At 41.7% G+C, this 144,179-nt stretch overlaps 2 protein-coding genes and 1 long non-coding RNA gene across 3 annotated transcripts; 2 read left to right on the top strand and 1 right to left on the bottom strand.

Moving 5' to 3' along the window:
- The first annotated feature begins 67,052 nt into the window (after positions 1-67,052).
- On the top strand, positions 67,053-130,056 carry LOC146760309 (cytosolic carboxypeptidase 4-like). The gene is made up of 4 exons (XM_085551481.1): positions 67,053-67,185; positions 70,323-70,499; positions 106,492-106,658; positions 129,563-130,056. The coding sequence occupies exons 2-4, from the start codon at positions 70,365-70,367 to the stop codon at positions 129,564-129,566; spliced, it is 306 nt and encodes a 101-aa protein (XP_085407607.1). The 5' UTR covers positions 67,053-67,185; positions 70,323-70,364; the 3' UTR covers positions 129,567-130,056.
- Positions 102,556-105,625, bottom strand: LOC146760310 (uncharacterized). Its single transcript, XR_014947657.1, has 3 exons — positions 105,333-105,625; positions 105,071-105,162; positions 102,556-103,920 (listed from the first exon to the last, which is right to left on the bottom strand). It is a non-coding gene; the product is annotated as an uncharacterized LOC146760310 (long non-coding RNA).
- A 12,662-nt stretch (positions 130,057-142,718) lies between the features above and the next one.
- LOC146760308 (olfactory receptor 14J1-like) lies at positions 142,719-143,633 on the top strand. Its single transcript, XM_085551411.1, has one exon. The coding sequence runs from the start codon at positions 142,719-142,721 to the stop codon at positions 143,631-143,633; it is 915 nt and encodes a 304-aa protein (XP_085407537.1).
- Positions 143,634-144,179: the final 546 nt, after the last annotated feature.

Genomic DNA, 144,179 nt, shown 5'->3' with positions numbered 1-144,179 from the left:
TGAGGATTCTAAGCATTGAGGATTCTAAGCATTGAGGATGCTAAGCATTGAGGATTATAAGCTTTGAGGATGCTAAGCATTGAGGATGCTAAGCTTTGAGGATGCTAAGCATTGAGGATTCTAAGCATTGAGGATGCTAAGCATTGTTTATTCTAAGCATTGAGGATGTTAAGCATTGAGGATGCTAAGCATTGAGGATTCTAAGCATTGAGGATTCTAAGCTATGTAATGAGGATGCTAAGCATTGAGGATTCTAAGTATTGAGGTTTCTAAGCTAAGCATTGAGGACGCGAAGCATTGAGGATTCTAACTATTGTGGATTCTAAGCAATGCATGGAGGATTCTAAGCATTGAAGATTCTAAGCGTTGAGGATTCTAAGCATTGAGGATGCTAAGCGAAGCATTGAGGATGCTAAGCATTGAGGATTCTAAGCATTGAGGATGCTAAGCATTGAGGATGCTAAGCATTGAGGATTCTAAGATTTGAGGATGCTAAGCATTGAGGATTCTAAGCATTGAGGATGCTAAGCATTGAGGATGCTAAACATTGAGGATTCTAAGCATTGAGGATGCTAAGCATTGAGGATGCTAAGCATTGAGGATTCTAAGCATTGAGGATTCTAAGCATTGAGGATTCTAAGCATTGAGGTTTCTAAGCTAAGCATTGAGGATACGAAGCATTGAGGATTATAACTAGTGAGGATTCTAAGCAATGCATGGAGGATGCTAAGCATTGAGGATTCTAAGCATTGAGGATTCTAAACTATGCATGGAGGATTCTAAGCATTGAGGATTCTAAGCATTGAGGATTCTAAGCCAAACATTGATTTTTCTAATCTTTGAGGTTTCTAAGCATTAAGGTCTCTATGCATTGAGGTTTGTAAGCATTTGGGATGCTAAGCAATGAGGTTTCAAACAATAAAATTTCTCAGCAGTGAGGTTTATAAGCATTGAGGATTCTAAGCATTGAGGATTCTAAGCTAAGCATAGAGCATACTAAGGATTGAGGATGCTAAGCATTGAGGTTTCGAAGCATTGGGGATTCTACGCGTTGAGGATACTAAGCACTGAGGATTCTAAGCATTGAGGTTTCTAAGCAGTGAGGATTCTAAGCTAAGCACTGAGGATGCTACGTATTGAGGTTTCTAAGCATTAAGGACTCTGTGCATTGAGGTTTCTAAGCATTGAGGATCCTGAGCTTTGAGGATTCTAAGATATCCATTGAGGATGCTAAGCATTGAGGCTGTAAAGCATTGAGGATTCTAAGCATTGAGTTTTCTAAGCTAAGCATTGAGGATGCTAAGCATTGAGGATTCTAAGCATTGAGGATGATAAGCATTGAGCATTCTAAGCATTGAGGATTTTAAGCATTGAGGTTTCTAAGCAAAGCATTGAGGATTCTAAGCATTGAGGATTCTACGCATTGAGGATGCTAAGCATTGAAGATTCTAGGCATTGAGGATGCTAAGCATTGAGGATGGTAAGCATTGAGGATGCTAAGCCAAGCATTGAGTTTTCTAATCTTTGTAGTTTCTAAACATTAAGCCCTCTATGCAATGAGGTTTGTAAGCATTAGGGTTGCTAAGCATTGTGGTTTCAGAGCAATAAAATTTCTAAGCAATGAGGATTCTGCGCATTGAGGTTTCTAAGCAATGCATGGAGGATGCTAAGCATTGAGGTTCCTAAGCAGTGAGGATTCTAAGCTATGCATGGAGGATTCTAAGCATTGAGGATTCTAAGCATTGAGGATTCTAAGCCAAGCATTGAGTTTTCTAATCTTTGAGGTTTCTAAGCATTAAGGCCTCTATGCATTGAGGTTTGTAAGCATTTGGGATGCTAAACAATGAGGTTTCAAACAATAAAATTTCTCAGCATTGAGGTTTGTAAGCATTGAGGATTCTAAGCATTGAGGATTCTAAGCACTGAGGATTCTAAGCATTGAGGATTCTAAGCATTGAGGATTCTAATCTAGGCATTGAGGATTCTAAGCATTGAGGATGCTAAGCATTGAGGATGCTAAGCATTGAGGATTCTAAGTATTGAGGATTCTAAGCTAGGCATTGAGGATTCTAAGCATTGAGGATTCTAAGCATTGAGGTTTCTAAGCAAAGCATTGAGGATGCTAAGCATTGAGGATGCTAAGCATTGAGGATTCTAAGCATTGAGGATTCTAAGCTAAGCATAGAGCATACTAAGGATTGAGGATGCTAAGCATTGAGGTTTCGAAGCATTGGGGATTCTACGCGTTGAGGATGCTAAGCACTGAGGATTCTAAGCATTGAGGTTTCTAAGCAGTGAGGATTCTAAGATAAGCACTGAGGATGCTATGTATTGAGGTTTCTAAGCATTAAGGACTCTGTGCATTGAGGTTTCTAAGCAATGAGGATGCTAAGCATTGAGGATGCTAAGCATTGAGGCTGTTAAGCATTGAGGATTCTAAGCATTGAGTTTTCTAAGCTAAGCATTGAGGATGCTAAGCATTGAGGATTCTAAGCATTGAGGATTCTAAGCATTGAGGATTCTAAGCATTGAGGTTTCTAAGCTAAGCAATGAGGATTCTAGGCATTGAGGATGCTAAGCATTGAGGATGCTAAGCATTGAGGATTCTAAGCATTGAGGATTCTAAGCATTGAGGATTCTAAGCTAAGCATTGAGGATGCTAAGTAATGAGGTTTCTAAGCATTAAGGACTCTGTGCATTGAGGTTTCTAAGCATTGAGGATTCTAAGCTAAGCATTGAGGATTCTAAGCATTCAGGTTTCTAAGCAGTGAGGATTCTAAGCTAAGCATTGAGGATGCTAAGTATTGAGGTTTCTAAGCATTAAGGACTCTGTGCATTGAGGTTTCTAAGCATTGAGGATTCTAAGCATTGAGTTTTCTAAGCTAAGCATTGAGGATGCTAAGCATTGAGGATTCTAAGCATTGAGGATTCTAAGCATTGAGGATTCTAAGCATTGAGGCTTCTAAGCTAAGCATTGAGGATTCTAAGCATTGAGGATGCTAAGCATTGAGGATGCTAAGCATTGAGGATGCTAAGCATTGAGGATTCTAAGCATTGAGGATTCTAAGCATTGAGGTTTCTAAGCAAAGCATTGAGGTTTCTAAGCATTGAGGATGCTAAGCATTGAGGATGCTAAGCATTGAGGATTATAAGCTTTGAGGATGCTAAGCATTGAGGATGCTAAGCTTTGAGGATGCTAAGCATTGAGGATTCTAAGCATTGAGGATGCTAAGCATTGTTTATTCTAAGCATTGAGGATGTTAAGCATTGAGGATGCTAAGCATTGAGGATTCTAAGCATTGAGGATTCTAAGCTATGTAATGAGGATGCTAAGCATTGAGGATTCTAAGTATTGAGGTTTCTAAGCTAAGCATTGAGGACGCGAAGCATTGAGGATTCTAACTATTGAGGATTCTAAGCAATGCATGGAGGATTCTAAGCATTGAGGATTCTAAGCGTTGAGGATTCTAAGCATTGAGGTTTCTAAGCGAAGCATTGAGGATTCTAAGCATTGAGGATTCTAAGCATTGAGGATGCTAAGCATTGAGGATGCTAAGCATTGAGGATTCTAAGATTTGAGGATGCTAAGCATTGAGGATTCTAAGCATTGAGGATGCTAAGCATTGAGGATGCTAAACATTGAGGATTCTAAGCATTGAGGATGCTAAGCATTGAGGATTCTAAGCATTGAGGATTCTAAGCATTGAGGATTCTAAGCATTGAGGTTTCTAAGCTAAGCATTGAGGATACGAAGCATTGAGGATTATAACTAGTGAGGATTCTAAGCAATGCATGGAGGATGCTAAGCATTGAGGATTCTAAGCATTGAGGATTCTAAACTATGCATGGAGGATTCTAAGCATTGAGGATTCTAAGCATTGAGGATTCTAAGCCAAGCATTGAGTTTTCTAATCTTTGAGGTTTCTAAGCATTAAGGTCTCTATGCATTGAGGTTTGTAAGCATTTGGGATGCTAAGCAATGAGGTTTCAAACAATAAAATTTCTCAGCAGTGAGGTTTATAAGCATTGAGGATTCTAAGCATTGAGGATTCTAAGCTAAGCATAGAGCATACTAAGGATTGAGGATGCTAAGCATTGAGGTTTCGAAGCATTGGGGATTCTACGCGTTGAGGATACTAAGCACTGAGGATTCTAAGCATTGAGGTTTCTAAGCAGTGAGGATTCTAAGCTAAGCACTGAGGATGCTACGTATTGAGGTTTCTAAGCATTAAGGACTCTGTGCATTGAGGTTTCTAAGCATTGAGGATCCTGAGCTTTGAGGATTCTAAGATATCCATTGAGGATGCTAAGCATTGAGGCTGTAAAGCATTGAGGATTCTAAGCATTGAGTTTTCTAAGCTAAGCATTGAGGATGCTAAGCATTGAGGATTCTAAGCATTGAGGATGATAAGCATTGAGCATTCTAAGCATTGAGGATTTTAAGCATTGAGGTTTCTAAGCAAAGCATTGAGGATTCTAAGCATTGAGGATTCTACGCATTGAGGATGCTAAGCATTGAAGATTCTAGGCATTGAGGATGCTAAGCATTGAGGATGGTAAGCATTGAGGATGCTAAGCCAAGCATTGAGTTTTCTAATCTTTGTAGTTTCTAAACATTAAGCCCTCTATGCAATGAGGTTTGTAAGCATTAGGGTTGCTAAGCATTGTGGTTTCAGAGCAATAAAATTTCTAAGCAATGAGGATTCTGCGCATTGAGGTTTCTAAGCAATGCATGGAGGATGCTAAGCATTGAGGTTCCTAAGCAGTGAGGATTCTAAGCTATGCATGGAGGATTCTAAGCATTGAGGATTCTAAGCATTGAGGATTCTAAGCCAAGCATTGAGTTTTCTAATCTTTGAGGTTTCTAAGCATTAAGGCCTCTATGCATTGAGGTTTGTAAGCATTTGGGATGCTAAACAATGAGGTTTCAAACAATAAAATTTCTCAGAATTGAGGTTTGTAAGCATTGAGGATTCTAAGCATTGAGGATTCTAAGCACTGAGGATTCTAAGCATTGAGGATTCTAAGCATTGAGGATTCTAATCTAGGCATTGAGGATTCTAAGCATTGAGGATGCTAAGCATTGAGGATGCTAAGCATTGAGGATTCTAAGTATTGAGGATTCTAAGCTAGGCATTGAGGATTCTAAGCATTGAGGATTCTAAGCATTGAGGTTTCTAAGCAAAGCATTGAGGATGCTAAGCATTGAGGATGCTAAGCATTGAGGATTCTAAGCATTGAGGATTATAAGCTAAGCATAGAGCATACTAAGGATTGAGGATGCTAAGCATTGAGGTTTCGAAGCATTGGGGATTCTACGCGTTGAGGATGCTAAGCACTGAGGATTCTAAGCATTGAGGTTTCTAAGCAGTGAGGATTCTAAGATAAGCACTGAGGATGCTAAGTATTGAGGTTTCTAAGCATTAAGGACTCTGTGCATTGAGGTTTCTAAGCAATGAGGATGCTAAGCATTGAGGATGCTAAGCATTGAGGATGCTAAGCATTGAGGCTGTTAAGCATTGAGGATGCTAAGCATTGAGTTTTCTAAGCTAAGCATTGAGGATGCTAAGCATTGAGGATTCTAAGCATTGAGGATTCTAAGCATTGAGGATTCTAAGCATTGAGGTTTCTAAGCTAACCATTGAGGATTCTAAGTATTGAGGTTTCTAAGCTAAGCATTGAGGATGCGAACCATTGAGGATTCTAAGCACTGAGGATTCTAAGCCAAGCATTCAGTTTTCTAATCTTTGAGGTTTCTAAGCATTAAGGCCTCTATGCATTGAGGTTTGTAAGCATTGAGGATCCTGAGCTTTGAGGATTCTAAGCTAAGCATTGAGGATTCTAAGCATTGAGGATGCTAAGTATTGAGGATTCTAAGCATTGAGTATTCTAAGCCAAGCATTCAGTTTTCTAATCTTTGAGGTTTCTAAGCATTAAGGCCTCTATGCATTGAGGTTTGTAAGCATTGAGGATCCTGAGCTTTGAGGATTCTAAGCTAAGCATTGAGGATTCTAAACATTGAGGATTTTAAGCATTGAGAATTCAAAGCATTGAGGTTTCTAAGCTAAGCATTGAGGATTATAAGCATTGAGGATTCTAAGCATTCAGGTTTCTAAGCAGTGAGGATTCTAATCTAAGCACTGAGGATGCTAAGTATTGAGGTTTCTAAGCATCAAGGACTCTGTGCTTTGAGGTTTCTAAGCTAAGCATTGAGGATTCTAAGCATTGAGGATTCTAAGCATTGAGGATTCTTAGCTAGGCATTGAGGATTCTAAGCATTGAGGATTCTAAGCCAAGCATTGAGTTTTCTAATATTTGAGGTTTCTAAACATTAAGGCCTCTATGGACTGAGGTTTGAAAGCATTAGGGATGCTAAGCATTGAGGTTTCAGAGCAATAAAATTTCTAAGCAATGGGGATTCTACACATTGAGGTTACTAAGCAATGCATGGAGGATGCTAAGCATTGAGGTTCCTAAGCAGTGAGGATTCTGAGCTTTGAGGATTCTAAGCTAAGCAATGAGGATGCTAAGCATTGAGGATGCTAAGCAATGAGGATGCTAAGCATTGAGGATTCTAAGCATTGAGGATTCTAAACATTGAGGATTCTAAGCATTGAGGATTCTATGCTAGGCATTGAGGATTCTAAGCATTGAGGATTCTAAGCATTGAAGATTCTAAGCAAAGCATTGAGGATGCTAAGCATTGAGGATTCTAAGCATTGAGGATGCTAAGCATTGAGGATGCTAAGCATTGAGGATGCTAAGCATTGAGGTTTCTAAGCACCGAGGATTCTAAGCTAAGCAATTAGGATGCTAAGCATTGAGGATGCTAAGCATTGAGGATTCTAAGCATTGAGGATTCTAAGTAATGAGCTTTCTAAGCTAAGCACTGAGGATGCGAAGCATTGAGGATTCAAACTATTGAGGATTCTAAGCAATGCATGGAGGATTCTAAACATTGAGGATACTAAGCATTTTGGATGCTAAGCATTGAGGATTCTAAGCATTGAGGATGCTAATCATTGAGGATGCTAAGCATTGAGGTTTCTAAGCAGCGAGGATTCTAAGCTAAGCAATGAGGATGCTAAGCATTGAGGATGCTAAGCATTGAGGAAGCTAAGCATTGAGGATGCTAAGCGTTGAGGATGCTAAGCATTGAGGATGCTAAGCATTGAGGATTCTAAGCATTGAGGAATCTAAGCTATGTAATGAGGATGTTAAGCATTGAGGATTCTAAGTATTGAGGTTTCTAAGCTAAGCACTGAGGATGCGAAGCATTGAGGATTCTAACTATTGAGGATTCTAAGCAATGCATGGAAGATTCTAAGCATTGAGGATTCTAAGCATTGAGGATTCTAAGCCAAGCATTGAATTTTCTAATCTTTGAGGTTTCTAAGCATTGAGGTTTCTAAGCACCGAGGATTCTAAGCTAAGCATTGAGGATGCTAAGCATTGAGGATGCTAAGCATTGAGGATTCTAATCATTGAGGATGCTAAGCTATGTAATGAGGATGCTAAGCATTGAAGATTCTATGTATTGAGGTTTCTAAGCTAAGCACTGAGGATGCGAAGCATTGAGGATTCTAACTATTGAGGATTCTAAGCAATGCATGGAGGATTCTATGCATTGAGGATACTAAGCATTGAGGATGCTAAGCATTGAGGATTCTAAGCATTGAGGATGCTAAGCATTGAGGATGCTAAGCATTGAGGTTTCTAAGCACCGAGGATTCTAAGCTAAGCAATGAGGATGCTAAGCATTGAGGATGCTAAGCATTGAGGATGCTAAGCATTGAGGATGCTAAGCGTTGAGGATGCTAAGCATTGAGGATGCTAAGCATTGAGGATTCTAAGCATTGAGGAATCTAAGCTATGTAATGAGGATGCTAAGCATTGAGGATTCTAAGTATTGAGGTTTCTAAGCTAAGCACTGAGGATGCGAAGCATTGAGGATTCTAACTATTGAGGATTCTAAGCAATGCATGGAAGATTCTAAGCATTGAGGATTCTAAGCATTGAGGATTCTAAGCCAAGCATTGAATTTTCTAATCTTTGAGGTTTCTAAGCATTAAGGCCTCTATGCATTGAGGTTTGTAAGCATTGAGGATTCTAAGCAATGAGGTTTCAAACAATAAAATTTCTAAGCAATGGGGATTCTACGCGTTGAGGATGCTAAGCATTGAGGATTCTAAGCATTGAGGTTTCTAAGCAGTGAGGATTCTAAGCTAAGCACTGAGGATGCTAAGTATTGAGGTTTCTAAGCATTAAGGACTCGGTGCATTGAGGATCCTGAGCTTTGAGGATTCTAAGCTAAGCATTGAGGATGCTAAGCATTGAGGATTCTAAGCATTGAGGTTGCTAAGCATTGAGGATGCTAAGCATTGAGGATTCTAAGCATTGAGGATTCTAAGCATTGAGGATTCTAAGCTATGCATTGAGGATTCTAAACATTGAGGGTGTTAAGCATTGAGGTTTCTAAGCATTCAGGTTTCTAAGCAGTGAGGATTCTAAGCTAAGCACTGAGGATGCTATGTATTGAGGTTTCTAAGCATTAAGGACTCTGTGCGTTGAGGATTCTAAGCATTGAGGATTCTAAGCATTGAGGATGCTAAGCATTGAGGATTCTAAGCTTTGAGGATGCTAAGCAATGAGGATGCTAAGCATTGAGGATTCTAAGCATTGAGGATGCTAAGCATTGAGGATTCTAAGCTTTGAGGATGCTAAGCATTGAGGATTCTTAGCATTGAGGATGCTAAGCATTGAGGATTCTATGCATTGAGGATGCTAAGCATTGAGGATGCTAAGCATTGAGGATTCTAAGCATTGAGGATTCTAAGCATTGAAGATTCTAAGAATTGAGGATTCTAAGCTATGCATTGAGGATTCTAAGCATTGAGGATGCTAAGCATTGAGGACTCTAAGCATTGTGGTTTCTAAGCTAAGCATTGAGGATTCTAAGCATTGAGGATTCTAAGCATTCAAGTTTCTAAGCAGTGAGGATTCTAAGCTAAGCACTGAGGAAGCTAAGTATTGAGGTTTCTAAGCATTAAGGACTCTGTGCATTGAGGTTTCTAAGCATTGAGGATTCTAAGCATTGAGGATTCTAAGCATTGAGGATGCTAATCATTGAGGATTCTAAGCGAGGCATTGAGGATTCTAAGCATTGAGGATTCTAAGCATTGAGGTTTCTAAGCAAAACATTGAGGATGCTAAGCATTGAGGATGCTAAGCATTGAGGATGCAAAGCATTGAGGATTCTAAGCATTGAGGATTCTAAGCATTGAGGATTCTAAGCTAGGCATTGAGGATTCTAAGCATTGAGGATTCTAAGCATTGAGGATTCTAAGCTATGTAATGAGGATTCGAACCATTGAGGATTCTAACTATTGAGGATTCTGAGCAATGCATTGAGGATGCTAAGCATTGAGGATTCTAAGCATTGAGGATTCTAAGCTATGCGTGGAGGATTCTAAGCATTCAGGTTTCTAAGCATTGAGGATTCTAAGCCAAGCATTGCGTTTTCTAATCTTTGAGGTTTCTAAGCATTAAGGCCTCTATGCATTGAGTTTTGTAAGCATTTGGGATGCTAAACAATGAGGTTTCAAACAATTGAATTTCTCAGCATTGAGGTTTCTAAGCACTGAGGACTCTAAGCATTGAGGATTCTAAACATTGAGGATTCTACGCATTGAGGATTCTAAGCTATGAATTTTGGATGTGAAGCATTGAGAATTCAAACTATTGAGGATTCTGTTTTAAGCATTGAGGATTCAAAGCATTAAGGATTCTAAGCACTGAGGATTATAAGCATTGAGGTTTCAAAGCAGTGAGTATTCTAAGCTAAGCACTGAGGATGCTAACTATTGAGGTTTCTAAGCATTAAGGACTCTATGCATTGAGGTTTCTAAGCATTCAGGATCCTGAGCTTTGAGGATTCTAAGCTAAGCATTGAGGATTCTAAGCATTGAGGATTCTAAGCATTGAGGATTCTAAGCATTGAGGATTCTAAGCTATGCATTGAGGATTCTAAGCATTTAGGACTTTAAGCATTGAAGTTTCTAAGCAATAATGTTTCTCTGCATTGAGGATTCTAGGAAATGACCATTCTACACATTGAAGATTTTACGCGTTGAGGTTTCTAAGCTAAGCATTGAGGATGTGAAGCATTGAGGATTCTAACTATTGGGGATTCTATTTTAAGCATTAAGGCCTCTATGCATTGAGGTTTGTAAGCATTGAGGATTCTAAGCAATGAGGTTTCAAACAATAAAATTTCTAAGCAATGGGGATTCTACGCGTTGAGGATGCTAAGCATTGAGGATTCTAAGCATTGAGGTTTCTAAGCAGTGAGGATTCTAAGCTAAGCACTGAGGATGCTAAGTATTGAGGTTTCTAAGCATTAAGGACTCGGTGCATTGAGGTTTCTAAGCATTGAGGATCCTGAGCTTTGAGGATTCTAAGCTAAGCATTGAGGATGCTAAGCATTGAGGATTCTAAGCATTGAGGATGCTAAGCATTGAGGATGCTAAGCATTGAGGATTCTAAGCATCGAGGATTCTAAGCATTGAGGATTCTAAGCTATGCATTGAGGATTCTAAACATTGAGGGTGTTAAGCATTGAGGTTTCTAAGCTTTGAGGATGCTAAGCAATGAGGATGCTAAGCATTGAGGATTCTAAGCATTGAGGATGCTAAGCATTGAGGATTCTAAGCTTTGAGGATGCTAAGCATTGAGGATTTTTAGCATTGAGGATGCTAAGCATTGAGGATTCTATGCATTGAGGATGCTAAGCATTGAGGATGCTAAGCATTGAGGATTCTAAGCATTGAGGATTCTAAGCATTGAGGATTCTAAGAATTGAGGATTCTAAGCTATGCATTGAGGATTCTAAGCATTGAGGATGCTAAGCATTGAGGACTCTAAGCATTGTGGTTTCTAAGCTAAGCATTGAGGATTCTAAGCATTGAGGATTCTAAGCATTCAAGTTTCTAAGCAGTGAGGATTCTAAGCTAAGCACTGAGGAAGCTAAGTATTGAGGTTTCTAAGCATTAAGGACTCTGTGCATTGAGGTTTCTAAGCATTGAGGATTCTAAGCATTGAGGATTCTAAGCATTGAGGATGCTAATCATTGAGGATTCTAAGCGAGGCATTGAGGATTCTAAGCATTGAGGATTCTAAGCATTGAGGTTTCTAAGCAAAACATTGAGGATGCTAAGCATTGAGGATGCAAAGCATTGAGGATGCAAAGCATTGAGGATGCTAAGCATTGAGGATTCTAAGCATTGAGGATTCTAAGCATTGAGGATGCTAAGCATTGTGGATGCTAAGCATTGAGGATGCTAAGCATTGAGGATTCTAAGCTTTGAGGATGCTAAGCATTGAGGATTCTAAGGATTGAGGATGCTAAGCATTGAGGATTCTAAGCATTGAGGATTCTAAGCTAAGCATTGAGGATGCGAAGCATTGAGGATTCTAACTATTGAGGATTCTAAGCAATGCATGGAGGATTCTAAGCATTAAGGATTCTAAGCATTGAGGATTCTAAGCATTGAGGTTTCTAAGCAAAGCATTGAGGATTCTAAGCATTGAGGATGCTAAGCATTGAGGATGCTAAGCATTGAGGATTCTAAGATTTGAGGATGCTAAGCATTGAGGATTCTAAGCATTGAGGATGCTAAGCATTGAGGATTCTAAGCATTGAGGATTCTAAGCTATGTAATGAGGATGCTAAACATTGAGGATTCTAAGTATTGAGGTTTCTAAGGTAAGCATTGAGGATGCGAAGCATTGAGGATTCTAAGCATTGAGGATTCTAAGCCAAGCATTCAGTTTTCTAATCTTTGAGGTTTCTAAGCATTAAGGCCTCTATGCATTGAGGTTTGTAAGCATTGAGGATCCTGAGCTTTGAGGATTCAAAGCTAAGCATTGAGGATGTTAAGCATTGAGGATGTTAAGCATTGAGGATTCTAAGCATTGAGGTTTCTAAGCTAAGCATTGATGATTCTAAGCATTGAGGATTCTAAGCATTCAGGTTTCTATGCAGTGAGGATTCTAAGCTAAGCACTGAGGATGCTAAGTATTGAGGTTTCTAAGCATTAAGGACTCTGTGCATTGAGGTTTCTAAGCACTGAGGATTCTAAGCATTGAGGATTCTAAGCATTGAGGATTCTTAGCTAGGCATTGAGGATTCTAAGCATTGAGGATTCTAAGCCAAGCATTGACTTTTCTAATCTTTGAGGTTTCTAAACATTAAGGCCTCTATGCACTGAGGTTTGAAAGCATTAGGGATGCTAAGCATTGAGGTTTCAGAGCAATAAAATTTCTAAGCAATGGGGATTCTACGCATTGAGGTTTCTAAGCAATGCATGGAGGATGCTAAGCATTGAGGTTCCTAAGCAGTGAGGATTCTGAGCTTTGAGGATTCTAAGCTAAGCATTGAGGATGCTAAGCATTGAGGATTCTAAGCATTGAGGATTCTAAGCTATGCATTGAGGATTCTAAGCATTTAGGACTTTAAGCATTGAAGTTTCTAAGCAATAATGTTTCTTTGCATTGAGGATCTTAGGAAATGACCATTCTACACATTGAAGATTTTACGCGTTGAGGTTTCTAAGCTAAGCATTGAGGATGCGAAGCATTGAGGATTCTAACTATTGGGGATTCTATTTTAAGCATTGAGGAGTCTAAGCATTGAGGATTCTAAGCTATGCATTGAGGATTCTAAGCATTTAGTACTTTAAGCATTCAGGTTTCTACGCAATAAGGTTTCTCAGCATTGATGATTCTAAGATATGAGCATTCTACACATTGAAGATTTTACGCGTTGAGGTTTCTAAGCATTGAGGATTCTAAGTTATGCATTGACGATGCTAAGCAATGAGGATGCTAAATATTGTGGTTTCTATGTATTGAGGATTCTAAGCATTAAAGACTCTATGCATTGAGGTTTCTAAGCATTGAGGATTCTAAGCCAAGCATTGAGTTTTCTAATCTTTGAGGTTTCTAAGCATTAAGGCCTCTATGCATTGAGGTTTGTAAGCATTAGGGATGCTAAGCATTGAGGTTTCCAAGGAATAAAATTTCTCAGCGTTGAGGATTCTAAGCTATGAGGATTCTAGGCATTGAGGTTTCTAAGCAGTGCATGGAGGATGCTAAGCATCGAGGATTCTAAGCATTGAGGATTCTAAGCTAAGCATAGTGCATACTAAGGATTGAGGATGCTAAGCATTGAGGTTTCTAAGCATTGGGGATTCTACGCATTGAGGATGCTAAGCACTGAGGATTATAAGCGTTGAGGTTTCTAATAAGTGAGGATTCTAAGCTAAGCTCTGAGGATGCTAAGTATTGAGGTTTCTAAGCAATAATGACTCTGTGCATTGAGGTTTTTAAGCATTGAGGATTCTAAGCATTGAGGATTCTAAGCTAAGCATAGAGCATACTAAGGATTGAGGATTCTAAGCATTCAGGATTCTAAGCTATGCATTGAAGATTCTAAGCAATGAGGATTCTAAGTATTGACGATTCTAAGCTCTGCTGTGAGGATGCAACACGTTGAGGTTTCTATGCATTAAGGGCTCTAATCATTGGGGATTCTAAGCATTGAGGATTCTAAGCATTGAAGATTCTACGTTGAGCATTTAGGTTTCTAAGCAATGAGGTTTCTAAGCATCGAGGATTCCAAGCATTGAGGTTTCTAAGCTTGGCATTGAGTATTCTAAGTATTGAGGTTTCTCAGTGTTGAGGATTCTAAGCATTGAGGATTCTAAGCAGTTAGGATTCTAAGCAGTGAGGATTCTAAGCATTGAGGATTCTAAGCATTGAGGATTCTAAGCTAGGCATTGAGGATTCTAAGCATTGAGGATTCTAAGCATTGAGGATGCTAAGAATTGAGGATGCTAAGCTTTAGGATGCTAAGCATTGAGGATGCTAAGCATTGAGGATGCTAAGCATTGAGGATGCTAAGCATTGAGGATTCTAAGCATTGAGGATTCTAAGCATTGAGGATTCTAAGCCAAGCATTGAGTTTTCTAATCTTTGTTGTTTCTAAACTTTAAGGCCTCTATGCAATGAGGTTTGTAAGCATTAGGGTTGCTAAGCATTGAGGTTTCAGAGCAATAAAATTTCTAAGCAATGAGGATTCTGCGCATTGAGGTTTCTGAGCAATGCATGGAGGATGCTAAGCATTGAGGTTCCTAAGCAGTGAGGATTCTGAGCTTTGAGGATTCTAAGCTAAGCAATGAGGATGCTAAGCAATGAGGATGCTAAGCATTGAGGATGCTAAGTATTGAGGATTCTAAGCATTGAGATTTCTATGCTAAGCATTGAGGATGCGAAGCATTGAGGATTCTATCTATTGTGCATTCTAAGCTAAGCATTGAGGATTCCAAGCATTCAGGATTCTAAGCTATGCATGGAGGATTCTATGCATTGAGGATTCTAAGCATTGAGGATTCTAAGCCACGCATTGAGTTTTCTAAACTTTGAGGTTTCTAAGCATTAAGGCCTCTATGCATTGAGGTTTGTAAGCATTTGGGATGCTAAGCAATGAGGTTTGCAACAATAAAATTTCTAAGCATTGAGGTTTGTTAGCATTGAGGATTCTAAGCATTGAGGATTCTAAGCATTGAGGATTCTAAGCGAAGCATAGAGCATACTAAGGATTGAGGATGCTAAGCATTGAGGTTTCTAAGCATTGGGGATTCTACGCGTTGAGGATGCTAAGCACTGAGGTTTCTAAGCATTGAGGTATCTAAGATAAGCATTGAGGATTCTAAGCATTCAGGTTTCTAAGCAGTGAGGATTCTAAGCTAAGCACTGAGGATGCTACGTATTGAGGTTTCTAAGCATTAAAGACTCTGTGCATTAAGGTTTCTAATCATTGAGGATTCTAAGCATTGAGGATTCTAAGCATTGAGGATTCTAAGCATTGGGGATTCTAGGCCAAGCATTGAGTTTTCTAATCTTTGAGGTTTCTAAACATTAAGGCCTCTATGCAATGAGGTTTGTAAGCATTAGGGATGCTAATCATTGAGGTTTCAGAGCAATAAAATTTCTAAGCAATGATGATTCTACGCATTGAGGTTTCTAAGCAATGCATGGAGGATGCTAAGCATTGAGGTTCCTAAGCAGTGAGGATTCTGAGCTTTGAGGATTCTAAGCTAAGCATTGAGGATGCTAAGCATTGAGGATGCTAAGCATTGAGGATTCTAAGCATTCAGGTTTCTAAGGTAAGCATTGAGGATGCGAAGCATTGAGGATTCTAACTATTGAGGATTCTAAGCAATGCATGGAGGATGCTAAGCATTGAGGATTCTAAGCATTGAGAATTCTAAGCTATGCATGGAGGATTCTAAGCATTGAGGATTCTAAGCATTGAAGATTCTAAGCCAAGCATTGAGTTTTCTAATCTTTGAGGTTTCTAAGCATTAAGGCCTCTATGCATTGAGGTTTGTAAGCATTTGGGATGCTAAGCAATGAGGTTTCAAACAATAAAATTTCTCAGCATTGAGGTTTGTAAGCATTGAGGATTCTAAGCATTGAGGATTCTAAGCTAAGCATAGAGCATACTAGGGATTGAGGATGCTAAGCATTGAGGATTCTAAGCATTGAGGATTCTAAGCATTGAAGATTCTAAGCCAAGCATTGAGTTTTCTAATCTTTGAGGTTTCTAAGCATTAAGGCCTCTATGCATTGAGGTTTGTAAGCATTTGGGATGCTAAGCAATTAAGTTTCAAACAATAAAATTTCTCAGCATTGAGGTTTGTAAGCATTGAGGATTCTAAGCATTGAGGATTCTAAGCTAAGCATAGAGCATACTAAGGATTGAGGATGCTAAGCATTGAGGTTTCTAAGCATTGGGCATTCTACGCGTTGAGGATGCTAAGCACTGAGGATTCTAAGTATTGAGGTTTCTAAGCATTAAGGACTCTGTGCATTGAGGTTTCTAAGCATTGAGGATCCTGAGCTTTGAGGATTCTAAGATATGCATTGAGGATGCTAAGGATTGAGGATGCTAAGCATTGAGGATGCTAAGCATTGAGGTTTCTAAGCGTAGCATTGAGGATTCTAAGCATTCAGGTTTCTAAGCAGTGAGGATTCTAAGCTAAGCACTGAGGATGCTAAGTATTGAGGTTTCTAAGCATTAAGGACTCTGTGCATTGAGCTTTCTAAGCATTGAGGATTCTAAGCATTGAGGATTCTAAGCTAGGCATTGAGGATTCTATGCATTGAGGATTCTAAGCATTGAGGATTCTAAGCATTGAGGTTTCTAAGCATTGAGGATGATAAGCATTGAGGTTTCTAAGCATTGAGGATGCTAAGCATTGAGGTTTCTAAGCTTAGCATTGAGGATTCTAAGCATTGAGGATTCTAAGCATTCAGGTTTCTAAGCAGTGAGGATTCTAAGCTAAGCACTGAGGATGCTAAGTATTGAGGTTTCTAAGCATTGAGGATTCTGTGCATTGAGCATTCTAAGAATTGAGGATTCTAAGCTAGGCATTGAGGATTCTAAGCATTGAGAATTCTAAGCTAAGCATAGAGCATACTAGGGATTGAGGATGCTAAGCATTGAGGATTCTAAGCATTGAGGATTCTAAGCAGTGAGGATTCTAAGCAGTGAGGATTCTAAGCAATGAGGATTCTAAGCATTGAGGATTCTAAGCATTGAGGATTCTAAGCATTGAGGTTTCTAAGCGAAGCATTGAGGATTCTAAGCATTGAGGATGCTAAGCATTGAGGATGCTAAGCATTGAGGATTCTAAGCATTGACGATGCTAAGCATTGAGGTTTCTAAGCATTGAGGATTCTAAGCTATGCATGGAGGATTCTAAGCATTGAGGATTCTAAGTTAAGCATTGAGTTTTCTAATCTTTGAAGATTCTAAGCATTAAGGCCTTTATGCATTGAGGTTTGTAAGCATTAGGGATGCTAAGCATTGAGGTTTCAATGCAATAAAATTTCTCAGCATTGAGGATTCTAATCAATGAGGATTCTACGCATTGAGGTTTCTAAGCATTGCATGGAAGATGCTAAGCATTGAGGATTCTAAGCATTGAGGATTCTAAGCTAAGCATAGAGCATACTAAGGATTGAGGATGCTAAGCATTGAGGTTTCTAAGCATTGGGGATTCTATGCATTGAGGATGCTAAGCACTGAGGATTCTAAGCATTGAGGTTTCTAAGCAGTGAGGATTCTAAGCTAAGCACTAAGGATGCTAAGTATTGAGGTTTGTAAGCATTAAGGACTCTGTGCATTGAGGTTTCTAAGCATTGAGGATCCTGAGCTTTGAGGATTCTAAGCATTGAAGATTCTAAGCTATGCATTGAGGATTCTAAGCATTGAGAATGCTAAGCATTGAGGATTCTAAGCATTGAGGATTCTAAGTATTGAGGATTCTAAGCTAGGCATTGAGGATTCTAAGCATTGAGGATTCTAAGCATTGAGGATTCTAAGCATTAAGGTTTCTAAGCTAAGCATTGAGGATTGTAAGCATTGAGGATTGTAAGCATTTATGATTCTTAGCATTGAGGATTGTAAGCATTGAGGATTCTAAGCATTCAGGTTTCTAAGCAGTGAGGATGCTAAGCATTGAGGATTCTAAGCCAAGCATTGAGTTTTCTAATCTTTGAGGTTTCTAAACATTAAGGACTCTATGCCTTGAGATTTGTAAGCATTAGGGATGCTAAGCATTGAGGTTTCAGAGCAATAAAATTTCTAAGCAATGAGGATTCTGCGCATTGAGGTTTCTAAGCAATGCATGGAGGATGCTAAGCATTGAGGTTCCTAAGCAGTGAGGATTCTGAGTTTTGAGGATTCTAAGCTAAGCAGTGAGGATTCTAAGCATTGAGGATGTTAAGCATTGAGGATTCTAAGCATTGTGGTTTCTAAGCTAAGCATTGCGGATTCTAAGCATTGAGGATTCTAAGCATTCAGGTTTCTAAGCAGTGAGGATTCTAAGCAGTGAGGATTCTAAGCATTGAGGATTCTAAGCATTGAGGATTCTAAGTATTGAGGATTCTATGCCAAGCATTGAGTATTCTAATTTTTGAGGTTTCTAAACATTAAGACCTCTATGCATTGAGGTTTGTAAGCATTAGGGATGCTAAGCATTGAGGTTTCAGATCAATAAAATTTCTGATCAATGAGGATTCTGCACATTGAGGTTTCTAAGCAATGCATGGAGGATGCTAAGCATTGATGTTCCTAATCAGTGAGGATTCTGAGCTTTGAGGATTCTAAGCTAAGCAATGAGGATGCTAAGCAATGAGGATGCTAAGCATTGAGGATTCTAAGCATTGAGGATTCTAAGCATTGAGGACTCTAAGCCAAGCATTGAGTTTTCTAATCTTTGAGGTTTCAAAGCATTTAGGCCTCTATGCATTGAGGTTTGTAAGCATTTGGGATGCTAAGCAATGAGGTTTCAAATAATAAAATTTCTCAGCATTGAGGTTTGTAAGCATTGAGGATTCTAAGCATTGAGGATTCTAAACTAAGCATAGAGCATACTAAGGATTGAGGATGCTAAGCATTGAGGTTTCTAAGCATTGGGGATTCTACGCGTTGAGGATGCTAAGCACTGAGGATTCTAAGCACTGAGGTTTCTAAGCAGTGAGGATTCTAAGCTAAGCACTGAGGATGCTAAGTATTGAGGTTTCTAAGCATTAAGGACTCTGTGCATTGAGGTTTCTAAGCATTGAGGATCCTGAGCTTTGAGGATTCTAAGCTAAGCATTGAGGATGCTAAGCTTTGAGGATTCTAAGCATTGAGGATTCTAAGCACTGAGGATTCTAAGCATTGAGGATTCTAAGCATCGAGGATTCTAAGCATCGAGGATTCTAAGCTAGGCATTGAGGATTCTAAGCATTGAGGATTCTAAGCATTGAGGATTCTAAGCAATGAGGATTCTAAGCAATGAGGATTCTAAGCATCGAGGATTCTAAGCTAGGCATTGAGGATTCTAAGCATTGAGGATTCTAAGCATTGAGGATTCTAAGCATTGAGGATTCTAAGCATTGAGGTTTCTAAGCTAAGCACTGAGGATTCTAAGCATTGAGGATTCTAATCATTCAGGTTTCTAAGCAGTGAGGATTCTAAGCATTGAGGATTCTAAGCATTGAGGATTCTAAGCATTGAGGATTCTATGCATTGAGGATGCTAAGCATTGAGGATGCTAAGCATTGAGGATGCTAAGCGTTGACGATTCTAAGCATTGAGGATTCTAAGCTATGTAATGAGGATTCTAAGCATTGAGGATTCTAAGCATTGAGGATTCTAAGCTTTGAGGATTCTAAGCCAAGCATTGAGTTTTCTAATCTTTGAGGTTTCTAAGCATTTAGGCCTCTATGCATTGAGGTTTGTAAGCATTTGGGATGCTAAGCAATGAGGTTTCAAATAATAAAATTTCTCAGCATTGAGGTTTGTAAGCATTGAGGATTCTAAGCATTGAGGATTCTAAGCTAAGCATAGAGCATACTAAGGATTGAGGATGCTAAGCATTGAGGTTTCTAAGCATTGGGGATTCTACGCGTTGAGGATGCTAAGCACTGAGGATTCTAAGCACTGAGGTTTCTAAGCAGTGAGGATTCTAAGCTAAGCACTGAGAATGCTAAGTATTGAGGTTTCTAAGCATTAAGGACTCTGTGCATTGAGGTTTCTAAGCATTAAGGACTCTGTGCATTGAGTTTTCTAAGCATTGAGGATCCTGAGCTTTGAGGATTCTAAGCATTGAGGATTCTAAGCACTGAGTATTCTAAGCATTGAGGATTCTAAGCATCGAGGATTCTAAGCATCGAGGATTCTAAGCTAGGCATTAAGGATTCTAAGCATTGAGGATTCTAAGCATTGAGGATTCTAAGCAATGAGGATTCTAAGCATTGAGGATTCTAAGCATCGAGGATTCTAAGCTAGGCATTGAGGATTCTAAGCATTGAGGATTCTAAGCATTGAGGATTCTAAGCATTGAGGATTCTAAGCATTGAGGTTTCTAAGCTAAGCATTGAGGATTCTAAGCATTGAGGATTCTAAGCATTCAGGTTTCTAAGCAGTGAGGATTCTAAGCATTGAGGATTCTAAGCATTGAGGATTCTAAGCATTGAGGATTCTAAGCATTGAGGATTCTATGCATTGAGGATGCTAAGCATTGACGATTCTAAGCATTGAGGATTCTAAGCTATGTAATGAGGATTCTAAGCATTGAGGATTCTAAGCTATGCATGGTGGATTCTAAGCATTGAAGATTCTAAGCATTGAGGATTCTAAGCATTGAGGATTCTAAGCTAAGCATAGAGCATACTAAGGATTGAGGATGCTAAGCATTGAGGTTTCTAAGCATTGGGGATTCTACGCATTGAGGATGCTAAGCACTGAGGATTATAAGCGTTGAGGTTTCTATGCAGTGAGGATTCTAAGCTAAGCTCTGAGGATGCTAAGTATTGAGGTTTCTAAGCATTAAGGACTCTGTGCATTGAGGTTTCTAAGCATTGAGGATCCTGAGCTTTGAGGATTCTAAGCTAAGCATTGAGGATGCTAAGCGTTGAGGATGCTAAGCATTCAGGATTCTAAGCTATGCATTGAGGATTCTAAGCAATGAGGATTCTAAGTATTGACGATTCTAAGCTCTGATGTGAGGATGCAACACGTTGAGGTTTCTAAGCATTTAGGGCTCTTATCATTGAGGATTCTAAGCATTGAAGATTCTACGTTGAGCATTTAGGTTTCTAAGCAATGAGGTTTCTAAGCATCGAGGATTCCAAGCATTGAGGTTTCTAAGCTTGGCATTGAGTATTCTAAGTATTGAGGTTTCTCAGTGTTGAGGATTCTAAGCAATGAGGATTGTATGCATTGAGGATTTTATGCATTTAGGGTTCTAAACTAAGCACTGAGGATTCTGAGCATTGAGGGTGCAAAGCGTTGAGGTTTCTAAGCATTGAGGTTACTAAAAATTAAGGTCTCTAAGCTATAAGGTTTCTAATCATTGAGGATACTAAGCATTGAGGTTACTAAAAATTAAGGACTCTATGCATTGAGTTTTTTATGCATTGTGGATGCTAAGCATTGAGGATTCTAAGCTTTGAGTATTATAAGCATTGTGGATTCTAAGCATCGAGGAATCTAAGCTAAGCATTGAGGATGCTAAGGATTGAGGTTTCTAAGCATTGAGTGTTCTAAGGTTTGAGGATTTCAAGCTAAGCATTGCGGTTGGTAAGCATTGAGGTTTCTAGGCATTGAGGATTCTTAGCATTGAGGATGCTAAGCATTGAGGATTCTAAGCATTGAGGATTCTAAGCATTGAGGATTCTAAGCTAGGCATTGAGGATTCTAAGCATTGAGGATGCTAATCATTGAGGATTCCCAGCATTGAGGATTCTAAGCTAAGCATGTAGGATTCTAAGTATTGAGGTTTCTCAGTGTTGAGGATTCTAAGCAATGAGGATTCTATGCATTGAGGATTTTATGCATTGAGGGTTCTAAACTAAGCACTGAGGATGCTGAGCATTGAGAGTGCAAAGCACTGAGGTTTCTAAGCATTTAGGTTACTAAAAATTAAGGTCTCTAAGCTATGAGGTTTCTAATCATTGAGGATACTAAGCATTGAGGTTTCTACGCATTAAGGACTCCATGCATTGAGTATTTTATGCATTGAGGATGCTAAGGATTGAGGTTTCTAAGCATTGAGTGTTCTAAGCTTTGAGGACTTTAAGCTAAGCATTGCGGTTGGTAAGCATTGACGTTTCTAGGCATTGAGGATTCTATGCTTTGAGGATTCTTAGCATTGAGGATGCTATGCATTGAGGTTTCTGAGTATTTCAGATTCTGAGCATTGAGGATTCTAAGCTAAGCATTGAGGGTGCTAAGCAATGAGGATTCTCAGCATTGAGGATGCTAAGCACTGAGGATTCTCATCATTGAGGATTCTCAGCATTGAGGTTTCTAAGCATTAAGAACTTTAAGCATTGAGGATTCTAAGCATTGATCATTCTAAGCATTATGGACTCTATGCATTGAGGTTTCTAAGCTTTAAGGGTGCTAAGCATTGAGGTTTCAAAGCAATAAGGTTTCTCAGCATTGAGGATTCTAAGCAATGAGGATTCTAAGCATTGAGGATTCTGCGCATTGAGGTTTCTAAGCTAAACATTGAGGATGCTGAGCATTGAGAATGCAAAGCATTGAGGATTCTAAGCATTGAAGTTTCTAAGCACTGAGGACTCTATGCTTTGAGGTTTCTAAGCATCGAGGTTTCTAAGCATTGAGGATTCTAAGCATTAAGAACTCTATGCATTGAGGTTTCTAAGCACTAAGGACTCTATGCTTTGAGGTTTCTAAGCATTTAGGTTTCTAAGCATTGAGGATTCTAATCATTGAGGATGCTAAGCTAAGCATTGAGGATGCTAAGCATTGAGGATTCTAGGCACTGAGGATTCTAAGCATTGGGGATACGAAGCTACGCAGTGAGGGTGATAAGCATTGAGGTTTCTAAGCATTAAGGACTCTATGCATTGAGATTTTTAAGCATTGATGATGCTAAGCATTGAGGATTTTATGCTTTGAGAATGCAAAGCAATGAGCTCTCTAAGCATTGAGGATTCTAAGCATTGACGATTCTAAGCACTGAGGATTCTAAGCATTGAAGATTCTAAACTAAGCATTGAGGTTTCTAAGCAATGAGAATTCTAAGCAATGAGAATTCTAAGCTAAGCATTGAGGTTGCTTAACATTGAGTAAGCTAAGCATTGGGGTGTCTAAGCATTAAGGACTCTATGCATAGAGTTTTCTAAGCATTGAGGATTCTAAGCTGTGCATTGAGGATGCTAAGCATTGATGTTTCTAAGCATTGAGGTTTCTAAGCATTGAGGTTTCTAAGCATTGAGGATTCTCTGTTAAGCATTGGAGTTCTAAGCATTGAGGATTCTATGCATTGATTGTTCTAAGCCATTGAGGGATCTAAACATTGAGTGTTCTAAGCATTGAGGATTCTAAGTAAAGCATTGAGGCTTCTTATCATTGAGGATTCTTTGCAGACTTGTTTCCCTATCCTTCGCTATAGGTATGCTTTTGTTTCATCAGGTATTAGTTCACTTGGTTGTTTTTTAGTTGCATCATATGGAATATTAGTCAAATGTGTGTAGAATTTCCATCTGCCTTCAGAATTTGGGATTTTGGGATCTGCCCCAAAATGATTTATAGAACCTGACATTCTAATTTCTTGGAGTTAAGGGGCTGGGGGAATAACCCAGAAAAAGAATAACGAGAATATCCATCTTTAGTAGGATGTTAAACTGTACTATGTCTGGATGCTTTGTACATGTATTGGTCTCTGCAGTCATTTCTAATCATTCTGATTCATTGGTGAGTGAATTCATAAAACTCATCCACTAAGGGATGTTTCCAAGCAACTTGGAGCCTGGAATACCTTCACCCAGCTTTGATGGTAGAAAGCAGTTAACTAAGGTGATTTGTAACATTCACTTCTTTGCCATGAGGACCATTGATAACGCATATCGTGTAAGTGTATTTAAGGGAGGGTTATCTCTCTGATAATTCTGGAAAACAGCAGTGGGCCCTGTCAGACTAGGTAAGCTGCCTCTGCATTAAGATGTGTCCCTTTGAGTAGGATTTTGCCAAATGCAGGGTCAGGAAATAAGGAGGAGGTGGGGTAAATGGAGGAGCATAGTATTACATCGTGGAGTAACTGAAAATGTGACAACTTGGGGAAAGATTTTGGGTGGGGAGCGGAGGAAAGTGACCAACACAGGTTCTGCCTCAGAGCAGTCTCAAGTTTTCTGTGATCTCAGTATTTGAAGTTGTTTTTTTTTTTCCTTCTCCTTGAATATATTTGATGTACATCACACCATATCCTGTCTTTGTCAGACTTTGTTTAACTAGGCAGCCTTGGGCAGTTCAGATGTATCCAAGGCAGGATGCAGCCGTGATACACGCAGCAGAACTGCGTTTGATGCTCTTTTTTACACATCATTTGACTCTCAGAATATGCTGTAGAGGTCACACATAATGAAGTTGGGTAGGAATGTTGGCTTTCTTTGTTTATCTCTTATGTCCAGGGGGTAAACTTGAACCTTTGATCTGTGCAGCTCTCATGATAAAGTCATGTTGTATTTAGGAATAAGGGGGAGTGGAGGGAAGGCCTATGTTTTGTGGGCTCTGGCTTGGGGCTGATAGGATGAGAGGTATGCAGAGGCACGGCCAGAATCATTCCAGTCAAGACCTGGATCTAGGTTGAATTTGTCACACGCTCTTTATGATTCCCTTTGACTCCTAATGAAATCCCAGTCTTGTGTCATTTCAAAACCTTGTTCCCTTTCAAACGCTGTGGCCCAAATAGCAGCTTGACAATGCATAGAATTTTAACCCATGTCAGGGCATCTGGAAGTGCACTTCATTTCCCTTCTGTGCCTCTTTTTATGAGGCGAGACATTGATTTGTTAACGGGGTTTCATTCTTTTATTTCAGATTGATCTTTCCCCAACTGATGTCATGATTTCTAACTTCCAAATCAGATAAAATCAAGAGGAAGATCCCTGCAATAGGCAGGAGATTAAGCAACAAGTTAGCAGTACTGTAGGAACAAAGCTCTTATTTTCATGCATATATCCACAGTTAAAATGAATAAAGAGAAGGGAAGGTGGGAGGTGGTTGATACGTTAGATTTATTACTCAAAGGGTTTTTGCTCCATGTTTTGCAAGAGGCATCAGTGCCTTTAATCTCTCATCTCTGGTTTTGTTAGTGGCACGTTATATCCTGGCCATGTCAGAATGTAGCACAGAGTAATGAGACAAGATCTGTTGGATGGGGCTTTATGTAGCACGAAAAGGTTCCTCTGCTCACTCTTTTTATTATTTACATTCCCAGTGAAGGTTACGTGTCATGTGGGCTTTGCAGAGATAAATGGGTAACCTGAGCTTTCTGGCAGCTTCCCCAGGACTTGGGGAGGATTCAGTGTAAGGACTGACTTGGGGATTTTGAAGCATCAAACTCAGTTCTGGGCCCTGAAGGAAACATAGAAGAACATGTGTCTCGGTGTCCTGAGGAGGTGCAGTGTAGCACAAGGTGGTATCAAGGGGCTCTGGACCAAAATTACACTTCAGAACAGTAGGTGTGTCCCAGAGCAGATCAGCAGCACTGGGGTGGCTTCATCAGCACTGCTGTTATGGGGCATAGTGAATCAAGAATGAAGTGTAGCAGCTCAGCTAAGTGCAGAAATCTTGACTATTGCCGGCCAGTTGGTGCCCGGAGATGTGATTTTGGCATTGCAAATATACCTGTCAGGAGGGGAGTGAAGCTTAGAAAGGGAGTTTTAAGTGGAATAGAGATGTTTCCCCACCTGGATCCTATGGATCCACTATTTCCTGGGGTTTAAAATCAGGACTCTCTAGAAGCTTTTGTCACGTTGAATGTTAGACAGAGGTTTATCAGTCTTGAGGAGAGCAGAATTCACATCTCTGCCAGTCTCACAGTATCCTCAATTAGCTGAATTGTGGCAAACCTTCCATTTCTGAGATGTGAAGACCCTTTCTTGTGGTTTCGTTTTCTCATAGAGTAACTGAAGAAAGAATCGCTCAATTAACATGCTGCATGCTTTCCCAATGTATAGAAGAGACAGGAGTTAAAGCCGTTTTCATCAGTTGCAAGGGAGCATGTTTTATTTTGCTTTGTGCTATTTACAGCTGTTGTCCATTAGGAGTCCTCAAGAGCCTCATTCTCAACTACAACAACACAGTCCCATAAGTTTAGCTCAGCAATGAGCCTGCAAAACAGCACTAAATCATGATGATGGGAGAAAGAAGAAAATGTTTGGAAATAGCAAAATGCAACTGATGCCTTTGTGAAAAGTAGTTTTTGCTTGTTGCTGTTTTAAAGCATTACTAAGGTAGACTGTAATGCACAGCATCTAGCTGGAGCTGAATAGAGGTTGTTTTCTAATATATATATGTTTTTGTAATAAAAAGTAAGCAGAACTCCTAGTATGTCTCTATTGGCTGAAGGGATCTTTTACAGTCCATTAGCGCCTTGGGCACTAATGTATACACAGCAGTGAAAATATACTAATCTCAGGGTAAGGTGCAAGAATGATAAAGGAAAAATAAAGATTAGTACACGGCTATTGAATAGCAGAGTTCTGGTTGCTTTACTGGACCACAGTATGATTGCTCTGTATGAATTCGAGTGGAGACTCTGGTCATGCCCATCAAATGCCTATGAATGGGAAGGGGTGAATGTGGGATTGTTTCCAGACCTGTCTACATCCTTGCAGAGGAGTTGGACCAAGTGACCTTTAAGGATCCTTTCCAACTCAAAAGGTTCTGTGATTCCACCTCTGTGTTTCACATTAATTGAGTAATGATTTGTAAAGCTGTTAGAAAACTGAAGGACTTTAGTACAGCTTTGGGAGCTGAGGACATAGAAGCATAACTTGCTAAATCAGCGTTTGCTTACAAGGATGCTCAGATGATACCTTTGATTGTTTTCTGTCCCTTTACTAGAGAGCCTGTGCTCTGACAGAGCTGCAAAAAACATCATGGCATCGTTGTGATTCCCTGTCAGATAGTGGCTTCCACTAAAGCAAATGTGTCAGGTTGATTTGTGACAGCAGCCTGAGATTGTGAACATTCACAGAAGGATAATTTTAAGACACATCATTGCTTTGTCCTTTTCTTTTATTCTCTATGCTTGGCAGGTGTCTACCTCTGTCTTCTTCCCTTGGCCCATCTGTGGATTTTGCTCAACACAGATGGGATTTTCAAACAATCTGCTGTCAAATTTGGTCTCTTCTGAGCATGTGTATACAGAGAGCTTTTGGAGACGTGTAACTAGGCCAAATGAGGGTGCTTTTTCATGGGAATGGCAAATAACGTATCTGATAGCAAGACAATTTTCTCTGCCAAATTGCTAGTCTGCTTTGCAACAGGGGTTCATTAGGCTCTGTCCATGAACTGTTTAGTAAGATTCTCTCTTAAAAAAAAAAGTTGGCATCGTATCTCTGCAGCTTCTGTGCATAACATCTCCATGCCTTTGCTTTGTTTTACAGACAGTCGTCCTTATGTCTTTCTGATGGCCCGTGTTCATCCTGGTGAAAGCAACGCCAGCTGGGTGATGAAGGGGACCCTGGAGTTCCTTGTGAGCAGTGATCCCATTGCTGATCTCCTGAGGAAATGTTTCATTTTCAAGATTGTCCCCATGCTCAACCCTGATGGAGTCATCAATGGCAAGTGCGTTGTAGTAACATACTTATTGTGAATTTTCACTGGGTTTACCTGCAGGCTTTACTGCTGTATACTTAGCAGGCCTAGTCTTCAGTGTTTTGGGCCAGAATTCCTGTTGCCTTTTGCCTTGTGTTTTATTCATCCTGTGATCAGTCCTGTAAGGAGAATGTAAGTCCTGGATACAGCCCAGTGTGCTGTCTCGTGTGCATCAGATATTCATGGTTCTGTACTGTGTGGGGCCGTAAGGTGTCCCAACTGACTGGGTGAAGTATTAGCGATAGCAGACAAACTGAATCTTACTTGCTGAATGGAAAGTTATCTATTCTGCCAAATCAGCAGGGCAAACTTTATCTGCAAGCTGATATATCTGAGAATAACTGGCTTTAATTAATGCTTTATATAACCTGAATGGGGGAAAGATGTAAGGATCTATTAAATGCTCGTATCTTTATGGAAATGTTTCCGTATAATGAAACTCCCTCCTTCTCCTATCTCCTTTACTCTGTTTCCTCCCACATGCTTCTGAAGAGATTCCAAGTCTTTCTGAGCTTATGAATATACCAGTTTCTTTTTGCATTCTTCAGAGCTGCCTTTACATTGCTCCTACCCACATCATCACTACAACCATTCATCTGGTTTCAGGTCAGGTTGTGCTGATCCGGTGCTGAAGAAACAGGGTAAAGACCTTAAGCAAATCTTGAGCTTATTTGGTCCTAATCTAATTCCTTTCTGTTGTGGTCTGGGCTTCAGCAGAGGGCAGCTTGGAGTGTTCTTAGCCTCTGGTCTGCGACTATGAGCATAGTTTTTTGTGTTCCTGTTCTCCCCAGGACATGAGTGTGTTGTAGTTTAGGCTGTTCAGGGGAGCTGGATGCTGCCCCCGAGTATTGGAAGCTTCTGCTGGCACCAAATGTTTCCTTGATTCTTCCAGACAGCAGAAGCAAAAATGAAAGATTGTGGCTTTCTGTTTTTCCTTTCACTCTGCTTAATTAAAGTTTCCAGCAGATGGAGGGCTGGAGGGAATGTCTGACCTTTTTTCTCCAGCTGTCAGGAGTGAGCATAGCAGAGGAAGGGTCCTCAGGAGGGACAGTGTGGCTTTTGGTGACACCTGGAATGAAGGGTACTGTCTGAGCTCATATCACACAGGAACGTGTGGAGCTTCCACTGTAGTTCAACCTGGTGATGAGTAGGAAAGTTTGGTGTGGGATAGGAGCAGAGGTCCAAGGACTTGGCTATGGCTCTGTAGCTAAGCATGAAGCCTGGGGAAGGGAGAGAACCATTCCATCATGCTCCAATTTAAATGCTGTGCTGTGGGGCCTCCCATGGCTCTGTTGCTCTTGCTTCTTCCCATGTGCTTTTTCAGTGGACTGAGGTGTTCCTGCACAGAAAGAAAAGCTTCTTTTCTTGGCCTAGAGTTTATTGGCAGCTTTTTGGAGATGACTTTTAGTCCCTTGCTGCATGTGGAAGCACATGCAGGTTTCTTTGTCCATTAATGTTCTACTTCATCTAGGTTTAAGTGCTGTATTAAACTCTGTTGTCATTCAAATCACTGCCACAAAGGGAAGCTCTTTTTCCAGGAAAAGGGTCTGTAGGCCATTATTGACTGAGTAGCTGTAAACAGGTCCATACTACTTACTTTTAGGTCTCTGTAGCACATTTCAGGAAGCCACTTATTTGCCTTGAGATTTACAATCACGACTGAATGTGTCAAATCCACTGTTTATTTTGAATCATCACTCATTTCGAATCTTCATGCTTTGAAAGTGCATCTTCTGTACTACCCATCCATCCTTCTGTTATCTGGTATTAATCCTGCTCTAGTCTCGTTACCTCGGTATCTTTATATTTAAAAAAGGGTTGAATTCTTTTCTGTTGGCAGTTCTTTTGAAGCTCCTCACTCTCTCCCTCCTCCCCAGTCCTGTGTGCTGGGGTGTGCATAATGCTTCCCTGCCCGTCACAAAGATGAATGCCATCGCAGGGTTACAAAGGATTTCTTCCAGCAGCCCAGCTGTGCCCCTTCCCCAGCTGACTCCCTGCTGCAGGCACAGCTCAGTGGAAGAGTGCTCATCCCAGCAGGATACCGTGCAATCACACTTCGAGAGCCTTGTGCAGCAACAAGACGATCAGGGCCTTGGTATTTGCTTTGGTTAATGTGATCTGAAAGTTGCATGCAGAGAATGTTCCTCTGTCACAGATATGATGGCAGTAATGTGATTATGCTCTGACTGTGTGTGGCTGAGCTAGGAAACAGCCTTCCCTTTCACTCCCTTTCACATCAGTCAGTACTATGAGGATTTATTCCTGTCTGTCAGTGATGGAGAGAGTTGAGTCCTGTTGCTGATGCTAAATGAAGGTAGTGGTGATGCAAGCATGTCTGTATGAGTAAGGCTGTCATCACATAAAAATAAAAATCACTACCCAATATCACATATAATTTGAGTTTGTTCAATCCAGAGAGTACTGATGAGCAGTTGTGTTCTGTGCGACTGTTCTCATGGAATCATTAAGGTTGGAAAAGAAGTCTGTCATCTGGTCCAACCGTCCGCCTACAACCAGTATTGCCCAGTAAACCGTGTCCTGAAGTACCACATCTCTATGTTTCTTTAAGGTCTCCAATGGATGGTGACTCCACCTCCCTGGGCAGCCTTTGCTCTGTCCTGAATAGCAGTCAGATGTAGGGTTTGTCAAATAAATTTCAGCTGATCTGGTAGTGGCTATATATTTTAATGTTAGACACTACTTTTTATTAAGTGCATCCTGTGTGTTGTCACACAGTAGTGTTTGACCACTGCTGGAAATGGGATGCTGCCTCTGATAGATGTATGGTCTGACCTGATATAGTTATTTGTGTGTTTTTTTTCTTCTTTACAAGTAAAAGTAGTCTTAATCTCCAAGAACGGTGCTATAAGATGGTCCAAAGTGACAGGCATTAAATTACTAAAGGGAAAGTGTCCTTGTAGGCTGATTATCTTGCGAAGGCTGTTCTGTGAAAACCCAAGGTATTGGTTGGTGTTCAGCTGACTGTTTTCTCTCATCCCTTTATCGTCTTTTTAAATTAAATCACGGATTAACAGGAAAGCTAGAGAAGGAATTCCATTCTACACAGCGGTGGAGAATCCATGAAGGAGCACAGCACTTTGATTAGGAAACTGCTGAGTTATACTGGGTGAGTGAGAGACCCGTGCTTTGTTCCTGGCTCTGCTGTTGATGAAGTATGTGACCTTGAGCATTTCCCCCTCCTTTTTTTTTCTTTCCCCTGAGTTTTCTTCCTGGGAGGATGAAATAATGACACACCACAACCTTCACACAGCTTGAAATGAGTGAAATATGTGTACCAGGAGCATTTTCTCTTCAATCTAGTTCTTCTGATTCATCCACTAAAACCAGGGTCAGGAAAGGAACTTGTAAAAGCTTATGACAGCACAAACAGTTCTGTTACAAAGAAATACCCAGCACTGTTGGCTGTTCACACTGTTCCACATAAGCTCATTACCACACAGTGGAGCAACAAGTTGCCTGTGCACCAACACTTCTCCATGCAGTTGTGTACCATCTTGTGACCTGCTTTTAGGCTGTCTTCTCTGTGCACATGCTACATACCCTTCTGTCAACAGCTTGTGTATGCAGCCATTCCTCAGTGTCTGCTCACACCTGCATATCTTCTGCACCCACGTACCTGGTGCTCCCATGTGTATGTTAGCAGTCACAACGTGGTAGTCAGCATTTTGTGGGGATTTTTTTGGCTGGACTTCTTCAGAGTCTGCAGTTTCATATAAATATTGCTATTTATTACCCCTGAATTTAGGGTTATTAATTATATCAGTATAACCTAATTTATATCACCATAAACAGCAATAATAAATAGTGCCAAATGCTAACGCGCAGTGCTTGCCAACCGTGCCCGTGTTTAATGAGTGCTTCCCCCCCACTTCCCAGAAGTATTAAATTAAAAATGATTCGGCCTTGTGATATGATTGATCAAACAAGAGGTGGAACTCCTAGATAAGTGCTTTTGTTTTAAAGAATATTTCATCTTCAGACTGCCCATGCACTGTCTATTATGAGCATCCACAGGTCTTGAACTGCCCAATCTCTCTCTTCCAAGTTCATGTCTCTCTCCTCCATTGCCACCTTCTTCCTTTTTCTTTACTCCCTTTCATGTTTCCTCTTTCTTCCCTTCTGTCTGCCCTTTTCTCGCTTTCCTTTCCCTACTGTTGAATCAAAGAAGCTTTTCAATGAGAGGAACTTGATGTGTTTTTGTAAATGAATTGAACCAATCAGTGGAGATGGGAGCCGGTGAGTCTATTTTGGTAAAGGAAGATTAATTTTTTTGGAAGCAGTGTGACTTCTTCGAAGGCATGGGGTAACCATAGTAGCTGTTAGGAAGAGGAAATCCTGATTTGCATTTTGGATTATAGCCATGGACTATTCTTTATCTGGTTTAAAAACACCCTGTTCCCTTCTGCACCTGCCTTCCCACAACACAGGCTGAGTAAGCTTTGCTGCTGCTTATAGGTAAGGCAGGTGAGCTGGGCTTTTTGTTTGTTTCTCTTTATTGATATTCACTCTCACTTTAGTCAGGCTGTTTGTTCCATCCTGTTTTACTTACAGGGCTTTCTTTATTGCGCCCTGGAATCCAGCAGAGAAAAGCTTTAACTCTGACAATTACAGAAATGGAGAGATAGAAACGTCCTCTGAAAGCCCTTTCAGAACACATTTCTATTGCATGCTCTCAGAAGGGAAACTATTAACTATTAATGTTTCCCACTTACTTTTTGAAACAAGGGCCTTTTTTTTTTTCTTTTCTTTTTTTTTTGAAGGATACTTGTAGGAAGAACAGAAGCAAGCTAGTTCTTCTACCCAAAAGCATTATCTGTGTATATAACTTCTATTTCCTCCTATATTATTGTGCACTCTCCTGCACTGAGACATTTTGTTCTCCACGTAGTCAGAGGCAGAGCTGGACATAGACAGCAAACAAGCTAAGGGCCGCACTTGAGGACTCACTTGATGACCCAGAACTGCATCCTTGAGGATTAAATCTTGAAGTAGAGGCACACAAAGCCATGTGGCTGTAGACATCCCTCCTACTCTCCCTTCCCTTCTCTTGTTTGCTTCTCTCTGATCAGAGGGTTAAAGAGGAGTTGAATTCTCAGAATCTAGTCTTGCATATCTAAATGGATGCCATGCACTTTGCAAGCACAATTTAAGGGGTCTCTCCAGACTAGCTGATGTGTGATGCGTGCATTTCTTTAAGGATAGTGCCAACGGTAGTTGGGTAGATGCGTGTGGAAGAACATTTTTGCATAAGATTCAGTCCTTACTCATTTAGAATGGCTGTGCTCTGAGCTCTGTGTTATAAGGTGGTCTATTTGCAAGCGCTGACTCGGGACCTCAGAGCAGATGAAAATGCCATGTCTGAGGAATGCTTGTACTGCATCTGGAATGTGGCTCAGGGAAGTGCTATGAACTGTGGGTGAACTTTCTTTGAGTGCAGTAGATGGTTCTTATCTAAGTGCTGCTCTCTTGCCTCTGGTGTTGCCTCAGCTGTCCCCATAAAGAGGACAGTGATCTTGCACTGGTGGTGAGGCATAACTGGTGAAAATGTGCTTCTTGTTGGCCATCACGGTCTTCTCAGCAGGCCGTCCTGAGAATTTTGGGTGCTTGTTCTTTAGTTCTAGTGAAGAGGGTCTAAGACCACTTATACTTCTTCAAGGCAAGCAGCCTTATTGTTCCTGATAGTCTCAGCAGATTCCCTATAGCAGAAGCCCATGATTTGGAAGGTTAGATCTATAGGATGTGAGGTAATGGCCTCAATTTGCACCAGGGTAGGTTCAGGTTGGATATTAGGCAAAATTTCTTTTTAGAAGGAATGGTGGTGTGTTGGAACAGCTGCCCAGGGAGGTGGTGGAGTCACTGTCCCTTGAGGTGTGCAGGAACCGTGGAGATGTGGCGCTGAGGGATGTCACTGGGCATGGTGGGGATGGGCTGATAGCTTGGCTAAATGGTCTTTCCAACCTTAATGAGTCTATGATGCTATGAAATCTGGCTAGTACATGAACAACATAAGATAAAATATGGGTATGTGATTCTTTAAGTCTTTGCAGCTTCTCCCTTGGTGGACCCAGAACCAGAGTCTGATCCTCCACCAAACTCTTCTCAGTACATCAGTATGCTGTGGGAGATGACCCTATTTCAGACAAAGCCTTTGCCCTGTGCTAACATGGCAGTCCATCCTTGGCTCTCCTATGGTAAACCTCTGTTGGCACGCAGCTACACCCCAGGACTCCTGACAGCACTTCTAATGCAGTATTGTTTATTCCTTCCTTTATCAGCTGGAGCTGTTGGGCTCCCCTGAGTTATTAGATCTATTCGCTCATTGTCAGTGTTTCCTCCTTTGTAAATATGTCCCCATATGTCTCTGCTCCTGAGGAATATGCTTTCTTTTCTATTTACTGCTTTTCCCAGGCACCCACCTCCTCATTGCTCTATCCACCCAGTGGCCCAATAACAGCCACAGAGATAAATAAGCAACATAACTCTTCCTAGCTATTGTTGTTATTGTTGTTGTTGCCGCCCTGCATAGTAATACATATAATAACAAGGAAACAAATCTTATTACTAAAGTAATTACAATAAATAAAAAGCTGAGAAGGGAGATGAAGGAAGGGTCTGTCAGGGGAGTGATTGCAGTAGGGGTTTTTAAAATTTAATTTACTCGAGATGTTCTTTGCTGCTTTATTGATACCCTGCTGAGGGGGCTGCGACTAATTAGCAACCAGCTGTTGTTCTAACACACCCTCACCTAATTTATTGTTTCGTCAAGTCTCTAAAATAGGAGTCTGTCTGCTATCGTTGTCTGTGGGACTCGGCACCAGTCTCATGTCAGCAGTTGGTTTTATTGCTTGGTGCTTCTGTTTTCTGAAAGCTGAGTAGCTGAGACTTTGGGTGCTTTGCTGCCTTTCCTTTTATTTTCCAGCACTTTCCATGTGCTTTCAGGAGGTCGGGCAGGAGAATACGCTCAGTCTCTTGAATTATAAGAGCTTGTCCCAGAGTCCAGAGGCCTGTTATTATAACAGGCCAACACAATGCTAGATTCTGGTAAATTGCCCAGAGGGCTGTGCCACTGTTTGTATGCCTTGGTAGAGACCAAAAAAGACCTCACAGAGGAGGTCTGGCATAGATAGGGCCAAAGGTTTCTTAATATGTAATGTCTATGATCTTGTTCTCTTGCTTGTCAATATCCTATGGAAGTGCTGTACTATTGTTTGCCTTTGGAGAAAACAGTATCATGTCTAAACATCCACAAAAACGAATTAGTTAATGGTCATTTTAAGAACAGGGGGGACCAAATGCATTGTCTCTTGTTTCTTTGGTCTTCCAGTCCCAAAAGCATGCACAGTGTTTGCTCTGAAACAGTAAAGGTTCCCCCCATGAGGTGCCTGCAGCTCCCTCGATGCTTTCATACCCAATCTGTTCAGATTAGTCAAGGTCACTTGGGAATTTCACTGCACTTGAAGATTACTTGATATGAGCTCAGTGATATTAATGTCTTGGACTACTAAACAATTCAGCTTTAAGCCTCAGAAATTATTCCATTTTATATGGCTACTACCTTGTATTTTCAAGGTAGCATGAATATTAGATATGAACACGATGTTCCGTGGGCTCAGAAAGGAATTATTTTTGTTCAGCATTCATGTCTAGTCTCCTGACTGACAACGGGAGTTCATAATCAGATGTCTGCGCTCCTTTGACAGTTCTAAGAGCCAGGAGGCTGATGTACAAAGCTAGCTTTTAGTAAAGTTAATGAGTTGATTGAATTATATTCTTATTTGCATTAGTTTGAGTGTGTATGATTATCTTTTGTTTGTTATTATGCTCATTTAAGTCCATTTGGTAATATATTATTCCCATAGCAATTGTGCCTGTGCTAGGCTCTGTGCAGACAGGCAAGGACCAGCTTGTCTCTTGTTAGGAGCTGATCCAATACTGGCACAGCGTGCTTTAGAATTGGCAAGAACAAAGAGGATACTGGGGTGCTGGCTAATGGATCTGTTGTGAAGGCTAATCCATTTTCTCATGATGTACTTTATGGAGGTGGAAGCTTTTGTAGTTACTGCTTTCCTTCACTGTTTCTTCTTAGGATGGGGGGGAGAATCTCACTGCCGTGACTTCTTCAGCCACCCAGGGAAGATTTGTGAGGTTCAGTATCATCAGTGAAGGGACTGGAGAACGCTGTAAGATGAGGGATTTCTTTATGCTTTCTTGAAATTGTCAGGATGCACCTGCAAACCCTGAACCCAGTTCACCCCATAGTTAAACACTACAATGAGATGTCACACAGATACTAACGAACTTGGATTTTGCATCTGATTCCTGGTTGTGGTAGGCATGGAGTACCGACATAAATGCTGAATGTACTGGGTAGAAGCTCATGTCATGAGTGCAAGGGCTAGTTTTGATCACTTATCTCAAGACCAACTCATCTTACCCAAGTTAATGCCTTTTGGAAGCTACAGATTCAGACTTGGAGTTGTTATTCATGGGATGGGAAAAAAGTCCACAAAATGAAATTGTAAAAACTTCACTTTTATAGATGCAATGAAGAATGTCCAATACTTTACTGCAATATCCACACTACCTGGAAAGCTGAAATTGCCTGGGAATGAAGATTATTGTCTCTCATAATATACCTTCATATATTACTGTGTAATAAATCGAGCAGTATTTCTTTCACCCTGCAAACTGGACATCCCTGGAGTTCCAAGTGACATTTCAAATTTTATACGACCATTCAGTCCCTTTTAAGTATTAAAACACATCATTTTTTGTGATATATGCACAGAAGTTCTTTCTAAAAGCATATGAATAAAAAAACTTGGAGCTTAGTTATGCAAAGGTAGAGCTGCCTTACTGCGTGTTGGCTTTTAAATGTCTCTGTTTAGTTAGCTCGGTATTTTAGCTACTACTGTTCTTTAACATCTCTGTTTCTGTGTTTCTTTTCCGCTCTTCCCTGCCCTCTGTTTCATTTGAATAACAGATTCAATTGAATAACAGCTGGCAAAGTACAGTGGTAGGAGAGCAGATATGTGACTGCCTTGGGTTGGAGAAATGGGCTGGCAATTGGAAAATGGTGTTTTAAAAATGGGACAAAGAGGCATAACAACAAAAATAAGCTTCATCTGGAAGCCTGTATTTTCAAAATTGCTTGTTCAAAAATGCACCCACAGAGGACCAGCTGAGGTTGAATAGTTCACCTGTGTACATGGTTCATATGATTGCACATGCAATTAGGGTAATTACACGGGCAAATTTTACCCCAGTAGTTTGAGCAAATTGTCACCTTAATTTCTGAAACCAGCTGCATGTCCCAGGGAAGCAGCAAGAGAATGAAAAACAGAAAATTAAGTTGATGCTGGAATGACAAAGAGTGGGAAATCAAAACCTCTCCTGTGACCTGAAAGACAGCACTGCTGGGAGTCAGGGAAAAAAAAGTCAGCCACACTTCTAATGCTGTAAAGCGTTGGAGTCTTAAAGGGATAGAAAAATGAAGAGCTTTTTGAAGTCATCTGGCCCAGAATTTGAGCTGGAGGAAACAATATGAAACAAAAAGAAGAGGGTGAGATGGGCAGCAAAGGGGGCTTCAGTAATGATGACCTTGTGTCTGTATGCACTGTAGAACTACGAAGTTGGTATTTGAACACACCCCAGCTCGGTGATGTTGTGATCCTGTTAGGAACCTTCAGATTAGCACGGTGATACTTCATTGCATGGGAATAGTGATTATTTTGGCATTAAGTTGCTGTAGAGATCTTGCTGTGTTCAGAGCTCAGCCACTCTTCCTTGTACTGTTAGAACTGGCTTGTAAATTCCACAGGTGGATGTGTCCCTGTACGAGGTGCTTAAATATTCCATTACATTCGATAGAGCCTCTTCTGCGTTGTTTGCTTGAGGAAGTAGAGCACAGTGAGGAAGTGGTAGTGGACAATACAGTCTAGATCCTAAACCACCTTTTGGGTCGCTTTGATTTGTCTCCAAAAATGATAAGTACTTAAGGTATAGTTATTATAGTTGAAGAAGTCCTATTACTCCTACTCCTGTAAAGTTATTATGCAGTGACAACGTTCTGGGTGAGTACAGGGGTTCTTTCTATGTATATCACATGGCATCTCAGATGGTAATGTTTCTTTATCTCCCATATCTCTAATTTTTCTCCCCTACATGTTCAGAAGCTCAGCTTTTGATTAAAAAAAATCTATCCTCCATTTAAGGGGCACCTGGTCCCACTGAGCACCATCTAAAGCAAAACTTGCTTCCCAGGTCTATCTCTGGTCTGTGACGTTTCTACCAGTAGATAACAATGATAACAGTAATGTAAACTTTGAGGAACATTTTGCATATTCATTGTCTGGTAGTTTAAAGGCTTTTGTATTTTTTTTTAATGTAATTTAAAATATACATTAAAATTTTAAATTATATTAAAAAAAAAAAAAGATTTAAAAAAAAGTGTCTATTTTTCTGTCATCCCCCAAATGGTTATGACACATAAGAGGATGTAAAGTGCAGAGCAGCTGAACAATCATAAACTATTTTAATACCACTTAAAAATGAGAAGAAGCAGGAAAAGAGGTTTGGGTATTAATGAAGTTTATTGCACTCGTCTGTCACTTCTACAGAGCATGATTGGGGTTTTAAATCCTTGCTCCAGTGACGTGGAAAAAAACGTGGTGGTCTTTCATCCAAGTCCCTTATAGATGTTATTCTGTCACAGAAATCTCTAGTACCACATTTGAGCTCACGGTGAATTCTATGCTCCAGTGGATGTAATGTTAAGCAAAGCAGTTCTGGATTATATTTGTGGTAGCAGAGCTGTAAAGCAGAGCCTGAAAGTGAAGTCAAGAGTTATAGGAGATTATGGCTGTTACATTTTATTTGAACTTTTTTAGGTGATTCAAGGTAAGCTCCTTGGATTTAGGCTGAGATATCTGGGGAGTCAAGGCTGGAAAGACAGGCCATACTCTGTGGGTTAAACCATTTGCAAGGAATACCCAAACCTCTTTCTAGTTGACCTGTTTAGTGTCTCACTATAAACATATATTAACATTCAGTGTAGAAAGCTCACTGCTGAAGGCAGCAGAGGGGTGACTGTTCCCCACCCCCTCCAAAACATGTCAGGGAAGAAAGCTTGCTTTGGAAGACCTCCATGCCTGGGTGATGCATTGCATGTTTTTGTGTGTGTGCTAGTTTTCAAGTGAAGAGCACCAAAGAACTGCACTAACTGAATTAGCTGTAATTTGTCTCTTTCTGTGATGTGCAGGTGAGGGCACCCTTGAACTGTTCTAGTTCTCTGTCTATCTTTAGACTGATTCGAGCAGCACAGGATCTCATCAAGCATGTAGTCTGTTCAGAGGCAGTGGCTTTGAGCCTCCCAACTCATAATACTAATACAACTGGGAATCTAAATAAAAAGGAGAATGTTAAGAAAAAGTCTCTGTTGCTGTAAGCAGAAATAATCAGAATCAAGTCTATCTTTCCATTATGTGGTTTCTTACAGAAACAAAAGCCCAGCTCGGGGCTGTTACTTATAATGAACTGGTTTGGCCAGTGTTCGTGCCTTTCCCTTTTTTTTGTTGCCATGTGTCAATTCTGACTGTGTGTACTGCTATGACAGCAATTTATTTCTTATATCTTTTGTCCCAAAGGGTGTCAAAGAGCCATAACAAAACTGTATGTACTTTAATGTCAGGCATTGCTTAGTGTGCTACCTTTGGGCTGCTACAGAGTAGTTCTTTATAACCTCTGAACCTGTTGCCTATGAATACAGGACGTTGCTGGATTTAAGCCATCGGGCAAAAGTCACAGCAACTGGGTGTGCAGCAGTTATTGTGAGCTACAGAGTGACTGAAAGAAATCCCTTAGATGCAATCAGACAGTGTCCGTATTCTGTTTTTGTTTTCCCCCAGCATTTTATCCATCTTTGAGAAACACCTGGCAGCTCTGAAACCACAATTGTACTTGCATGATCTCAAGTGGAATGGCTGGTCCCTAAACAGCATGCGTCTACCAAGCACTATGTCTCCACAAACTACCTGCAGGGCATGGTTTCTTGCTTAAGCCTGATGTGAGCTTAAATAAGGAGTTTGCTTTGAGGTTTGCCAAGAAGCGTTCTTTGTGTGTAAATGTGTATTCAGCCATAGAGTAATGGAGACCATTTTGACACAGGCTATCAGGATTGAAAGGCTGCAGTTTTGCTTGGAGGTTACGTATACGTTTTTATATGCAATTAGTTAAGTTGGGGTTTAGGCATTTAAATGGCCATTTGTGCTCTCACTTTTGAATATTATGCTCATCCTTTGGGAATGAGCTTGTGCAAATTAGGCATGAAAATAAGCATACGTTTTGTGTGCTGTACTGTCAGCATTTTGCTGTATTTGGTAATAAACTCGTATTGATTTATCAGGTTTTTTTTTCCCTCTCTTGATATTTCTGCTGTAATCTGAAGAATGTGAGCTGGTGGCTACAAAGCAGCAGTACAGCAGTGTTTTCCTTTTCCTAGTGACTGACTCCTTTAATTGTTCCTGTAGCATAAGCTCATATTTCCATCTAACTCTTATTTAGGATACTCTCATGGTGAGTTGGAATTCATCCCTGCTTTGCCTTGTGGTTGAGTAGTGACCAAGACTTGCCCCTAGCTGATTTATCCTTCTTTTATCTTCTTTCCTTTCATACCCACACAAAAAAAGTCTGTCTGTGTACCGAACTGTGAAATACATGGGAATACAGAATTGATATTGTTGGTTCAGAGCTCCATCCTGGAAGCTTCAGAGAAAAAACTGCTTACAGGGGGATGAAGGCCTTTGAAGGGCTTATTAGTGACTTGGCCTATGGGCTTCCTGGGGGCTTGCTAGACTCTGCTGTATCACAACTTTAATGTCTCCACATAAAGTTATCTACTGTGAATACTTAATAAGGGGGATGAAAAGATCAGATCAGTTGATGAAAAGAACAGTTCGAGCTGATGCTAAGTTGCTGCCCCAAAACCTTGAGGATACTGAAATTTGCAATGAAATTTGGAACCTTTGAGTCAGCTGACTTATGATCCATTGTAGCATAATAATATACACTGTTGTTTAATATACCTTCCATGATTCTACTGTTAGAGTAGGCATCAAGACATGAGAGCAGCATTGTGAGTGCCACAAAGGGTAAGAATTTTGTCAGTTAATGTTCATTGAGGAAGAAATTAATCTTTGGTTCTTTCACATTAATAATCCTATTAAGGGTTGGCTTAATGAAGTTTTACTGACTAATTTTCGAGCTGTAATTTGCCTGTGATTCTTTTGAAAATTTTTTAATGAAATGGAAATTTACATAGACTGCACAACAATAACCTAATGAAGTGGCAAATCATATTTTAAAATCACTTGTGATTCCAAATGGCATCTTAATTCTTGGAATTGAAGACCATTCACACTGAGAGGTTCTGAATCATTGAAAGTAAGATGGAGCTTTTTCTAACCCAGGAAATGCTAACGAGTACAAAATGAGTCTGTGAAATGGTTCATGCAAGCTTGGACCAGTTCTGTGTGTTTCTGAAAGAAAATGAAATAGAGAAGATCTGAAAGGAAGCCCTCATCTTCTTGAATGAATGCTATGGAGAGTCTGTGCTTGGGTAGCACAAACATGATACTGTCAGTGAATGCAGCCAGTACCGAGATGGGGCTGCATTCCTACAGACTAATGGCAAAAGAGCCTGGATGGATCATGGTCTGATTGTCATCTCTTAACACTTGAGAGGGAGCGCAAAGAGTGATGAATGTATGTGAGTGTTACAGAGAGCAGAGCTGAGGCCCCAGCAGTGGCTCCAGTCTCCTCTTATGTTTTCACAAATCACCTGGGAACTGACTCAGTGAAATTTTTCATTATAGAGTGATTTCTGATTACTGTAGGTAGCCCAAAACAGGGCCTACTGGGTAATCTCTAGAGGCTTTCCTGGGTGTTTTAACTCCATTCCTTGCCCTTGAAGAGCTGAGATATGCCTCCATTAAGCAGCCGAGTTCAGGAGCTTATCTGCATTGCTTTAAGCTTTCTAGTTTCGCATCAGCCCATTAGAGAACCTCTTTCCTGGGTTGGAAAGGAGAAGGAATTCTTTAGATCTGCCAGTATTTTTCTAATACCTGATGCTCATAGGCTGCTCTTTTTACACTTTAAAATGTCACATTGGATTCCTGATGGAACTGGAGATTTTTATCTTCCTCTTTTCTGCCAGACCTGACATTTTTCTGGTTTTCTTCTACACTGAAGGCTTAATTTCTCACATGTGTGAGACAGAGTGAAAATTAAACAAACAAGCTGGCAGATAGATAGAATGGTTCTTCATGTCTGGAAAGCTGCAATGAGCTGTGACTTAGGAATTACAATGCTTCATATTCAAACTTTTCTTTTTGATGCATTGGGGTGGCACAAGAGCTGACAGTGACATATGGAGAAGGCCCTGTTAGGAGGATTGAGGCTGTTATGTGATAAATGACACAGTATGTCAAAGGACTTCTATTATCCATCATGCTGGCTTCCTCTGAACACGGTCTCATTGAAAAGAGAAGTAGCTGCACGTACAACTGGGGGATGCTGTAATAGGGTCAGTGGTATGCTCCAGAGAAAATAAGAAAGCTGGCAAGTACATGTTTGCGTGGGAATTGATGACTCTGGAGCTTTGAGTTCAGAATTTTCAAGTCAAATTTAATTCAAATATCTGAGGTATCCCCACTGTACATTTGTGTCAAGGATGAGCCCTACCTTCAAAAGAAGCTTTCTCAAAGCTCGCTCACGTATTCAGAAGGCTTCAAAAACCCACCAAGTTTTCAGTGTTGAGAAGCTAAGCTTTCTTAGGAAAAAAAAAGAAAGCTATTTATTATCAAGTTCTGGACTGATGGCATGATTCTGGCTGCTAATAAATCCCCAGAGTTCTCTTATTGCGTTTTTTTAACCTCTGTTGACTGCTTTGACTCTGAAATGCAGTGGAGTAAAAGTTGTGATCTGCGCTTTCCTATATGCAGGAGACATGTAAGTACTGTTGCCCTTATAAATACAAGGGATAAAAAGTACTGCTGACGGAACAAGACTTTGTCTCTCGTGACCTGATACAGAAATATCCTCTGTAAGGCGCCTTCCACCCTTCTTGACCATACAAGTTAAGAATCAGAGCAGGCTTTCACAGCTCTGTGCCTCACACTGGTGGAGAGTCTGTCAACATTTTCCTCTCTCTCATCACCCTTAACCCAACAGTGCCTCCTTGTTTGTATAATCTATGTCAGAATGACGCACGAACTGGGGGCTGTTCAAGAGAAGCGAGGAATGTATGGCACGGCACAGGCACTCATCCTTTTCAACCTCCTTTAGACCATCTCTTTTTGCAGTACCCATAATAGCTGTTTTTTTCCCTGCTTGATTAATGGACCCTCAATAGCTATGTAGTCTATAAACCCAGACAAGACAAGTAGCCTGTCTCTTTTGATCCCTGCACCCTAATAGCCTGATTTTGACTCCGCTTAAGTGGTGTTTATGTGCCCACATGAGCGGTAGTAATTGGTGCAGAATATCAAATGTCACTATTTGACATTTCATTCGTAACAGTAGTATTTAAAGTAAAGGCTTTAACTTGATGATTCATCAGTAGCCAGTGTCAAATGATCTGGGACGGTCGATATTTTAATAGTGTCAATCAACAGATGGATCACTCTGGAGATAATTTAATCAGAGCCCATCAGTGAACTGGCCTTAAAAAACAATCCTTCAGGATTATTGTCACAGCCGTATTGTTTAGAAGATGAGAGTGGTGCTTCCTTGGGAGCAGGCTTGGTAGCAGAGTGGCTCCTTCCATAGCTCCTCTAACAAGCCTGTTTCCTGAGAGGATGGAGTTGCAACTTCCTCAGTTGACTCTGCCCTGTAGTTAAATACAGGACTTCAGGCTCTGTTGCTGTTGAGCTGAAAGCTCTGCTTCTTCAGAACAAAATCTGCAAAACACAAACCAGCCTAAATATATAGATAACTTCACCCCCTCCAACTCCTAGCACTGCTGTGCTCTGTTTTATTTGACAGTACAGCTTTTTCTTCACCAACTCTTCATGTGATGAGACGCTTATTTCAGCTGTTGACCCCTATCAGTGACCCCTCACTGGGAGATCAGGTGTAGAGAACCGGGCTATTATCTACCTTCCACTCCTGTGTTTCTAATCAAAGCAGCCGATTTTGCTAATGCATACAGCTGAAGTCACAGTGAGGAAGACCTGGCTGAGTACAGAGAAAAGAAGTGCTTGGAACGGTAGAGCAAGGGGTAAGAAATCCTAAGAGTAAGAAAAATCAAGCTGGGAGAAAAGATGAACAAGCAAAGCAGGGAGAAATGTTAAATTCAGTTTCATATAGAATGTACAGCCATGGCAATCAGTTCGTGGAGTGAGGCAGAGCATCACCCTCCATGCACCTGTCCATCCATGTTCCTTTAGCTTTCATACTCACTGAGGTGTCAGCAGCACGCAAGCGTTGTATTAGATTTTCAGTTTATATATTTAAGATAAAGCAGGTTAAAAAAATGAAATCCAGAGCGGATCTGAGAGGGTTTAGTCCAGGTGAAACACATACTGTGCTCTTCTGACCCAGGCATTGAATTCTTTGACATCTCAGATGCACAGAGTTCTGAGCCCCAATGCATTGGGTTCACAGAAGAGGAGATGGCAGGACTGTCACTTAGCATCTTCTGTTTCAGAACTTACGGTCCGTGCTACTACTGGCAATCACTGTTTACGGTTATTACCTGTAACCAGGTAAACCTTGTTAGAAAGGGCAGTGATGCTTGATAATGTATCAGGCATTGCTGCTGTTCCCTTCCTTGCAGTATTAGCATTGGTTCAATCATTTGAAACTCAGTTCCTTTTCACCATGATGTAGAGCTGTTACTGTTGTCACGTTTGAATGTTTTAACTGCACTTCAGTAATAGGCGAGTGATCCCAGTATCTTATAACCTGGCAGAGCAGGTTGTCAAAGGTTTACAATCAGAAATGATTGGCTGGCAGCCCAGGCTGGAAACTGACACTGCCTTTATCTGCCATGGTCTTTGATTTTCATTTTTTTTTTTCTGGTTTAAAGGTCCTGTAGTCTGTAATTGCTTTTTTTGGGCTGATAAGGTTGTATTGTTAGCCATGAATTTGAGACCAGCTGTTGTCTTCAGTAGTTGGATGTTTCACTGCCTGAGTTATAATTATAGTCCATAAATTGTGTTAGAATACTTGGTAGCAAGGAGCATACTGAAAATGAGATTCTTTTCAATATTTGTGTCACTTTGCAGAAGACAGAGAAAGAAGTATTGTCAAAGGACAAGTGTGTGCTGTTTTTCTTATCTTTCTGGGGCTTTGAGGTGAACGAGAGTTTGTCTGGCATTTTCTCTTGGATTGTACTCGGATAAGCATGTGGCACTACTTGGATTTACAGCATGAACTTTAAGCCAGAACCACCATGCTGCAGAAACTTCACAGCCATAGGAGTGCAGTGTGAATGTCTTTTCCACTGAAAGACCCAATTCCTTGTTTGTAACCCTGCAGTGAAGCTGATGGAAGAAGCTCTAAGCAAAGTGCTGGCTCTCTATGTGTAAACAAAACAGCACTGAGAAATCCCCCAAGGTCCAAGCTGTTGGTTTTTCTTATGATTTATACCTTCTCAGTTATGTGAATAGAAACGTAAATATTTACCCTATCTTTGATTGTTTTCTTCACTATCTCAGCATACATTTTCTTTCCTTGAGGTGCCCCCAAAGGGAGTGAAATCCCAATTTCTTTGCAGTTCAGAGTCTCTTTTATTTTTGTCTTTTATTTCTTAGCAGAAGTCTTTCTTTCTGTTTGCACTTCAGCTTCTGCCCTTTGTGTGCTGCTTTCCTGCTCTTCCTTTTTTACTCATTTTTTGTTTTGCTAATCCACTGAGATTATTGAAGCATCACATGTCATTACTGGTAGGTACTGTCCAGAACTCTTTCCAACCCTTTACTTTGTTCTTTGCCAAATATAGCTCGATATTGGCCTATGGTCACAGTTTTATCTCTATGGAATCCATCCATGCTGTCAACTATAGAATCTCTGTCCTAGTAGTTCTTTAATATTTGGAAAATAATTCATCTTCATTCCTATTCAATGCAATGGACTGTATCGTATTTCTTGAGTAGCTTTGTTCCCCATTGGCCTATTCTGTTACAATATTTTCCCTATTACTTATGTAGGACTGTTTTATATTAAATAATAGAGAGCGTTAAGTGGTTTTGTTATTAGTGTTCAGAAATCGTTAGTGTAGCTTATGCTCTCCCCAGACCCGAGTTTAGAAGATATAATCTGTAGTTTTCATTGCTGTGGCAGTTTCCCTTCATCAGCAAGGAAAAAACAAGTGGTGCTTGTAAATTCTCTGTCTAATAATTCAGTGATTACGATATTAGTAACATGTTGTGCAAAACAGGTGGTGGTGGGAGGAAGAACTAGAAGAGAAGAGAAACTGTCAGTCTTGAAAACGGCAGTAGATTTCTTTGTTTCTCCTCCTTGAAACTCATTTGGTTAAGTGAAGTGGGATTGGGTTTGATCGCTTGTTTGAAAAATCACGTTAAATAATCCATTTATCTGCGGGATGTGTGGAAAGGCCTCTGGATTCCATGACTTACTGTAAAGAGCTGTGGGGTTTCACTCTTGGCAACTGCATTTGATGCCACTCATCCCAAATAGGTAAAACGTACCTCAGTGGGGTAGGAAAAGATCTTGATATCATTTAAAAGCCACACTGTGGGGTTTATTTAGATAAAATTAACCAGTATATGCCTTTTTTTTTTCCCCTCTTTCTTTCTATTTTTTCTTCCAGTCGTGCGATATGAATAAAACATTTGCCTGTGTGGAGCTGATTGTAACGCAGTGTTCCTATTGCTTCCAGTAGGGATTTGAGAAGGAAGTTGCTTTTCATATACAGTCCTATCTGGTGGTTAAAAAGATAAACGTCTGGTAGGGAAGATGAATTGTTTCCATATATTTTTCGGTTATATTTCTTAATGGGGCACATTTAAGAAAGAGATGATTGTGTTTATGTAGAATGATGTGTGTCCTATCTGTGGTACATCCAGGTGTTTGAAGGTCATTGATGGATCAACCCCCTAAATGTGAGGCTTCTCTTTGAGCAATACTTTTCACAGTCCATAAGCGTTTCTTCACTGTGGCTTTGAAGTGTACTGAAGATGGTTATTGTTGTTGGAAAGAAGGCATCTTTTCTTTAAAAACGTACAATGTAATGGAAGTTGAAAGGAAGGTAGAAAAGCACAGTGAGGAATTGACAGGCAGCTCTATCTATCACATGACAGTTGTACTCTAACAGGACAAAAGTTGACATTTGCTACAGTCATATTCAATAGGCGACACTGAGTGTCAATATGGAGCTCTGGGCAGTCGTTATAATGGCTATGAGTGGTAAGGGAGAATGACATTTTTGATCTGTTTACTGAGATCATCTTATATCCAGAAACTGAAGGAATAAGAATCTCTACGACTTGGCTCTAAGTAATTTATTTTCATTTGCTCCTCTTATTAATAGAAATCACTTCTTTTAACATGCACCATAATGCATTGAATGACAACAGTGATATCTTTGGCAGATTCTGAGCCTACAAATGTACTGGAAATGCGTGTTCTGCTGGAAAATCAGACAAAATAGGAAGATACTGAGTTGGTGAACTTTCTTGTTTGCGTTGTTACAGGAAATGATTAAGGAAAACCAACTGATGGCCTTTTGAGTCGCATTCTGTGAAGCATCTCTAGTGCCATCAGCATGATGGGGAAATTGGTCAATAAAGGGGCAGTGGCTTATGGTTGCATTCTGCTTCCCCTGCATTCTGCTGTAGATCTACCATTGCTCTGCTGTAGTAAGTGAAATTAGTTTGCAGGCTGGTAGCGTTACTGGTAGTGTAACCCAATTGTGGTGTGTAAATTCCCCCATTTCCTTTTTTATCTTCCTTAAGAAACTGTAAACTTTATTTGTCAACCAGTCAGAATCTCTCAGTGAAACATCTGGCTGAAACAACTGCTAGCAGATAAAACAAAAACTTCATCACTGCTAAAAACAAGTAGCAAATGTTGTGTATGTGAGGATAGTGATGATAAGGGACCATTTCCTTTGGGAACAACAGAAATGAGGGATGTACCGATGCTTTCTTGCCATTCCAACTTTTGCTAGGACCTGATGTGTACACAAGTGTGCTCTGTTAGAGGATATTAGAGGATATATATTTGCTGTTCAGGAAACCTTCTCTGATAATCTGGCTTAGCCCAAGCCTGGGGTGAGTTTCCCTGCTCCATTTTTTGTTTGTGCTGATGCTTTTTTGACTCAGGGTAAATGGCAGATGAACTGACCCTTCCACTCTATGGCACTATGGTTTTGGTTGTGCATGAGTCATCTACTGGTATTCAGTACTTGGTGGGATGTGACCAGAGTCCTTCCTTACAGTGCTAGCTGATTTTTAGCCCAGGTTAAGTATCCATTAAAATGTAGCCCATGATCTCATGCATAAATGCAAGGCACATCTTCTCCAAATGTAGTGTGGATATTTTCTGTGTGGACATTCTGAGTGTAGTTTGAAACATAGATAAGTGATCAGGTTAATGGAGCAGCAAAGGGATATTTGCAGTTGCAAGCAGAGAGCTAGATAATAATAATAAATCAGTAAGAAACTAAAATTCAAACATCTCTCTTCTTTGATTGCCATTAAGGGATTGTGGCCATTCAATCAGTGGATATACTTTGCATTTGATGAAATCCTGGGATGTGCGTGTAAATAATACTTTGAAAACGTAGTTGACTAAACTACAACTTAAAAGACACATGATTTGACTGTACTGATTTCTATTATTCCTTTGTTCAAATGGCATCTCCCATATTACTGCTGCAGCAAAGCTCTCTCTTCAGAGAGCTTGTCAGTGGTATCATTGCTTCGAGTGCCTCAAGGGTTCTTCTCCTTGCTCTTCCCTTTGCCAACTTTCAGTCACATCTATGACCTCAGCAGGAATGTTATTTGAAGCAATGGCAGTGCTTCAGTTCTTCTAACAACCCTCTGCTAAATCATTTCCCTGAACTCAAAATGGCAATGCATCTGAACCACCGATGGACTTAGTGAAGGGAAAGTATGGGAGAGTTGGGAAGGGCTCAGCCAGATGCCACAGTGAAGCAAAGCTATTGAATATGTGATCATGCAAAAGTATCTTAGCTTCTTCCACCTTTGCCAGCATCTTCAGATGGAATTATCTTAGACGTAAGCTAGATGAAGGAGGTGCATGCACCCTAAAGGGTATATTCAGAAGTATTTCTCATCAAGTATGACATAATATTGAGGAAGAAGACATAAGTCTGTACTTTTGCATGTAACTGTCAGGCTGTTAATTTGTCCCTAGTATCTGTGAACCATCCAACACAGCTACTCTTTTAGACAGCAATCAGTACTCAATGCCACATAGACAGGAAAACCCTAACAGATAAACAAGAGAAAAAGGCACCTGCTTGTTCTGTAATCATTGGAAACTTGCTCAAAGTTGGAGTCATGAGGATTTCCTCTGAGATGTGTCTACTCTGAAATTCAGCTATTATCTTTCTGTTTGAAACCATTATGCTTAGGAGGTCACCTCATCACCTCTTCCAGTGGCGTAAAACCACGTTCTTGTGATATCTTCCAAGCAAGTCCTATTCACCTGACTGAGCTGGGAAGCGCTAGAATGAAATAATGCTCAGCAATTTTGAACCATTCCAACACCCACAAAATTTGTGTTTTCCTAACGTTTGCACACAATTGCAGTTACTGCCTTTTTTGCGAGGCAGCAGCTGGGGGCTGAGAGCAGGCAGCTGCAGCCTGCCACAGCCACCGCTGGAGTGCCTGCACATATAAAAATGATGGAACATCCAGCCCCGCAGTTCCTTAATTGCAGCTGGGATTTTGCAGCTGTGGAGTCATACCATGAGAAATACATTCAGTGCTGCCATTCAATGAGCATAATTTTGGGGCCAACAGATTTGCTGTGTGAGAAACGAGCTCTATAAGGCCTAGTTCTTCCTCTTTCTTTTTACCTTGTTGCTATCTCTGTTAGCTTTCTGTTCCTGGTATTTTGCAGCACTCAGGGCTAGAGATAAGCGTCTATCACGCTATCCACCACTAAGGAACTGCTGCTCAGACTGTGAGGAGGTTAAAAAAGTGTTACACCTTAAGAAGAATTAAAGATATTTAGCATTTCACAGCACTATATAGCACTATTAATTATATATATTTGGAATCAAGTTGTTCAAGAAAGGTGGAAGGCTGAAGTTTTTTTCTAGGTCTTCTGCTTCAGGCAATCAATGACTTTGCTTACAAATACACTATAAAGATAAGAAGCTGAGAAAGCACTAATTTACCTAAATTCAAACAGTAACAGCTGAACTACGTTGTTTATATATATAGGAGAAAGATAACTTAGATCTTAAGGTCTTTCCTTTGTTGGTGTTTATTCCTCAGTGTTTTTACAGCCACGGTCAAAATACTTTGCAACATTTATTCCAGTTGATCAGAATGGCCTACTTGAATTTGCACATTGATTTTTGTAGAGGATATTTCTATGAGCTTATCGGTATTGATTAAATGTTATGCAGCTGAGTCTTTAATCTCTCCTGGGTCTGAGAGGGGCGGGATAGCTCAAAGTACAAGGAGTCCTGGAGAAATTCAGAAAAGAAAAACACTATCAGATAACATCAGAAATATTCCAGAGCCTCGTTAGCCTTCCTGCCTCTATTTATGATTCTAAGCACATGGCGTGTTTCTGTTTCAAATCCATCTTCAAACAGAGAATTTTATTCCCCTGTACTTCCCTTCCATGTCATTCTGTGGATAGAAATGCTATGGATGCCCTCCACTGAAAAATATGGTTGGAAGTTGCGTCTAAGGTTGTTTCTTTGCAGTGATGAAATATTGGTCTTTAGAAGGCAGTTTTGAAGCTCTTTTGGTTTAAAGTTGGTGCTTAGCACAATTTCTCCTTCGTGGCGTAAGTAGTATTGCCCTGTATGATGCACTTAGCAATAAATCAGTACTGTTATTCACCTGTTAGGTCTGGAAGGTCCATCAAAAATTAAAACATAGAATCATGGGCAAACCCTGCTTTACCCATGAGGTGATGAAAACTGTTTCTCGTATTAGAGAGAAGAAAACTGTAGTGCTCGGTCGTTAACTTAAGTAAAGGTAGACAGTATGGTCCTACTCCTTGTTTAGTGACTGAGCATGTAGAGCAGCCAGCAGACACATGTTGTTTAGTGGCACTGTATCAGCTTTTAAACATGGACCTTTGAAGTAGAAGAGCTATAATGATCCAGTGGTCCTATTAGTGTTCTTATCTTGTACCCTTTTCTCCATGTCTAAATGAGAGAGCTTACTGTGCTGCCCTTTGCTATGTCGTGAGTTATTTCAGCTTTTGATCAGAACCTGAGGTTTTGACTCACTGACGCAGGACAGTGAAACTGGAAACTGTGATGCACTCTGAAAATTATGACATTGTTGCTATCACAGAAACATGGTGGGATGACTCCCACAATTGGGATACTACCATCGATGGCTATAGGCTCTTTAGGAGAGATAGGCGAGGTAGGAAGGGTGGGGGAGTCGCCCTTTATGTCAGAGATTGGATAAACTGTGAGGAGCTCCCCATGAGAAACAGTCAAGAACAGGTTGAGAGCCTGTGGGTTAGGATTAGAGATGGGACTAATAAAGGTCAGCTGGTATTAGGGGTATACTACAGGCCACCTGATCAAGGGGAGGCTGCTGATGAGGCTTTCTTGCTCCAGATGCATGAGGCGTCTGGCTCACGGGCTCTTGTCCTGGTGGGGGACTTCAACCATCCTGACATCTGTTGGGAAAACCACACGGCGAGCTGCAAGAGCTCCAGAAGGCTCTTGGAATCCATTGATGATAGCTTTCTGGTTCAGGTATTGGACAGACCGACCAGAGGTCAAGCGTTGCTGGACCTGCTGCTCACCAACGCTGAGATCATCAAAGGCGTCAAGGTTGGAGGCTGCCTGGGCTCCAGCGATCATGCCCTGGTTGAGTTTGTGATCTCAAGCGATGTGGGCCTGGCAAAGAGCAGGACCAGGATGCTCAACTTTAGAAGAGCAGACTTCAAGCTACTCAATGGAATGCTGGCCAAGATCCCCTGGCGCGCTGCCCTCAAAGATAAGGACGTTGAGGAGAGCTGGCTACTGTTCAAGGATGCCCTCCTGGCAGCACAAGAGGTCTCCATTCCCCTGATTAAGAAAGTGGGCAGGAGAGGTAGAAAACCGGCATGGCTCAGCAAGGACCTGCTAAGAGAACTGAGGGTGAAGAAAGGGGTGTACAAGCTCTGGAAACAAGGCTGTGTCACCCGGGAAGAATACAGGGATGCCGTCCGAACTTGCAGATGTGGGATCAGGAAAGCCAAGGCACAGGCAGAACTGAACTTGGCGAGGGATGTGAAAAACAATAAGAAAACCTTCTACAGGTACATTGGCCAGAAGAGACAGGCCAAAATGGGCGTACCTACTCTGGTAAATTCAAAAGGAGAAATGGCTTCAACAGATGAAGAGAAAGCTGAGGTGCTGAATGAGTTCTTCACCTCGGTCTTCACTGGTGGCCAGGATTCTAGTCTTTTTCACGTCCCTAAGTCTTGCACCCCCATCCCTCCATGTGGGGACCAAGGAGGTAAATCCCTCCCCACTGTAAGGGTAGAGCAAGTCCGAGAGTGCCTCCTTAGACTGAATGAGTATAAGTCTATGGGGCCAGATGGCGTGCATCCCAGGGTCCTGAAGGAGCTGGCTGAGGTGGTTGCTGAGCCGCTCTCCATCATATTTGAGAAGTCGTGGCTGTCAGGTGAGGTCCCGGATGATTGGAGGAAGGGTCACGTCACTCCCATTTACAAGAAGGGGAGCAGGGACGACCCGGGTAACTACAGGCCGGTGAGTCTCACCTCTGTGCCTGGGAAGATTATGGAACAGATCCTCCTGGACAACATGCTTGATCACATAAAGAACAAGCATGTGATCCGAGACAGCCAGCACGGCTTCACCAGGGGAAGGTCATGCTTAACTAATCTTGTGGCCTTCTATGATGGAGTGACGGCGTTGGTGGATGAAGGGAAGGCGACCGATGTCATTTACCTGGACCTGAGCAAGGCCTTTGACATGGTCCCCCATCACATCCTCATCTCCAAATTGGAGGGAGGTGGATTTGATGGGTGGACAACTCAATGGATAAGCAATTGGTTGAAAGGCCGCAGACAGAGGGTGGTGGTCAATGGCTCTATGTCCAGGTGGAGGCCGGTAACGAGCGGCGTCCCTCAAGGGTCTGTCTTGGGACCGGTGCTCTTTAACATCTTTATTAATGACATCGATGAGGGAATGGAGTGCACCCTCAGCAAGTTTGCTGATGACACCAAGCTGAGTGGTGCAGTTGATACGGTGGAGGGAACAGATGCCATTCAGAGGGACCTTGACAGGCTGGAAAGCTGGGCTCGGGTGAACCTAATGAGGTTCAACACGGCAAAGTGCAAGGTTTTGCACTTGGGCCGGAAGAACCCCAGGCACCTGTACAGGCTGGGAGGAGTTGTCCTTGAGAGCAGCTCGGCTGAAAAAGACCTAGGGGTCCTGATAGATGAGAAACTTAACATGAGCCAGCAGTGCGCTCTGGCAGCCCGGAAAGCAAATGGGATCCTGGGCTCCATCAGGAGAGGGGTGGTCAGCAGGGATAGGGAGGTGATCGTCCCTCTCTACTCTGCTCTTGTGAGGCCCCATCTGGAGTACTGTGTCCAGGTGTGGAGCCCTCAGTACAAAAAAGATATGGAGATTTTGGAAAGGGTCCAGAGGAGGGCCACAAAGATGATCAGGGGGCTGGAGCACCTCCCCTATGAGGACAGGCTGAGGGAGTTGGGTTTGTTCAGCCTGGAGAAGAGAAGGTTGCGGGGTGACCTCATTGCAGCCTTTCAGTACCTGAAGGGAACTTACTCCCAGGAGGGGAGTAAACTCTTCGAAAGGGCTGATAATAGCAGGACTAGGGGAAATGGTTTTAAGTTGAAGGAGGGAAGATTTAGGTTGGATGTTAGGGGTAAGTTCTTTACTAGAAGGGTGGTTAGGTCCTGGAACAGGCTGCCCAGGGAGGTTGTGGATGCCCCGTCCTTGGAGGTGTTCAAGACCAGGTTGGACGGGGCCCTGGGCAACCTGATCTAGTAAATGTGTATGTTTGGTGGCCCTGCTAGGCAGGGGGGTTGGAACTACATGATCCTTGAGGTCCCTTCCAACCCGGGTAATTCTGTGATTCTGTGATTCTGTGTGACAGTGCTTCTAATCTGAAAGTTTTTTAAGTGCTTTATTACCAGAATTGGATGCCGATCATTGATTTTCTTCATAAGTGTCTTCAAACCCATTGATGCCCAAATATCCTTAATTCATTACCCTTCAAGAGATTTTTCCTCTACTTCAATACATTAAAAACAAGGGAAGGGAAGGAAGAGCTATGCAGAAACTCACCAAAATACTTGGAAAAGTTCTGTGTCCTCCATTCTAGAATATTGCTGATATATTCTGATACGTAAAGCTTCCTGATTCAATTGAAGAACAGAGATAAAAACGAATAGTAAGGACCATAAATTAGTTGCCCTGATCCAATATGTTTTAGGAAGCTAGTTAAGAATTTCCTGACTTTGGAAGATGCTGAGTGCTTGCAATTCTATTGAACTTCAATAGGCAGTGATGAGTAGCTCCATATTTTGAAAAATCAGGTCATTTATTTCAGAATTCAAGTAACTTCACTTTACAAATCTGTTTCAAGAGGGATTTTTTTTTGATCGTACGAGCCCCCAATTAAAATTTGCCAATTGCTATGGAAAAAAAAAAAACAGCTTAGATTTCTGCTCACATAAGTATATAAGAACCGCTTACATTTGTTCCTATCTACTGTCCTAGTTTTTCTTTGACTTTTGTTTTTTTCCACTAGAATCTTCCAGCAAAACTGCTGCACTTAATGTGTTTGCCCTGGTTTCTAAGGCAGATCTCCCCTCAAATTCAAATCCTTTTTCTTAGGAGTCTTCATTTTTCTCTATGCGCCCTCACTTTTCTGTGCCAGCTTTACTTACCACTTGCGTGGCATCTCTTAAACACTTGGCCCAATCTCACCATTATGTGAGTTTCCCTGGAGAATTGGGTCTGTTTTGTTTTGTTTTATAGCGATTTTATCAGTTACTGCATTTTATATGGATATTTTAATTTTTTTTTTTTTTTCCTGAATGTTTTGCAGACATTTACAAGCCCATCAGGTTTCTCCAGTGAATACTTTATTTTAATAAGTGGGTATTGAATGCTTCGTTTAACTTTACTATTGTGCAGTGCCCAGAGACACTGTGCTTGGATGAGCAGTTACGTAAGTGCAATTTGTTTTAGTGCATCTTTTCGTATCAGAATTAGCATTCAGTTGAGCTTTGAAGTCATGTAGTGCATAAGCATAGGGGGAAAGTAAATAAAACAACTTAGTGCATCTGCAGATATAACCCCAAACTGATTTACTTATCTGTGCCTGCTCACTCTGCTCAGTGACAGATCAGTCCCTCAGATGCTTTTCTAGTGATGGTAGAGCAGCGGTTGCCTGATCTCTGAGGATGCATGGAATGCGTGTCTAGTTCAATAGAAGACATGCATTTCCCTTCAGAGTCAGGTGGAATGCATAACTTGAAAATAAGTCTTTTGTTGTTTTTTCAGTGTTTTGCTCTGGCTTTTTTTCCTATTTTGACATGGAAACTGTATTGCAAACAGACCTGATCTGTAACTATTGCTTATCTCTACAGAAAGGAACACTTATTGCAAAGAAATCAAATTGTTTCATAGGAATTCGTGACTGTTCAGTGGACTAGGCAGGCAGAGCTGGAAATTCTGTGTTCAGAAAGGGGAAAAGCTTGCATTCATGTATATGATTGCTGAGTAACCTGTGAGGAATTATTACTTCATTGCGGGGAGATTGTATTTGTCATGCAAGTAGCCTGTGAAGTTAGTAGGCATCGTCACACAACAGTGTATATATCCTGTTATAGCGGGCATTTCCAGTGGAGCTGTAGGCATCAGTAGCAATATGATCACAATCATATTGGTTTTAAGGCGTGACTGTAAAAAGAAAGGGAGAAAAGTAGGAAGAAAGAAGGGAAAGCTCCTCCAATGTGAGTGATTAGCAAAGTCTAGTGTTACTTTCTTTAACTGTGCCTGCCATGGAGAGGGTGGTTGACAAACTGTGTTCTTGGGTTTGTGTTATTTCATAAGCTACCGCTCAGCATATTTCTGGTAATGGTGCTTTGTCAGTACTCTAATTTACTGACGGAGGAAGTATAGTATGTCTTCATATATGTCAACCTGCAGTCAGTTCCAGCATAAATCACATCACAGTCTCATGTACTGAGATCTCTGCTCGTGCTGCTGTCAGTTTGCTGAAACAAGTCTGATACACAGATCTTTGCAGGCCCCAAACTGAAAAGGGACTCTAGGTTTCCAAAATTGGTTTGTCTTCTGAGGTAGGCGCACAATGTCCTGATCAATGACTAGCAGGAAGCGGGATGTTACAAGCTGGACAAAACCTTTTAGATGATGCTGAACATGATTAGACCAGGATGATGTTAGTGATGGTCCAGAAGGGAACTGTATCATAATATCTTGGACCACAGTCCTTGTGCAGTGTTTGTTTCATTACTCTCATTACTAAAACAAAAGTGCAACGGTTCTTCAGCACTCACTGACAATGTTTTTGGATTACTCCAATTATTCTATAACTTATTAGCAGAATATTTCTGATTCGTAGCATCTGTTCTGAGGTCTTTTCCTCCCATTCTAATTAACATCTTCAGTTCGCTCTTGCCTGTAGGAATGAGTGCTACCTACTGGACTATGGGGCTGCATAAGGATCCTAGGAAAATTGAACAGATCTGAAGGTATCTCTGCACATTCTATTTATTTTTTATTCTTGGCCTCTACGCAAGGCTCTGCTTGTAGTTCTTATTATTGATCTATGATGCCACACTTTGCTCTTATGTGTCACTTAGTTGGGTTTAAATTTTAGAACGGTCATCTGGACAATGTATTTCTTAGTGTTCATTTGTATATGGAGATTGCACTGATATAACTACCCGATATTTAAATCAACTCAATTAATGCAATCCATATGTGAGCAATTAGCTTAAGTCAGTTAAGAACCTTTCTTCAGGTATATGAATGTAAACCATATTTAAATTAAGAAAGTGAACAATGCAAGACTTAGAAGCAGGCTGAAGGACATTACTTCAAAAGTAAAATGTTAGTTATTCAGTCCTTTGTCTTGAAACCTCTGGTTCTGGTCTTAATTTTTCACTGATTTGCTACCTTGTTGCATGAGTGTCTTCACTTTTCAATATTTGTGCCTGCAAAATTAGGATCTGCTGAAAGAGTTTGTAGGAGGATGAGGCTGTCTTAAAGAACTGTTTTCTCCCCATGGTAAACTTAAGCTTTTCAATGAGTAATAGTCAAAATTGGAGCCAAATCTTCCCATTTAAAAACATCATTTCCATTTGGAAATGTCATTGCAGTGCCATTTGGGAGTTGCTTGGCTGTCCCGTTGTCCTGGCTTCACCTGCCTCCCCTGCTGCATCTTAATTTGTGCATCTTACTGAATTAGTGTTGTCAGCGCTTTAAGTTGTGTTGTAGGACACGTGGCCCAGACAAAGAGGCGCTTTGGCAGAGAAGAATGAGTACCTTAGAATCCTTAAGTGCACATATTCTGCCATATGCTGAGGGCATCTCTTAAACAGTTTAACATTCTGAACTGGCCAATTTGAAGTTTTGATGGAAAACTCCAAGTTTTGAAGAGAATGAGCTGAGGAAAAGCTATGATTTCCAGCAGGAAGCAGGTACTTGTTAAAAGAAAAATCTTGAGTTGAAAATTACTTTTTCCAGTCAGAACTAGTGACTAAAAATTCTGTTTTGGGCTTTCTTACCAGTGAGAAAGTATTTGAAGTTGTTGCAAAAAGGGTCTAAAGATGACTCAATCTCATGGTAGGTGTCAAGAAACTTTCAGTTTTTAGGTGCTTCCTGAATCCTTATTTACTCCTCCACAAAACAGTACAGATCATCATAACTTGCATTTTCCTCATAAATGACAGTGCAAAGTGTCACCAACTGCAGGTGAATTTGTTCTCATATTTGATAGTTACTGTTGTTGCAGCTAAAATAGTAGAAATCTGATGAGCGTCCTTTCATGTGGAACTGAGGAGGTAGTTTAGCTGTGATAAGGCTGTTAACTCACCTTTTCAGTAGGTCATGTGAACTTCTTGTCTCATTTGATTATGACATTGACAGTGTTAGCTGGGAATGATGCAGATCTCATTCTGTGTCTAACTGGTTTGTGACAAAGTGCGGCTTAATGAAATGTGTCCGCTGAGAGAAAAGGAACTCTCCTATCAGAACAAGGACAGAGACACAGTTACACGGACCAAAAGGAGAAAGCACAGACTAAATCATTTATCTTGGGAAGGAAGAATTGTCCACTGTAAAAAAAATCAGTCAGATGTAGAAGGTGAAACTCTGAAGGCTCGTTATGCTAATTAGCATCAATGCTCTGATGTGGGTAGGCAAGAAGAAGCTGATGGAGTGGTGCTTTAGAACACCATTTGCTCAAGAGGAAGTACAACGCATCATGGATTAATTAATCTGTGCTGAAATGGAAAAGTCTTTGAGCAGCAGTGGTCTAAAGTGGTCAGGATCTTTCCAGTGGCCTTGTTCAGTTGGTTGGCAGCCAGATAGTACGAGTGTCATCTAAGAGATAAGCTATGATCAGTAGTGAATTGTTAGCTGCAGTAATGTGGATGGAAACTGCTTTGGTCATTGGTGCCTGTATATATGCCTTGCAGATATTCACCTATATTTCACTGTGAACAAATGAAAATCTGGTAACTTCAATCCCTGAACAAAGAAAGAACATTGCCCCCTTTGTTTCTTGAAGTAAATGGGGAAGGGATCACATTTCTTCAGTGAAACCCCGTGGCTTGCCAAGATGCCCAAGTGAGGTATCCCAGAGGGAACTTTAAGCAGCTCACTTAAATGATGGGAAAGAAGTTTCACTATGAAATTAATGATGCAGCCCAGAGCACAGTAGGAAAACACCTTGCCCTCTTTTTCCCCATCTTTGATTCCAGCTGTAGAGTCCTGTAGTGCTTATCTGTATATTTATCTGCTATAAAATGAAATGGATTATATGAAGAGCTCTACGAAGCAGTACTCAGTACTTCAACATTTCTCTAATGCAATTAAGGCAGATATTTCAGAAAATGGAAGACTGTTAGTTGCCATAAGCTGGTGTTTCATTGGATTGCACACAGTTTAAAGCCTCCAATATTGCTGTTGTTGTGGGGGCTTCCTGTTTCTAGAATGACCATAGACATCGCAGGGCAATGCTGTAATGCAACGACTAGATGGCATTGGATGAGCATCTCCATGGAATAAATGTATGGTGAATGTAGTCAGTTCCAGCGCATGGACTTCAGGCTGTAAAAAAATAATTCTATTTCTGTCACATCTTCCTTTTAATTATGAGGGAGGGCTTTACTGGTTCTGCTGCTTTCCAACATCACTGCCTTGTTCTCTGAAAAGGTTAACAATCAAGAAAATTCACGATTCCACTTGCCCTCTCCACATGTACTCACATCTCAGGTTGATCTGAGCTTTCTTAATTGCAAGACCAAAACACCTTAATGCAAATATTCCTCTTGCTTCCATCCTGGGTAAGCAGTAGTTATTTATAAGTCCAGCATGCTGTGTCTGTCTGAGGCTGCCACATGCTGTTCAACGGCATCCTGATGTTTACTTGTGCCTACTTTCCTTTATAGATATTCTTATCCTGTGCTGGTACTGCTGTCTGCTTTTAAGATGCACAGTGAATGGTGATGTTGCTCTCTACATATCAAACACAATGCATCCCTTTAGATTTCATAGTTCACTGTGCCCCAGGTGCTGTTATTATCAGTCCTGACATCATTCATTTGATATGATGGGCCCTGTCTTTCCATTTATCTGTAATGGACAGGAGATTTTGAATCATTTTATCTTCCAAGCACAGCAACATCTTTTCTTTAAAAAGTGACTTTCCTCTCTTTCCACTTCTCGCTTTCTTCCTGGTCTAATATCTTGTGCATTACATTTATCCCCCCCATGTCTTTATTTCATATTTCCTTTTCCCTTTTGTTTTAGTGTTTTTTTTTTGTTTTGGTTTGTTTTGTTTTTTGGTGTTTGTTTTCTTTTTTCCCCTCTCCTCCCCATGTGTTCCCTTCTCTCTTTTTCCCCTCTCATTTTTCTTTCCATGCAGGGCATCGAACCAGTCTTACAGCAGCCAACTGAAGGGTTCTGTTGACAATATCAGCCTTGGGTTAGGACTAGTTCATGTCTCCCAGTCCAAAGACATTTCAGAATTCAGTACAGTTGGAAGCTGAGGCGCTCAGGGATCTTTTGCTTTGCTCTTAAACCAAGCAGACCTAAGGGTGAGAGAAAAAAAGAGGATGAATCTTCATTAAAACTTGATGTCAGACTTCGAGGTACAAGATTAAAAGCAAGGTCTTAAAATTGCAAACAGACTTAAAATATCATTCTGTTTTTAACTGAATAGGTCCGTGCTTTAGCAACTTAACCTCTTTCTCATTAACTCTCTGTGAGGTGTCCCTGCCTTCAGAGCAAGGTCTAATGCTTCTCTTAGAAGTGCATTTACTGCCTGTGTATTCAGAAGAGAAAACTCAACCTCATCTTTATGACTGTGGTGTATCAATTTGAGATTTTAAGGATCTGGCTTTTTTAGAGTAGTTCTCCCATTTGCAGTTCAGAATGACTACCTGCCTTTATACATCTTTAGAGGTGCGGCTTGCAGAGGTGCAGGAGTATTACTGATGATGTGTACTGATATTTGAAACCAACAGTCATCAACAAATTCACCTGTGGTTGAGTTTTCTTTGCTCACAGCCAGTCACAGGAGAGCTGAGCGTGTTCCATCAAATCTTTGCTTCAGGGTGTGGGCTTGACTACTTTCTGTTCATTTTCCAGGGCTGCATGGCACTAGTATATCTGAAAGGCAGACAACCCAAGCGTTTCTTTCCTCAGACAGTTGTGAGTGCTGGGTGCTTTGCTGTGGATCACTGTGGCAGTGTTTTCTGGCTACGTACGTTTTTAGAACACCTTAGTTATGCTTTGAGGGTCCCATCTTCTACCAGCTCTGTGGCTTTTCCTGAGTTATTCTAGAACTACTTACAGAAACGTTACAGCCCCAGAGTCTGCTTGGAGGAGAAGGTCAAAAGTGTTTGGTCTTGATTGGTGGGAGAGATGTGTGATATTTACACAAACTACTTCAAATTGTGGAACTGATCCTTTCTACAGTAGCACTAATGGATCGTGTATCTCAAAGGTTGTGGCCGAACGTTTAATGGAGCCACTTCAGTTCTTATGTAGAACAAAGGAGCAAATAGTTTCCTTTTTTCTGTGCTCTGGTAGTCAAGCAGTACCCCAGGAGGCAGCTAACAGCTGTCCCACATGCTGACCCCCGTCAAAGAACTGTTTAAAGGTAGAAAAGGAGGTAGAGCTATAACAGAAGTTCAATCCAAAGCATCAGACTTGTGAGCAAGAGAAATACAATTTAATTACGGGTAATCTGTTTAGAGGTAGAGGTGGGGTTTCCTTTACTCTATTGGAATTCCTTGTGGCAAACATTTTCATCACTTGGTTTGAGCTGCTGGGAGTCCCATCCAGGCTGTCACGTAGTCTCACTAATGCTGCAAAGGAGAGAAGACATAAAGCACTTAAAGCAAATACAGTAGCTTGGAACTACGTTGTGAGAAATGCCTTTGGTTTGAGAAGTGAATTTCATTAAATCTTGCCAAATGTAGAAAGCCAGTCTCAGCTTTCCAGTCTCTTTATTTGCTATCAGCACTTGAGATCAGCTTAATATTTTACCTTCACCCTTGGATGCAGAGCATAACGGACAAAACCATTATCTGCGAATGTCATCGCTATTAGGAGAGGAAGAGAAGGAGGAAAGGAGCAAGGGAACAGAGCTGGTGGGGATCTCCAAAAATAAACAGCCTGTAACAGTATGGTCAGAGGGAGTGAGCGAGGTTGGAAAAATCAGTGTCTCATAATTTAATTAAAGTTCTGCATCTCCTTCAGAGCTATGGCTACAGGCTGCCAGGCAGAGGGCTAATATCTAAAGGTCATTCGAATGAGCGAAGATACTAATCACTGGAGGACAAAACTGAACTCTGCCTCCCAGTTCTTGCCTTCTTGGTGAGATTTTACCTTCCTTCCATTATAAATTAGCCTGTGAATGTCATGGGGCAATTGAACTGTCATAGAGTCTCCTCTAGGAAGAACCTCCTTTTGTATCAGAATGATGGAATTGGTAAATTGCAACATGGGCAGAGTAAAGACTGAAGAGTGAGGGTACTGTGACCTATGAACATGTCAGCATGCTGTGTACAAGATGTGCTTGTGAACCAGCCCTACATTCCAGACCACAGTCCATAGCAGAATCTAATGCTGCAATGAGAAACACTGCAATGCAACAGGATCGATTAGTTTTTCTTGCCTCCTTTTCTAAGAGAACATCTAATTTCTTCTTGTGTTCAGAAAGAAGAATAATTTATATATATATTTACAAACTGGCTTTTTGTTTAGTGACTTTTAGAATGGAGTTACGCCTGCTGGAAGGAAACTGTGTATGCACACAAGTTCTTGGCAGAAATACACTTGTAAATCTCAGCTGAGCATCTGTTCTCTTGCAGGTCAGGAAAGGTGAGCCTGCAGGTAACTTTGCCTGAAGGGCTATTAAGAAACATAACAGAAACGGTCATGTTTTTACATAGAATATTTGGTAGAAGCATTCAGTGACTTCTCATGCTTTTGTTACTGGCAATATTTTTCAGCTTTCAGAATGAGCAATGTAGCAGCTGTGGGTTATGAGGAAAAAAGGGAATTCAGGTAACACTGAAACTATAGTAAAGTCAGAATGAGTCTTGTGATGTTGCCAGAAACCCCAAGATGGCATCAGAGACCTTGTTTTTCTCCATTAGAAACGTATGACATTTTTAGTGGATTTTATTGTTTCTTTGTTTTCCTTTCTTAACCAGTTCTCCATTGTATCTAGTATTTTTTGAAGTATTCCAGCCTTAAGACCTTTTTTCTGCAAGCATTATTTGCAAGGCTCACTGATAACGCTGGATGCAATGCACCCCAGTTGCAATGCGAGATTCTATCTTCAGACCGCCAGATTGTGTCCCCAGGAATACATCTGTACTTATTCTGTGACTAGGAGGCTGGAACAGCAAAGCTGGATGTAACTCTGTAGCTAGAAATTTGTCCAGTACTTACAATAATTAGGCTCTGCAGTGCACACAATCACTAATGAGGGAAATTAGTCAGATTCTGCAAAATTGTACAATGATGTGCTGCTCCTTACAATCAAATATCCTGCAGATTTTTTCACTGATCACTGAGTCAGGAGCAGAATATTTTCAATCCAACTAATGAAAACACTTTCTCAGTGCAAATCTAGGATCCTTATTTAGCTTTTTATCCAGTCTTTGCAGTGAATCTAGGTAATTGTTCCACATAATGATGTAGCATGCATCAAGATCTTCTTGATGTGCTTCAGATAGCTACATTTCTCATGAGCGGAGGAGCTTAAATGAGATATCCAGCTCATCTCATTTAAGTGCATACATATTTCAGGCTGGTCGAAGAGATTCAAGCACCTGTCTTCAATTAGAATGAGTAGGAGTTGGATGTACTTATTTGCTGTGGAGGTTTTGAGAAGCCTTTGCTGTGCACGTAAGCTGGGTGAGTTTTGTAGATAGCGCAGAATTTAGAGCGTTTCCGAAGGTAATTTTGTTTGTAAGTGGTCCTGATTGTGTATGTACTTAAGTAAAGGAAAATCTGCATTTATTTTCAGGGCTGTAACTGTCTGAATTCTGGAAGGAAAGGGGATGATAAAATCTGCATGGTGGTACGCACCTCTGAAATGTACCGACTGTTGATTCATTCCAACCCAGTGTTAAAAGTCTTTGATCTGTGTTTTAATTGGCATTCCCCATCTTTGTGCCAGGTCTTGCCAGAATCAGTTTCTTTAAGTGAATATTTGTGGAAATATGCTATTTTTGGCCTAAATGACAGCCCTGACATCGAGCTCTGCACTCCAAGGAATCTACTGGAAGTTCAGCTTGTATCTGAGAGTTTATTCCACCTACATTTTCTTTGGGTTTTGAGCTACATCTGATCAGTTTTGTTTTATTGTGCTAATCGTATTGGGCCTTTTTAATTTAAATTTATCATAACCATCCCTGTCACATCCAGATGCATGAAGTTGAACATGCGCCCAGTGGAAGTTTTCATCTTGCTGAGTGAAGTAAGACTATTGATCGTATCATGTCTCTCACTCACAGGCAGTATGTCAGACGTGGTAAACTGATTTTTTCTTTGCCTTTGAAGAGTACATTGATTTTGGTTTATACATGCTCGCAAATGTCTTTTCCCAACTCCAGAAGAAGCTGGATTTCTTCTGCCCTGCACTCACTGCCAAGATGCCATGAAGGCAATTTCACTGATAGCCAAATGATTTCTGTGGAGTGAATTAGTTTAATTTATCTTGGGGATGCGCAAGCAGTTTCTTCAAAGGAAAGGAAAGCTTCTTGAATGTGAAAAGGAAATAACTTTAAAGTTAGCGGCCTTTCAAACCAAACCCATTTTAATTGGTAACTTCAGCCATAGAAAACAGCCATCTAAGTGCTTTATTTGTTTATTTATTTTTGCTTCTCTTGTTGGTTTTGGAAACCCTAGTAAAAGAAGGGGCTGGATACGCTGTAGTATTGCAACTCTCCACTGAGGGTGGTTTCTTTTCAACTGAGAGCAGCGGGAGTATCAGAGAGCTAAGCTTGGGAGCAGCTAGGACTGAAGGGGAAAGAGATGTTGCTTTTTCCCCTTGAGCATTCGTGGTGAGGAAATGTGCAGTTTGTGAATTACAGTTGACAGTGCACTTGCAGGATGCAACAGGAAAAGTGTAGCTCTTACAGAGGGATCAAGCTGCAGCAAAGAGCAAGTTACTTTTGGAGGGGACAGGAAGATGCTGTTAGGGACCAGGAGACACAAAGCGGTGTTTGCTTTTTGAGATATTCTATCAAGGTTGGAAACAGAATCTGACTGCAAGTACATAGCTTTTTGTGAGCAAAGCATCCTAAACGTGTCTACCTCAGCAGTCTGAGATTGGGTCCTCTCACGAAGCTACTAAGGAAAAAAAAGAGTATTTGCATCCATTTTCTGTCTTGCTTTTCCTTTGTTTTAAAAGCTTCCTGATTCTGTGAGTCATGAGGGGGATTGTTTTTGAGTTTGAAAGCAGTCCTTACCTTTGTGGTGCTCAGTGCTGGCACATTACTTTAAATAGATAAAAATTTGCATGTGTGTCTTGAGTCATACCCCAGTGAACACCAGACTTGGAATTTGACTGTGTGTTGGTGTCACAGCTGTACAAGAAGGATAGAGAGAAAAAAGGGGTGGGTAGGTCTCAAGTTTACCTTGTGGTTGCCCAGGCTTAACCCAAGGAAAGTTCTTCATTGGGTGCTGCAACTATAAAATACAGTTTTGTCTTGGCTGAGTGGTGAGGCTTGAGCTACTCTGTAGAATAAAAATAGAGCAGAAGAATGCATTGTAAAAACAAAAACAAAACGATTTGTCATAAACATTGAGAATAACTGCAGTGCTCAGTAAAATTAATTAAAATGTAGGTATATATGATACACAAATGGAATGGAAACATTTCCAGTAGTGTTGACTTCTCTGCTGTGGAGGTGGGTGGCAGTCATGGATTCATCCCATGGCATGAAATAGTGGTGTTACAGAGCCTGGCTTTTACAATGCTCTACTAATATGGAAGGCTTGTTCCAGACTTGTCACTTAAGGATTCACTCTTGAGATGCAGAATTATGGACCTCCTGCTTATCAGGCAGCACAGCTATCTGAGCAGCTGATCATCCCTGTGTGGTTTCTGATAAGTAATCTTTTAGGTAATAATATATGCATCTTGCATGTTAGTAATTCTGTAAATTGGCAGGTAATTGATACCTGGTTGAGCTGGGATCTCTGCCTCAAAATAGAACCACAGCTATAAAACCTTCTTTGATATTCATAGGAGTAAATTCTAGTTGGTACCTGTGGTTAAACTAATCTATGACTGTATTGCTGGAAGCATAGATGGAACGCTAACTGGAAAAATGCCTGTCATTAAAAGAACCAATAAATGCAGCTGTTTAGAAGGGGGCTTTATGGGATAATTCCCTGTTTTTCAGGCAGTTGCTTGAAGTGTAGGACTGCATAAGCCCCATGTGTTGGACTGGGTGATCCTTTTACAGGTCCTGTCCAACTCAGGATGTTCTGTGGCTATAGCAGTCCTGTTAACTAGGACTTGTGGGATGAATCTGCGTGTGAGTGTCTTAGCATCTCCAATCAACGTGCAGCTTGTCAGAGCAGCTGGAGGAATTTAAATGCTCAGTTCCTTAGGTAATTAAACTTCCTGACTGGCTGCAGCTAAACTGAGTTACTGTATAACTACTAAACAAGCATACTAGGGTAAAACTTGCCTTAACAGTTGGTGGAAGAAGTTGATCTATTCCATCTGTTTCTCTCCTCCTGTCTATGTTTATATAAGAATATGTATCTTTCTTCCTCATCTTTTTAATTGATCCACAGTGCTTCCCTACCTTATGACACCTGTCCCTTTGTCTCTGATAGATGCCTCAGAAAACTATTTAAATGATATCACGATGTTCCTTTCTAATCGGCAATGAATATTGCCTTAAAACAAACCAATTTCTTCTCTTTAGAAATCCTTGTCTTTTCACTGCTGGATTTCTGAATGTTTCTGATAAAGACATGGAGAATATATGTAACAGCAGTGTCTATATTGACTTCATATTCCGGAGGGCAATGAGATTGATTATTATTTAACACTTGGGTCAATATTTTCCTCTTGGGTCATTAAATCGTGATTTTCATTTTTATCAAAGTTGATATGTGCCTATGAAGGCAATCAAAACTTCCATTAAAACCTGGAATGTACCTTGTACCTAGTTTATATGATAGCTGACATGAGAGATGGATTAAATAGATACATTACGTTGTGTGGAATCAGATTATTTGTCTGACAAAGATAATGTCCCGTGCTTTATGTCCAGGAATTCATGTAAGTATCTGACCACATACAATACATTTTTACACAACTGCACAATTACATTTTCCTAAACATTGTGTAGCACAGTTTTTGTGTTTAAAGAAGCCAAGGTGATTAATTGCTGGCAAAAGGTGCAGTTTTAAAATCTCCTGAGGCTAATGCTAGAGTTGAGAAGTCAGAGGAGCCCAACAAATTGCTCCGTTGTATCATAAGTTACCATGAACTCTCAGGTTCCTCGGTTGGCATGAAATCTTGCACAGATGTCATGTTTATTTCTGCTGTGGACAGAAATGCACCGGTGTTGACACTGGATTCATGAGATCATGTCAGTTCCAATAGGTAAAACGAGGTACGACTGACTAACAAAGTTTGACACTGATTATAGGCTTGGCCCAGAGCTCTGCTCTGAGTTTGTCTGAAGAGCACTGACAAAGGTGTAATTCCTCACATACAATCCTCTAGTATTTATAGTGTCTGTTGTGAAGAACCACAAAGCTTACTTCAGTATTACAGATTTTGCCTTTCTTTCCTCCCTAGGTGTTCTGTGACTACCATGGACACTCCCAGAAAAAGAATGTGTTCCTCTATGGTTGCAGTATCAAAGAGACCTTGTGGCAAGCAGGTTGCGTGGTCGACACAGCAGTTATCACAGAAGATGTTGGCTACAGGGTAGGTCTGCTTTGTTCCTTTCTACAGTTGTTGGCATATATGTGCACCTACATCCCTCTTTAAGATGAGGTCAGATCACAAGTTCTGTTGGTAGGTGCAAACTTGTCTTGCAGCAGAGGAGTAGAGATCCAGAAAAGTTTAAATGATTCCTACTATCTTCATGCACCAGATATCTGCGAGAATATTGTCAATAGGTGGATCTCTAATTCATTTCATTAAGATGCTGTTTTGTTGTCACTGCCGCTGACTAATAGAAATGTTGTATTTTTGTGTTTTATAAGTTCCAAGTATACATGTGCTTCTCTCACCCTCAACTCACGAGAAGTCCCCGTGGAAACACTTGTTTCACAAGGAAAAGCAGGAAGGGTGCTTACAGTCAGAACATCGCTTGTTGTATTTGAAATCAGTGGGCTTGAAAAGGCTGAGGATAGTTCACTGTTACACAAACAGAATTCAAATGCTGCTTTCAGCATCTGGTGCCTGTCTTGAATCTGCAATGAAGAAACCAAGAGCAAGCCTCCAAGGGTGTCCAAGAATCTGCAGTGGCCTAGATGAAAGGCTTTGTGATTGCAAAATATGGGAAGTTTCTCTCCTTCCTCCCATGAGTAATTGGGGACGATCCTGCTCTCCATGTATTTACTTCCCAAAAACATGAGCAAAATACCTCAAGAAAATTGTGATTTTTGAACAGCCTTTGCTGTAGCCCTTGATTCGTGGGAGAAAGAGGCATTGTTACTTCCTAATACTTGGCCTCAGATGACATGCGTAGCATTGACATTGGAAAACCCAACTTCAGGATTTCTCCTTTTAATCACCATTCCAGGCCCCTTTGACAGTAATCTCTGAAGGGACCTCAGTAAAGAATCCTAATTCCATTCTGACCAAATGGGAACGGAGGTTTATGGACATGGGCAGCACCCCCGTTTTTGTGCATGCTAAATCCAGCTGTATGAGAGACAGGGAGCATGGTTAAAGTAATGTGTTGTCATAAAAGAATCCTTTGAAAAGATTTCACCCTCCCAGAAATACAATTGAAAGGTAATTAATGAGAAAAGCAGAGGGGAAAGAACTATTAGTGTGAAATCCAGTGAAAGCTGGTAAAATGAAAGGAATATTAAATTCAGATTTGATAATGCTTCTAAATGAGTCCTGACTACAGAGACATTACTGTTACCTGCCAGCGTTTTTATTTAATCAAATATAGAAGACTGATTATGCATATAATTTCAATTGTTTTAAAAACTAAACTGGATTAGAGATCTGATTATGGTACTTCATAGCATATATTTACAAAAATCTGTGTGCTGTTTCAGATAAGGACAGAATGAAAACTATCTGAACCTTCACACGCAGTTTAGCTGGATCTCATGATTGTGTTCAGGATTATAATTGTTTGGGTGACTGTGCTTTATTTTTAACCCAGCTCCAGGAAAACCTGGATGTGTTGCTCGGAATCATAATATTTTGCAGCAAATTGTACTTTGAGGGCAATTCAGAAGCAGTGGATGTTTAGTTCAGAGCAAGTAATCAATTTTAAAGATTCCTCTGTTCGGTATTCTCCCAGGAAAAGGAATGCTGTAGTTCTTAATAGCACACTGTAGATCTTGACTTAAGAGTTAGGCTCATGCTGGTCTCAGGTTTGAAATGTAATCTCTCACTTTGTTCCAGTTATCTGTTCACAAGGTTTTTTTCTGCTGATGAATGGACCTTATAGATCTTTATGTCTGTACCTTACAGAACTGGTAGGGTCCATTCATAGCTATAGATTGGATATGCTGAAAATAACATTTACTTTCTTATTACAGAGGTATGTATGATTATGATGTTTGCAGTGGATATTGCAGAACAGTTTAGGTCAAAGATTTTATCTTCTGCGTCAGTCATCCTTTAAGAGAAGACCAGCTATTAAATGTTATTTTCTCAATTTTGATGAAACCAAGCAGTCCTGTACAGAACTGTGATGTAAAGCTCAACAGAGTGGAACTAGAATTGCTTAGAATCAATCAGTTTCACTGATTGTTATTGGAAAGTGAAATTAGCTGGTTGGCTTTCACTGCCCAAACTGAATGAAATTTGAGGGTCAATGCCATTAGCAATGAGCAGAAACTCCTTCTGTATGATTCCATTCCATTCAGAAGTTTAAGAAAGCTGTCATCAAAGAAATAATGAACGTTCTTATTTTACAAGCTCTTCACTGGATGGTCTTTGGGCATGTACTGGGATGCAAGCACAAAGGTTTATATGCACATATGTGCTTTTGTATGTAAATGCCCAATTTCTACACCGAGTACACCTAGTGTTAAGGTATCTAGTATATACTTTTACAGTTAGCATGAAGAAGTGTTGCATCCACACTGATAGAAATATTTGATAGCGCTGTGTATTAGCAGTGTTTATAGGCTGCTGTTGAGAAAAATGATTTCTAGAATAAGAAAATCACTCAGAGCTAAGAGGTAATTTTACTGAATTTTCATATTTACTCTTTATTGCCGCTTTCTATACAGAGTGCATTCAATGTACCATTTGATCCCAGATGAGAATAGTTTGGTTTATTTCACAATGCAAGATAGTTAAATGCTAAGCTCTATTTTCCTATAATTATCTGTGACCTTCAGTGGGATTATGCATTCCCCTTCTTTGCTGTGTGCTGTGTTCAAACAAAATTCCTCCTATAGCTGAATCCCTTGTCAAATTGTGAGGAGGAGCTGGAAAGGAAAGAATGGAAACATTGTGTGCTGAGCTATGACTGCAGCCCTCTAGGCAGAACAGGAAAATGTAGTTAATGTTGAAGCAGCTTAAAAAATAAAGCTTCATAAGTGACTTCAGCAGTCCAAAACTATAGGATGTGCAAAGACATCATTTTGGATGGGATGTACCAAATGTACTTACAGCATTTTTGTCTGTGACTGGGGACAAAAAAACAAACAAACACAACAAAACATTAGAATATGAAGATTTCACTTGGGATGAAGATGAGTCCAGTTTGGCACTAACTGGAACTATCACAGTGACAGTTTCTACAGGTAGCTTTGGTGATACGCGCTTTAAACAGCATAGGCCTCTTGTAGATGTATTTGTGATATAAATGCATGTACATCTGTTTGATTCATTTTCTCATTGCTGATACTTTCTTATAGACTCTTCCTAAAATCCTGGACAAAGTGGCCCCTGCATTTGTCATGAACAGCTGCAGCTTCCTTGTAGAAAAGTCCCGCGAGTCAACAGCCCGGGTGGTGGTATGGCAAGAAATGGGTGTGCTGAGGAGCTACACCATGGAGAGCACGTACTGCGGCTGCAGCCATGGTCTCTACAAAGTAAGTACCTCTTCCAAAGAACTACATGGCACACTCCTTCTAATGTGTGTCTAATGAGCTTGGGAGAATAGAGAGTGCTGTTTTTATGCTGTTTGGTATTGCCAGCTTCCTTCTATAATATAAGTGTAGCCATTCTACTGAGTTTCTTCTCAGTTAAATCCTTCCACGATCCTTCACTTTTAATCTTCCATGCCAGGGAAGTAGGTTCCTTGCTACGAGGTTTCATTTGACAGTGAAATAAAAAGAAATTCCAGTCTAATGCCAAAAATATTGAGCTGAATGAAGGAGTGTTTTTGAGATGATACAGACTGTGTCTTTATAATGGTATTCACAGTAGATCTGAGGTAATTAACATGAATATTAGGAGTCGTACACTTCCTGTTGCAGTCTCTCTGGGCATTTGCTTGGCTAAACTTAAGAGCCTGCACTGAGAATTCTGCACTTGGAGTTTGTTACTGACAGCCAAAGGTAGCTCATCTATGAGCTGAAGCCACAGCTTTAACTGTGAACTAAATGGAGCTAAATTTCTTACCAAATGATGTTCCAGATACTGTGGGAAGGGCTGTACTTGTGCTGAGTGCATCAGAGACAGGAGCCTCTTGGCACTTTTTAAGTACATGGTTTGAGCTCTGGTAATTGTATTTAGCTGTACATAATTCTCCACTTGCTCAGTTGGTGAATTCTTTTTGTTCCTTTCCCAAACCTGTTGCTTTCCATGGAAGGGATTCTGTGCTCCACCTTATTTCTCCCACTAGGGAGCAATCCTTATCTATACAGCATTAATATGTGGTTAAGGATCCGAAAAGACCCTTAAGGAAAAAGCCATTGTTACAAATAACAATTAATAAGACGTTCAAATTATTCTTTGCAAGTTCTATGTTAATCCTTTTACATTCCATAGAATGTGGCCAGCAAGTACTCAGCTACTGTTTTAACAGTGCTCTACTATACTCACATCATTTCTTAGATAGAAAAGGCAGAAGAAATATCTGAAGATGGTTAAACCTGAGCATTACACCTAGTGCTCCCTACTCTGAGAAGTGCTGATGGGGTGCAATAGGTACCACAGGTTGTGGTGGGGTTTTAAATTTCCTTCAGACAGTGGGGAGAAATTCTACCTTGACTAATGTCAGTGGCAAAACTCCTAGTGATCTCCATGGAGAATTTAACTCATTTCCTAGATAATCTGAGTAACATCTAAAAGCAGTTGGACATCAGGTTATATCAGTGTCTAATGATTTGTTCTCTACTTCCTTCAGTATTTTCAACCCAAGTTTGCATAAGTTGTGCCAGCAGATCTAAAATGTTTTATGCAACGTTCTCCCAAGTGCACCACCACTCAGTAAGCTGGTGGTCAGGCTTCTAATGGTGTTGGTAGCAGTTCTGGATCCTGATCTTTGACTTTCTTCCTTCTTGAAAATGGTGAAAATAATGGTGAATGTAGCTGCTTTGCTGACTGTAAACTGAGAAACAAACTTCTTGTGCTTGAAGTTGCACATATCTGATAGGGAGTTTGCAAAGGATTTAGGAAAAAACAGAGGAAGGCTTTGTAGAGACTGTAAGAAGCTTAAATATTAAATACACAGGGCTGTCAGGTAAGCCCCCTCTCACCACAGAGCAATGTTGTAGGAGGGCTGAGGTAACCTGTCTGATAGAGAGGCCCAGAAAAGAAGTACCTAAAGTTTTTCGATTGCACGGTGTGTGGCATATCATGTATAGAAATGTGACTTTCATTTCTAAAGCAGTTTAGTGAGTGAAAAATAAGGCATGAATTTGTTACTAGTGATATGTAAATGAGAAACAGTTGTGACCCCAGCCTCGATTAAAAGTCATTTGATTTCAAATGGGTATGGGGGGAGGGCAGAAATGAGAGCAAAAGAAAAGATGACTTGTCTCTGTTGAATCTCCCTGTCTGTGTGATCAATGGAAATGCAATAAGCCATCTACCCTTAAGGAAGAGAAACATAAAACTAAAGAAACTATTGATCTTATCTAAGGTTTTATTCAACATAAAGAAGAAGAAAAGAAGGGGAAAAAAAATCCAGACTCTCTTTGATTTTGTCTGGATTGTCCAATTGAGTCTTAGAACAGCAGTGTCTCCATTTGAAAGCTGCCTAAAACAAAGCAGTCCATTTCAACAAGGAATTCTCCTTCCTACTTCTACCAGTTTACAATCTCACAATCAAAAAGTAATCAGAAACTGCCTATCATTTCTCTCCCAGTGTGAATGCAGTCTGTATTAACTCCCTCACTGGACCTATTGCCCTCCAGGTTTGTATTACTGTCCTCCTTTTGCAGGATTTTGTTGAGCCATCTTGTCTTATTTGGTTTGCAGAATACTGAATATAAGGCTGTGCCATAGAAAGCTCTATTCAGTACAATCGGGAGCAAATATTGGCCCAAAAGAATCAAATCTGCACTGACGCATATGGATATTCTCCTAAGTTTCTTCAGTGTGATTCATTTTTAAACTGGCATAGCTCTTTGTTTTACCATATCCTATTGTACTACACTTTATTCTTCTTGATTCTTGGCTGACTAGTTAAGACGCCTGTAGTAACGTACTGCACTGGGATGTTCAGATTACTAACTGTATTCACCATCCTACGAGTTTGATGTATTTTGAGCCATGTATACATTTGCGTTCCAAAACAGATATAGTAGAAACATGGCAAATCTCAAAACTCAGCTCCGTGCTCTCTCAGTACATGTGGTGTTGGAAAGGCATTTTCCTTGACATGTTGTGCCTGGTAGAGGAGATGAAGTACTGATGTAAATAGACTTCAGCTTCTTGCTTCAAAGGGATACACGCAACAAGGAGTAACAAATGAGTTTTTAAATTATTCCAGATATTTTGACAGTACCCTTTGAAGGAGATTTTACTGGTGACGTGGATCCCTTTTTGAAGAAAGTCTTTGGGAGAGTCAAGAGAAAAAATTAATTCTGTCCAGTCTAATGCTTCTGAATGAGGGGAATTGAATGCCCCAACTTTTATTATCCGACTTGATGAGAGGGAAAAGCCATCCATTTGCAGAGATGATGGAATCAGGGAGAGCAGCACCGAGCAGAGTGGCCATACGTTCATAAGAAATTGTTGATAGTTGTTCAAAACACCTTTGAAAGGAGGATTTGGGGAATTTCAGGAACGCTCTTCCATAGAACCCATCTTCATGTTGGAAAAGTTTTTCTTCTTTTGAGTCCAACTACTCAATTCACTGAACTGGTAAAGCAAGCTAGAGGTGAGGAAAAACTGATGTTGTTTTGTTGGTTGGTTGGTTGGTTTGATTTGATTTTGCTTGCATTCTCTCCAGTCATTTACAGTAGGAGAAATTAGAGGTAAAATTGTGCCTGATGTAACGGCAGCAATTGGCAGGTGGAGCCTGGCCAGAGTAACTGTCAAAAGTCATGGCCTGTCTAACAATTAGAAGCCCCCATCTCTACAAAACTCACCCCAGATAAATTGTGAGAGTGAATGTCCCTGAAGGTTCTGTGAGCCATCTTCGTGTGAGCGAGGATGTGACATTAGTCATGTAACGTGTGTTCCACAAATCATGTGCCATCTTGCTGAAGTCTGTCTCGTTCTGTTTAGAAGGTTAATAAATTGCATTTTTTTGTTTTTCCTATGCTATACTGGCATAAAACCAAGATAACTTTCTTGTTAGATAAGAGCCAATAGTTTGTATTTCGGAGATGGAAGTACTTAAATGCTGAGGGATAAAAGGACGGAGCTGCTGATAAACGGGTAGCAGAACTGGATGAAAAGCTCTGCATCCTGGCCCCTTATACAGTAACTGCAGAGATGAGAGTCTAATAAATGGGAAGAGCTGCCATTATCCATCCCCTGTAACCTGGCTAGCATTTACTGAATTATTTTATACAAGTAATGAACCAGTGAATTGCCGTGAAAGTGTGGCAGAAATAAAGCAGTATGCCAAGATGAAAGCCTTTCCTCTTGCTACTCTTTCAGAGGTGGACTGCTCTGGTTTGACCCATTTCTGTCCAAAATAACCAAATTGTTACTAATACATCATTTGTCCCTGAAATTGCAGTTCTGTTTCTTTATAGTTATCTATAGGCAATGAAAGATTTTCTTTATCTTCCTTATTATTGCGTATCACATATTATATTTCTGTGGAATTTTTATGTATGCCTTATTCATAAGCAGTTTATTACAGTCGATAGTCAGAAATTGGGTTGTTTTGAGGGAGTTTGCAGTCGCATAACGTTGTCTTACTGGCATACAGAAGCAATGATATTCTTGTATATCATTCTTGTAATTGGATGCCTAGTGCACAAACTTGCAAATAATTTTAATTTGGACTCATGCCAGTTGTCATGGTTTTGTAATTTTGTAATTTTGCTATCAGTATTCCACATCATAACATCATGTCAAGTATGGATACTTCTGTTGAATGTGCAGTCCACAGAAGAAGACTACATATCCCAGAGAACAACAGGAGTAACAATAAGTCACGGGACCAGGACTCTATATAATCTCGTTCCCAGGCTGGAGTGCCCTCCTTCTTCTCTCGAACTTCTCGGAGAGTGGGAAGCGTTCCAGCCGTGTCGCCTAGAGTTGACAGTAGGCCTCTCGGTTTTCGGAGACTCTCTCTCTCTGTTTCGTTCGATTTTGTTAGCCTTAATTATATTATATTGTGTTATCTTGTATTTCGATATCATATTTAGTAAAATAAGTTTTTCCTCCTTAGATTGTCGCTGTTTTATCCCACTCCCCTTTTCCCCCTCCTTTCCAGGCCCCGGGGGGGGGGCGTGGGGTGGCTTCCCCTGTCACGGGCATAGGTAAATCTAAGTAACCCGTGACAGATTTTTGGTGGAGAATGCGGGCAAGAGCTTTTTAGCTTTTAGAACAACTCTCTCTTTGCTCTTAAAGAGCTTCGTTACGGGAGTGTTGGGAGTGTTATCTTTCCGTAGCTGCTCACGGAGAACGTGACCTTGAAATACCAGACAAATTGTCAACATTAAGGGCTGCTGCACATTCTCAGCATTGCTGTCTAACTTTTGTGTAGAAAACAAAGGGATTTCTTTCTCCCTTAGAGCAAAGCTAGCTAGCTCTGACTTTTACAGAGCCTGCCAGCTATGAATCCACTCTTCATCCCAGTTGCTCTGTTTAAGGGATTGAAAGCAATTATGATCTTCTTAAAGTATTGGTCAACTATTAACACCATAATTTGGTGTTGTGGAATTGTGCAGATATATAGCCTAATAAGGTGGATACTGATGGAGACACCTGCCTGGTACTTTTACGAGATGTGGTATGGTCAGAATTTTGGCATCTACACCTCAGATGGAATTGTGAATCTTACAAACACTTGCATCCCAGATGGAACAGGCAATTTTACAAATACTTGCATCCCAGATGGAACAGGCAATTTTACAAACACCACCATGTTTAATTCATTGTACAGGCTAAAAAAACCCTTTTTATTTAGGTTGTACTCTCAGATTTCCACACGCTTTTCAATAACTGAGATAGGGTTCATACTTGCATTCATGTTATCACTATCAATGCATGCATATATGTTCCTATGCATTCGTTCTATGCGGAAGTCTCCTCCAGAACCAGAGAATGATGACTGGCAGGGAATATGGAAAGGTTTAGGAAAAGTCTTAGAAGCATGGGGACCCGCAGTGTCATGGGATTTCACTCTTGAACACCTAAGGGACCCTAAGAAATTAAGTGAGTATTTGGGTCAGAGATCTAAGGAGGTAAACCTTATGTGGGGTTTGGCTTATGCATACCGTGCTTTGTATCATACTATTCTGGAGAGAGAGAGTTTCCGATCTGAGATTCAAGCCCAAGTTAATTCTGATCAGTCACAGGAGGCATCAGTAGCAATATCAGTTGCCCCTGTGGAAGGCAAGAAATGGAAACGGGTGTCCATGCGTCTAGAACGAAAAGAAGGAGAAGCACAGGGGGGGGGGCAGCAGAAGACCCAGGTGCCGGGCATGGAGCAGTACCGAAAAAAGCAAAGGCAAAAACCAAGAGGCATGAAGAAGAGACTGATGATGAGGAGGAAATCACCTATTGTCGACCTCTGAAGCTGACTGAAATCCAAGGCTCAAGAAAGGAGTTCACACGGCGTCAAGATGAAGGTATCCTTGCTTGGTTGCTTCGCTGCTGGGACAACGGGGCCAACAGCTTGTCTCTAGATGGTAATGAAGCTCGCCAACTAGGAAGCATTGCCCAAGATGCAGGTATCGACAGAGGGATTAGCAGATGTTCGGATGGAGCTGCCACTCTCTGGTTGCGGCTGTTAGAAGCCGTGAGAGAAAGGTACCCCTATAAGGATGCTTTGAAGCCTAAATTTGATAGTTGGAATACCGTCCAAAAAGGTATTCAGCGCCTGAGGGAATTGGCCATGGCGAAAATGTTGTACAGCCCTGATCCAAGCGAACTTGACCCTGAGAGAGTGAGGGCCGATCCTGACATGTGGCAGAAAATCACAAGTACAGCACCAGAGAGAATTGCACAGTCATTGGTATCAGGATCTAAAGGATTCGTGGACAGATGGCCCCGAGTTGTTGAGCTGATTATAATGCTTCAAACCATCGATCAGCAGCTCCCCCAACTGCATGCCGCAGTTTCTGCCATCTCACGGCTAGAAAACCGAGTAGATGAAATGTGCAAGAAATTGTTTCCATCAACTAATTGTAATGATCCTGTAATAGTATCAGAAACAACTGATGAAGGTCAATCCTCGTACGGGCCACCAGGTCTAATGAAGGATCTGATCAAACTAGTCCAGTCCTACTCCCCACCTGCATCATCAAAAGTCTCAGCTGTTAAACGCACACGCTTCCCAGCTCGAGCAAAGAACAACAGTACGATTGCACCGCGTGTTTCCATGTGGCGCTACCTACGTGACCGTGGAGAAGACATGAGGAAGTGGCATGATCAGCCCACGTCTGCACTACGAGCACGGGTGAAAGAACTACTAGACATACCAACCACCAGTGGAGTTGCTCCAGTCATCACAGGTAACCAATAGAGGGGCCCTGCCCTCAGTCAGGGGAGGGAAAGGGATAATAGAGTTTATTGGACTGTGTGGATTCGATGGCCTGGCACATCAGAACCACAGGAATATAAGGCGCTGGTGGATACCGGTGCACAGTGCACCCTAATGCCCTCCAGTCATGAAGGGACAGAATCAATCCATATTTCTGGAGTGACTGGGGGCTCTCAAGAATTGACTGTGCTGGAGGCTGAAATAAGCCTCACTGGCAAAGACTGGCAAAAACATCCTATTGTGACTGGCCCATGGGCTCCATGTATACTGGGTATTGATTATCTCAGAAGGGGGCATTTCAAGGATCCTAAGGGGTATCGATGGGCCTTTGGGATAGCTGCTGTAGACATGGACAACATTAAGCAGCTGTCTGTTTTGCCTGGCCTGTCAGAGGACCCGTCTGTTGTGGGGCTGCTACGAGTAAAAGAGCAGCAGGTACCGGTTGCTACAAAGACAGTGCACAGACAGCAGTATCGCACCAACAGGGATTCCTTGCTCCCCATTCATGATTTGATTCGCCAGTTGGAGAATCAGGGAGTGATCAGTAAAACTCACTCACCTTTTAACAGTCCCATATGGCCAGTGCGTAAAGCCAGTGGAGAATGGAGGCTGACAGTAGACTACCGTGGCCTGAATGAGGTCACACCCCCATTGAGCGCTGCTGTGCCGGACATGTTGGAACTCCAGTACGAGCTGGAGTCAAAAGCAGCCAAATGGTATGCCACCATTGACATTGCCAATGCCTTCTTTTCTATTCCTTTGGCCGCAGAATGCAAGCCACAGTTTGCCTTCACCTGGAGGGGCATTCAGTATACTTGGAACCGTTTGCCCCAGGGGTGGAAACACAGCCCAACCATTTGCCATGGGTTGGTCCAAACTGTACTGGAACAGGGTGGTGCTCCTGAACACCTGCAGTACATTGATGACATTGTTGTGTGGGGCGATACAGCAAAAGAAGTTTTCACGAAAGGAGAGCAGATAATCCGGATTCTTCTACAAGCTGGCTTTGCTATTAAGCGAAGCAAAGTAAAAGGACCTGCCCAGGAAATTCAGTTCTTAGGTATAAAGTGGCAGGATGGACGTCGTCACATCCCAGCAGATGTGATCGACAAAATCACTGCCATGTCTCCACCAACTAGCAAGAAAGAGACACAATCTTTCCTGGGTGCAGTAGGCTTTTGGAGGATGCACATTCCAAACTACAGCCTCATTGTAAGCCCCCTTTATCAGGTAACGCGGAAGAAGAATGATTTTGCATGGGGCCCTGAGCAGCAGCAGGCTTTTGAACAGATTAAACAAGAGATAGCCCGTGCTGTAGCCCTGGGGCCAGTACGGACTGGACAGGATGTAAAGAACATCCTCTACACTGCTGCTGGAGAGAAAGGCCCCACTTGGAGTTTGTGGCAAAGAGCCTCAGGAGAGACCCGAGGCCGACCCCTGGGATTCTGGAGTCGATCATATAAGGGGTCTGAAGAGTGCTACACTCCAACTGAGAAGGAGATCTTAGCCGCGTATGAGGGGGTTCGGGCTGCTTCCGAAGTAGTCGGGACTGAAACACAGCTCCTTTTGGCACCTCGACTGCCAGTGCTGAACTGGATGTTCAAAGGACAGGTTCCCTCCACCCATCATCCTACCGATGTCACCTGGAGCAAGTGGATTACGCTGATTACACAGCGAGCGCGAATGGGAAACCTCAATCGTCCAGGAATCCTAGAGGTAATCATGGACTGGCCTGAAGATAAAAAGTTTGGAACATCACCAGCAGAAGAGGTATCACGTGCTAAAGAAGCCCCACCATACAACGAATTACCAGAAAATGAAAAGAAATATGCCCTATTCACTGACGGATCATGTCGCATTGTAGGGAAGCATCGCAGATGGAAAGCTGCTGTGTGGAGCCCCACACGACAGGTTGCAGAGGCCACTGAAGGTAAGGGAGAATCAAGTCAGTTTGCAGAGGTAAAAGCTGTCCAGCTGGCCTTAGATGTTGCTGAACGGGAGAGGTGGCCAATGCTGTATCTTTATACTGACTCATGGATGGTGGCAAATGCCTTATGGGGGTGGTTACAGCGGTGGGAACAAAATAACTGGCAACGGAGGGGAAAATCTGTTTGGGCCGCTGAATTATGGAAGGACATTGCTTCCCGAACAAAGAATATGGTTGTAAAGGTGCGTCATGTGGATGCACATGTGCCCAAAAGTCGGGCTACTGAAGAACAACAAAACAACCATCAGGTAGATAAAGCTGCTAGAATTGAGGTGGCTCAAATCGACTTGGATTGGCAGAATAAGGGCGAATTATTTCTAGCTCGATGGGCTCATGAGACCTCAGGCCATCAAGGAAGAGACGCAACATATAAGCGGGCCAGAGACCGAGGGGTGGACTTAACCATGGACGCTATTGCGCAGGTTATTCATGATTGTGAAACATGTGCCATAATTAAACAAGCCAGAAGGATGAAACCTCTCTGGGAGGAAGGGCGATGGCAAAAGTATAAATATGGGGAGGCGTGGCAGGTTGATTATATCACCTTGCCACGATCTCGCAGTGGTAAGTGTTATGTACTCACTATGGTAGAGGCAACCACTGGGTGGCTTGAAACATACGCAGTACCCCATGCAACTGCTCGAAACACCATATTAGGTCTTGAGAAACAAGTCCTGTGGCGACATGGCACCCCAGAAAGAATTGAATCTGATAATGGGACACATTTCAAAAATTCTCTTATAAATACTTGGGCCAAAGATCATGGCATTGAGTGGATTTATCATATTCCCTACCATGCACCAGCTTCTGGTAAAATTGAACGATATAATGGGTTGTTGAAAACTATGTTGAAAGCAATGGGTGGTGGAACATTTAAGCACTGGGAGAAGAATCTGGCAGAAGCCACTTGGCTGGTCAATACTAGAGGATCTGTCAATCGTGATGGTCCTAGTCAATCTAGCCCCCTACACACTGTAGAAGGAGATAAGGTCCCTGTTATACATGTAAAGAACATGTTGGGAAAAGCTGTTTGGGTCCTTCCAGCTTCTGGAAAGGGCAAACCTATCCGTGGAACTGTCTTTGCCCAGGGACCTGGGTGCACTTGGTGGGTAATGCAGAAGGATGGGGATGTTCAATGTGTGCCACAAGGGAATTTGATGCTGGGGGAGTGCAGTCAATAATTTTATGTATCTATATATATATGTTTGCATGTGTAGTGTATTTTAGTTATTATAGTTGTACATTTAGTTATGTTACATGCAATTCTACTATTTAGCTATCACAATTTTACATACGTGTATATATATGTATATATATGTATATATTAACCATGATGTAATAATGTAGAATAAGGGGTGGAATGTCATGGTTTTGTAATTTTGTAATTTTGCTATCAGTATTCCACATCATAACATCATGTCAAGTATGGATACTTCTGTTGAATGTGCAGTCCACAGAAGAAGACTACATATCCCAGAGAACAACAGGAGTGACAATAAGTCACGGGACCAGTACTCTATATAATCTCGTTCCCAGGCTGGAGTGCCCTCCTTCTTCTCTCGAACTTCTCGGAGAGTGGGAAGCGTTCCAGCCGTGTCGCCTAGAGTTCACAGTAGGCCTCTCGGTTTTCGGAGACTCTCTCTCTCTGTTTCGTTCGATTTTGTTAGCCTTAATTATATTATATTGTGTTATCTTGTATTTCGATATCATATTTAGTAAAATAAGTTTTTCCTCCTTAGATTGTCGCTGTTTTATCCCACTCCCCTTTTCCCCCTCCTTTCCAGGCCCCGGGGGGGGGCGTGGGGTGGCTTCCCCTGTCACGGGCATAGGTAAATCTAAGTAACCCGTGACACCAGTATTCAGGCACCAACAGAAATGGTTGCAGCAATGTTCTTGCCACAGAGCGTATTTGATAAGTACTTGCAGAAGGGAAATGAAAAGAGATGGAGTTTATTCTGGGCTTTCTGATGAGCATTCCAGTAAATTGTTTACATCATCTTTGAAATCTGAGGCTTTTCCTATTTCTGGTTTCCATTGTCTCCCACGTTTTACACTTTTCCTAAGTATGAGTAAGTTTCACAAGCATCCAGAAGTTTCTATCCAAAAAATCATCTCTAAAACGTGCATCTAGTGAACCCTCTGAGGCCTGGGCACGTCATTCAAAAGCAGATGCTAAGAAATATAGAAGAATGTTTTTTTGGTTTTTTTTTTCTAAATAGTTCTGCTTCCAGTTCTGGTCCAAAGTGATTCAAATTGGAAGCAGCTGTAATTGTAAGAGAAGTATAAGAGAAAAACAAATAGTTATCTTGTAGTAATCTAAGGAGTGAAGGATTAAATTAAGGTTTTCTGCTCATTGTGTTTTCTTTAGTTGTTGCCCATTGCAAACGTTTGCATCCTGTTTTCCGTATTTTCATGCTCCTTTTGTGCCCACCAATCCTTTTCAGTAAATTGTGATTCAGTTTTCAAGATATTCTAATGGTACCTTTTAGTCTTGACGATTTCACTTAATGCAACGATATAAAGGTTAATGGCATTTAGGAAATGAGCAAAGGCACATGGGAAAGAGCAAACCAACCAGGAGACGGTGAGCATTCATCTTCCTTGGATGGCCAGAGCAACATAATGATTAGTCTGCAAGCACAGCACCAGGGCTTGTGGCTTGCAGCCACAAACCTGTATTTTCTGGTCCTCTTAGGCTGGATTGAGTCAGATGAGCAAAGTCTTGGATGAGAACTCTCCACGGACTTGGCAGAAAAAATGAGTGTTATATCCTAACTCGGATTTTGTTGATATAAACAAAAGGAGAAATGTATATGGCCTTGAACTACAGAGAAATGAAAAATCAGCTGACTTCTCAGCCTTTTGGAACCAATTTCAAAGCTGATCAAATAGGATCTCGACTTCTCCAACTCCTAAATAAACAGAGTAGCACAATCTGAGCCCTTTGGAAGTAATAGCATCTTAAATCAGTTCCTTTGTCTCTGTTGTTGATAGATTATCGAGGGCTGTCTGTCAGTGTAACTGGAGAACAGGTTCCCTCCCTTGTTGTGGTTTGTAATTGCTTTGTGTTTTGTTGTTAGTGGTGTTTTTTAGGTTTTGTTTTTTTTTTTTTCTTCAGCACAACAGAAAGTAATGATGGGATGAGGTCATTGTAGATCTGACTTTGCAGAGTTGGAAGCATCTAGTTCTGTGGAGGTACACTAGACATGGATGTATTTGGAACAGCAAAGCAGAGCCATCATGTGCTCCCCTCTTTCTCTCAACTCTTTTCCACTACTGTATATAATCGATCAGTTGCTGTAGCTCTGATGTTTACCACTTCTGTTTGGGGCTTAGTCTTAAAGGGCTTGTTCCAACAAATCCCTGCGTTTCTTTCCTTTTACTTGCAAATGATGTGAGCATCTCCTAGTTAGCAGCTGGTTTATTTGTTATACCAAGGAACACAGCAGATTCTGTGGGACCCAGGAAAGGAAAACAGATGTTACCTTGATTCTGTACATTTCTGAATGCTGATATTTCTCTTTTTTCCCCTTCCAATATACCATAAACAGCTGATACCTGTTTTGTTTGTTTGTTTTCTCCCTCAACTACTTCTAAACCTTTCTAGATGCTTGGTTGCAGCCCAGTCTTCCCATACTCTTGGGAAGAAAGGTGGTAGTAGGTACAGATTGGAAAGAGTTATCGAGCTGCTTCCCTAGAAGCTTTTTTTTTTATTTCCCTAGGAAATAAAAAGCCAGACTACATGGAATCAGAAATGCAAGTATTCAGTCATACCCATTTTCTGGGAGTTGTGGATGGGATTAGATCGAAGATTCCCAGGTGCTGACATTGCAAACCCAGACAACTTAGATGTTAGAATCAAAAAATTCATTTGCAATTAATTAATTTATGGTTGCATGGAAAAGATGCTGCACTTTGGATGAAATGTTACTCTTTCTGAAGCCCACTGAACAGTTCTGAACGGTGCAGCCTTGAATATAAGTGGGATTTAAGTCTGCTAATGAAAAGAACTCTGGGGAAGGATGTGAGACAGAAAAGCAAAATTCCTAATGAAAACTAGCTGTAGTATTCTGGCAGTGTCTCTTTAAAAGTCTAAATATCATTGCACATCATCCTTTCAAGTTTTCAGTGGAATTACAGCGGCTAGGTTTTTGATTTCTGATGTCTCTCTTGCTTGTTAATCTGGTCCCATGTGGATTTATTGTACAAATCTATTTGGCAGCTGAAAATTGCCCTTTGATGAAGCTCATAGTCTAATCATGAACTCCTCAGGCATGGCAAATAAGAATGGGAGGTTGCAAAAGCACAGGCTAGAGGAGCCACGTTTGTCTTTTACTCTGCATGGATTTTAGAAGCATCTAAATTTCAAAGTCTTTTATACACAGGATTTTCTGCGAAGATTGATTTTTACCCCTCTTAGCATCATAACATTTGCCATGCTGGATCAGACCATTGGTCCATATGATCAGGTATCCTGTCTCATACAGTGTTTGGTTCCTCGTGGCTCCTAAGAGAACAAAACCAGGCTGTAGTGCAACTGATTCAATTACACTAAGACATGGAAAAGAAGAAATAATCCTACCGGCCCACCTGACCTGCCTCCTTTCTGCTTCATATGCTGCAGCATGAGGCCTGATTATTTCGAGGGTGTGGTAATGATAATGAGCAACTTTCTCTGTTGATAATTATGGCACTTTTCTGTCCCCTTTCGTAATATTTTCCCACACGGGATTTCCTGCAGCAGTGAACTCCACTAGTTCATACTAGTGATATTAGTGGTATTGGATATGCTGTCCAATATTGAATGTAAACTATATATTGAAATTTAATCTAACTTCCTCCTCCATTCTGTCCCTCCACTGATTTCTGCACTGTACTTCTCACAGCTGCTGTAGCTCCCAGGTTCTTTAATCTGCTGTTCTCTGCCACATCCACTGTTGTCTTTATTCATGGATGATCCAATCGTAGGTCCCTTGGTCTTGTCAAAAAGAAATCAAACTAACTCTATTCATTCTTGCCAACTTTGAAATCTGTAGGTGCATCCTTTCTTCTTCTTTTTTTTTCTCATCCAGTTCTTGTCTCTTTGGTCTTTCCTTTTTTATGTTCCCAATTGAGATTTATATTTTTTTTTCATATGTGCTAAGCTCCTGTACTGATAGCATTGTCTTTCCTCTTTCCCTTCTTCCACAACACTTATTTCAGCTTATGGTCCCAGAAAGAACCATCAGCTCTTCTGGTTTTGACCTCCTATACTACATAGGCAGCTTTGTACCAAACCCTCGTGTTTGTGTAAGATTTTTCATAGAAGAAAGAATTCAGACTGGATTTGAGAGCATCACATGATTGGAAATCCATCTGGTCCCCTGGTATTTTGTTCCAGGGATCAGAAAGTGCTAAATATTATTTCCTTGTACGAATTTGAATTCGTCTGCCTGCTATTTTCAGATGTACTCTAGTTTTTTCTCTGTTGGTTTAAAGAGAGATTTAGTAACTTGCAGGTTCTTCTCTTAAAAATACTTACAATGCAACCAAGTTACCTTTCTGTTTTGATAATTAATTAAAACAGGCTGAATTCTATAATAGTTTGTATGAGAATGTGCAGGTAAGTACCTCTGAATTAGCTAAAGGAGCAAGTGGAAAGTCCTGTGCTAAACCACATTAAGCCACATGTCAACACTCTGAAGCAGAATTAAGGTGGCCTTAATTAAATTTGGCTTAACTCATTTCCAAAGTAAATTAAACCAAACTGAATTGCAAACACTTTAATTCTGAATAACGGAGGAGAAATATGTGTTTCTGAATGTGATAAACTTACAGATGAAAGAGGTTGCTTGTGCTGGGTAATCTATGAGGCAGAGAAGGCAATATGTTTAGACATGATATTTCTGGAGCTTCATGGCTTATCTTTAGGTAAGAGGCTCTGTTGTATACCACATATGGATGACAAAGAGAAACCTGCTATATTCTAATTTTTGTCCAAGGAAGAAATTTTTGATGCATGTGATGCCAGATGGTGGCTATCTGCAAGTGAAGATGCATGGTCAGAAAAGAGAAATTACAGCACACAGCCTATGGAAATGCAGACATTAGGGACAATTAAAAAGTGATTCACATACATACTATAAGTGGGGACAGATGGGAGGTGAACGAGCTGAAGACAGTAGAGATCAAAGAAGTTGTTGGCTACTCATAGTTGTGAGAGAAGGAGAATTTGGAGACATCCAAGTGCTGATGTTTTGCAGTATTTCTTTTACTCTCAGACACTCAAGACAGGCAGCTTCTGGAGTATAGAATATTAATCTTTGATGAATAGCTGCTGAAGTGAGACAAGGAATCGTTAAAATATTTTCAACCAAGTAATTATCATAAGCGAGTTCCACTTAGAAAAATGGACAAAGGAATAAACAAGTGTAAGTGTGATTTGGCGTCACACTTTCTTCTTAAAGCAAACAAATATGATACCAAGAGGAGCTTAGATGATGCATGTGGAAATGAGTGCAGTTGTGTGTCATGGGATACGTACGGTTCTTGGTGAAAAGGAAAGATGTATTATTGTTATTATCTAACAACTTTTTAGAGCTGAAATTGAGAGAAGGAAGAAAAGATGGAAAGGTAATGGTTGTGTAAATGATGGATAAACCGAACTGCTTTCCAGTGGTCATAGAGGAGAGTGGTCATAGAGACTTCTGTCTAGGTGTTATGTACCTGAGATTTTGTGTAGGCAGCAGTAAATTCTATTACAGATTCCGAACATTACAGATGATTATTTTCTAGTACAAAAGATGTTGTATCCAATATAGCTCTATTCTGGACCACACTATGATAGGAAAGGGTGAAATAATCTTCGGTGTGAGAGTTGGTGGTTACCTAGACACCAGTGATCATGACCCAATTACGTTTAATAAGGGCAGAGCGCATCATTTCTATTAACATGTGTTCATGTATGTTTTTCCCTTAATATGGGATAATAGTCCAGGACTGAGGATGTATTATAAATAAAGCAGACCACAAGAGGAAGAAAAAAAAGATTACGGAGGTATTATAAATTTTAAAACCAATGTTTTTAAAATAGATTCTGTTACATATCCCAAAAAAAGCTTAATCAAGAATTGAGAACACATTTAGTTAAAACCCATCTTGGTATAATAGTAAAGAGAAGGTGATAATTAGAGCATAGAGGACAGTGAATCATAACACTGATGAAGAATCTATGTAATAGATGGATTGTCAAGAGGTGGATTTCACTTCTTTTAGTCTGTTTCCTTTTTGCCAGTACTAATTGTTTACTAGAGATTCTGACAGATACGAGTAAACAGTGGTAGAGGCCATTTACCTAATCATGATCAAGATATTCTGAGGTGAAAAATGCATAGGTTAATTCTCTGTGAACAAAAGAAAAAGGGGAAAAAGGGTATCAGCCAAAGTAATGTAGGAATTAGATGTGGGAAGCTAAGAAAGTAACTGAAAATTCATGGCAATTGCTACTAAAGACAGTAAAAAAGAATTCAATGCAATGACTGGAAAAGAAAAAGCTATTCTTCTTATGACGTCTGATCAGAAATGTAACCTAAACCCCAAGGAGTTCTTTCTGAGAAGAGCCGCCTGAAGCCTGGTGTACTTCACAATTAAGTTCTGCCTTGGATTAAATAAGTTTTTCCCAAAGTATTCCTAACCAAATCTCTTACTGCGTGCCACCTCTTCTTGGCTATTGCGAAAAGTTTCCTTTGGTGGTGCTGGAAGTAGCAGGTGAACTTACACAAGAATATTAAATCAGAGATTCACTCAGAAACAAAATGAGAAAGGCGATTTTCAATGAGTTTGAAAACGATATTGCAAATGAGTCTGTGAGAGGAGTACAGCTACATACAATGGGAATAAAAAGCCCTGAAACACTGTCCATTTTGCAGTAGCTTATTCCTGGTAGAGATGACTTCTTTTACTAAGTAGGGTTTTAAGTATGTGTATGTTTTTGCCACATGATCAGAAGGACGGTTAGCATCTCAGTGGGAAGTATTCCTTTAAAAGCTGATGGCCAGCAGGCTACAAGTGGAAAGACTTGTTCTGACTTGGAGATAAATATAAAATGCTGTTAGCTTGTGAGGGAGCTGAGAATTGAATTAAGTAGTTTATTTGATTTGAAATGCTAATTCTGTGTGAAAACAATGGAGGACCAGCACTTGTTAAGATATTTCCTCTGCCGCTTTCTTTTTCTGTTATATTATGCCTTCAATTCCATTGTATTATTGTCTGTCTTGTGTTCTTTTTCCCAGCATTGAGAAGTAATAGAGTTGGATCTGACTTGTCATCTGGGTTGGGGAGAATGGGCTGTACAGCCATGTTGTGATGGCCCAGGGCATGCATGCATGCATCGCCAATTGGCAGTGATGGGAAAAAGGGAGACAGCTCTGTAACGCAGCATAAACACGCTTGAGCAACACAATACCTTGCTCACAACCTTCAGATGTCCTGCACCTGGGTGAACAGGCACCTAAAGTCAACACCGTGGCCAATACTACTGCTTTCCACCAAAGATGAAAGCACTGGATGAGCTATGTGATGGGCTTTATGTTCCCTGCAGTCTGATGGCGCATAGGAAGTTTGCAGCAGGCAGCTGGACACCATTTTCCCAGTGACCTTTTGCGAGCAGCCCTCTTGTCTTTTCTAGTGAGGGAGAATGAAGTAAATGGAGTCTGAAAACAGCTCAGACTGGCTCTGAAATAGTGACCGAAAGGTCGCTTTTCTGATCAAGCCATTGTCTTTGGTGATTGGAAGGGCTTCCAGAGGTCAAAGTGCTGAAGTTTTTCTAAATCAGGAATGCTTTCATGAGCCCCCGTGTGCACTGAAATGGCTGGAATTTCTGCTGGTTCATCAGTTGTAGGTAAATGTATTACATAGGCTGAATATCTGCAGCAAGCTACAGCACTGGTTCTGTGGTTTCATGTATTTGATCATCCCTCGCTCACATCAAATCCTTTAATTTGTGAAGCCTGATGTATGATTATGCTGGGGAGTGCTATTAAATGTCAGCTTTGAAAATGGGCCTTGTCACGACTAATACAAAATTCACTCCTGTTGTTAATTTAATGAGATAGAGTGACATGCATCATACATTTATTAAATGACCATAATTATATTTATATTAATGCCAATCTCTGCCCAGGAGAGATTCAGGCCTGGCGTAATGGGACGTGTTCATAATGCAGAAGATCTCTGAATATAGATACAGTGAGAAACTCAGGACTGTAAAACCAAGGCCATGTTGTAGGCTGAGACCGAGTAGCTCTGAGATGCTTGGACAGCATTTTGGGTGGGTGAGGCTGTGAGCTTTGATGGAGGTACATGATTAGAGCTCGTGTCAGACCAACAGCTTTTTGGTTATTCCACATGCTGCAGGATTGGTTGAAATTCATTGAGGTATTGACTTGCTCTTAAATGTAATGCATTTGTATGTTCATTCCCTTTAAAAGGTCAACGAAGCAACTTGACAATTTTTAAAGGTAGCCTGCTGTGTCTGAAGTATATTTAGTTTCATGCTGTCTTCTCTGCAGGATATGATATCGAGTTGTTCTGGTGTTATACCGAGCATGTTGTGCATCGTTATGTAGACAAAATCATTGCTCAGACCTAGGAAACAAATAAGAATTGAATTTTTTTTCCGAATCTTTTTTTTTGTACAATTATGTTGTTTTAGGAAAATGGCCCTCGGTTATTGCTCTGGTTTCTTCTATCTGGTTGCATCAATTTCCTGGGAATAAACCAGATTTCTGGGACAGTGGCAGCTCTGCTTGTTGCAGGAGGCAAGAGCAGCCACTACTGAATTCAGTAGCTCCTGTCTGTTGCTTATGCTGATAGTGTCCACTTCTCCTACGCTGCATACTGATGTGTCCCCTGTCTTCACTCTTCTTGTCTGTCACTATAAACAGAGGGGAACAAAGTTGACAGTGTTGGATTGAAGGGCTGTAAGTGGTTATTGATTCCCAGCCTTCTCGCATGCATAGAGGTAGGGTATGTGTTAGAATACAGACACGAGCACACAAGTGGCAGTGGCATGTTACTGCCACTGAGTTATGGGATGTGCATAATTGTTCTTTTCAATGCAGTAGCTAGGGGAACATCTGTATGCACACTAGAGGATGTGTTTGTGTGCTGCACTTGGAAGAAGTTGTGCCCAAAGATGTTTGTATGCATGCATTTATTTCTGGTTTTAGGCAGAACACAAAAGGTGTGCAACTGACATGCATATTTATTGCTTTAAATACATGTCTGTATTTTGTGCATCTATGCATAGCACATGTGGCTACCTTAAGGTCTATATTTTCTACGTACAGCTAGAATTATGTTGTGCTGTGTGTCATTCCTCTGTCGTATGACACTGTTTCATGGCTGTCAGTGGAAAGAGAAAAAGGAAGGGATGCATAACTCACCCTTTTGGACAAACCATTCTTGCAAAGCACTTGTGGGAGCCTGGATTATCTCGTGAAGGGGAAAGGAAGTTCATTTCTAAATGAAAACTGAAAAGAAAAGGTACACAGCAATGATGAAGTTCAGGTTTCATTAGCTTTTGATGTCTGTTCACAGGAAAAAAATCATGTTTCCTTGGTGACCTTTTAATAAATGCAAAGCTAGGTGGGAAATCTGTCCTTCAGTTCCTTTGCATTTGTAACTAATTAAAGGTGTGGAGTGTGGTGTATAGGATTGCAATGAAGCCTGGTGTCAGGCAGCACACTCGCAGTGCTGGGGTCTATGGATGTGTGCCTTGCTGTCCTGTGGGCTTCCACGTGCAGAGGAGATGGATGTCTTCTAAGGCTGTTTCGCATCTCCTCTTCTAGCTGAGATTGGAGCAGAAGGGTAAGGTGGGCTCCTCACACTGCGCAGCTCAGTTCTTATATGTATTGACACAAAGGGTGCTAAGGTGGTGGAAAGCAAAACAAAGCAGGCAATTGCTGTCAGTACAGGCTGTCTAAGCTGGTGTGACCTACTGCATTGTAAAGTGAGGGGAAGTGCCTTATTCCTTGTAAAGTATTTTCACTTCTGTTCATCCAGTGTTCATCAAGGTGTTGGAAGGAACACAGCACATGTTCCTTGACTCTTCTACAGCTTTTTAGTAATATCTTTCTCAGCGTAGGTGTTGCAGAAATTAAACCAATCTGGTTACGTTTTGTGGCATAGGAAGACAGGATAAGCAAGGTTTGCCACAGCAGTGGGTGTTAGAGAAGCTGCTGACAGAAAGCAGAAAAGATAACAGACAGAAGTCAAGTCAGCTTCCATTTAAATACCTTCAACCTCTTGATTCAGAGATACAGTGTGTAAATGGTGAATTGTTTGTCATGTTTTTGATACTCACTGCTTCTGGACAGACATTTGATCTCAGGGTATTCAGGTAACGTTTTAGTGTCTGCCCTTAGTTGGTGTAGCATGAATGATGTCTTCTGTGAATTCATTGGTAGAGAGGAGGAGGAATATTAGCAGAATTTTCTGTGTCTTTTTGGAATAATCTTTAGTGATGCTCTCTGGAAGAGAAAACCTTAGATTTCTGAGTCTGTGTGAAAACATTCAGAGATGAGGGACAGCCCAAAGAGGTGTTGGTTTCATACTGATAAGATCTGGTGTGTTACATGCTGACATGCATCATAAGAATGAGTAGCACCTGACACTTCTGGGCTCACTCCAGATATATAAATGCAGTCCACTTAAGGCCAGGTTGCCTTTGCTTGAGATTCTGACTGGTTGGAATAAATGGGAGTGAAATTTTGTTTATTTCATGTACATTTAATAACACACATTTCAATCCCCAAGGTGCTTCATCAAGTACCCTACTCTTCTCAGTCAGTTCCCCTGATTTCACATGAGGATGTACAGCTGTGATAAGCTGAACTGAATGTGAGGTCTCATAACTCTACAATTTAAACAGTAAGAAGCTTCCAGAAAGGCCAAATCAGTCACTGAAGACCTTCTTTTTAAGACAACCAGAGCAGTCCCAATACAAATCATGTTTTACCCATATTATTTCTGTGTCCGTGTTACAGAGACTTGGCACAAGCCCCAAATACATCTCATTTATATATACACGCTTGACATTAACTGGAAGGGGGAGACTGTGGAAGTGGAGAAAAGACTCATAAAACCTTTAATTCTTGCAATGGCACGTTGGCACTTTTGTGTGCCACAGCTCAGCTACTTGTTGTATAGAGAGAACTCAGCCTATAGGACTGTGTAGGATTTGCATCCTGTTTAGAGGGGAAAGCCAGCAGCAGAGTGCATGGAGAGTACATGCCTATGGTTTTTGAATTACACATTAAATGAGTGTTTGTTCCGCTGGGCTGGGTTTGTGCAGTTAGTATTCGTGGGTGCAAACTACAGACTGTGGAAGACTACAATATAAACATGAATGTGGATACACGTGGGTGTGGAAGACAGTCCAATGCATGTTCAAGTGTGCACCAGTGTGTCTGATGAACGTGTAACTTTAATTGTGTCTTTATGGATGGTTGTTGTTTGTTGTAATGCTAGAGTCTTAGAAATGTGTCCCTGTACATCTGTGATCATGTAAATGTGTGTGTATGCACAGATCTATATAAATGCCTGATGAGAAGTGCTCAGGGTTTCCAAGTAGGAGATAACACAGTGTACCAAAATCAGCGGGAAACTCCAGTGCATTCACATTCAGCCATCATTTTGTTCTAAGAAAATGGGGATTTTCCTTCATGAAAGAAGAGGCACAAGTGCAAAAGGGCTTTTGTGGCACTGACTGTGCAGCTGATTGTCAATCTGAGACGGAGGACTTTCCATACGTGCCTTTTTCTTTCACTTACCCTCACAGATGTGACCTCTGGAAAGAAAAGCTAATAAAGCCTTTTTCCCCCCACAGAGAAACACACATAAGAGCTTGGCAGAAACTGCCATTTCTTCAAAGTCATGTCTAACAATTTTTCCACCAGCACCAGCTCTTCCTTTTAGTCTGTGAAAAGAAGGCTTGCCAGTAAAAGTCCTGAAATAACTTCTCTCACTAGAACCCGTGTTTGCCAACAATAGCTAAGGAAAGGGAATCTATTTTTGTATCTGGATTGTAGTGTGAGATAGTTCTGGTGGCCTAATCTAATTGTGGTTTAGGATGTTGTAATCTCTGTATTGAGGTATATGGGAGAAAAATAGTATGTGTGCCTCTTCTGAGAAAAGAATTAGGGTCAGTGCTAGCAGTAGGAGAAATTGAGATAATACCAGATAGTCTCTGTTTGGCAGCCAAGGCCAAGTCTCACTGTCTCCAAGCAAGGTAAGCAGACCAGGCTTCTGAAGAGTACTTGGATTCAGCCACGAGTCCACATTATTAGGCAAGTCCATGGTAGTGTAGCAGATCCAAAGTGAAAACACACGTTAGTAATTCAGGGTGATGTTTGTGGGATCAAACAGCTCAGAAACCACTTGGCAGGTCCACAGTGACAAGGTGATGCTGGGAAGTCAGTTCTGTGAGTCAGAGTCTCACCATAGGGTACACCATATACACACCATAGGGTGTGCTCAGGTAAAAGCATGTAAGCGTTGCTACAGGAGCTACAGACCTGCAGTTTTACAGCAGAGCCCTAAGCTGAAGTGGGGCTCTTAGAATAGGTAGAGGGTATGGGTAAAGGCCCCAGGCGGGTCTGGCTGAGGACCTTTATGGCCTGTTAGTGCTTTCAGAGCTCTGAAAGAATGATTCATTTCACCATCAGAGTATCATGTCTGGGTTGTCTCTGTTCTGTATCAGAACTGTGGAACAGCTGCTAAAAATAAACCTTAGAAAATCTATTCCAGACTTTATACGAGACCCTGTCTGTGTTGAGCAGGAGATCTGGGGTTCATTCAGACAAGTATCTGAAAACCTCACAACCAGCTGGGTGTACTCAACATGTGTGTTAGCTGTTCTGAGTTTTGTAACTTAAGCTATTAATTTAAGGCTTCTGTTCACTCTGACTAGCTAAGATCCTGACAGGGACTTTAATTCACAGGCATAAAGCTCTGACAGTCTCTGCTTCTAACTGCCATAATGGACAAACTTGATGGGCAAATGCGTTTGTTATTTTTCTTAGGAGACAAAAACTGATTCAGGTATTCAGTTGCTGTGATAATAGCTATTCTAATAGAAGCAGACGTCTCCTAGTGTTGTTTCTATCTCTTGCCAATCTTGAGCTTCACCACTCTCCTGAATGTGTAGCTTTTTAGTCCTTCTATTTACTGAAGGTCTGTAGTTGTACACTGCCTTTCTGAGAGAGCTCAGATTCCACTTGTCTGTCCCTAGTGGGCAGGATAGAAGGTACTCCCCTCCCATATGTTCAGGGGCACAACTGCATCTGCAGAGCTTTGAGGTTCTTTGTCAGAGAGTAGTGCTTGCTAGTTACTCTAGAAGCTGCAGGTGACCCAAAACACTGAGCAAGGGACTCCACACTCTCTACGAGTGTGGGATTGGCAGCACATCTGCCTGATAGAAGGTCTTTATCTCACAAGAAAAGAGAGAAGAGGGAAGCAACTGCTGCCGTGATCTCTGCAGCTGCCTGTCATCCTGCCTGAGTGAGTTTGATGTGGTGCTGTTGCTTCTTTACAGAAAAAGACGCAAGTTATTTTAAGACACTCTTATTATTTTTCTTATTTTTTGGAAATCTTAATCTTTTAAAATATGGCAGGATCTCGAATTAGATGCTTCAAACAATTTTGCTTCCAGCAGTGAGGGGTGAAGTGTAGGAGGTAAAGAGAACTGTGGGTTACCTCCCCATCTCTGCTGATGTCCTTCACTAGGTGCCCTTCACTAGGTCACTCCTCCTCTGATTCAGCATCCCTGTTGGCAGCTTGCAGTACTGCTCTCCTATCTCCCAGAGGATATCCTGCGATTAATTGAGGGATGTATCTAAATCGCTTTAGCATGCAAGCCAAAAGTCATCGGGGACAAAGCTGTTACTAGGGCAGGAATAAAGGTCAGACCCTTGCTGACATGGTTGTCTTGATTAATTACTACACTAATCTCTATAACTCCTCTTCAGCAATATAATTTGGCCTCATCCCTTGCTTGTTTGTTGGTTGTTGTGTTTTTTTTTCCTTCCATTTTCTGCAACTTAGTGGTGAGAGAATTACTGAATAAACCCACATGGAAAATGCTACTTCTCTCTTTCCCACCTCTTGGCCAAACCTATGCCTCATTCCCCCTTAGTGTCCTGGGGGAATGTGTCTTAGTGTCCTGGGCAGCCTTAGCTGGTGGGGGCAACCAGCCCATGGCAGACAGTTGGAACTCTGTGATCTTTAAGGACCCTTCCAACCTAAGCTAAGAATCTATAATTCCACGATTCTTAGGGATTTGAGGAGTGATAGACAATTACTTGAATTACTAGGAACATGATGCATGGAACTGGCAAAATCAGTTCATTTGATACTATTTTCCTGCAGCTTTTTTTATGTAGGAAAGTACGAGGTCGGTGCAAGAAATCCTTAGCGTCCCTGTTCTCTGGGTGAAGTGTATTGAAGGGCTGAGCAGCCAACCATGGCTGAGGGCAGGAGGTGCTGGTAGTTTGGATTCTGCGACTAATACAGCTCTGGGGCTCATTGTTTTGGGACAAACACTTTTGAACACAGAGACTGTGCAGAGTCCATTAAGGATCACCAGCAGCATCAGAAGAAGATACAGAGGGGCTTGGAGAGGAGCAGAAGGCAGACTGAGTGAACGTGTGTAGTGAAGGGTAGTGAACCGAACCTGCTTTGGATGAACAAGAGGGAAGATTCCCTCCAGGTTACTGCCCAGTGGGAAATCAAAGAAATGAAGAAAATCACTCCGTGTTTCCTATTCAGCTCCTCATTCGGATCTGTTGTATTTTCCACTCCTCTGTGATTACGTCCGTGTCTCAGTCAGGTATTGTTTTCTGCTTGAGTTGGGAATGTTCCCTAAAGCTGTTCCGAGTGCGCAATACTCTCTCATTCTCTTTCCCAGGCCAATTTTGGAGTGAATTTTGGCAGATTACACAAGTGCAGAGTGTTTACTGTCCTGTCTTACATCATCATTTTCCCGTATCGTTTATTTTTCCTTTGACAGATTTTTAACACTGCCAGTCTAATATGCATCAGAGATTGTCGAGTATTACCATAATGCAGTGTATTGTGGGTAATCCCATGCAAATTTTTCTGTGGAAAGTCATGCTAAATTATCTTCTTGGGGGGAGAAAGAAAAAGGCTTTTGCTTTCATTTATTTTAACCGTTTGTTCTTTGGATTTCAGAGCAGCTGCCAGTGGCAATGATTTAGAACAGTTGTTTGACACTCAGCACCATGTGAGGCGATGCTCCTCCTCAGAAGACATGGTGCTAAATGCATGGCGTTGTGTACTGTGCTAGGTTTATTGTATACGTGTCTCCAGTGTTCACATTTAAAACGTTGGTAGGTTGTCTAAGGAAAAATCTGAGTGTATGTTGGGTTGGCACAGTGAAGGTAGGCATTGCCAATTTTTCCAGCTCCATTGTATGAACATATTGAGGAAATACCAGTTCTTGTGAGCCTGAAGTGCATCAGATGTCTCTTGGAAGAGGCAGATCTGATCATACACGCTCTTGTTTTCTTTTTTTCTTTATTATCAAGGTCATTTGCTTGTAAACTGGCTGCTTTGTTCTTTCTGAGGTCCATATTACTTCCCCAAACCGAGACAGTAATCCTCCTTCTGGATGGAACACTTGATTGTAGTAGAAATGATTGCAGTGTCACAAACAGAGGATTATCGTTTTAAGTGGAAATCATAAAAACAGGTTGAAAAAGACTACTAAGAAAGAGGCAGCTTGTTCTTATGCAAATTTTCTCAGGTAGTACAGCTGCAAGATAAGAAGTCTTGAAAGCCTATAATCTGGAGTCAGCATCTTCTCTGTTAATACAGGTTTGCCTGCGTCACACTGTGAACGGTCAGTAGGTCTCCAAAGACTCAGAGAAACTTAGTTTATTCTTCTGAGGCCTACATGTCTTTCTCTTTTTGCATGATGCTCTGGAGGTTGAGGCATTACTCAGCTGCTGTGCATTTGCTTCTGGCTGGTCTCCTCTGAAAAAGACAAAGTGGAAATATTCATTGCAGAACAAGAGGAAATATAAGCTGCTTTTGTGTGAGTCACATCAGTTATCCCACTTGATAGAGATAGTTGCCTCCCCTTCACCCTACTTCTGTCTCTCTGATCTTGTTTCCCTTTCTTCAGTCTGTTCCTTACAGCCTTCAAACACCTGATTTCTTTTTCTCTTTCTTTCCAAAAGCACAGTAAGTGGAGAAGTTAAAGTAAGCCTTTGCTGGTGGGATTATAAGAGCAGTAAAGGCTTATAGGTGGTTTGAAGAAGTTTGTGTCTAATTGACACTCATCCTTGGTAAACAAGTCCAAACGTCTGAGCTCATGCTGCTGGTAGGTTCCTTGTGGGCAAGCAACAGGGGCTCATATCTGCTGTAATAATGTAGAATATTCAGTTTTGATCTCTGTTGTTTTTGTTTGCTGGTTCCTTTCTTTTGATACTAATCGTATTCTCAGCCAAAAGAGTGGTTTAAAAAAACCCCATCAGCCATCAGACTACTTGTACCAGCGGACATCTGGGTTGGCAATAAAGTGAGCCTTTGGACTCCGCAGACCTATAAATCCTGGTTAGCAGCTGGTGGCAACTGTTTCACCTGGAGGAACTTATCTTGATGTCTGGCATCTGGTTGTGTGGTCTGTATTCCCAAGACCCTTCACAGGATGTCCCTCCTAACCCAACCTTCTTGTAAAAAGATCATTCTTTCTCCCTGGGCCTTTTGGTAAAATACGTCTGTTAAGGTAACTTTCTGACATATTCAAGCTGCAAGAAGCATCCTGTATCAGAATAATTATGCTAACACCCATTAGAACACAGCCAACAAGCCCCTTCTTTGTACTCCCATCCTTCACCTTCAAAGGGAGCAGTTACCAGGCTGGATTCCTCACCAAACAGTGTGTCTCTTTCCTCTCTGATCTGAACTGGGCACGTATGCCTTTTGTGCTTTCCTGTGTATCCTTGGCTTGGGAAATCAATGGTTCCTTTGTTGCTTTAGAAGTGCTAATACAATGAATTCTGGAATTGTAGTTGCTTACTGTCACTGATCACTTGGAAGTGTGTTAGGTGGGGAAACCAGCTTTGGCAGCTGGCTGAAGATAACCAAAGAGAACTTGTGAAATGAAAAAAGATAGAAAATTGACATGAGGAATCCTTCATAATATAGGGGAAAAGGTGCAGTGTAAGGGGACAGCCATACAACATATGTGAAATTTGAGAAACGAGAAAGGAAGGCTCAGAGCTGCAGATGGCTCTGTGCCCTTACCTCTCACTCATGAGTCTCTTTATGAAGACGTGTTTAAAGTAAATGTTTAAGGAGACCAACAAAGAGAAGGTCTTGGGCTGATCTGTGAATATGTGCATGGCAATTTAACTGCAGGAGCTGGCGTGTGGCGTGGCCCAGGCAAGGGGACTGCCATCGGGTAGAAGTTTTGCTCTGGTGCCAATGGAAGCAGGAGTCAGAGGAAATGAGGGATTTAGTATAGAACAGACTTAGATCTGGAAAAAAGAAGCATGCTCCAAGGCATAATCAAAAGGCTCTGGAAGGAAACAGTGGACCCTCAGGACTGGAATAATAAGGAATTGTGAAGGCTGAGATTTGGATGCATGCTGGAGCTATTTATGCTGTCCTGGGGCCACAGGCATGTTGGCAGAGCTGGTAGGCAGCCAGGACAGGCACAGAGCAGAATGCTGTGGGACCACTCTGGCTGTTTTATGCAGGAAGACAATGTCTGCACGTTATCTGTCGGTGTTATTTTATATTCAACCAAGGCTACAACACACAGAATCAGGTAAACCTCAGGTTTTATTGCTGTAAGAGTTATAAGGGAACAAAGGAACTGAAGATTCAAACTGGTAAAATCATTAATAATGGCCAATGGGGTAGATAGCAGACATCTCAAACATGCTAAACAATGTGCTCATTCTGATTCCTTATGTTTTAAAATTTACTCCAGAGGTTGAGAACCACCAAAAAAAGAAAAAACCTACGAGAAACACAAGGGCAGGGAAGCACAGTGACTGAGTTAATTGCCTTGATGGCATGAGTGAAGGGAGATGCAGTATACAAAGTTTGTCATTTGTTAAGACTCATATTTAAGTGAGCAGCATTGGTGGACATCCTAGTTAAGTCAGAACTAAGGAGAAGAGAGTTTCCCTGACCCAAAAGAAATCCCAAAGGGATTGGAGTTTTGGGGTGAGGCACAAAAGGGTCATTTGTATAGTGAAAATCTACTTAAAAGTCTGGAAAAATAGGTGGGATGTATTAATCATCACTGGGGTGGGAAGAAATGGATAGTAAGGTGACTCCAGCTACCACTCTGTTTTGGTCTGTATTTCTTTAATGACTGAGAAATGAGGAGAACAGTAAAATGCTAAGATTTACTGTTTGCAGCTGATATGAATTATACAGTAGGAAGGAGGACAGCAAGACTGTGGTTACGGGAATGGAAGATAAAATACAGACGGTGGCGGGGTAAAGCATGTTTGAAGGAATAGTTTAAAGCATTCAAACACATGGTTGGGTTCTGAATTAGCTCTGACTGTTCAGGAAAACATAAGTAGCGATTAGAAAGACAGCTCAATAAAGATATCTGTGCCATGTGCAGCAGCAACAATAAAGAAGAAAGTGAGTAAGATGCTTGTGTATGTGAGAAAATGTAGGCTTGGAAGATGCTATAATATCCCTATAGACGTGAATGGTAGTACCTCCTTTGGACTGCTTTGTCTGTTATGAGTTATTTTCTTTGTAAGGCAAAAGAGATAATGAAAGGGGGGGCTAGAGGAAGCACACAGTGGCCTGGAAGGCAGATTCGATATGGGAGAGTATTAGTGATACTTGAGCTATTGAGAGAGAAAGGGAAAGAGTGCAGAGAGCTCAGCAGTAACACTCAGCACTGTGCTGGGGAGAGGCTTCACAGTGATGTGGATATTTGGTGGCAGCATAGCAGGAAGCAAACTCGCCACCCCATTAAATTCCACTCCATGTAACGTTGCTATCAGGCCAACATGCAGCTTTGCCGGTCTGCTTGTGTCTGTAATGTGCTAGCAAGGGAACAGAGCACCAGAGATCCTGTGGGGCAGACAGCTATCAGGCTGGAGCATGCTGTGATGTCTGGGTCATGCTGTGCTGGCTTCTTTCTAAATGCCTAAATCATTATGTTGGTGCAAAAGTGATACCATGATCCATCATGGGGTCTTATTTTGTATGGGGAAGAAAAGCGTACTAGTGTTGCTGTGTCATTTTGGTCAATACATATTTTCATCACCTCTGGGATGGGCAGAATGGCATATGTTTTATCAGAGTAAGAGGGAAAGGCTTCAAAGCTTTCTATATTGCAGATTATAGTATAGTGAATTTCAAAATAAAATCTACTTTGTAATTTCCCAGTAACTATAAATACTTGCTCTGCTTTAAAGCCACACAGAAAAATAACAAGGTGTTGTGTAACATAGAACAATATGGAGGGCATTTCATGAAAAGATACAATTGGTTCTTTATATAACACATAATTAACCAGGAGAACCTGATAGTGAATGACATTATGGAGACAAATACTGTACTAAGAATGTTCAAAACAGGTTAGACGCTTTCTGAATAGCATCTGTATTTACGTTAGCCAGAATAAACATCAGAAATCCTTTTGTTGCCAAGCATGTGGTGATCACCAGCCAGGATTAGGAAGTTATTTAACTCCCACGGTGAAATATGGCCAAATGAGTTAAACTCATAGCTGAAAATGCTTGGGTGGGCCTGGAGTCTGCTCACTTTTCTGTATGCTGAAGTTATTCATACAAGCAGAGAAGTGGAAGTAGAGAGGGAGGAAAAGTGATCCAGGGATTAAACTGCCAATTTAGGACTTGCAAAAATTCAACTTCTTGCTTTCCCAGACTGCTTTTATGAGCTAATTCATTTGACACAGACTCTCAGATGTACTTAGAGCTCCACCTCACATTTAATCTTCAGGCACCTCAGGCTATAACCTGGCTGTGACTTGTTCCAGGTTCCATAGAGTTCACACAGCAGAAGGTGTACGAGTGAGAGAAAGCCGTGGGTAGACTACAGATGAATGTTGAAGGCACAGTCAGATGGGGTAACAGCAGTTAACCTGTTGCCAGTACTGGAACCTGCATTAAAGACAGAAATGTTCTTGAACAAAGCACTTGGTTGTCACCAGTGTAAAGTAGTTTTCTTTTCTTACACTGCCCCAGAATCACTGTATGACCTTGAACAGTTTCCCCATTTCTTCTTCTTGTCTGCCAAGTAGGAGAGTTAATTATCTGGAGCACTATTTGTTTTCTTTCAAGAATTAGCACTTATTTTTTCTATTTATTTTCTGTTTTGTTGTTGTTGTTGTTTTTCCTGACAAACAAACAATGACAACAACAAAAACATACTGACAATTCCCACTACTTTTGTTCTTTGCCCTCTGGACCTTCTTTATGGCTCATCTACGTTGGTTTTGCTTTCTATTTTTGTCCATCTTTTATTCCTGATTCAGCCACTTTTCACAGTTATGCCCCACATAAATGTATGCATTGGTCCCAGTGATACCCAAGAAGTGATCTGGCAAAACTGGACCTTCTGGTACCATGTACTACCTTCCATCTCAGGAAGCAATGCGAAAGAGGTGCACCAGCATCCAGCAAGTATGGAAGCATTCCATACCCAACCACTACTGCTCTGTGTGAGTGTGCAGTCTCTGGGGGAGGGTGATGAGAATATATCCCCATCTTTATGCTTACTTTGGTTGGCTATCTATGCTATCTGAATAAGTAGAACTTGACAACCAGTTTTACCATTTGCTAAATCCTCAGTTCTCTTACAAACAGGCCTTTCAGGCCTCTTTCTGCTCTCTGATCTGCTTTCCTCCATCCCTTGAACAATCTAGCCTGTAGCATCTTTAGCCAGGGAAAGAGTCCGTTTGAATGACAAATCAATAACCCATCTTGTGACGAAACAAAGAAGTTTGCTCAGTCCCAGCTGAATCAGAGCATCAGCTAAATTCAGCAGATTTTCAGGGAGGGTTGACAGCAAGCTGGGCCTTGTTTCCTCACCTAGTAGCCAAAGTACTGAGGAAAGCGAGGATGGGCATTCATAACGAAGCACACCTCTCCAACAGTGAGATGGGGATTGAGGTTTCCATTAGTTTTCCTCTTGTTATCATTCCTCCACATCAGCATCCACTGACCTCAACCACCCCTCCCTCTTTCTCATCCTTTTATCTCTCCAGTCCTTTTATCTTCTGTCTTTAACTCAACCCCTCTCATCTTTCTAGAAATTCAAGCTACCCATTTTTTTTTCTCCATCTTCAGCCTTTTTCTGCTTGCTTAATCCCTTTGAAATCTTTTGGCCCAAATTTCTATCCCCTAAACTTTGTCTGTTTAGAATGTCATACCTACTGCTTAGGGATCTCTGGGCCATGAGAAAAACTGGCTTGTTCCCTACTGTCCTCATCTCAATAGCTGGTTCCCCATTGTGCATCAGCATGTTTTCTTTCACAGGGGTTTAAAGGACACTATCTTTTGGGGCTGGCCCAGGCTAAAATTTCATCTGCAGGCACCAAATGTTTCATTCAGCTGTGTGGTTTGTCCTGTGCAGCCTCGAAGTAGTTTCTATTAGTATTCCAATGGAGAGCTCACTGATGGAATTAGTGGGAAACCAGACTGCCAATTTATTTATACCCAGCCTTAGGGCATAACCATTGTGCATGTGTAAAGCTGTTGAGATGCAGAGTATACTCTGCATGTGTGTGTGTATGTGTTGACTGGAAGTAAGTTTGCAGGGAAAAATATTGCCTCAAGGATTGAACAGTGCCCAAAAGTGACCGTACTGTGTGCCAAAGATCCCTTTTCTCTGAACGCAAGAGAAAAATGATGGCTCTGAAATCTGTTGTCTACTTGTGTTTATTAATATCTTTCAACTCCAGTTTAACTGCAGCTCTTGTTACCCTGGTGGAGAGAGAAAATTCTAATTTAACTTCTGGAATCCTTCCACCTTCAACAATATCTGTGTTATGAAACTATCGCTGCCTTTGGCTTGTGGGGTTGTTTAAAGCATATGAGTAATGAATAACGAAGTTTTCCCATTACATTGTCTCTTAGCCTGTGATGTGTTTTTAGGTAAATTGAGAGACGTTGGAAGCATTTAGTTGTGAATATATAGTTGATGCATCAGTGCTGAATGCGAATGAACTCTTTTTCCGGTATAATTTCATCAACTTTCATTAGGAGAATTTTTATTGCCATTATCTTGGCCAAATGATAAATCACGGAATAGCTTTCTTATTTTTCCCCCTCCTTCCGTGTTTCCTATTACTGTGACACAGTGTCATTTAGGAGATGCAGATGAACACCTCACTGCCCTGTTATGATAAAAACAGTTTGGGCAGAGAACAAATGTACTGGTTTAACTAGACCAAGAGCTAATAGGTTGTGTTCATTTAATTCATCTGATTAGCCATGTTGAGTTCCTCTGGAATGTTTCTTCCCACCAAATCATATATACAGATACATCCAGATATTAGAGCATGGTGATGTCTCTTACCATACTGTCTGCTGTGGTATGAAAAAATGAGAAGAGATTAGCAAATAATGTCTAGTTCCATTATTCTTTATAACAGCCAGGAAACTATAAACCTGTTATCCTTTAACATTATGTCTTCAAAAGACATGCATGAGGGGGCCCAGGGGACCAGTGGGCATATTTGTATTGCGCAGCAATGTGTGTATTGAGCCAATGCTGATCCAGACTGGCACTTTCATGTTATGAAGAGCAGAAACTATGCAAAGATATGAGCTGATCATCAAAGAAGAATACCTTTGTTAGCATATCCATGAGGCTAAACTAATTAAGACTGATGATCTTGTCTGCAGCTTTCTGGTACAGTTTTCTGATTCAGACTTTGCTTAGATTTTGCTGGCTTGGAAGACTGCACTGCACTCCGCTTCTCATACAGATGCCTCCAGAGGAGGATGGAGCCATGTAGGATTGTGATGGGGAAAGATAGGGTCTCTGAGAGTTCAGGACATTGCAGAGGACCTGATGGCAGGTAGAACAGCTTCCTCCTGCATGGTAGTGGCAAACGGGTTATATATTGTCACTGTGAGTAGAAACAATCCAGCTTGACTGCTGTGGAGCTTCTTAACCAAAATCAAAAGTTCACCACTTCTCTTTCTTTATCTCTTGTAGAATTTCAAGAATTTCAAGCAAGGCAGGAGGGGCTGGTTTCTACCCAGAGCACCAGCTCTTGGCACTGCTGGCAGATATCATTAATGCTGTTAGTTTGATGCATCAGTTCTGTCAGCATCTTCACTTTAATGGTAGTCACCAATGCAGCTCCAGCTCCTGCCTCTGCTGAGAGCTGAGGAAGAAGAGGGAGAGCATTGTCTGAGTTGGAAAATAAAAGACTGCCTGTGTTTGAAGTGAATTAAATGTGTTAACTTGTAATGTTCTAGCTGAGGTTTCCAGCTGTTATTCCCGAGCTGTCTGTTCTCGAAGCAATATGGGTCCATCATAAAGCAGCTAACTTCAGAGCATGAGCACTTACTGTCTGAGGCTTCTCAGGTGTATTATACTTTTATTATTATTATTTCTCTGTTCATAGTTTCCTAAGGCCTCTTCATATCCTGAATAAAACCCTGGGGAATTGTAAGCCCACAGGCTGAGTTTTAGCACTGTCACTATTCGCATCTCCTGGATTGATAGGTATTTAGTGTGCTGCCTGGATCCTGGAAACAGGACCCTAAGATACACCCCAGGGAAAGCCCCAAGATGTTCCTTGTATTTTTTACCCCTGAGAGAATAATTCCTTTGCTGTGGAAGTGACTTATTTTTGCTCAGAAATGTCACCATTTCCACCTGCCAATTGTAACTGCCACACTAAAATGTCTTCTGAAGTAAAATAATGGAAGTGAGGAATCTATGTAGAGCTGCTAGGCCCTCGTTGTTTTGTATTAATGACCATTGGTTCCTCTAAGCCTCTTCATCTATTTTCTTCCCATTATTAATAATTACTATAGTTCATTGCACCTGGCTCTTACTTAGCAAAGCTTGCAGTGATTAGGATGGGAGAAGAAATGGTGTTAGAGATTTGCTGACTGCTTTAAAGATATTTAAGAGACTTTCTGAGAGCAGAAGTCAGATCTCCAGAGTCCTTTGTCTACGCCTGGCAGGGAGGCTCTGTTTTCTCATATTGTTTGTGTGCTCTTCTAGGCACGTCCTCTGCTTATCTAGCTGTCCAACCACTCAGTATATGTACAAGCTCAAAATAATGCATTATTTGTTCATTATTCATTATTATAATTACCTATTCATATTTATTCATATAGTTTGAGAAAACAAGCAGAATTTCAATGTGGTTACTATAGGAAAATGTGTTTGTTATCAGATAGGGCTGCTTTAATGTTAGATTTTATTTGTACATGCTGGACTTGCTGGAGTTGAAGTGAAGGCATTCGCCTTGTAAGACATTTTGTGGCCTCTAACAAACATGAACCAAAAAAAAGCATTACAAGGGAGCTGTAGATGGTCACTTGGGAAGCCTCTTTTTTCCATCCACCTCCATGCTGTTGGCTCCCAATTTCTCTCAGCTGTGCAGAAGATCCTAGAGAAATTATAAGTGCAACCTTACATAGGAAACATAAACAAATTAAAGAAGGCAAAACAAAACTAACTACTAAGAAACAGGAGACTGGAGCTCAGCCCCCTGTTATCAGTTACTGGTATATTATATATATATAATATATAATATATATAATATATGGGCTCTGTTACCTGTAAGATGTGCAGTAACAAACACCGAGTGAAGGGTCAAGAGCAGGCCATGCTGGTGTGGAGCACACACTGTGCTTGTGGCTGGTGCCAGGGCTGTGAGCACGGACTTATGGCAGTTGCTAAGGAAACAGTCTTGGAAATGGGATTGGAGTTCTTGTCAGAAGGTTGGCTGCAGAAATGGTTTGTGCTTCAAAAGCACACGGGGCTGATACTGACAAAGGCTGCAATTGTTCAGCAATTGATTCAACCCCTGGTGTGATAGCATTAAGGAGTAACACATGATGTGATCACTAAATGCCAAAGATGAGGGATTTTGCAGTTTCTTTGGGTTATTTTCGGTGACTCTTTTGTGGTTTTGGAGGTTTTTTTTGGTCTCTTGCCATCTCACTGCTTGTGAGAAACTACCAGTAATTACACCGGATTACTCCTATGTAGGCCCTTGATGTGTTACTTTTTTGTTGGGTCTTTATTTTTTTAAGTAGTGAAAAAGCATGCACAGACAATTCAAAGTCAGGGCTCTTCCATGTGAGGATCCACAGCTTGAAGGAGTCCTCTTGGAAAGGTGATGTTGATAATCCCAGTCCTGTTTTTGCATTTCTTTGCCTGCACGTCCCTACTAGAGACATAGGCTTTTAATACACTGAGAAATTCCTCAGAGTTATTTGTTATTTTGCAATTACTTTGTAATTGATTTTCTTAAAAAGCAATTCATAACTTGTTAAAGATGTTCCCTCCTTCCCCTCTTCACTGTTTTTTCTCTAATCTCTGCCACTGTCCAGTATTTACAGTCATAAAACCTATTTGTTTCCCATTGCTTAGGGAGATGACGCTTCTAGAGAGAGAAAAAAGATGGGACCTAATGATTTGTAAGAGTGTATTTAGTCAGATCCTCTTGGGGTATGAGTCTAATTTGTACAGTGACAACTTCAGTGTAAGTAACCAGAGCAGTTACACTACTTGCCTCTGTTGCCTCTGTAAAATAGAAGCTATTTTAGAATAGATCCTGTAGAACAAATGCTATCATTGAATTCATGATTGACTGTATGGGAACCTGAATGAGGTGATACTGTAATACTAAGAGCTGTCCTTCTGAAAAACAGTCTCCCAACACCTGCGCTTTGTACACTCAGCAATGAAACTTCCTCCTTTTTTCCACCAGGGCCTGCAGCTGGGAACTCAAGAGCTGGAGGAGATGGGAAGCAAGTTTTGCCTTGCTCTGCTCATTCTGCACCTCAAATCCTTGCCCTGCAGCAAGAAGGTGATGGCTCAGGCAGCGCTACTCCTAGATCTGGAGGAAGAGATAACAATAACAGACCGGGCACAAAGGTCAGTGACAGTTTCCTTACAAATTTCATTTTCCTCTCAAAATATTACTTGAGCATATGGATGGCACTGTCTCAGTGAATTCATCAACAGGAAACTGAAGTTTCAGGTGATACTCTGTCCACCTCAGATCTCCTCTGTGGAGTCAATCTCCTACAGGGAAGATGTTCTCTAGGTGAAGGACTTTGATGGTATGATTTAGAAACAGTATGCCTGATTCTGCAAGGATTCGCACAGTCATTCCTCTTTTCCTCACAGCATTGTATCCTACAGACATATGAAGCATAGGTTTGTGATTTTTGGTGCGTGTGATGAAGTCATTATCCAAACAACCATATGGGAGGTGTTTTTTCCTAATTGCAAAATTCATTTCTTAGCTTCCTGTGTTCAATGGGATGTATGCAAGTGAGGTTGCCTCATATGTGGGGAATTTGGCCTGGGTAAAGGTCAGAATATGGGATGCTTCAGCTGTGATGAAGCAGAAATGTATGTGCTCTTTCTAAACCATGCTATTCCTAGTTCTACATGCAAGCACTTACTCTTGCAATATTGTTTTTCCAAGACAAATGGAGGAAAAAATAACTGAGTGATGTGATATGATTTGAAGTTCCCAGTGGGTTTGTTATCAAAGAGTGCTTCCAGCTTCATCAATGAAAAGCCAATTTTTTCTGTTGCAGAAATGCCCCCATAATTTACAGCAAACTTCCAGTCTTCCCCCTGCAGGAATACTTAACTGACATTCGCACCACCTGTTCCTCATGCCTGAAACCATTCTTACAAGCTTGTTCGTGGTTTTTAATGTTTATGGGGAACAATGAAAAAAAGAGAACTAAAATATAGAGACATTCCTTTTGTATAGCTGTGCTCACTTGTACATATGAACACATAAATGAAGCAATTAACATGTATCCTAAATGGTTTCAGTACTGGGGACAGCCATCCGAGAAATCGTTGGTGTCTCATTAGAGAGAGCTACTGAAGCCTGGCCAGGTGGATGAATTTGAGATATAAATCAGATTTTCCAATTCTGAATTAGAGCTGGAGGAGTTTTTGCATGAAAGTAACTTCAGGGAAGGAAAATATTGAACTCTGACTTGTCCCAGACACTGAAAATAAGTTGGTCATACCAACTCCATGAGCACTTTCTCTCATTTGTGTGGTTTTCCATTACCTTTTTCTTTGGTTGGTTTCATGTTAGTGAGCATTCATTTCATTTTTCCTGATGTTGTGTGGGCGATGAACCTTTACCAATATAGCAGCTCTCTAATGACAAATACTTTTAAAGAAGTTAAGAATTAAAGAAAAATCCCTTACCTTGTACAGCTCCCATGCCATTCCATATCTGTTTGTGGTGGTCAAAAGCAAAGCGCTCTGTCCCTTCAAGGTTCTGTGTCATCTGGGGATGGGATGTCACTGCTGAAGGCAGTGTGATGGTTACTTGTTCATTTTCACTCCAGTGGGTGGAATTGCAGATTTATGGAGTTCTGATGGGTTAGGTGCAATTAGTTGGCATTTGTAGTACAAGTAAACATTACATTGTTTGCTCCTGTCTAAAGATTTGCCATATTACAGGAGCTTTTTGCAAAAGATCAGGAAAAGGGAGATGTGGGGCCCAAGGGGCTTGGCTTGTAAGTGTATTCTATTTTATGATAAATAATTCATTGAAAAGGATTGTGCAGCTTATTGATTCTGATTCAGAAAATTAATATTTTGCTTCTGGGTTTCTTTGAGTCTCGCCAAGAGAACTGCATAATTTGATTTTAGAGGGAATAAGAGGCCTAAAGCAACCAAAGGAAGAATGCAGAATAAAGAGAGCACACTGCTATGGGCAGGAGAGCAGCTGTATCCAGGCCTCTCCCCCAGCTCAGACTTTGAAATAAAATAATGCATAGACTATGAAATAAAAAACTGATTATCCATCAGAACTGGAGGTTGCAGTGTGGGGTTCCACTCGGTCTAATCTTACTCTGTAAAGATGAAATCCAGTCTTTCTCCATTTAGGTAGCACAGGGAGCTCAGCAGAGTCTTTCTGCTTACTGGTGGTGTGTCACTACATCAATGGTAATTATAGTCTACTTTTGCCAAGACTAGAGCTGTCTTTCATGGTTTAAGGAGCAGGAAGTGTTTATAGCTTAGAACCAGTGCTGTTGTCTTCTGTAGTTACCACAAAAAACACTTGAACACTTTCTATGCTTTCCTCTTGTGAGGATGGAAATAACCCAAATTATTTTTGTACCTTTGCCAAAGCAGAGTTGAACTCGGGGCCTGCAGGTGCTACACAGGAGCGACCTAAATGGTTACACTGTGGGATGTCTTTCTTGTGTGCTTTACACTGTGAGCAGAGGTGGTTTAAACACCTTGCAGGCAATCCCTTTTCCAGACCTCTGTACTGTGTAATGAATAGTGGGTGTTTACGTGGGAGCCAATGGGTCTGACTGCAGCTTAAGTTTGTTTTTGGTAGAGCGTGTTGCAGAAGACTGTCTTGACTGACTTTCTCACCTAGAGAAAGATACACATATGGATGTTTCCTATCAGAGCAGGATTAACAGTGTCAGAAGAAAACGATGACTGTCACTCGACCTTGATGAAAATACGATCTTTATTTAGTTGATAAGGTTCTATTTTGCAGAAAACATGCTGAAATTGCTCTGACCACTCCAGCTGTGATCAGTGAGATTAATTGCACAGTGCTTATGTTCAATACATCTATCTAATTTTCTAAATGTGCATTTCTGAGTGCCCGTCTCTATAGTACTCCGGGTGACAGGTCAAGCCATGGAAAGAGAAGTTAATCCAGTACTGGACAGATCTGACTTCCAGGTGATATGTCTCATGGCAAAGGTACATAGATCACAAGCCAGAGGTCTTTTATGTTACGAAACTCCTACGGTTCATGTTCTGCGTTTGTGTCTTTTTTTTTGTCATGGTGTCTGGTGTGCGTGGCATTGACTTGGCATCTCAGCATCTCCCTCCAACAGCGAACATTTTCACCTGTCAACGTTTATAACTGGATGTGTCTTTTAATTTTCCTCTTAGAGCTCTCTCTGCTCAGGGCATTTTGCAGCCTTACTTTTCCGCTACTGCTGTGAGGAGGATGAAGGAGCAGGCTGGACACTGGCTACTTCTCTAGAATAAACTATTTGCTCTGTCAGAGTCAGTGAGCGGTAGATCGAAGCAAGGTAATAGCTACTGGGGAAATGACTGGTCTAATGGAGGCATCTTGTGTGAATGGGGGATTTCTCCCACCTGATTTCATAGTGTTCAGTGTACAGTCTCCAGTGAGCCGAAGAAAGGTGTGCTAAACCTTTAGTGGTCCTAACAAAATGTATTTTGGAACACGGGCAAGAATTCCTTCTTGACCTCAGTCTAGCACATACAGTATATGAAGTCATTCAGGAGCATTAACTGTGTAGTAAGTTCCCAGCAGAGGCAGGGTAACAAAGTAGCTATATCTGAAAATAAGCAAAAAGGGAGTTGAATTTTTGTCTCTGGGGCTACATTACTAATAGAACAGTAGAGTATTTCCCCCAGAACCTGGAAATCCTTGGAGAACATGAAATTCACATAACAACTCTTCATCTCTGGTTCTCTAAGGGCAGCTGTCTTAAAGACCAACAGGTAACTACTGAGATTATTGCCATGAGATGCAGTGAGATCATAGGATTCTGGATTACCTGAAAGTGCTTGACTGTGTGGAAATAGTTTAACTCTGAAATCTCTACAGTACACTGCAAGTTCCTTACTCAGATATTCTCTCTCCACAAAAACCTCCTATTTACTTCCTACTCAATGCTCTACTCAATGCTGTACCTTTCTAAAACTGGGGAAAGTCTAGTAAGGGGACTTTTGTTTTAGCTCTGTTTAAATGGTATGTAAATGATGTGCTAGCAGAGTCCTGGAACCAGTACTCCAAAGGTTGTTGGTACCTAATATATTGCTTCCCATGATTATTAGTTGAAGACAAATACAAGTGATTCTTTAAATGTTTCCAAAAAGAATATCATCCAGAGAACATCCTGCAAACTTCAGAAGCATAGATGCATCTGGGGATGGAACAAACTCTTGATCATCCTAATACAATTCTCATAACTGCCTGTCTAGTGGTTAAATTGTTCAAGGTATCAGCCAGCTTTTAGTTAGCATCCTGTGCCCCTGGGGCATTTCTCCTTAACTCTCACACTTGTTTAGGTGCCGTCACCCTCATATTGCACAAGACCTACTAAAGAACTTAGTAGTTTGTGGGTTTTTCTTTTCAGAAACTTTTTATAGGTGTTTTTCTGCATCAAAAGGCTATTCCTCTACCAGCAGGCCAGTTTTAAGGACCATTCTGCCAAGTCAAATGTCAAATATGTGGAGGGTTAACTGCATTTTGCAGCCATCTTCTGAAAAACAAGGTAATGTATCAGTTGATTGTAGAGGCATTTTACTCTCTTATCTCACAAAGATACAGTGCTGTAGATGTTGGCTTCACAACTCTGCTTTTGCTCAAGAAGAGCCACTAATTCTTGTATTTCCAGCCATGTCTTGCAGTCAGTTCAGGCATTCGGAAGCTGTCTTCTGGGAAAACAAAATGACAGCATGTACTTCAGATCAATGTTTTTTGATAATAAGTTTCATGCCTCATTTGCTATGAAACAATTGGGTTTTAAGTCAGTGCTGCCCAGGTAACTTCACATTTTTCATGACCACAAAGAGGATGAGAAGTGACTGCTCACTAAGAGCAGGTTTCAGAAAGCATTACCTTGTTAAGGGTGTTTTCCCCTTTTTCCTCATGTTTTGAACGGATGGCACTTCTGTTCATTCTCTTTTTGCATTTGTGCCTTTGAGTGTTTTGCAAACACTGCAGCAGTTGTAGCCCTTTGTTTGGGAGGTGTTTCTTACATACTGAGGCAGACCCTTGCAAAGTCATTAAGTGTTTTCTGCTGACTCAGATATTATTCATCTCTTGTGTTTCTTTATCATTTTCTTATGTTTCTTGAACAGAGATAAATTTCTCTCCTCCCCAGATGGTAAATATACCTTACTGTGATATTAAACAGAAGCAGAATGTTTAATCACTACCATGGCCCTTTGTCCAGGTGCAATCTATTCATCTTCCATACAGTGAGCAGTTAAAATGGTCAGTGAGTGGATGGCAAATCCAATAATATACAAGAAGGATTTGTAGATCATTTGGAACTGTGCTTGCTCTTCTCCTATACTTCATTGATGCACCATCACAATCCTAGATAGTATTGAACTGTTGGATTTCCCATCTCTTCTCTGTAATGCATCCTCGCCTGATTATGGCTGTGCAAGCAATTCTGCTCATCTTTTAAGCTATGTGGCCAAAATGCCATTCAGATCAAAATAGAGTGAAGCAGACCCAAAGGTGGGAAGTTCAAAGAGCAAAAGAACAAAGAAGGAACGAGGCGTGTTGGTTTCAATTCATGCATCTTTAACACATATTTAAACAGCAGAATTACGACATGATAGTTCTGTGCAGTGATGGCAAATGGCTCCCTTGCTTCCTGGTTTGTGTCTTCCTCTGCTTACAGGTGAATGTGGGTTTCATTTGTTGTTACAGTTTTTTGTTTGTTCGTTTAAATTATATGAACTGGAACTAATTTTGGCTGAAGTGTTTGAGTGCAAGACAGTGCTTCACCCTCCCAAATGCCCCATCTCCTCATGGTTCCAAATGGCTGAGTACCTGATCCACTGGGGCAGTCTGTACGGTTGGACTCTGGGGAGTCCTCTGACACATGCATGGAGATGAAAGGGCTCTTTCATCATTTTGTGAATCTAATTCCCTGGAAAACATCAGCAGGAATCATCTGGTAGTTTTGATTCAGATTTCTGTTTGATTGAACGTTCATTTTTCTTTAAGTAAAGATTTGGAACATTTTTAACCTTGATCATCTGTAGACATTAAATATCTTGGGGCAGCTTTCAGAAGGAGAGGTTATTTATTGATTCCATTTTTTAGCTTGGTCACAGGTTATGTAGCTGTTAGAGGAATTTGAAGTTTCTACTGCTTTGTGAACATCTATGAATGTGATATTCCTGTGTTTGGATGCCTGAGCAAAAAGGGCATGGTGATGGTGATAGCTTATTAGGTAAATCCAAGTGTTTGCCATACTGTGTCATGTTAGTGGTGTAGAACATGGAGCAAAAGGAGCTGCTAATGTATTTCATATAACTCTTCAAGGGCACCGCCTAACTTTTAACAGTAAAGGAGTGTGTCAGCTATGAGAGCAGCTGCAGAGTTCTGGGGTAGACTCACATTACTGTAAGGAGTCAGAATCAGTTTATGACTACCAGGAGGTATTGCTTAAATACATATATACTCTACAGTGCTCTTTCATACAGATGCTGCAAAAGGGGAGTATCTTCTTTCTGTCCAGGGTCTGACGTAAAACCTTGATGTGCCTGCTCATGAGAGGAAACACCTCCAACTTTGGATTTAGATCTATTACTGGATTCAGATTTTACTCTCAGTACATATATATTGATAATTGTGTTTTGTAAATAAGAACATGAACTTTCTTCCATCCCTCCCTCCCTTCATCCTTCTCATCCAGCACTCTTCAGCGTCTCTCCTTTGTTAGTGTGAGAATACAAGCCCAATGAATTCTGTGGAGGTTCAGCCGAGCAATGCAGTCTATAATTAATGTATTTGGTATTCAGAAGGCTTTTATGTAGCTGTGCACAGATGAGCCACTGTAATTCAGCAACTTTTCATTAACACTTTCTGGAGCTGTCCCTGTTTTCTTCCTATTGATTTTTATTATTATTATGAAATAACCTTGGGAGCCACACAGATCTTGTTGACTGTTACCAAATACCAGTCCAAGCCTATCTCAGGCTGGGAACAATTATTCATGCTTACTTCAGAGGTAATTCATTTATCATTTAATAGCTAATAATAGCAATTTAAACAGCAGTAGGAAGGGATGAGATGAAAAGAGCAAATGGCAGAAAAAGGAATCACAGAAGGACTGCATGCTATCATATCGAAGGTTATTCAAATTACTGTACACGTACAGATCTGACTGGAGTACCGATAATGAACTTGTATATATCCAGCAGAACAAATGGGCTCTGCATTGCCCTTTCTGTGAGGCACATTGCTACTGCCTGGTATTAGACATTTTCGTATTGATTAGGAGCATCTGTATTTCTGTGGTACAGTCCTTTTCCCTTAAAATCGTACTTGAAATGTGGAAGTCATTGGGTCCCTTCACATGCTGGGATAAAAATTTACTTCTAAAGCAATCAACATTAATTTATGAAGTTATGAAATATCTCCCAAAAGACTGGATTATGAGGGATATGCACTTCCGTCTGAGGTGATCTTTATAGACCAGGATAGTGCTGACACTGGAACGGGATAGAGTCTTTCCTAGAAGTCACAAAGGATAATGAGAGGATTGATATGTTTAGACTTACAGTCATTTTGAATGCAGCCAGATGCGACAATTTTGGGTTGACCATGGATCAGGTGTTTAAGAGGCAGTGTTAGGACACTCCATATAACATTATTGCAGAGCTAGGTGGTGAAGGCTTTACCACACATCAGTCCTGCACAGCATTGATGGCGGCAGGGTTACGTGTGCTGCTACTGTTTAAAACATTAGTGTTTAAAATGGATGTCTTCTGTCGTGGGCAAAATATGATAGAAGGAGCTGCATCCTCAGTGAAACCATCAGTGGGATCCACGTTTTCCTCAGGTCAGAATTTTATATGTATTTAAGTTTCTCAGGCAATAAGAGCAAAGGAAAGCATTGCGGTTCTGATACAGTGATGCTCATCAGCACACTGTGTCCCCATCTCTCTGTTCTTTCTCTGCAGAGGGAACACATGAGATTTGTGCTTTCGAGGCAAACAGCTTATTGCAGGTTTTGGTCTGATGCCCAGCCTGCAAATGAGAGTCTGACCAGGCCACTTGTACTGTGGTGACAGTATACAGCTGCTATCTAGGAGCATATCAAAAATCTTAGCAAGACAAATGAGAGACTGAACAGTTATAGGGATAGAAAAAGACAGATAAATTCATAATTAAAGCTGTCGAGTTGCAGTAAAAGGAACATTTAACTTGGAACGAAAGTGGGTGGGCGAACAAAGTGTCGTATTTGGAGGTGAAAGTTGGCACTTGAACAGCATTTTTAAAGTACTCCAAAGCCACCTCCACTGACATCTCAGCTCTATTGTATATTCTGTCAGAGGCTCTGGCTGTGCAGTGTATTGTGGCTGTGACTCATGCGCAGCCCCTGCTGCTTGCTGCCATATGAGATATTAGAGAGACAGACATGGCAGGAGTATTGTGTGAGACTGAGGTAAATACGTGCAGGTTGGTGTTTTTAGACCCAGCACACACATGTACATGGACATACATGCATAGAGGCATAAACATGTAAGCCAGCTGCTGTAGCCTGTGGCGATTCATTATATCGTCTCAGAAACAGTGGGGGTTTATTAAGATGTATAAGCTAAATGAGATATTAGCAGGAAGAATTTGTGAGAATTTGGCTGGAGCTGGGCCTGCAAAGATGTGATGATAAGATCATGTGATGTTAATACTTCATACGGATCTTCACAGAGGGTTGGAACTTGATGATCCTTGAGGTCCCTTTCAACCTGAGTATGGTTCTGTGAATACTTAACATCTGAAGAACACACACACACAAAAATAAAGCCTAAAATCTCAAATCCAATTCCCATGAATACTGGGGGAGTTCACTCACAAGATGAAGACCTGTGCCATTTTGGCCACGGCCAGTCTGTAGATAACAGTAGTTCAGGCTGAGCAAAGACAACATGCCAAGCACTGGCCACCACCAGAGCAGGAAGGAGAAGCAGGGTCTGTACACTGTAAGAGGATAGAAGAAAAAACAGCTGTTTCCAGCTATTAGAGCGTGTTCTTTCCATGTTTCTCCCCTGATGCAGTCGGAGTCCCTTGCTGAATATGTCTCTCAATCCTGCATCCATTTCTTCTTGGTAAAACTTGTGTTTTTCGGATGGATGTGAAGCTAATTTCTGGAAGGATGAGTTTCATTTTTAAAGTAACAGAAGCAGGCTTTGTGTGGTTACGCTTTCAAGTACATCCTTAACCATTTAAAAGTGCATTACCAGCAGTGTTATTTATGGTATCTTATTACCTGTTAAACTATAATGGCTTCCTATTAAGCATTAACAATTAGTTACTACCTTAAATCCCTCTTTCAAAAAAGAGTTAGAGGAATTGGAGCTTGGAGGGAGAGTAAGCAATGGAAGAAACTAAATTCAAGAAGAGCTATCAGGGCAGTATCATTAGAAATAAGGAATAAAGGGAGGAATAGAAAGCATCTATTCCTGTCTATTCTGTCTATTCCTGTGTAATCTGTTTGTTCTGTCTGGGCTGCTCAACAAGTTTTTACATTACACTGTGTACTTCGGAATTGTTTCTGAAGATGCCATTCTACAGTATCTTCCATAAAGCATCAGCATCTCATTAAAAGATAAAAGTCCAAGGTATTCAAATAGCAAGCAAACTCCCAGTATCAAACAACAAAACAGTGTTTGATCTCCTTTGAACTGCAGGGGGCAGCCAAGAATTTGGGTATTGCTACCTGGATTTGTCTTGTCAGGCTTTCCATCGCATTAATACTTATTTTTCATTGTAACACACAACCTGTATTTTCATCTGTGAAGATGTGAATCATGAGACAGGATCCATTGTACGATGTTCAGCCAGTCAGGAGTCCTTCCTGACAGTGCCCAGCATTAGAGATTTCAGAGAGATGCAAGAAATTGCCATCGTGGACAATTACAAACTATTCCCACCATATGGGGGAATGCCTTTCTATCTTCAGACAGTTATTTATTTATACTTGGAAATGTGAGAAATTATAGCCTTTCCAAGTAATTATAATAACAATAATCCTTTCTAATGAAATGTTCCAATGTTCTTATTTTCTGTACGAGTGGTTAATGCTTTTTGAGTCTATCAGTTGAGTTTCATAGATCAGCTGTGTGTTGCTCAGAAAATGTTTCCTCTCTTCAGCTGCGCTTTCACCTTTGCAAATGCATTTTTGTCCTCTGCTGTAAGAGAGAATAATTGGGAGTGCCCAAATTGCCAGTTATTTTGTAAACAATGATTGTCTCTCTTGTGCATCTGGTCACGAAAGACACTCATATTTTTTAGCCTTCCTATTGCTCTAATGACTTTAATCACCTTCTCTGGAACCGTCCTTATTTATCTACTCAGACATACAATCTGATTTTTGGGTGGTCCAGTATGGACTCAGTAATCTCTATGGGTCCCTTCCAAATTGGGTTGTTCTGTGATTCTATGTGTTATCCTTTAACATGTAGGAAGACAGGAATTCAGGATGGCTTCGATAGAGAAAGCAGAGCATTTCTTAAAATAAGTTTTGTAATATTTTCCATCCTGTTGTCTGTAGGCCTTGCAGTTTATTGTTTTCAGGAAGGATGGAGGTTCCTGGATTAATCAGCCTTATCATCACCTGATTTGATGAATGTGTTGGAGAAACCATTTTATCTTTAAGTAATAATCTTGGAAGATTGCTGGCCACAAAGAGGGGTTGTGAAGGAAACCAGAGTCTCTCAGGTGGGAATGCATGCCCGTAAGAAATGATGTCACTTTTTATATTTAGATCTTTTAGATTTCAGCATTATGTCTGACTTGAAGACGGTTCTCACCTAATTAGTCCAGAAAGGATGAAATGGAAAAGAGAGAGTTGAGTGGATGAGGATGTCATGCTGGCAGCTTGTGGGCAGCACAGGAGCAGTGAATAAGATAGAGGGTCCCCATAAGAAGCTGGGACCTAAGATCCCTCCCTGCTTTCATGGAAGTGAAAAACTGCCTTAATTTCAAGAATTTTCTGTATATACATATATATATATATTATTTTTTCATGGAGATACAAAGAATGGATTAGGCTGAAAAATTAGTTGGGTCCTTTGACAATATGTCTGAGATGTCTTTGCCATTTTCAAGGAGCAGATTGGAGACATAAGATGCAGAAGCAAAGCTTGTGTTCACTTTTCTCTCTCTCTCTCTTTAAAATCATACCCAGGTTATTTTGTGCAAATGTACTACTCAGGATCAAAGCCTCTGCTCCAAGTGGAGGAAGTCCCTGGAGAGCAAGGCCTGAAAGCTAAGCCTCTAATACTGCTGCTGCTGGCCATACACCAGGTACTGCTTGGGAAATCTAGTCATGCATGACCCAGCACCTGGAGATAGAGAGAAACTGGGAGCAGTGTACTCAGCATCCCTGCATAACTTCTGATCTTTGTTCTCTTTGCTAGCTCATGTCCTTCTTTTGGTCGTGGTCCATCAGGAGTTTATTCCCAGCAGTGTCAGATATCTGAAAGACTCTTCTGTAATGCAGCATCCACTGATTCCTTAGGCTTCTCAGAAGTGTAGTTTCTGTCATATGGACTGGGGTTTATCAGAAAGTGGATAATGGATAGGCTCACTACAGGTCTCTGCTTATTTTGGTGTATTTTTCCTCATTTCTGGCATTTCCATCTCCTTACTGAGTGGCTCTAAGTTAACGGCTGTTGGGGAAGGATCAATAGAAAGATGCTCTCTGCAACATCTGAGATTATTTCCCCTGCAGGTATGACAGGAACAGCCTTGCAAGCAGGATACTTCTTTGCCTTGTGGTGCTTTCCTGCCTCTCTTGTGAGGTGCTGGGTTTGCATGCTAAGAAAGCCACAGTTAGCACAGCTTAAACAAGATGACTCTCAAGAAGCAGTGTCCTTGATCCCTCATTAAAAATGTCCTTGACACGTTGTGCCATCAGAAGGAAGGTTTGCGATGCTGATCACCGGCAGCGTTTCTTCTCCTATGGATGTTATACAGCCTCAGAACATTTTGTTTAATTCATGGGAGAAGGAAGCTCTTTGGGTTTTGCTTCTCTTTACTTTTCTTTTTCTTTTTTTAATGCTTCCCTGAAGGCTGCATGAGAGCTATGGGGGTAGGAACGCAATTGCGGGAAGGTAACCTTTCCCATCCCTCAGCCTCTCAAGAGATGCATGCAACAGCAAGATACATGTAAATCCATCAGAGCTGATAGTGTGGTTTAATGCTAACAGATGTAAAGCATTAAAGGAAATAAACAGCCTGGCCCTGAATGGGATCCAGAGGTATAAAGCTGCAGCCTTGTGCTCACTCCCCGTGTTATTCCAGGTAGTTATTAGTCGTTTAGCTTAACTAAGAAAATGTCAGCCTTACTGCTGCTTTCTGTCATGTCTGTACGCTGCTAACAGTAATGCAGGTTGATTTTGGTTTGTTGTTCTTTTATTAGTTTAAACAGCAGATTATGTTCGTTTTTCAGCAAAGAGGACTTCATTCTAAGACTTAGATGCTGAAAGAGTAACTGTTACCTCAGCAGACAGGTAAACAGGCCAAATTTCCTTCTATTTCCCAAGAGTGCTGGAGGCAGAGGTAGACAGAGAAGTCTGTGCATTCTCCAGTTAAGATCTTCTCTTCCACACCAGTAAAATATCTTTGGAAATATATGAGGGAGCCTTGGAACTTCAGGAATAACAAAACCCAGATCCCTGCTATGTTTCCCTCAACAGATTTTATCTTCTTGGTGTTTGGGCTTGGCTATTTATCTGATCCTTTACATCCGAATGACATTCCTATGCAGTGTGTAGCCTTGCTGTTCTTTCCTCTCTGTTAGATGTGTGGTTGATGTAACTGGGCAGAATTTTCAATTAATCGACAGCCTTTATTCCACCTTTTCTTACAGTAGTGGCATGATGTGCCTGCAGAATTTCCCTACTTCCTTCCACCTTACGTTGCTAGAAATCACTTGGCTCAGAAAATAAAAGCATGGAGCCATTTACCCTTGTTTAGTCCCCTACTGATGGGTCAGAAGTGGAGATTAATAGGGTAGGAAGTGTGTTTCTACTCTGCAGTCAGTAAAGGAAATTCACTGGAACTAAATTAATCATGAAACGGACACAAAGAGGAGAATAGATTAGCAGGGAATTAACTCATTAATTAGATTCATGCCGAAGTTCAGAAGAGGCTTTCCTTCAAGATAACAGCCGAGTTCAAAGATCAGCAAGGGCTGATCATGAGAGGCAGGCACACCGTTTTCCTTCTGAACTCTGTCAGGCTTTACCTTAGCCCAACATCTGGCTGGTTATTATAGGATATCAGACATATGGCTGGCAGGAATTCAGCAGCTGGCAAAGCCTAACCACTTAGTGCCCAGCGATGGAGGCTATTATCAGCCCTTTCAGCTCCCTGGGCTCTGGATCCTGGTGTTGGCGTGAATGCAGGAGCTCTCTCTGTTGTGCCACTTGGCTATTTTTAGAGCTCCATCACAAGTCCTTGTGTGAGCAGCAACAGCTTGTTGGAGAATGGGTTTATTTGCAGCGTTAGGGTGAGCAGAAACCAATACAAGCTTAAGATAGGTAAAGTGCTAAAGCACTTCATTGTGGTAGGGTAGAATAGGTAAATCATTGCATGTTTCTAAGGAGATGGGGTTTGGTTGCCGTCTTCTTACTGTTCTAATGGGACACTTCTCTACAGGGAAACTTATGAGAGAAGCAAAGAACTGTCTCTGCAGTTACTTCTGTGCTGCACAAAGCCCCTGCCAGCTCCCTTCAGGCTCTGTATGACCCCTTGCTGCTCACATGCCAGAAGGCCCCATTACTGAGTAGTGCATTGTAATAAATGCCACGCTGTTGCACGATGGAGCTGGTGAGAAGCATGGAGAGACTGATTTCTAACACACTCTTAATGAACTAACAAACCAGTGCTAAACACCGAGAGCAGATCCATGTGAGAAGGGCCCCCTGCCTTCTGACTTAAGCTTTCCCTCCCTTTGCTTTTGCTGCCTCACAGCATGGATGCAATCAAACCATATTCAGGAACATCTGAGCTGTGTATTTGCCACTTAGGACTTTCTGGGTAGTGAAGTTTCCACATTGTTTATTTAGAGTTAAGTGTTCTGCTGGGTCTCTTATCACTTTCAGTAAATAACAACTGTCCTCTAAATTCTTCAGGCTGATTACTGAGACTGACAATCTGTGTGTTTTGAGTTGCTGAGCTGTATTAATCTCTAATATACCCTGGTCTGTGGATGGAAAGGGTAATGTATTGAGGATGTCACAAGAGGTATAAGCCAAAGGACTTGGTCTTCTTGGGAATGTGAAGTGCTTTGGTTGTGACATGAATAAATCTCCCAGCAGTAGCAGTGCTATTTCTGTTGGGAATAAAGATGTAAGAGGAGTCTGTCTTTTAATCCAACTTGTTAGAGATTTTATAGCACCAGAGCTAATTCATTTCTAGAAAAGAGATTGCAGACGTTATTTTTACCTGCCTGTAGTTTGCCCTGATATAGTTTATTCCACTTGCTTAATGGTGGAGTTGATAAGAATCCCAACCCCAAAAGAAAAATCGTACTGCAATTATAAGTTAAATAAGGTATCATACTGGGGAGTGGAGATGAGGGTGGAAGAGAAGGCATAGTTTATGGCTGTAATCTGTTCTTTGTATTGTAGAGTCTAACCTTCCTATCAGTATGAGACCTGGAAACGTGTCTATTGAAACCCTACTGAATGACACCTACCTGCAGCCTTTGCTAAAATGCAGGTAGGAAAGTGAAAGGAGATATCAGGTCCATGGACTATATAAAATGCAATCCAGAATTTATGCTGAGATAATTCAGTCCTCTGTAATCCATACCAGACTGATGAAATATTGACTTGTACTGTGAATGTGACCCAAGGCAACTGAAGACTTTACTGTGCTTTGGATCAGAACAGTTAAGAATGCAGAGTGCACATTCAGTCAACAAAACATTCCATCTTTGTGCTTTTAATACAGCAAAATGCTTTCCTGCTTCTTTTGTTTCCTTCCTTCAGTCACAACAAAGGAGTGTTATAAGTGGCCCCAGAGAAACAAAGCCTGGAATAGAAAAGGGATTTAGAGAGAAGAGATCAGATGAAATTGGTAAGAGAAAGAATTCCCAATACGATGTTCCCAGCTCAGCCTTCTGAAGGGAAGCCCTGTGCTCCTGATCTGTTATGATTCACTTGGCAGCTCTGCCCAGATGGCCTCTCCCCTTCATCTATACCTCTATAAACTAAGACCCAGCGATAACAGCCCTGCCAAACCTGGTTGCTGCTGATAAAATGTACACAGCTTTCAGTAATCTATTTGTTCCTAACGGCTCATCAATGAAAGCTCATTCTAATTCTGTTCATTTTGATCTTCTCTGGAGTTTCTGTGAGGAGGAGTGAGGTTGCAAGGAGTGACCTGTAATCCTCCTAGGTTTAACAGTACCATAGGCAAGTTTTATTCAAGCTTTCATTTTATACTGCCTGATTCCATTGGTGCATATTGATACAGGATTATACTTTCTCATCTTTTTGTTTTCTGACCTTACAGTGATTTGGTTTTAAATACTGCTGTGTCCAATAGCGATTGATTTTCCAGTCTTGGGTATCTTACCAACACATCTCATTCCCAATCAAAGTTGTCCTGTGCTGTTCTAGCAGAAGTGTCCTCTAAATGTCCTGTTACTCCTTTGCCTTTTCTCTGCCAGTTAATGTTGGAATTATTGTTCCTACATATTAGTTGTGGTTGCATAAAATTAATGAAGCTAATGGCTGGCGGTGACCTCCACCAGCCATCTTTTTTCTTCAACTTAGCTGCATCATTTCTGATAGGTTAGTCTAAGTTTTCTGTAGAGATCTCTAATATTGGGATTACCAGACTCTGTAAGTAATCTGTTCCAGCTCATACAACTCTCATGTTTAGAACTGTCTGTCTGTCTTAAGTCCTATCTTGCCATAGGAAGTCCTTGCCATATATATTCTTTGTCTTACCTAGACTAGCCATAGGAAGAAGCTTATTTGCTTTTCAGTGATGTCCTCTGGACCTTTTTCAGTTGTGCCAAGTCTCCCTGTGAATTGCTTCCTGAGTCTGGAAACAGAATTCTAACAGAGAGATTAACAGTGCAGAGAGAACAGATTAATTTGTGTGTCCTGCCAGCGTACAGGTTTTTTTTAATACCCAGCCAGAATTGTATCTGCACTTTGGTACATGAGTGGCTGGCTCACATGCAGCTTGCAGTCTTCAGCAGTGCAGAATGTTGTCGTTTTCCAGTAGAAATGCTACCTTGTCATTGCTCCTCGTTCATGTGTCTGTAGCATTGATTATTCCTGCCTGACTGTAGTAGCTTGTAGTTGACCCTATTGAATTGCAGTTGTTTACTTCAGGCTGCTTTTCCAGTTTGTCAAAATGATTTTGAATTCCAATGCAAACTTGTCTTACATTGGTTTCATCCACAAATCAAATTAACATACTTTCTATTTCATCTAAATCTTTAATAAAAATATTGGATTGTACCAATTCTGTGACCAGGTCCTGCAGAAGATCATTTAGAACAGCTATGCATTTTGACAGCGAGACTGAGAGCTACTTTCAGAGTACTTTTTCTAAGCAATTTTTATAAGAGCTGCTCTGAAAGTAAAGCCTCCTATTTTATTATGTTGGTTGAGGATGTCAGAGGCAGATGTTGGTGGTATGGCAGTAGAGTTTGAACCTTCCCACCAGGATCCCCTTCTGTTTTGTTGCTGTGTGATAAGTGGCAGCAGAGGCAAAATAGCGTCTGTCATGGAAGTGCACATGAAGCAAAGGAATGGAACTGAATTTCTCTGTGCAGAAAAAATGGCATCCATTGACGTTTGCTGGACATGTACAGTGACCAATCAGTGGATGTGAGTACAGTGAGGCAGTGAATGGTACATTTCAGCACTGGTGACAGTGATGTGAAAGACAAGCTGTGTTCCAGATGGCCATGCAGATTTTTTAAGTGCGACCTGCAGGCTCTTGTTCACTGCTGGTGAAAATGCATAGCTAATGCTAGCATCTGAGTTGAGAAATAGTGTTTAGTAGCTGAGAATTTACTCTATCAAGCAGTGTTATTGTGCTCTTTGTATCTACTGTGATGTCCGTGGAAATAAATAGGAGGCATTATTTTTGGAGCAACCTACAGATGTTCATCCTTCTATAGCTCATCTAAACCATGCTGCTTATCTGGCCTGAGAATTTAGTAAAGTTTTGGAAACTCTCTTGGCATCTCGTCCACTCTGTGTTGCTCTGACACCTTCTCACAGGGGTAAATTAGAATCATTAATAGTAATTTGTTCCTGACAAAGGTGTGTTGAATGATACCTATCTCTTCTAAGTTGTTCTAAACTGTTTCTTTCTTCTGAGGACCTGGAGTTAAGCTGACAGGTCTATCATTTTTCATCATCTCCCCCCCTTTTTTTTTTCCTCTCTTCAAAAGAAGTCTGTACATTGTATCAGTTATCTGGTTCATCACCAGGCTTTCCTAAGTTCTAAAAACATAATCGTTAACAGCTTTGAGATTGATTGAGTCAGTCCCTTAGAAATGCAGTAGGAATATAGCAGATTCAGCTCATTCGGAGAGATCTAAGCTATGTATCTTCTCTACCCTATTACTTTTGTATTCTAGGCCTTTTTTTTTTTTTTTACTTCTTTGTTAGTTCTTAACAACCTTAATTCATCACAGTTGACCTTTTTATGAAAACTGATGCAAAATCTCTCCTCACAACCTTATCAATAGGATTTGCTTCTCTGATGAGGAGCAAACTAGGACTTATTATGCAGCTTTTTGCTACTAATAAATTGAAAGAATTGCATCCTTTTCTGTGTGATATTTTTGCCAGACTCATCTCACTTTGTGCCTTCATTTCTCCACCTTTATTTCTAGTTGTTCTTTCTGTACATTTGTACTCATTCATATTAATCTATTTAAATCTTTTTCTGTGTATTGATGACTGCGTTTACAGTCATCAAAGAGCTTGTGATATGATCGGGTTGGTCTCCTAACCCTTTGGATATATTTATTTGTAGTAACAGAATTAGTGTTTATATTCTTTATATATATATATTGACAGTTCTTAAGTCTCTTAGAAGAAAATTCTTAAGGATTCTTATTCATAAACCCACCCACCCCAATCTCCATTGAGTTGTGTGGAAGATTTTCATAAGGCCTTGCCCACTTGAACTTATGTTTTTGCATAAGTTTTGATGGAGCTCTTCCGTGGCATCACTTTTACTGGGGCCAAAATGGTTCTGAAATGTGTGTTGTCTTTCTCTTCCGACATTGCTTACAAGGAAAATACAAACTTGTTCTTTAATGCTAGCAAACTGCATGTCCTGTGCTGGGTTGACAGGGTCTTTAGAAGTAAGAAAAGCTGTTCGCTACCAGGGTTCACTGCTTCTAAAGGAAACAGAGTTCCTGCTAAGAGTCAGCTTTACGTGGAAATCATGCTTGTAGTCAAGCACATTACGACCACATTATTCTATCAAAATGTAGCTCAAACAAAAATTACGAATTTCATCACAGTTACGAAATGACAAGCAAAATCTTTTCTCATTTTTATCTAAAGACCTTGGCTTTATCTCTCAGCCTGCAAGTTCTGTTTCCCAAAGCATCATTTTCCTTTGAAGGTATTGACAGTAGATTTTGATCGAATGAAGGTATTAAAAGTAGATTGGAGATAAATTCCAGGTTGAAGCCTTCATTCATCCCATCCCTACTGAAGCTGCTGACCTGAGCCCACCAGACACCTCAGGCACCAGCCTGGACTCAATGTCTCTGCAGTGCAGCCCAGCCCAAGCACAGCCCGAGTGCCCCGACAGCAGCACCACCATGCAGGCTCAGGTCAGCATCACCGAGGAGAAGCTGAGCATCTCGCAGGGGGGCACAGAATCAGGACACGAGTCCCAGGCTCCGGGCAACAGCACGGTCTCTGAGCAGCTCTCATGATTACAAGAGAGGATGAGTCCCATCTTTCCTCCAGACCTCACACCCCCTCCTTTCTCCTATTGAATAAAGGCACGCTCGTGCTCAATCAACGCCTTGACTGAATTCCGAGTTTTCATTCGCAGAGATTGGGATGAGTGCAAGAAACATCAAGGCAGCTCAGCTTACAACACTCTGGCTGTGGGGTTTGTGCGGCCGAGCTCTGGGTGTGTTCCCATTTTGCCTGACTTTGGGATGCCTGCAGCGAGAGCTCTGCTGCCGTTGTGTATGGCAGCAAATAGTCTCTAGCATCCTGGATGCTGCTCATGAAAACCCCAAGCTTCCTGGCTGTGGCTCTGTGATGCTTTTCAGGGCCTTTTGATGCTCTTTGTTGCCGTGGCTGCTCCCTAACACCTCTGTCCTCCCGCCGTGTCCATTCCTGGCTCTCACCTGTGAGCTGTCCCTGCAGATCATTTCCAGCCCTGCCATCATCGTGATGCGGCAGGAGGAGCTCGCCCTGACCAACATCAGGCAGTGCTGCCTGCCTCTCTCACTCTCTAGACCAAGTGTAACTACGCTGTCATGGAGACAAATGCTTTCTGTCACATCCTCCATCCCCGCAGACATTTACCGGTAGGCGGCTCTTGCAGAAGAAGATTCAAGCAGCAGAACCTTTTGCTCAGCTACAGCACACAAATGCTACAAAAGCAGGAACAACCCGCAAGCTCTGGGTCTGTTTGTCTTGCACAGGCATGCACTAACTGCGTTTGATGGTACCCCCCATCCTTGATTTCCTTCCCTGCTCCTTGTCTGATGGCGCTGCTGAGCCAGGAACAAGCTGCCCAGTGTGGCAGAGCATGGTGCAGAGCTGTGCTGGGACCTCCTCCCTTCATCTGCTGCAGATCAGTGCCACACACGTGCCATTGGGATGCTCTGGCACGGGATGTGCCTCCAACCCAAAGCTCCTTCCCACCTCCCAGGGAAAAACAAAGCAACCCAAGCATCTCCAGCAAAGCTGCCCAGCAGACAGCAGGGAATGCAAACAGCTTCTGGCTGCTCCCCTGCACTCCTGTCCTAAGTAATAGACCCCATGAGGACTGGCTGGGAAATCAGTGCATGACACATGTGAGTGTGCACAGGATTGTGCAAAGCAGTGGGGTTCCATGAGTTTGTGTGTGTGTGTATCTCGGCTGTTATGAAAGCATGGGAAGACTGCCTTACTGAGTCCCAGATAATTACTTATCCTCAAATGATTTTTCCTGGCCAAATTTAAAGCCTCTTACAGGTAATCGAGACCAACAGGCTGTTGTTGCACAATCAACAGGCACAATCTAGATGAATAGCTGAGGAAAATAAAGCATCATGCCAAGGGTACTAGATAAGTGAGCAGCTTGAGATCTGCACATTTATGTGATACTCATGGTCTTAGACAATATTTGCTTAGTGAGGTCACATAGAATGAAAGTAAAATAGAAGAAGTGCAATTGGTCTCAGTTCACACAGCTGGCTGGTTTGTCTCAGGCTAATCCTGAACTGCCTCAAGCGACTGCTTTGGGGCTCTACAGAACAGCAACTTCAGAGATCTCTTTCTATTACTAAGTGTTTGAAAGAGCAATTTGCTCTGTTAATTATCCATCATTTCTGTGCAGTCTGTTTTGTCAGACTTGTCTTTAGCTTCCAAGTTGTATGTGAAGAATTGTTTCCGTTGTAATGCACAATGTACTAAAAATTGAGAGATGAAAATGTGAAGAGTTTTTCCAGCTTTGATTTCATGTCTGGAATTTTGGAACCCACTACTTGCAGTTGTTAATCTGTCCAATCTGGTCTGGTTTGGGATGCCCTCATCCTTCTTGAATCGCTCTGCTGTTAAAGGCGGAGCAATTCCTACAAGTGCCATGGCCCCACTGTTGTTCTAATTCTTATTTCTTTGTTTTCCACACACTGCTTTTCAAGCCTCCTTTTTCTTTACAGTCAAAGTGAGAATTGCACTGTGAGGTGTCTGAACCTTGTTGTGCCTCTACATAAAGAGAACAGCAGCAAAGCCTGACAGGTGACTGTGCTGACAGCTCTCGTAGCCAGTAACACGTAACTGTGCTAAATCCCTTGTGACTGCTTTGATTTCATTTTTGCCAGTGAAATCCTTGTAAAAGGAACTGCAGCAGTGTGATGAGCTAAGGTGAAGGTGCTGGTTTTAGTAGTGCTCTAAGCTGAGTGGAAGGGCAATTGAATGAGGGTTATATGCTTTCTCTGGGACGATAAGGTTTTTTTTTCCTGAGGGAAAGAGCCAGCTTTTCATGGGCTATATGTGGGCTTTGGCAAGGACAGACAATCCAGTCTGTCAGGAAGCCATTTGAGGTGCTTCAGGTTTGTAAGCTTGTCTTTTTGTTTTTCAGGCGGATATTTGGAGCATGGGTGTAGTGCTGTATGCTCTGCTGTGTGGGTTTTCCCCTTGGATGATGACAATATGATGGCACTCTACAGGAGGATACCAGTGGGTATCAGTGGTGCTAGAATACACTGAGAAGGGAAATAGCTGAGCTTGACAAGAGGCCTTGCTTTTCGGATGGCAGAACATGCTGAGCTGTGGGTAGAAAGGCCACAGCACAGTCTGCTGAATATTGTCCCTGTTTTTGCTGCTTTGTCTACCAGTATTTTGTGGATTTGGTTCTACGCTTGGTTGGCCTATGTGGCACTGTAGCCTAATTCTGTACCATGATAGCATACAGAATTTAAGGAGAAGTATTTTCCTGCCAATGGGCTGGATTTTTTGTATCTGGTTCTTCAACTGGCTGCTCCCTATACTATCTGTAGTAAAAATATAGACACATCATTTGATTTCCCTGAAATGAATGTTCCTAAATGCCAGCTCTTCTCATGTCTACAAAGATCAAAGTTCTGCATTTGCTATTAGAATTTCCTCTTCCAGAATCAGGAGGTAATGTAGGACCCCACAGATTGACTTCAGAATTCAACAGTCAGTTCTGTTTCCTTTCGGAGTGCATAACAACCTGAGCACATGAATTGAATGACGTGGCTTGTTAGTCTGGTACAAACTCTGCTGTACACTGAAACTTGGTCCATTTGTAAGCAGGACTTTGTCCATCTCTGCAGGACAGCAGAAAACCCTTTGTGCTAATCATGATGCCAAGAAGCAGAATGCGGCAAATGGCAGATGATCCAACTGCTTCAGGTGTTCATTTCCTTAAAACTGTGAATAGTTTTGGACTGAGAGTTTGTAAGCAGAACGGAGCTCTTAAAGCTGTCAGAGATTATTCCTGCACTGTTCAATTCTATCTGCCTGACATACACAGGATCTCAGAACTGCATTGCTTGAATTGGTGGAAATTGTTGAAGTGAACTGGGATGAGCAAGTTTTAGAACTTAGTCAGAGTGCTATAAAAAATGGATAATCTCATGAGTATTATAGTACAGGCTTGCTATTTCTGCACTGAATTTGTTTTTATTTTACATGGCTGTGATCTGAAAGTTGCTTGAAACGCAGGCACCTAGGCACTGTTGTGTAACTGAATTTCACACATGATAGGTCCTGAAATATCCTGGAATCTAAAACTCTGACTTGTTTTAAGTCTGCTGCTTGAGTCTAATCAGGGTCATAGTGTCTGTGTGCAGTGTTTCTTTCCCTGTAATGCTCCACATAATTTCATTTTGGGAATATTGAAGGAAATGGACTATGTGCCATAACTGTTGTTAGAACAAACTATGCCTGGTGTGATCTTATGCATAGGTTCTGTAACTGCTCTTCACAGCTCAGGTGTTTGACCTTCCTTTTGGTGAAGTGATGAAATACCGCTGGTTTCTATTTGTGCTTCTAGGCACCTTGAAGCTCTTAGGAATAGAACAATTGTCTCCAGTTCTTTTCAGTGATATCAGTAACAGCTCGAGTGCTGTTGCCCACTAGGTAGACCCAAAGAAGCAGATTACAGTGAAACAACACACAAGCTGGACCTGCACGAGGATCACTTTCAAGACAGTGGCTCTGTTGCTTCAAGCCTATTTGCTTCTTCCTGCCGCCACTCTATTACCAAGTATCAACAACCTCTTTCATGATTCAACTTGCAAACGTTTGACACTAAACCTTGTGTTTCTATGCCTTCCTAGGTGATTCGAGCCCTTGTCAACCCCAAAGATCCAAACCAAGTAGTGATGTGCAGTGTGTTTCCATCAATGAAGAGTTCTTATTAAGCACGAATCGCTGCAATTCGGATGACAGCCTTCCACATGGTAACAGTGATGGACACAAGGGGCTCATCCACGTTCATGCTCTCATATCTCCTGGCTCTGCTGAAGATGCTGACCTGAGCCTGCCAGACACAGCAGTCACCTGCCTGGATTGTGACCCAGCGCCTTTGCAGTGCTGCCCATCCCAAGCACAGCCCGAGTGTCCCAGCAGCAGCACCACCATGCAGGAGCAGGGCAGCATCAGTGAGGTGAAGCTGAGCATCTTAGATGGGGACTTAGAGTCAGGCTGCCAGTCCCAGGCACCAGGCAGCAGCACAAGCTCTGAGCCACTCTCATCTTGACAAGAGGAGTCCTATCTTCACCCTTGACCTCTCAAGCCCTCCTGTCTTTTATTGAATAAAGTCACTCTCATGCTCAGTCATCGCCTCGACTGCATTCTGAGCCTTCATTCACAGGGATTGGGATGAATGCAACAAACAGCAAGGCAGCTCAGCTTGCAATGCTATGGCTGTGGGGTTCGTGCAGGCAGAGCTCTGGGTTCCCATTTTGCCTGGCTTTGGGATGTCTGCAGCAAGATCTCTACCATTTTGTATGGGAGCAAATAATCTCTAGCATCCAGATTGCTGCTCATGACAATCCCAGTCTTTCTGGCTGTTGCTTTGTGATACCTTTCAAAGCCTTTTGATACTCTCTGATGCCTTGGCTGCTCCCTAACACCTCTGTCCTCCTGCCATGTTGACTCACGTCTCCCACTTTTAAGCTGGCTTTGCAGATCATCTCCAGCCCTGTCATCATCACGCTGCAGCAGGAGGTGCTCACCTGGCCCAATGTCTGGCAGTGCTGCTTGTTCTGCAGATGAGCAGCTGCCTCCTCATCTCTTCAGCTACAGTAGTTTTTCTCAGGGCAAATAGATGCAGTCATGCTCCTCTGGATTTGGTGTGTTAAATCCATGCTGCATGGCAGCAGTCAGTGCAATACAAAGGTGTTCTGTGTGCCACAGCATTTCTCCAGGGGCTGCCAAAGGTAGAAGCACAACACAGCACCATCCTTCTGACAGTAATGTCTGTGAGTGTTAGACATGTGAGCACTGCATCATCCCCAGCGTGTCAGTGCTTTTCCACACCAACCTGACTCTCACACTCTGCACTGAATGTAACTCTGCTCTTGTGGAGACAAATGCTTTCTGTCACATCCTCCATCCCTGCAACCATTTGCCGGTAGGCAGCTCTTGCAGAAGAATCAAGCAGCAGAACCTTGTGCTCACCCTACAGCATGCAAATGCTATGAAAGCAGAAATAACCTGGCATGCTCTGGGTCTGCAAGGCTGCACAGATGGGAGAGGTAGATTGTGTTTTTGCAGTGGAAGTTTCCAGTATTTTCAGTACATAGTGTAGGCCCTAACTGAATGTATAACCCTCTTGTAAAACAGCTGTATAAGTAGTTTTTGCACCAAGAAAGTTGCTGAACAGAGTTAAGTTCAGACTGGGGGCATTCTGACATGGGGAGAATTGAGACAAGCACAAGATAAATACACAGGGTGGGTAGAGCCCAGCACAGGACAGAATGAATGTACTGACTGTTGGAAACATTGCCCTTCTCTGTCCGCAGAAAAGTACAAGGCAAACCTAAAAACAAGAGGTTGGTAATTGACCTTATATGGAAATGAATCCTAGCCACAGTCTCGAGGAGTCTGTGAGCCTGAGATGCTCAACCAATGAGAGCCATGAGAGCATCACCTGCATTGGGTTTAGGGCACAGAACAGAATTGATTTCACTGACTGGTGTGCAGTTTCTCCCTTGCCAATAGGGGATGTGCACGCAGTATTGCAATAATGAATAAGCACTGCTGCTATCGCTGCCATCTTTGCCTAACTAGAAATCTTTGACTTTGAGAGTTTCTCACACAAGGGGAGAGGGTAAGAAAGTAAAGAGGCACAGAAAACTAAGGGAAACTGCTCTTCTTTATCTTATCTATAAAAATTGATACAATTGATGCTGTTGTGCATTTATTTTTTAAATTTTATTTTTAATTTTTTGCCAGTGTCAGTTAGATTGTTTTAAAATATCTACACACCAAAATCTGACTACCAAGCAAATGTAATGGAAATGAAATGAAGGTGAGTTAGCGGGAAGTACAAGGCCATATTATATTAGGCTCCAGCAAATTTACAGGCAGTCACTGCACGAAGAGGTAGATCTGAGTTGCACATTATATGATTCCCACAAAGATTAATGAAATCTGAAGCTTTCAATTTTTTTTTTTATTATTCTTTTTTCATTTCATTTTTAAACAACTGAACCAGACCCCAACCCTCACAGGAGCTGTAAAGATAACAGCATTAACCCGCAATGTAACTCTAATCCTAACCCTTACCCTGATTCTAAAATCGTCTCTAACTCCAAATGTAACAACAAAAATGATGCTAGAAGTTTGTAGCAAAAGGAACCTTAACCCTGATCATAATCCAGAAAAAAAAAATCATTATGGTAACAATAATCTTTACCTTAAGAGTAATATTAATCAGAGCCCAGATGATGCCTGCATCCAATCAGAAGCATGCTTTGTATTATTTAAGAGTTGTATTTTTTCCAATGAACTCTCTCTATTATCACATTTATAAAGTAACAGAGTCTGTTCTTTTTCTCCTGACACTGTGCCTTACTCCTGACATCCCCTGGAAATGACCCAGATAGGGCACCATCAAAGTAATGCTAATAGTAATGTCAATCCTAAGGGTATCTCTAGCCTCAGTGTTAATGGGACGCTAACAACAATCCCAACAGCCTTAAACATTCTGGTGGTGTGAAAGAGGTGCTGCCTTGCACATGCTGGGCAGTCCCATTGCCTGTTAAATGCAGGCGGCAGCGTAGAAACATGATGCCCGTGGTCAGAATGCCCTGTGGCAGATCCTGGCACCGGAGAACTGACCGGAGAACCATGAGAGAACTGACAACAAATCACTCGACATCAGAACCGACCCAGTGGTTATTTACAAGCCTTGGGTCACCCAGACAGGATCTCAGAGTGGTGAATGTAGGTACAGAAGTTGTTACTACTCTGTTTTCTTCTAAAAGCTGCTCAGCTGCTTTGCGTTTCAGACCATCCCTGGCTTCACTGTGTGCATCTGTTTAATTGATACCAGGTGTTTTTTCATCTCGGAAGTTGGGGGGGCGGGGGAGAGGGGAAACAGACATCAATTCAATTACTCATTTATTTATTGACAGACATTCACGTTTGCTACGTTTGGAGAAGATTTATTTGTTTGCTGTGGTTTGATTTTTTCTTTTTTTCTTTTCCCACTCCTCCACCCCCCCCCCCCCCTTTTTTTTTTTAATCCATCTTTGTGTTCTTCCCCTATAATCAAAAGAGAACGGATCCCCAGGGTCTGTCCCGCAGACGTTCTTTCCGTGGTCTCTGCTGCCACCTGCTGGCCAATACACGGAACTGCCACTGTTGGGCGTTGGTGCCGCAGGAAGCACAACGCAGATCTGAGTTCTGACCGGTCTACGCAGCAAATCCGCCAATCTTTATTGCGATAAGCCCTCCACATGGCATCGCGCATGCACTCGAACATGCAACAGGCATAGATTTCTCCTAACTCCTTGAGGAGCAGGCAAGCAGAACAACTGAGCGCACCACTGCTTGTGATTGGGCCACCCCCATCATAGAGATGTGTGTTAGATCTTTTACCCACCCCTGGACTGGCCTTGTTGTTTAATGATAACCTCTGAAATCTGAGTTACTGGATCTACCACCTGTAGTGTAGAATAGGTAGCCAATAAATGCTTTTCAACTGTGATGTATCTTTATTCTGCTCCATGCCAAACCTGTGACCAAAACCTCATAGGGGTTCACAAAGAACTCTGGCTCTGCCAGAGCCCCCATCCAGACCCTTCTTGAGTTACATTCACATCTAGTTTGGCTGAAAAGGTTGGACTATAAATACTCAGTGCTTGGGCCTGCTTAACAGATATTTTTTCCTGATTATGCTGTTCGTCGATCTTTTTAAACTGAACTCCTGCTCTAATCTGGTCTTTAAACATTTGTTGTCTCAAGACCCTAATGGGTCCAGACTGGATTACCTTAGGGGCTGGACGCCTAAGTCATGGCAGCAGATGGTTCTCTGACCTTTCCACCACCATTCAGAGCCTGCATCTGGCCATAGGCACTCTTGTCTCCCCATCAATTGGGCAGCCTGTTGTATTACAGCACCTGAGGGCCACTGGGGGGTTCAGTATGGATAACATAGACCCATCCTGATGTAAAGGTGATGGCTGTAGGATGAGATCCCTCGTTCCTGATGAAAAATTTATTGACTGGGCTCTCAAAATCATCTTCATAGATTGCCTCTTTCATGCCTAATTCTCTAATATAATTTTGTTAGTCCTCCATAGAGGACCACAGGCTGATATTTAATGGTATGTCATTCTTATTTGGCAATGTTATATGACACACAGCCATAAATCATTCACTGATCAAATGGCTATCCTCATTATGTTGGACAGAGCATAAAGTCTTTGCCTGAGGGCAGGGTGAGTAGTAATGGATGTCAGTTTTGAAATTTCCAGTCCATACACCACAGCGCTTTCTGCCTCCATGTCCCATAACCAGAGCAGCTATGCTGGCATGCTCTCTTGGTTTCTGTCTAAACCACTGTACTATATCCATCAGTTCAGCTGCTGTATTATGGGCAGCAGGGTTTGGGGGTTGGACACTGGTCAGGGCACTCCCACCAGCCTATCCTGCATTTTTTTTTTTTCATTTTAGGGTTACAATCAGTCAGATCTCAAATAGATCTAGTCCAAAGGGAACCTCAAAATCTGACCTTTTAGTGCCTTCATTTACAGAGTCCATTTTATACAGATTCCCTTTTACAGGGTCCCCATGGTCTTCCAGAGAGATGTCCCTGATCTTCCATAGGAGAATGATTGAATTAGGTTTTTTCCCCATCAAAACTGCCACCTGTCTTTCCAGTTTTTCAACACTGTCATTCAATAGCTGATTTGCATCAGCCTGAGCCTCTTCAGTTATGTTCAGACAGTTCAAGGCCATTAAAAGTGGCCATGCCACCATGAACACAGCTAACTGTCATTCTCAAGTTGTAAGTATGTCTTTGCTAAGACCATGGAAATACTCAGTCAGGTGGGCCAGGGACTCATGGACCCTCCCTCCGTCCCACACAGGGCCCCATTTTTCAGTGACAGAAGCAGTGCTGCATTTTGAGGATCCTAGGAATCCCAGGACATGCCCTGACAAAAGGTCATTCAAAGGGGTAGTCTTTCCCCATCCAAACCACCCCATGATATTCACAGAATCACAGAATTGTAGGGGTTGGAAGGGACCTCCAGAGACCATTGAGTCCAACCCCCCTGCCAAAGCAGGTTCCCTACACCACGTCGCACAGCTCGGCATCCAGGCAGGTCTTGAATATCTCCAGAGAAGGAGATTCCACAACCACCCTAGGCAGCCTGTTCCAGTGCTCTGTCACTCTCACCATAAAGAAGTTATTGCACACATTACTGCAGAACTTCCTATGGTCCAGTTTCTGTCTGTTTCCCCTTGTCCCGTCTCCACACATTGCTGAAAAGAGTCTGGCCTCACCTCTTTGCCCCCCACACCTCAAATATTTATAGACCTGGATCAAGTCCCCTCTCAGCCTTCTTTTCTCAAGGCTAAACAGACCCAGTTCCCTCAGTCTCTCCTCATAGGGGAGATGCTCCAGGCCCTTCACCATCTTTGTGGCCCTCCGCTGGACTCTTTCCAAGAGATCCCTGTCTTTTTTTACTGGGGAGCCCAGAACTGGATACAATATTCCAGATGAGGCCTCACCAGGGCAGAGTAGAGGGGGAGGATCACCTCCTTCGACCTGCTGGACACGCTCTTTTTAATGCACCCCAGGATGCCATTGGCTTTTTTGGCTACAAGGGCACACTGCTGGCTCATGGCCAATGCGTCGTCCACCAGGACGCCCAGGTCCCTCTCGACCCACTTCACTGTACGCTCACCTATCCCATACTTCCTCAACTTTGGTATAAGTATGTCATGGGAGACTGTATCAGTTATAGAGGTTATAGAGTTCAATTCCTGTAGTCAATTTGGCGGCCCAGGTGGGACCAGCTCTGTTCGCTGCAGGACCAGCTGAGAGGGAGACACTTTTGGCGCACCCTGAGATTTCTCTGAAGGACTCCCTTCCTCACCTGATCACTGCAGGGACAGACAAGGACCACCCATAGGTGGACCAGGTATGTGTATGGTAAGTGGAGCCCATATGTCTTGAGGAGACATCCTACACAGTTTACAGCCATACGTGCTGCTCCCAGGGAGGTGAGCTCATGGCTTTGGTTGCCAGCTGGGGTAGGAAGACTCCTTGGGTGAGTTCCTATGAAAGGGAACTGTATGTCATATGAATGGAAACAAGAGCAAATACTCTCTCCCAGGTGGTTGGCAATAGGAGGGACCTAGGTTGGTCTCTCCTACGGGTATGGGATATAGTGGATAGCCTGTCAAATGGTAGCCTGGGTTCTCCAAGGTGTAATCATGGGGCTTATAGGTTGTATGTTCAATATTATCATCTGCTTTAAGTGTTTGGTACCGTGTGTCAAGCCGACTCTGGGAAAAACCTTAAAGTTTCCAACTGGTTGACCAGGGTATGACTGTTATTAAGATTCCAGCTAGAAAACGTTGTCAGCATTGTGTAGTATGAATAAACCATGGTTTTTGATCTAAATGTCAGAGTGAGTGTGGTGTGAGTGAGACACAGAACAGCTGCAGGGTGAGTGCCGAGTCCCGATCCATGTTTCCTTCCTCCTGTGAGGGAAATGGCCGGACACGGACAAAGTGAAAGACTGTGTTGTCTGTCCACTCATAAGTACTTTCTGCTTGTATGTAAGAAGACAGGAGTTTGTACTCTGTAGATTAGTAAGATTGTCCTGAGGAGAGGTGTACATTCCACCACCAATGAGTGTCAACCCATTTATGTAATACTATGTACTGCTTGTGAGGAAGTGTGTGAAGGAGGTGGTTCAGTCAGTGCTGGTTCTGTGGCACAGTGTTTATAACTGAAGAATACAGACTGTATTAAGGGAGTTTATGTGAACTGAAGAACTGTATTGTTTGATGGACTGTTTTGATGGTATAAGAAAGTGTAATTGTTAATGATATATGGAAGTATATTGAGGGAATGTGGAAGTGTATGTGAGCATAGAAATAGAGGAAGCATTTACAGAGGAAAAAGGGTTAAAGTGAGTTTACTTGCACTGACATGAGAGCAACACCCTGCACCGCTGCCCTGTGAGCTGAGCAGAGCAGAGCAGAGACACAGTCCCCATGTATCAGGTAGTGTTATTCTGCTTACCAAATGAATGAGTTCACTACAGAAGAGGCAAATCTTCCCCTCTGCTGCATTTGTGGCATACTCTGGAGTTCAAGGCATTGCAAAGCTATGGCACATCTACTTTCTTTCAATGATGACACCTTAGTGTGCTCTGGGCTCTCATTTCAATTGCATCTAAAGAAGTCTAGGGTCATGCCAGCTGACAGGAAGCTGGCAAATGTTGCCTCATTGTAAGGAAGAGCAAGAAAGATGACATGGGCAATTATGGACCTGTCAGTCCAGAGCCTGGTAAAATTATGGAGAAAATGATGGTGGGAGTTATGGAAAAACAGATGAAGGACAATTCTGTCATTGGTCGCAGCCAACACAAGTTTGTGAGGCGAAGGTCCTGTTTAATTTAAGCTCATTTTGTGACACAGTTATCCGTTTAGTTGACCAAGGGAAGCCAGTTGATGTAATCCTTGAGGATTTCAGTGGAGATTTTGATACTGTTTCTCACAACAACCTTCTGGACAGAATGTTCTGCATATGGCTAGACAGAAACACAATGTGGTGGGTGAGCAGTTGGCCAGTAGGTCAGTCCCAAAGGATTATAGTCAGTGGGTTCCATCAGGCTGATAGATGGTCACTGTCGGGGTCCCCAGGGTTCCATTTGGGGGCCACTTTCCTTTCATGTTTATGCAGATGACTTGCATGCAGGACTAGAAGACGTTCTGAGCAAGTTTGCTGATAAGACCAGATGAGGAGGTGCTGTTGCCTCCACTGAGGGTGGAGAGGACTTGCAGAGAGATGTGGACAAGTCAGAGAAGTGGGTACCAGTTGGTACTAAGCACCAAGTGCATAAAGTATAACAAGAACAAGTGCCTGATTGTGCACCTGGGTAGGGGCAACGCTGGACATACACACTGACTGGATATGGGACACTGGAGAGTGGTCTCACTGAAAAGGATTGGGGGTCCTGGTCTGCATCAAATTGAATGTGAGTCAGCAGTGTGCCAAGGCAGCCAGGAAAGACAACAGTCCCCTGGAGAGCATGAAGCAACTTATTGCCAGCTGGGTGAGGGAAAGGATCATCCCTCTCTGCTCTGCATTGCTACTGCCTCACTAGCAGCACTAGGTGCACTTCTGGGCACCGCAGAACATAAAGGACATTAAACTCTGGGAGAATGTGCAAAGGAGGGCACTGGAACTCAGAGATTTGAAGTTCAGAGTTTCACAGGGATTGACTGCTTGTTCACACTGGGCCCTTCTCACATCCCTTCTCAGATCCTGCAATGAAACATAGGTCTCATATGGGACATGAACCTCACAGCGTCCTTGCACCACATGTAGAGCCTGGGATCTTCTGTCCCCATGTCTATCATTTTACATCATACAAAACTCCAACCCATTGCCCCAGGAAATGCCAGGAGCCAACATGAGATACAGGATCTCTCTACCACTGGTCTTGCAATCAGGGCTTGACCTGTCTGCTTTGTAAGGCAAAGGAGAGGTTTCTTAGCATGCCAGTGCCTTTGCCTGCCTTTAGTCATGGCTTCCAGTTATCTTCTCTAACAAGTCCCTTGGGAAGCTTGCTTGGTAATGGCCCTCACTGGGCCCATTAATACTCCAAGAAACTTCACTGTTACTTCTGACTTTGTCTTGTTGAGCACTTTGTGCAAACTTCTCTCTGCACTGGAGGCTGATGAACTCAGCATCAAATGCGCCCTGGGACAATTATAACCTAAAGAATCTCCTGTGCCTTATGCCATCTTGTTATCTTCTTCAGGTTATCAGAACTTGTTCAGCAAAAAGGAGGGATATCTGGAGAGAGCTTAAAGAGAAAGAATCCATTATAAATTTATTGTCTCTTTATTTATAGCTGGGTTTAAAGCAGCACTGTGCAACTGATACCAATCCAGGATGTCCCAATGAGTTCTGTACTGTTACTGTGTTGACAAAGGTCCTTCTCAACCTCCCCACCCAATTTCTGCTGACATTGGACCTATGGGACTTGCATCACGTTTCTTCACATCACTCTTCTCCTCTGCATTCATCCGCTCAGTGTTAAAACTTCTTTGCACCAACTCCCACTGGCTTCCCTCAGAGAACCAGCTGCACATGGAAAAGGAAAGATTTCTCTTTTTTATCTGGCCAGCAAATAGAAAGAAAGGTGATGCAATTGAATGAACAGTAAAACACAGTGTTCAGCTGCATGCCATGTTCAAGCGGCATCTATTGAAGTTTGTCTTTCATATGGAATATTTTTAAAATAAATGATTTAGACTGAGGTAGGATAGGATAGATTGAATCACAGTGAAGTAGTTGACAACAGAGGCCATCAGACTCTGGGAGATGGAGCAAATTCCAGTAATCTTCCTGGGATAGATCAGCCAGGTAGTTGAGAGGTATCAACTTAAAATTGATCAGGACTTGTGAGTATTTCACACATTGAGATGGGTTAACACATTCTCATTGATTTCTATCTTTGTCTCCAACTCTGTTTTTCACTTTTACTGACATTAATGAACATCTTTCAGACTTTGTGCCTTAATAAAAAAGAGACAGTGATTGAGAAAAAGAAAAAGTATAAGAAGAAAAAGAAAAAGAATAGATAGGAAGGGATAGATCAAATCACAGAGAAGGAGTTGACAACACATTCCATCAGACTTTGGGGAGATGGAACAAATTCCAGTAATCCCCCTGAAAGTCAGAAATCAGACAGATAATTGGGAGGTATCTGACTGAACAAAGAGAAAGGGATGGAGAAATCTGGAGGGCAGTGGGAGTAGTGTGTGCCCAAATGGCCTGCTGAAAACATGCCCTTAACCATGGCCATTTATTTAGGAGAGTTGAAAACACCTGGAGGATGAGACACATCAAATAGGCAGCAGGGAAGAGTAGTGCTGGGCACCGGGCTATAGTCACAGGGCATTGGCACTGGCACCGCTGTCTGTGTCTCTGAATCTGAAGACATTTGTGTCCAGCGAACACAGTTCTGGAAAACATTGTAATTTCAGCAAAAGAAGAAAGAGAAAGAAAGAAAAAAAAAAGACATCAAATCACCTCAAAGATTCATATATAGAACTTAAAATGGAACAAGACTCATGAGAATTTCTCATGTTGAGAAGGGTTAACACATTTTCATTGATTTCCATCTTTGTCTTCAATTATTTGTTTCAGTTTTATTTACATTTATGATCAACTATTAAGCTTACAGCCTCAAAATAAATAAATAAATTAAAAGGGATACATTTGCATGTTGCACGTGGCCTGATGCCCCTTTGACCTTCACAGTTCCCACAAGTCCTTCCATGCTGGAGAGTATGAGATCCAGCAGAGCACCTCTCCTCTTTGGTTCCTCCATGTCTTGGTCAAGAAGCTGCCATCTGTGCTCTCCATGGATCTGCTGGATGCCACATGCACTGCTGTGCTGTCCCTGCCACAGATAATGGAGTGACAAAGGCCACCAAATGGGACAAGGGACAGACAACATCAGATTCCAATCTGTCTGCAGAGGGCACCTTCCATTGACTGTCCCTGATCAGGAAGACAGGAAAAGACACTGTTCGTCTCCTCTGTCTGCCATTTCCATTAGCTCTGACCTGTCTGCTCTGCCATCCCCAGGCAGAGCTCAGTGCACTCTCACAGAGGGCAGTCACCCTTCTTTATCTCCTCGCCCATCCATCCTAAAGACTCGGTATCCCCCTTGTGCTACAGTGCAGTTGTGGAAGCCATTAAACTGTGTCCCCATGGTCCAAACAGGAGCTCAGGCCAGCAGCTCTACCAAGATTTCTAGCTTCTTGTGTGTTGGTGTTTGCATTAGTGCAAAAGCACAGAAGTAAATATCCTAATTGAAAAGCATCACTGGACATTGCCTGACTGGATAGCTCATCTATAGAATCAGAGTGCAGAAGGTGGCACACAAACATTAGACCGATCGTGGGTCTTGGAGGTGACGTAGCAGCACGGACACACCATGGGCATGGCTTTCCTGAAAGCCCTGTGCTGCACTTGCAGCTGCATGTGAATTCACCAGACAGCCGGTGCTATCCCCTCTCTGGCCCTCGGCTGATGCCCAGAAAGGAGGTGTCTGTTTCAGGGACTTCCCACACGGTTTACAAGCACTGGCACACATCAGGAGCAGCCCAGGCACCTTGGGCAGCACCCAGTGTCTGTGTGTAAGCAGCTGCCTCCCCGCTGAAGGACCAAGGACTCAGAGCAGGAGCTCACATGCAGGCAACTCCTTGTGCACTTCTGAACTGAACCAGAGGAATCCCAGCTCCTGTGGGTGTGTAGGGAGCTGAATCCCATTTCAGCTCCAGGATTTCTGTCAAGGGATGAGACTCCTGCCTCAGCTGGATCACTGCCCTGCACAGGGAAAGTCCAAACCTCGCCTTCCTTGTCTGGTTGCCCTTATTGTTTCATCAAACGATCTCTGGGAGCACTCCCCATATGTCTCCAATCAGTCAGTGACCACTGGACATGTGGTGGTTAATTGAGCGAATTTCAAAGCACAGTCATGATGCTGTTTTCTTTCAGGAGCTGTTGGCCATGAGGACCCAGGGACATGTCAGGGGAAATGAGTGGGAAGGATAAAAATGAGATCATCTGCTGCTTGCTTGTCCAGGCTCCTGGGACACAGGGAGCTCATAAAAGTGTGCAGGGCTGCAGAGAGACAGTTGTGCCCAGGAGCAGCTCTTGTGCACAGCACAGCCTGCAGGTGACAGAAGGAGACAAGAGAAATTGAAGAGAACTTACAGGAAGTGTGAAGTGTGAGTGGGCTGTGAGCTTGCTGCAGGAGCTTAGCTCACAGACCATGACACGGTAAGTCTCACAGCTGACCATGAGCTGCTTTTAATTAAGGGATAACTATAACTGGGACATCCCATAGGAGATCTGACTGCAGGCACTGCATGTTTCTTTACTGTGGAAAAAGCTTTCTGCTCCAGCTGAGATGGGTGTCCAGGGCTGTCCTGCAGAGCAGGGTCCCTGCTGTGCCCCAGGGGCTGTGTGCCGGGTATGGGACTCTGCCGCCTGCCAGGCTCAGCACTCAGCCTGCCCGGGGAGCTGCCCAGGGCGCTGCGGGGAGACGTGTGGGGGGAAGGAGCCCCCCGGCAGGGCTTGTGCTGCCACAGCTGCTGCCTGGGGCAGGGGGATCAGAGATCCATTGCACAACTCTGTTTTCTAGGGCCCTTGGAAGAGGAGATCCAAGGCAGGGGATTCCCATTTCTTGTTCTGAGGCAAAACGAATTGGAGGCAGAAAGTGGCTGTCACACTTCTGAGAATTTTGCATCTGTAAGTTGCTTTTTTTGTGAACAGTCATACGTTTTGTGCTTCCAGTCTCCAATTTTTTGAAGGATGATTATTAATATTAATTATCATTATTTTCTGTAGGTATGAATAATTCACTTTAGCTGCAAAGAGGCAGCTTTTTCTAACTGAAGTTGAATGGCACAGAGGCTTCTTTTGGGGCACTAAGAGCAGTTGGGGTAAAGATACGAGACAGGAAACAGATGAAAATATCCAGCTAGACAGGATAAGGTAAGAAAGTAAGAGGAATGGTTAGAGCTCCAAATGCTGCTTCTGCCTAAGGAATGCTGAACAAAATGAAATTAAATGCAAGTAATGGAGCTAAATGTACACTGTTGTAGGAGAATTAAAACATTTCATATTATTGCAGGAGGAATGTCTCTGAAAATGGTCTAGACTTGTCATTATCTTCTGCACTCTGACCAGGACTCCAAGCCCAACAACAGCAGATGCCCAACAGCAGCTCCATCAGCGAGTTCCTCCTGCTGCCGTTGGCAGACACGCGGCAGCTGCAGCTCCTGCACTTCTGGCTCTTCCTGGGCATCTACCTGGCTGCCCTCCTGGGCAACGGCCTCATCAGCACAGCCGTAGCCTGCGACCGCCGCCTGCACACCCCCATGTACTTCTTCCTCCTCAACCTGGCCCTCCTCGACCTGGGCTGCATCTCCACCACTCTCCCCAAAGCCATGGCCAACGCCCTCTGGGACACCAGGGCCATCTCCTACACAGGATGTGCTGCACAGCTCTTTTTCTTTATTTTCTTCATCTCAGCAGAGTATTCCCTTCTCACCATCATGTCCTATGACCGCTATGTTGCCATCTGCAAGCCCCTGCACTACGGGACCTTGATGGACAGCAGAGCTTGTGCCACCATGGCAGCAGCTGCCTGGGGCACTGGGGTTCTCTATTCCCTGCTGCACACTGCCAGTATGTTTTCACTGCCTCTCTGCCAAGGCAATGTTGTCAACCAGTTTTTCTGCGAAATCCCCCAGATCCTCAAACTCTCCTGCTCAGCCACCTATCTCAGGGAAGTTGTGTTTCTCATTTTTGGTTCCAGTTTAGCCTTTGGCTGCTTTGTTTTCATAGTTGTGTCCTATGTGCAGATCTTCATGACTGTGCTGAGGATGCCCTCTGAGCAGGGACGGCACAAAGCCTTCTCCACGTGCCTCCCTCACCTGGCTGTGGTCACCCTATTTGTCTGCACTGGCTTTTTTGCCTACCTGAAGCCCCCGTCCATTTCCTCCCCACTACTGGATCTGACAGTGGCACTTCTGTATGCAGTGGTTCCTCCAACACTAAATCCTATTATCTACAGCATGAGGAACAGGGAGATCAAGCACGCTCTCAGGAAGGTGTTGCAATAAGCACTATTCCAGCTACATTAAAATGCAAAACTTCCTCAATAGGATTCCCAGTGATGGTTCTTCATGTTTTATGCATCTTTGTCTGTTTGATTATGTGAGATATAGGAATGTGCAAAAAAAAAAAAAGTTATTGAACTTATAAATAAAAATGTATTTAAATTCTTTCCTACCTAATTTCCATTTTCTCACTCCAAGAACTCATGTAAACATGGAACCATATTCCCTGAATTTGTTTTAAGATACCTAAAAAGCTTTCAAAATAGACTTACTTAGCTTTTCTTTCTTCCTACTTTGCCTGGATTTGGGGAGGTACAGCCACAGACAGCAGCACAAAGTGCTCTTTTCATTTCTGTGCTCTTTCCAGTCAGTAGCCAGCAATATGAACAGGTCTGTGCTGGTCTCCTTGCTGGCACTGCCATAACAAGAGGGCCCCTTCAGAGCAGGTCCAGAGAACTGGAGGCCTCTTCCAAAGCTGGTGTAAGGAATTTACCTCACCAGCTGCTCCCTGAGAAGACATCAAGATATTCTGATGCATTTCACTGACTA

The sequence above is a fragment of the Coturnix japonica genome, chromosome 6 (genome assembly GCF_054131305.1).
Source record: "Coturnix japonica strain WE chromosome 6, WE-NBRP24, whole genome shotgun sequence".
Lineage (NCBI taxonomy): Eukaryota > Metazoa > Chordata > Aves > Galliformes > Phasianidae > Coturnix > Coturnix japonica.
The sequence above is the reverse complement of the archived record's forward strand: the minus strand, read 5'-3'. Positions and strand labels throughout refer to the sequence as shown.

Coding starts and splice junctions, on each gene's coding strand:
- LOC146760309 (XM_085551481.1), top strand. CDS start 70,365: ATGAACAGCTGCAGCTTCCTTGTAGAAAAGTCCCGCGAGTCAACAGCC. Junction 70,500..106,491: donor GCAGCCATGGTCTCTACAAA/GTAAGTACCTCT, acceptor TTTTTCCACCAG/GGCCTGCAGCTGGGAACTCA.
- LOC146760308 (XM_085551411.1), top strand. CDS start 142,719: ATGCCCAACAGCAGCTCCATCAGCGAGTTCCTCCTGCTGCCGTTGGCA.